General features: G+C 55.7%; 3 protein-coding genes across 12 annotated transcripts; 2 read left to right on the top strand and 1 right to left on the bottom strand.

Annotated features, from left to right (window-relative positions):
- Positions 1–11,298: 11,298 nt before the first annotated feature.
- RACGAP1 (Rac GTPase activating protein 1) lies at positions 11,299–18,910 on the top strand. The gene is made up of 17 exons (XM_074929583.1): positions 11,299–11,345; positions 12,496–12,584; positions 13,044–13,246; positions 13,592–13,728; positions 13,951–14,020; positions 14,240–14,293; positions 15,037–15,114; positions 15,245–15,362; positions 15,564–15,694; positions 15,927–16,091; positions 16,415–16,510; positions 16,748–16,946; positions 17,248–17,353; positions 17,544–17,676; positions 17,766–17,901; positions 18,165–18,273; positions 18,570–18,910. Exons 2-17 carry the CDS (start codon positions 12,512–12,514, stop codon positions 18,643–18,645), a joined length of 1,884 nt encoding a protein of 627 aa, XP_074785684.1. The 5' UTR covers positions 11,299–11,345; positions 12,496–12,511; the 3' UTR covers positions 18,646–18,910.
- Positions 18,911–20,662: 1,752 nt separating this feature from the next.
- On the bottom strand, positions 20,663–22,895 carry LOC141971827 (interferon-induced protein with tetratricopeptide repeats 2-like). The gene is made up of 2 exons (XM_074929421.1): positions 22,891–22,895; positions 20,663–21,992 (listed from the first exon to the last, which is right to left on the bottom strand). Exons 1-2 carry the CDS (start codon positions 22,893–22,895, stop codon positions 20,663–20,665), a joined length of 1,335 nt encoding a protein of 444 aa, XP_074785522.1.
- Positions 22,896–45,646: 22,751 nt separating this feature from the next.
- HDAC7 (histone deacetylase 7) lies at positions 45,647–134,259 on the top strand. 10 transcript variants are annotated; one of them, XM_074929442.1, is made up of 26 exons: positions 86,111–86,254; positions 86,375–86,568; positions 116,864–117,060; positions 118,664–118,754; positions 120,586–120,697; positions 121,181–121,296; positions 121,466–121,588; positions 122,247–122,356; positions 122,783–122,899; positions 123,115–123,313; positions 124,189–124,397; positions 124,679–124,888; positions 125,751–125,976; positions 126,522–126,655; positions 127,250–127,370; positions 127,588–127,637; positions 128,767–128,874; positions 129,033–129,088; positions 129,319–129,406; positions 129,703–129,822; positions 130,668–130,765; positions 130,860–130,978; positions 131,151–131,284; positions 131,395–131,479; positions 132,131–132,269; positions 132,802–134,259. In XM_074929442.1, the coding sequence occupies exons 2-26, from the start codon at positions 86,466–86,468 to the stop codon at positions 132,845–132,847; spliced, it is 3,111 nt and encodes a 1,036-aa protein (XP_074785543.1). In that variant the 5' UTR covers positions 86,111–86,254; positions 86,375–86,465; the 3' UTR covers positions 132,848–134,259. The 10 variants fall into 10 exon arrangements, with proteins under 10 accessions (XP_074785544.1, XP_074785548.1, XP_074785545.1 ...); XM_074929443.1 differs by lacking the exons at positions 86,111–86,254; positions 86,375–86,568 and adding an exon at positions 45,647–45,777; XM_074929447.1 differs by lacking the exons at positions 86,111–86,254; positions 86,375–86,568 and adding an exon at positions 78,376–78,490.
- The last annotated feature ends 3,560 nt before the right edge of the window (positions 134,260–137,819 follow it).

The following is a 137,819-nucleotide window of genomic DNA, read 5'->3' as shown; positions in this document are numbered from 1 at the left end:
CCAGGGCTCCCCTCAGGCATGCCCACAGATCCAATTAGCATGAAAAAAGTAATTAAGGGAAGGTGCTGCAGTGCTGAGGCTCCCAGTGCAGGCTCCGGCAGACAGGCAGGCACTGGCGTGTCTAGGGAACAGCTCGGGAGCTTGGCCAAGGGATAACTCAAGCCCGGGGGCTGTTTTTTCGCCTTGCTCCACCGTAGGCACCTCTGTTCCGGGAAACAAAGTCCCACCCTGCTTCTTGGAAGGGCAAGAGCATCCCCAGGGCAAGGATGGGCTTGCAAGGATGGGTAAGAGATGCTTTTCCATGTTTTTTTGGGGTTATGCCCTGCTCTCGCTCCCTCCTTCCAGGCAGCCCTGGCTTGCAAATTGCTTCTTTATCTGCACCCGCCGCCCAGCTGCTCTACAGGAGGCAATTTAATTCATAATGGTCTATTAAGTCCCGAGGGTGATGGAGGTGCTGGGCGATGCCGCTTCCCTTCCTGGGGCGTGACGGCTCCGGGGTGCCTGGCCCTGCGATCCCCAGGATTGCTTTTGTGTATTTAAGGGGAGAGATTTAATTAAAAGGCCGCCAGTGCCACAAAGCCCTCGCTGCCGGGGCCGCGGGGCAGCGCTCAGCTGCTGGTTGGGGGACGGGGACGGTGTCTGCCCCGCGCTGGGCGCCCAGCGTGGCTCTGACCCTCCGTGTTGGTGGGTTTTGCGTGGCTGGTGCAGCGTCCAGCCTCACAGCTCTTCCCGTCACCCCATCGCCGCCAGGCCAGGAATTCTAAGGGAGAGGGGGAAAAATTCAAGCCCAGCTCAAACCTGGGCTGAGTGACCTGTAAAACATCTTCACAGCCGATCCGGTGTTATTGAAATTGCATCCAGGAGCCCAGTTTTGAGGCCAAACACTTCCCAGCTTGGGGAAATAACCATCAGCATTATTAGCAACGGTAAATTGCATTCACATGAAGCACTGCGGGGCCTTACCAGGATTTTTTTAGATGTGCCTTCCTCGCGGGTGGGGCAGCTCCGGCATTAGGGGCTGTTGGGGCTGCGTGGGGCTGGGCACCGCTCCCCCCAGCCCCCAGAGCCGTCCCCACCGCCCCGGGCTGCCCCTCGAGGCATCGTTTTGCTCCAACCCTGAACCCAGAGCAGCTCCGTTGCCTCCACGTAGGTCCTGGTAGAGGTCCAGGGCTTCCTAATTCATGAGTACATCGTTAATTATCTGCTGGAAGCCAAAGCCTCAGCGCCTTGGTGAGACTAATGAGACTATTAGCAGAGCTGCTTCTTGCCGCCGCTGGCTCTGGCTGGCCCGGAGCACGTTGCCATCCCAGGTCAGCAAACGGAGGCAGAGATAAGCCTTGTGTTGCATCTTTTGGCTCCTACTTGCGTTTAAACAAAGCCTGACCATTTCTGAGACCTTTCCAAAGGAAACCACCGTAGCCAAACCCTGAGAAACGGGAATCCAGCACGAGCAGCTCGGTGACACCGTGAGATTTCTAAATCGAGCTCATCCCCGTCGCCCCGGCGGCGGTAGATCCGAAGGGTTCAACGACAGCCGGGGCGGAGGGTCGAGCCGCAGCACCCCGAGCTGCTGGGCGCAGGAATCCCTGCCGGGGTTATCGGGAGGGAAAACACAACCGTTTAAAACCAGCAGTTCGCCTGCCTCCCTGCTCCGAGCTGCTGGGTCACTCGCCCCCGTGCAGAGTGTCTCGGGCTGATTTATGCCGTGGTGTGCTGTGCTCTCCCTTGCACCCGCTTGGCTCTCCCGGCGCGAGGAGCAGCCAGTCCATTAAACACTGAGTCATCCTCAGCGGCATTTAATTTTGTGAGGGGCAGCAGTTTGGATAATTAAAGGCCTCTGTGGCCAAGGCCGGCGGCTGTGCAGAGCAGGGCTGGCGGGGAAGCCGAGGACACCCAGCAGCACCGGCTCATCGGGTGCCACCACCACGAGGCCCCGGCAGAGAGGTGCCTCCTCGCTCTCCCCCCCCTCCCCTCTCCCCCTTGCGTTTTGGGGTGGTTTTTAACCTTTTCCTGCCTCAGATGAGGGTTTCCTTGGTCAGGCGAGTGCAGTGATGCTTTCTGCTATTTCTGTCTGAATAAACCACGTCCTGATGGGATCTCCCATGGGCAGATACGCGATCTGGAGGCCTTGGCTTATTAAAAGGACAAGCTATTCGGGGAGCTGGTAATAAAGCCATGAAAGCTTTTACGAACCAGAGTTGAAGGCACTAAGATCGCTGTGCTCTGCGTGGGTGAGAAATTAGACAAGAGTTCCTCCGTGCTGATGGTTTTTTTCTTCCTCCCCCCTATTCATCTTTCTCAACAATTATCTTTTATTTTGATATCTTTCTATTTAAACCTTCAGAACTGCGCTGGGGATAAAAAGGAGGCTGAATCGCTTAACAACCAGGCACCTTGCAGAGCGGGTGCGGGGGACCTGGAGACACGGAGAGTGATGGGGAAGGGGGGAAGGTGGCTTCAGCTCTCCTGAGGTTTTGGCAACAGGAGACAAACTCCCCGGGGCCCGTCTCCTGCGGGAAAGCCGATACACCTCCTCGCCAGCAGCGAGGGAAGAGCCGTATCGCTGCGTCGATGTTGCACCAACATTGCGCACCTGGGTCTGAATATCTGGGATTTCCTCCTCTTGCTGCTCATCGCCCTCGGATCTGGGTGCCCCTCACCTGCTTCGGGGCTGCCATGGTTTTTACAGCCCCTTTCAGGGCTGTTTCTACTCTCCTGCCATCCCGGAAATCTTGCGATCGATCAGCTGCCGCTTCCCAGAGTTGTGAATGGCGCAGAGCGAACTGAAGGCGGATGGAAACCCTGCAGAAAGTCACTGAGCTGAGCGTGCCGCTTCATTAGCTCGAGCAATTAGCGCGAGGCAATGCAAAGCCACTGGCTAGTGCTCAACAGCTGTCCTGAAACACTTCCCCCGTGTGCTGATTCCACCTTGGCTGGCTCACTTGTTTTACCCTGTGTTCGGAAAAAGCCTCTTGTCTGGGGGCGAGCACAGCCCCGGGGCTGCTCCCTGGGTCTGAAGATGCTCAGGCTGGATGGGACCTGTATCTGGAAATGTGGGGCAGAGGCCGAACAAACTCATTTCCCAGGATGCTGGGCCGTGGCTGGGTCACGCCGGGATCCGTGGTGGCCAGCAGTCCTGCAGCGCTGCCCAAGGCCACCGCCCGGCTCCTTGCTCCCTTTGCCAGCCGAGCTCTCTGCCAGAAGCCGGAGCTGGTTTGGAGCAGAAATGCCCCGCGGCGGCCGTGGCCCCGCTCCCGCGGGTGCGTCCGGCGCAGGCGAAGCCCCTGCTGCGGCCCTGGGCCGCGGGCGGGCACCGGCACCGCGGGTGCGTGTACTGGGGGGGGTGTGCAGGGTGCTGGGATCCCCCCGGCCCTCCCCGGGCGCAGCTCCCACCCTGGCCCGCCGCCCCTTCTCTGCCTGCGCTGCCCCGGCGCCGCTGGCGGCTGCTTGTCCCCGTGTCCTTGTCGCTGCCGTAGAGCCCGTTCAGATCACATTTTCTTTTATTTCCTCTGACACTGGTTGTGGTCACAACAAAACTCATCTCATTAAGGAAACGCTGAGAGGAGCTGGAAAGGGAAATGGATCCCCCTCATCTGGTGAGTGCCAGGTCGGGTCAGTGGCTCGCGCTCGCTGTGGCCCCGAGCTCCGCGATGGCGAAGGCGGCTCGTGTGTCCTGGGCGTGCAAACCCGCTCGGGAGCCCAAGGGTTAACGCTGCCGCCGTGCAAACATCCTCCAAACAGCACCGATGGGAGCAGCGAGCCGCTCGGCTCTCTGAAAGCTGGCAAACAAATTAAAGCAATGTTGCAACTAATGCGTTTCTTTGCAGCAGAGAGGAGGAGAAGCACCGCTCAAAGGCTGAGGAGACAAAGGCGGTGCAGATGGGTGCTGGGGGACCCGGCGGGCGCCACGTGCGCTGCGCCGCTTGGCTCCCAGCTAAGCTCAGATTTGCTGCTCCGGCTCCGTGACAGCGGCGGGAATAACCTGGGGAGGATTTACAGGAACCACAGCATGGCCAAAGGGGGGAACCTGCCCGCCAAGGGCTGTAGCTGGGAGTTGCTGCTCCTTGGTGTTTGTGTCCCATTTCTCCGGGAGGAATTGCGTTGTGCGGGGAGGGAACGCAGCGCTGCAGCTGCCTGACACGCAGCAGTCCAGCATCTCCAGAAACGAGGTCCCGCTTGGTTTCTTGTGCTCTTATTTGCCTTGGAGAGAAATTAAACGGAGAGCTGCAAATCCCCTAAAACAATGTAATGAAGCCAGTGGCTGTGGTGGCCCCGGCGGAGCCAGGGCCGGCGCTGGTGGGTGCCTGGGGGAGGAGGCTGGTTGGCACGAGTTTGGTGGGTGGTGAAAGGGCTGGTGGGGTTGGGCAGCCTGGACCCGCAGCCGCTGTCAGAGGGCTGCTGCTTGTCCCCCCATGGCCTCCTTGTTGCCCCCCGTTTGCAGAAACGACACGTTTATCTCCTCGTTATACACAGGGAGGGGGGTTGCTAACCTCCCCCTGGCAGCCAAGCCCCTGCAAGGAGCAGATGGAGCCCATCTTGAACGTGCAATCTCAGCAAAAGCAAAGCCAATAAGTGAGTTAATTACCAGCACGTTATGAGAGAGCTGGGGATTCCCAGGGGATGGTGGAGATGAAGCGGCCCTTCGCTCGCCGTGCGTGCCCGAGGGGCCAGGGGAGCCGGCCGGCCGCTGCAGGAGCTGAGCTGCCTCCCCGGGGACGGCAAAAACGCTCCGCAGACCGACTCGGGGCTCTGCGGATATTATCGAGGTCGTATCTGTCCTTTCCCCTGTGGTTTTCCTGCCTGTGTCTCGTGAGGCGTATTCACGGGGTGGCTGCGAAGTGCCAAGCTCTCCACGAGGCAGCTGTGGCTCTGACTGTGAAAATACAAATATACCCGAGGGCAGAGCATCTTTTGCCTTTGTCTCACTGCTGAGCAAAATGAGGAGAGAAAGCGTAGCAGCTCCTAAACTGCCCAGTTTAAAAGTGAATGTTAACTGGGCTCAAAGGACCGCTGGCCCCTTACCTGGTGCCTTCGGGGCAGTTTTACTGTGCCCCCCCCTGGCCGTGTGGCGTCTGCCCCGCGATGTGAGGGACTTCCCAGGAGAAACACCTGCCTGGAGGCAGCGTGCTGGGCTCTGGAGGATGCAGATGCGCTGCTTTGCCCTCCTTAGGGCTTCTGCTCTGCTTCCCATCAGCTTGAGCTAATAAAGTTTGGACTTGTTAAATCCACAAATGGTTTCAAACTCGATTGCCCTGGGCTGGCTCGCAGCTCCCGTCCACCCCTCCCCTTGCGTATCTGCCTGGGAGATAAGGATGGCAGTGGCTTTAATTCCTCACTTATGCATCGGCTGCCAATTCTCCTGCCCGTTCACCCTTGATAAATATTGCACAAAGATTTTGGCTGCCAACGTGCCGGAGATAAAGGTCCAGTCCCACCAGATCTACTTCCTCTGTGCCTTTTTGTCTCGTTATGTGTCCAATTTGTTAAACAACTCACCTGCTGCAAGAGAGGCTCTTCCCCTCTCCGCTCCCGCTTCGGATTATTGCTAAACCTCCGAGCGAGCTCCCTCCTCCCCGTGCCCAGCCTTGGGTGGGAATTGAGGACTCAGAAAAGGCGCTGTCATTTCCAGGCCTTGAATTGTCATTGACTGGGGGATCGATAGCAGAGCCTGCCTTGGCTCAGCGCTCTCCTGGGCCCGGCAGGATCCTCTTCGCTGCCGTCGTGCGGGTGCTGAGGTGCTGCCCTGTCATCCACCAGCCTGTCCTTGGGAGCAGAGCCCAAACCAGGATCTGGGAACGCTCCTTAGCAGAAAACCTCCATCAGAGAGAGCACCAAAGGCTGTGGCTGGGCTTGGCCTTGCTAAAAATCCTCTTTGCACCCCTGCGGCCAGGCTGGATGAGCAGTTTGGGGCACCGAGAGAAGGGTTAGTGTTGGGGAGGCATCACCAGGAGCTGTGCCGCATCTTGCCCACCCATCGCGTCTGGGTTTGCTGGAACTGTCTCCCCCGGCTCAGAAACGCTCCAGGAGCTGGAACCCACAACCCGACAGCACACAAATGTCTTACAGGGGGTGCAGCACCCATGGGGAGCGATCGTGGCACGCACGGGGAGGACGCCCAGCGCCGACGGTCTCCGTGAGACCGTGCAGACAAAGATCCTGATGCTCCAGCAGCGTGTGAGAGTTGCTCCTGACTGAGCCTCCAATTTCAGGGCTGCTGTAGGCGAGAGGCCAGGCAGGGGCTATCGATTGGGGTGGGGAGGGAGAAACAGAGGGAAGGTCTCAAGCGAGCTTATCGCTGAGTATAGATCTGGTTGGCAGCATCTGTTAGAGCTGATATCCCCCCCGCTCTGCCTCCTCTCATGCAGCACCCTGGGTGTCATCTCTCTTATGAGGAGATCAAATTAAAAAAGAGATGAGTGACGCTCAGATCTGGAAGTGTTTGAGCTCAAATGTGGCACATTCATCTGTTATTCGTGCTGTCCTGCTGGAAGAGCAGCTGTCCCAGGCAGCTTCAGATGCTGTTTACCTTACAGGTCTCTGGATTCCCCACTTTGGGGGTGGCTCTGACAACACGGTTTGATCACTATCACTTCTAAATCCATAAGAAATGTCATCTAAAGTGCAACAAATAACGTTCTGATTATCTGCTGGATCCTAATGCTACTCCCTGGAGATAACAAGCTGCAATTTTCCCCCTGGGCCATACAATAATCGCCCCAATTACTCCCAAGCAGCGGTTATTAAACTCACGGCACTGTTTTCATTTAGAAAGCAAAAATAATTAAGCAGGTGTCTGTGTTCATTGTTTGGCTGGGAGTGACCGGGGTTATTTCTGCTTTGTTCTGCGAAAAACTCTTGGCGTCGACGGAAAACCTCCATGGCTTTTCCGCTCTGTGTGGCACAGTTCTGTCAGGAATGGTGCAGAGAAGCCGCCGGATGATCGACGAAATAAAATGCAGTTGGTGTCTGTTAATGCTGGGGTTGGGATCCCAAAGGATGTAACCTCCAGCCGACTATAACATCAGAGGGATTTAGGGAGATAGCGTGGTGAGCGGAGCTGGAATGTGATGGGCATACGAAATCACCCGCTGGTGAAGCTGTCGTGCTGGTTTGGTCTAGCTGGATCGGTGGTGGGTACCCCGGCTCCGTCAGCCTCCGGGTAGAGGGTTCAACGTCCCCTCCCCAACACCCCGGGGCAGTGGATATCTGCCCGTCCCGCGGGGTCTGCGGAGGCACCTGCATGCTCGCTCCCCCACGCCCGACTGCGCTTCTGCACCCACACGCGCGGCCTCGCCTGCCAAGGAGCCTTCCAGCTCCTGCAGAAGAGGAGCCGTGAAAGCAGAGCGAGCGCTGCCCGGGACGGAGGGAGGCAGCGCTGGTGAATTATGCATGACACAGGGAGGAAGAGCCGTTATCTGCACGGACAAAGGCCTGTGCCAGGCAGCTCGCCTCTCCGCTGTACCTGTACCTTCCTTTCGCCCGCGCTTTATCTCCGCTCCCAGCTTGTAATTCAGCCCAAATATCAGAGGAAGCTGGAAGATTAATTTTCTCTGTTTGCATGGCAAAGGAGAGGGGACGCACTCTCACTCCAGAATCCCAGCTGCTTAATCCGCCGCCAAGGCCTGATGAAGGAAAAGGCAAAAAATTTATCAGCCTTGGCAAGTTGCTGGTGCGGGGAAGGGTGTTGGGAGCCGGTGGCTGCGCTCAGCCTGGGGCTGCACGCCGGCCCCCCGCGAGCAGGTCGTGGGCTCTCACAGCAGAGCTTGGCCTGCGTGCGGTGTGGAATTTTGGGAGGGGATACTAGGAAAATGCCAAACCTTTCCCCCACCCCAGTGTTAGGGCCTAGAGGGATGTGTGGGGCTGGGGAGAGCTGGAGTCGTTCCCTACCCTGTCGGCGAGCGCGACCTGCGCGTCCTTCCAGCGTGGGAGCGTTCGCGGCTGCGAGTTGCTCAGATATTTAAGAGATGACAACTGTATTAATACGAAAACTAGATAAAGATCCCTTGAGTTTAAAGCAGGAAACATCAGCATAGCTCTTATTTTCCAGCTCTCTCCCTTAGCTTACTCCCTGGCTTAAATGAAATCATAAATATCAGCCCACAAAGGTCCTTTGTCACTGCACGCAGCTCCCAGCGACAAGAGGTCATTCATTAAAAGCCAGATTAAGGCAATAGAGACTCCCATTGTTTTTTAAGGAGTTCAGGATAAGGCCGTGGCTCCTCTGCTAACATTAATGCAGTGTTTCACTCCGAGAAGCACAGAGGATGGATCGTGCGATGTGCAGACAGGTTGGGCTGATCCCAGCCAAGAGCTCTTTACCCCGACGCCACTCGCCGCTGGAGGAATGATCCCGGGTTCAGGCAGGCAGGAGATGGCAGATAAATCTGGTTCGAGGTTCGGGCCAACGGTGCAAACCTTTGGCACCCTCTGGGTGCTGCGCCGAGCGATATTTTGCACAGCCGAGCGATGGCTGAGGCCCCGCAGCTCCCACCCAACGGCATGAGCGTGATGCCATCTGCCGGCCTGCGGCTCGGGCCAGGCGTGAGAAATTAGAAATTAATTCCCCAAAATGTCCAGTTTCCTCCTCCGGCTAAACCCAGGCTGCTCTCCCTGCTCAGCCCGCCGGGTATTTTCCTCACGCCACTGAATCATTCCTTTTGAAACACGTGCTGTATTAATGCATCAAGAAAAATGCACCTAAGATAAATTTTTCTGCTTTTTTTTTTTTTTCCCTGGAGAAAGGATGCTGTCTTAAACTTTCTAGTTGTGCTTTCTTCACACCCCCCTCCCCTCCCTTCCTTTTTTTTTTTTTTTTTTGAATAACCGTTCATGAAAACCATCATGGTCTAACCGGTTTTGGATTAAAAGGAACTTAATAAAGGTTTCCCCTGAGCACAAAGCGTCACAAATAGGTTTGCAATTCTGGAGTTAATTAGGCAAGAGCTGGGCACAGAGAATTGTGTTTGCGAAGCTCTACCAGAGGATGAAACTGGGAGGGAAAGGTTTATTACTGCAGGGCTGCTTGCTAGCACAGTGAGGCACCGGGGCAGATTTTTTTTTGCATCCTGCCCCAAAAAATCAAGGCCTGAGGTCACCAGGGAGCCTGTTGGCATCGTCATCAGCAAAAATCCTGGTCACATCGTGGAGTCCACGAGCGCTGCCCAGCCCTCTGGCGCCTGGAGGAGGCGAATGGGCTAAAGACCAAACGGAGTGAGACTGCAGAAGGAATTGGAGGAGAATTTCTGCTGCCTGAAAATGTGAAGTGCTTCCGCCAGTAATCGCCGGAATCATCAAATTAGCATAAATTCTATTAACGGTTTCCCAGATGAGACATTTCAAGGCTTCTCCCTCCCCTCCGCGACGCAAACAAAAGAGAGTATAATTACTTTGCAATAAAGCAGCTCCTGAAAGGGCCCTCAATCCTTTTGCTTTTTCTTCTCCCTTGAAATAAAGGCACGTATGAAAGGTGCTCCTGACCTCTCTGCTCTCATCATGCATCAGTCAGGAAGGAGGAAAGAAAAACGACAAAGCTTTTAGGGACTGGGGCTGGGACTGAGCAAGTGGCATGTGCCATAGGACAATGGCCCGTTTGCCATGTCCACATCGTATCGGCAGGTGAGGGGGAGTCTGAGAAGCTTTTTTTTTTTTTTGGGGGGGGGGGTGGAAACCGATGCCCTTGGGGCTCCCAGCCATCACGTTTGAGAGGAGCATTTGGAAGCACCACATCTGAACGCATATGGAAGAAATCTAATTTGCGTAACACTGAAACCCGGTACCTACAGCAGTAACTCACTACAAGCACCACGGGGGCAATAATCTGAAATAATGTGCCTTTTTATTGGCACGAGATTGCGGATGACAATTTAAAAGAGAAGAGAATTTGCTTATGAGCAAAAGCCTCCTTAACTCTTAAGAACGACACTAAAACAACCTGCCCATAAATATGATCTGCCAATAGAGACATCATAGCCGTGAAGATTTAATTACAGGCAGGAGCTGCAGGAGGCCCCGGGGCTGACACTGAAACAGCCGAACCTCCTCAGAAATGGGGGTGCAAGAAGTGCCGGGAGGGGATGTGCCTACACAAGAGGCTCTCAGCAGAGCCAGGTGTAACTATCAGCCTTCAAGTTGCTTTCCAGACTGGAGCAAATTGGGCATTTGGATGGTTTTCCGTTCCACGAGGTCAAATATCAAGGTCAGTGCCTGTTTCTTGCTTTGCCGTTGACTCAGAGGATGAGTTGTGTCTCTTCTGGGCCTCGGTTCCCCTATAAAACGTAGAAAACTTTGAGTATCTTTCTCAAGGAAGCCTCATTAATGTTTACTTTTCAGGAGACCTTGAGGCTTTTTACAATCTATTATGAATTAATTATTATTAATTAAGTTAAAGCAGACTATATAACCTAAATAAAGCAGTTCTGACAGAGCAGCTGGATGTTAGAGAGCAATCTGCTTTACAAACTCCCTTTTCCACTTAGCAATTCCAAGCATTTAGTTCCGCTTTCTAATTGCTAATATCCATTCTTCAATTACCCGCTGTTTTGTTTCAGATTTAAAAGATTAAAACGCGTTGTTATTTTATGATTATGCGATTTTGCTTCTTGTAATTGTTGGGTTTTGGGTTGTGTTTTATCGGTTTGCATATTAACAGTCTGCGGATGGAAGGCTCGTACACGGCTTGAAATGGGGTTTTGCCTTTTGGCACGCGGGACGGATTGATTGCTGGCTGTTACTTGGTTTCAAAGACAAAAATCAGTCGAGGCGTCGTTATTTCTCAAGCGACAACACTTAATAAAAGGCCTCCTGGTGAAGTGTCGACGTTCTGAGCTATGGTTTGCATCCAGCATCTTTGTTTAGGCCTTGCTGCGCTCTGCGGAACCGGGGCGGGGGGAGAGCTCAGCACCCGCGCCGTGTTTGCTTAAAATTAAACCCGGGGTTTGGTCTGAGAACAGTTTTTTTCTCCCCGAAAGAGCCGCTCTGGTGCAATGGCTGCACTTGGGCCCTCCATGCCGGGGGGGCCTGGGCCCTGCCGGCGTCCCCGGCCTGCCCTGTTGCTAAGCGCTGGCCGGAGCCGGAAACCAGCAGTAAAGATGGCGCCTGGCCGGCTTCAGCGCGCGGCCGGCCGCGCCCCCGCCCGCCCCCGCGCCGGGAAGTGGAGCGGACAGGCCACGCCCTCAGCAGACATGGCGCCGGCTTGGCTTCAAAGCCGCCGAGAGAGCAGAGCCAATGAGAGGCCGGGCGGGGTGGGGAGCGCGCTGGGATTGGCTGCCGGCGCGGATTCAAACCCGAGTGCGGGGCGGTTGGGCTGCGCCGTTGGAGTCGGAGCTGGCGCCGGGCTGGAGGCCCAGGTGGGTGCGCGGGAGCGGGGGGCCGAGGGGCGGCGGCGGGGGCTCGGTACCGGCGCCTCGGGCCGGGCCGCGGCGCCTCGGGCCGGGCAGCGCGGAGCCGCCTTCCTGGCGCTGGGCGGGCCGGCGCGCAGAGCGGGCCCGGTGGCGGTTTCCTCAGAGACCTTTTCCCTCGCTGCCTCCCGGGGGGGCGCCTTTACGGGTTGGCCTCGGTCCCCCGGCCTCCGGGGCTAATGATCTGGTAATTAAGGCACGAAAAATTCCCTTTGCGAGGAATTAAGCAGAGGATGAGGAAGAGGAGAGGCTTTCAGCAGAAAGCTTTCCCGCACCGTGCAGTCCGCACGCTATGGAGAGCCCCGAGCTATCACAGCTGTGGGGCCTGGAACTGCGGATCAAATATTTCAAAGCTTTCCACGGTGAGCCCCGAGCTGGGCGGTGTGCTCCCTCCTGGCACCTCTCCCGACTCTGCCCGCTCCTGGTGCGAATTCACTCATCGAGGTTGTCCTCTGTGCCCCGGCAACCTCTTGTATTAGTGAAGTAATTTCTGTGTTGCTGAGCTGGAGACTTTCCTCTTCGTTGCTTCTGTTTATGCCATTGTCGCTACTGTTTGAGGAAAATGTGCTGACTGGCTGAATTTTAACAGCGATTTGCAGGAGGAGCTGTAACTTAAAATGCAGCTAAATTTAAAACTGTATTAAAATTCCCCAGAATGTTGCTCCTATTTTTATCTTATGAAGCTCTGAAAACTTGCAGATTTTTAGTGGCCTATATAGTACCAAGTTATTCGTATACAGGGCATGGGCTGTGTTCTGCAGCCTTCCAGAAGGAGAACGATTTGGGATCGTTTTACCTCTGTACTATACTCAAGAATATTTGCAGCAATAAGATGGGGAACTGTACAGCTGCTCCCCGTGGCTCTGCTCTCCGTAAACTGTGGAGGGGTGAGGATTTTCACTCCCTGCTGAAGAATTTAGATGTGTTTATCTCCATCAAACATAACTCTTCATGTATTTTTTGTTTGTGTGGCTTCTAAAACTTGCCTTAAAAAAAAAATATCAGTAATTCTGAGGCTTTTGGGACTGGTAACACGTTTTCTGTTTGGGAGTGGGAAGAAAGGGCTGGGCTGTTTTGTTTAGCTCTGGTTTCTTGGCAGGAAGGTGGAGGCTGCGATGCTGAACTTACGGAGTCTGCACGATCAACTTATGCGCCAGGCTGAAGTTTTAAGTGAAGGCAATGAATATCGTAAGTTCTGTTTCTGAGGTGGGCTGTGCTGTCTTTGCTGTCAGAACATAAACACGCAAACAAGCATTATTAGCTTGATATTGAACAATCTGTTGGCGATGCTGTGGGTAATAAGGCTGCCACGGGCAGGCAGATTCGAGGGCCCTTTCAGTGTCTAGAAACACGAAGTCACGGGCTGAACTAGGCAGGGCCACGTTCTGCTTGTAGCAAGCTGCCTTCATCCACGTGGGGTCTCGTGTTGTAGCTTTTCTGCCTGATGCTGGCGTGAAGGACTTGGTCTGAAAAATGCGAGATCTCATGAACATCTATAGTGTGGGTGGGTTTGCCAAAAGGCTGGCTTCTCCACTCTTCAGTCAAGAGCCGGTTATATTAATAGATATCTGCTGTCAGGGGAGGGAGGGCTGCTGCATCTCCTTTGCTTGCCTGGGTAGCTGAATATTTACATGTCTGTTTCTCCAGAGTTTATTCAGTTAGCGAAGAACTTTGAAGAGCATCGCAGAAAATGGCAGAAAACTGAGCACGAGCTTGGCAGGTACAAAGATCTTCTCATGAAAACTGAAGCTGAACGGAGCGCTTTGGACGTGAAGCTGAAACATGCTCGCAATCAAGTGGATGTGGAGATCAAACGAAGGCAAAAAGCTGAAACGGACTGTGAAAAGCTGGTGAGTAATTCCTTTATTACCCGTTAGCTCTTTAGAGTGTGGAGACAAGGTGATTAAACTGCATTGATCTATGGAAAATAAGGACTGGTGCTCATGATAACTTTTTTTTTTTCCCTGTGAGGGGAAAAAAAAAATGCAACAACAATAAATTGGCTTGGCTCCTGGCAGCAGGCATCTGCTTTGGTCTGGAAAAAGACAAGTGGCTGCTGTTTGGAGCTGAGCTGCCATTCCCTGTTGCTTGTGCGTTACCTGCCATTACCTTACACTGTACGCTCGAGGTTGGTTCGTGAAGTAATTAAACACGGTTTATGCTGTGGCAGCCTCTGATATCATCTACCTTTGCAGGAGCGACAAATGCAACTGATTCGGGAGCTGCTCATGTGTGATGCCTCCGGGAGCATTCAGCTAAGTGAAGAACAGAAGTCTGCCCTCGCCTTTCTTAACAGGCCACAGGTTTCTGTAGGGGGTTCAGGCAACAAGAGGTAGGCAAAATTGCATTTTTGTCTCAGCAAAATAAGTTTCAAATATCAATCCAGCCATGTACCTCTGTGACACGTACTGTGCCCGCATCGACAGAATTTTACTTTTTGTTCCAGCTTGAAATACAGCTCTTCTGAGTCAGAAGGATTGTTCTGGAATCATGGCTGACTGAAAGCCAAACTGATACAAATTTCTTCTAATTTTTGATATTTTTTTTTTTTTAGGCTGTCTACAATAGATGAATCTGGCTCAATTCTGTCAGACATCAGCTTTGACAAGACTGATGATTCACTGGTAATGTAACTCCAAGTTCTAAAGTTTTCCTCTGCTGTAAAACCTTAGGGGTGTGGGTTAATCTCTAGAGACCTCTCGTGTGTAGGTTACTGTGGTATTAAACTGGTGGAGCTGATTTGCATTTCTCTGGTGTACCGTTGGCTAAAGCTTAATGAAAGTCCTGGCCAGAGGCTGTGTGGTATTTACCCTGAGCTAACCAGCGTTGTGCATTTCCCACAGGACTGGGACTCCTCTGTGGTGAAAGCTGTCAGACTGAAAAGGAGAGAGAAGCGGGTATGTTCAATTCTTCCCCTTCAAACAGATTCCTTTGTTAGCCTTAGCTGACACAATGTCACCATCTGTCATCTCACTGCCACCTCTAATGATGTCTCAGCCACTAATCACAATCAAACTTGGGATGGATGTGCTGCAGCTGTAATTCAGACCTGCTGTGTGGATTTAGATCGAAAGTTCATTCTGATGTTGCTGTTTGTCTCCTGAAAATGACTGGAGTTCTGCATATCTTGTTCTCTTACGGCCTAGATTTTGAAAGCAGAAAGCACTTGATTATTAACAGCTGCCAGAACAGGGAAAATCATGTCGGAAGTTAATATTTTTCTGCTCTATAAAAGAGCTTGTGCTTGTTCTGGTCTGCTGTATGATGTGGTAAGCACAGGGGGGAAAGGACAGCCTGAAATCAGCACTGGCAGAGTTGAGAAGAGTCTGGGACTTGCTTATTTGCCACCTGATTTTGTGTGTGTGGTTTTGTTTGGGTGTTTTTCCTCCTCCTCTTTTTTTTTTTCCCTGAATTGGATCATAAAGCTCACTAGGAGAATTATTTGAAAGAGCAGTATATTGAGGCCTCCTGATACTTCGTGGCAACCTTGAGGTTGCCATGAAGAAGAGGTACTGTGGAAGAACTTAATGCATCTGTGATTTGTGCAGACAATTCAGTCCTTCTAGTTATGCTGAAGTAGTATAACACGAAGTTAACAGCATCCCTGCTTCACAGACTCAAATGTTCTGTATCTTTCCAGCGGTCTTCCAGGCAGTTCATTGAAGGCCCACCAGCTCCTCAGAAGAAAACCAGATCCATTGGCTCCACAGTGGACCAGGTATGGTGGTCCCAGCTGGGTCTGGGGGTGCTTCCAGTCCTGGTGTGTACCTCCTCCTAGGGCCAACGAACTAGAAAAACCCCGTGTCCTGTCAGTGGTGCTGCCACTAACCACCTATTTCTTGTTACAGGGCAATGAATCCATAGTGGCAAAGACAACTCTCATGGTCCCCAACAATGGTGGCCCCATTGAGGCCATCTCCACTATCCAGACGGTGCCATACGGGCTGAGGAGCCAGCGGAAGAGTGGTGGGTGCCTTGTCTCTGTCTGTCCTAGTCCTGAAGCAGCTGCTGAGCAGGCCGGAGGCTTATCCTGATACATTAGAGTTGCCTCCTGCCAGGATCCGGGCAGCTGCCTCTGGTTTATGATGCACCTGCTTTCAAAGCAAAGGCTATGAGGAGTGGAGGGTGATTCCACGCAGTCAGTGCTCTTCCTCTTCTGTCTTTCAGGCCCTTTGCAGCCTTGGAGCAGCGAGTCAAGCCTGGGCAGTAAGCAGCTGGAATCTAAATCGGAGACTGATAGCTCTGGCACCCCGCAGCACAACGCGGGAGTGAGGCTGCATGATTTTGTTTCGAAGACGGTAAGTCTGCGGGCAGGACAAACTTGGAAAAGCATTTCCTTCCATTTTTAAATGTGTGTGATGTCAAGCTATTGAGAAAAGGCCACCAGCTGTTAGGTCTTAAGTCAGTATTAACTCTACTGGTTACCTGCACGGGTCAGGACATGTGTTACTCTGTGGTGATCCAGTTTGAGTCCTCCAGAATTACTCCACAGCACTAATCTCTTCCCATCTGTATGCTCTGAATTGTTAGGTTATCAAGCCAGAATCGTGTGTTCCATGTGGAAAGAGAGTAAAATTTGGAAAAATCTCTCTGAAGTGCAAAGACTGCCGTGTGGTGGCTCACCCGGAGTGTCGGGACCGCTGCCCTCTCCCCTGCATCCCCACCTTGGTGGGCACTCCTGTCCGCATCGGGGAGGTGAGCCTGGGGGGGCCCTTTGGGCAGAGGTGGAGCGTGCTGAGGCTCTGACGAGTCTGCCTTCCCCAGAGGAGCTCCTGTTGCTCAGAGCTGCATAATAAAATGCAAATGTATCCTCCAGTAACCAGGGTGGTGGGCGGGAGGGATGCGGTGAGGAGGGTGTTGAGTTGGGAACATGGCAGCTCTGGGTAGGCAGTCCTGCAGCATTGGGCTGATGAAGAAGAAACAATGCTTGTTTTTTAAGCTTAGATCTGTGAATTTCTAAGACTTGCCACGTCTTGGAGACTGAGCATTTTGTTTTTATTTTCCTTTCTGCCTCTTAGGGGACCTTGATGGACTTTGTCCCTTCTACTCCTCCGATGATTCCTTCCATCATCGTGCACTGTGTTAATGAGATCGAGCAGCGAGGGCTGCATGAGGTAAAAAGAAAAACGAGGTGTGAAACAGCACTAATGAAATGGGTTATGGTGTTAGGGAAACAAATCGTTAACCCAAATATCTCTTATTTATGGTGTATATAGTGCTGCTCAGTGGGTGACTTTGAGCAGCAGTGTTTGTGGAGAGCGCTCGGGAGCGGAGGGAAAGTGGGAGTGGAAGAATGCAGCTTTCTGCGTGTGGTTGATGTTCTGCCTCTAAGCAATGCTTTCTGTTAATAGACGGGCCTTTACCGGATATCTGGCTGTGACAAGACAGTGAGGGAACTGAAAGACAAATTTCTTAGAGCAAAAAATGTTCCTTTGCTCAGTAAAGTGGACGATATCCATGCGATCTGCGGCCTTCTCAAGGACTTTCTACGCAGCCTGAAAGAACCTCTTCTCACTTTCCGGTTAAACAAGACTTTTATGGAAGCTGCAGGTAAGGAGTTGCCAGGTGACACCTCCAAGCCTTTCCCTGGGCTTGGGGGTCACGTGCAGTGGCTCTGTGGAGCCCTTGTGCTTGTGGCCGTGTCGACGATGTGCTGGGAAGATCTTTCTTGGACGAGGAAAGAAACAAGTTCTAGTGCTTGGGCAGGATACAAAAATATTACAACAGCATGTGGAGTTTCTGGCTTCCTTGCTTCTTGGCTAGCTATTGCTCTGAGGGGACGGTTACAGCTGTGCCTCTGGGATCACTTTCTGAGGTCTAAACATTTTTATTATTTTTTTTATTCCCCCAGAAATCTCAGATGAGGACAACAGTGTCGCTGCCATGTACCAAGCGGTTGCTGAACTCCCTCAGGCCAACAGGGACACCCTGGCTTTCCTCATGATCCACCTGCAGAGGTACCTTCAAGTGGCCTGGTAGTTCTGAAAGATTATTCTCTAATTGGCTCTCATTGCTGCTTGTGAGCATAAAATCTTCATTCTGGAAGAAAACTGCTTTTTCAGAGGCGGAAATGTGTGTGGGATGGGGGAGTTGTATGACAAGTGAGGGGAGAAGCTACATTCTCTGTTAATTTTTCTTTTAACGTAGGGTGGCTCAGAGCCCAGACACTAAAATGGATGTTACCAACTTGGCCAAAGTCTTCGGCCCCACAATAGTGGCCCACGCGGTGCCTGACCCTGACCCCATGACGCTGCTGCAGGACACGAAGCGACAGCCCAAGGTAGGGCAGCAGGAGGCAAACGTGTCCTGCTCCAAGAAGCCACCTGAATCTCTGGAGGGAGCCGAGGTGTCTCACGGGTGTCTCTGTAGGTGGTGGAGCGACTTCTGCTGCTGCCCGGGGACTACTGGAGCCAGCTGATGGCCGTGGAGCAGGAAAACATTGACCCCGCACATGTAATTGAGAACAGCAATGCCTGCTCCACTCCGCAGACCCCAGAGGTTAAAGGTAATCCCTGGGGGCTGCTCTATGGGCTGTGCAGCTGCTGTATTAAAAATTAACGACCCTCAATCAAAGCTGCTTGTGAGAGTGTTGGAGCTAGCCCTTCCCGCAGGCTTGATGGAGGAAGAGGGAAGAAAAGTGTGCCAGGAAATGCCAGATTTGTCTGGTATTTTTGACAGATGCTAGGGAGTGTCTAATGTTCCTTGCATGGCAATGAAAACTTCAGCTGTCCTCGTGTTGCTCACTTTGCTGCCTCTTTTTCTCGGCAGTGAGCATGCTTGGACCCCTCACTACTCCGGAGCATCAGCTCTCCAAGACGCCGTCGTCGAGCTCCTTGTCCCAGAGGGTCCGTTCCACCTTCAGCAAAACCACCCCCAAGTAAGTGCCAGCGGGTGCTGTGGAGCTGGTGGGACGAGGAGATTAGTTCAAGGAGAACTAAAACTAGACTTTTGGACTCAGTTCTGGGAACAGCTGGATTTACTACTCGGTCAACTCTCCCTTAATGAGCGCTGTAGTAACAGCGTGAGCTGTGTAACGATTCCTGAGCATCCTCTTGGGGTAGGGGAGGAACCCGTGGCGTGGGAGGGGGTGAGTGACCCCTGGGAAGGGCAGAGTCTTAGACCTTGGCACCCCTAAATCCCCAAACTGGTATTTTTCTACTTCTCTTGAACTAGATTTGGGAGCAAAAGCAAGTCAGCAAACCAGCTTGGGCATCAGGGCAACTTTTTTGCCTCTCCTATGCTGAAGTGAAGCAGCGCTGGGAGTCGGTGTCGTCCCAGCATTTGCACGCCAGTATACACCAGTACAGGAAACACGACTTCTCGCCACGGCCCTCGGCAGCTTATGTAATAAGATTTTTTTTTTCCTTTTATCTTTCAGCTTAACTGAAACTTTTAATGGGATTTTATTGTGCAATGTATTTTTATTATCTAATGTTGTGCTGAATTTAGGATCGGCGAAGAAAGTAACTAACAGGATTTGTTCAAAGTGTTAATTAAAAATGTTAGAGGAACTCGTTGACACTTTTCAATAGCATCCAGTCTTCCACCCATACAAAGTAGAACAGTCATATGGGTTTTTTTAATTGTTGAGTTTTTTTTTTAAACTCTATAGATTGTTTTTTCACACAGCAGTGACACCCCAGGGGAACTCTGTCAGGATCCAGTCCTTCCAGCAGCCCACCAGTATGTAATTGTTGCCTTGTGGTGCAGCCTGCAGACCTGAGGATGGCAGTGTTGCCTTTGTCTGATGGGCCAAAGACACTTTTAATTAACTGCCAGAGGAACTGGGGCTGCTTCTAAAGAAATATTTCCTGATACTGTGTTTACGAGGGGGAAATTTTGTAAAGGACTGTCTGTAGATGCGACCCAAAGGGTTCCTGGGTGTTCTAAACCGGTGGGGGGGATGAGGGTAGTTCAGTAGCACCCTTGCTTTTGGGGGTCCCTGCTTCCCCCAAATGGGGGTATGTGACCTTGCTCAGTGCTGCGTGGAAAAAAAAAAAAAACCCAAACCCATGTGTGGAACACGTACAAAGGCTTATAAAATTGCTGCTTTTTTTTTTTTAGTTGAGTTCTGGAAGACTGTCCTGACCTGTGCAGTTAAGTAAATCCATGATTCTACATGACCTGTGGTTCTGGTTCGTGGTTTTTAACTCGTTCCGGAGTTGTAACCAGGGCCTGTGGAGCGAGGTGCTGTGCTCTGAGCAGCTCCTGCCCTGGTGCAGGATCAAGCACTGGGCTGTGGCTGATGGGTCTGGGAGAGGGAGGAGAAAACCAGGTTTGCCCCTCGGTGTTGTAGCAGGAGGTGGAATGGCCTGGCCTGAACGTGTGGCCTGGGTTGTGTCTCTGCCCCTTGGTGGCAGGGCCTGAAGGGTGAAGTCCTCTCCAGCCGTGTTTGCACCCCAGCTCTGACCCACTGCAGGAGCTGGGGGGCTGCTGCTCCCCTTCCCCAGGGACAGAGGGGCCTTGGGGACACCCTCCTGAGGGGTGGGTGGGAGCTGGGAGCAGAGGAAGAGCTGAACCCAGGGTGTGTCTTTGGCAGACCCTGCTCTGCTCGCTTTAGGCTGCAAGAAGACACCAGACATCGTGTGGAAAAGAATTTGGAATATTTATTGATTGAAGAATATTAAAAGCCTCACTCTGGCCCCAGGCACAGGGGTGAGTACCTTGGTCCTAGTGATTCCTCTTAAGCGGGTACCAGCACAAGAAAGCAAAGCCCCTGTTTTATGCTCACAGGGGCGAGTGCGCACACACACACACACACACTTAATGTGCATACAATTAACTATGTGCACCTTAATTAGCAGCTAGCTCTTGCTACATTTGTGTGTTAAGCAGGTGGGCAGCCCAGGGACCATCTCTGTCCTGAACACGAGGGCTTCACCCTCCTCACGGCCGCTCAGCACTCGGTGACCTTATGGAGGAAGCCATCTGCTTATTTGTGCAAATGATGGAAATCTGATCACTGAAGGGAACTCGCTGCTCACGCTGCCCAAACCGGCACTTAGTTCTGCTCTAACAGCCCCTCCGCGGGAGCGACGCGGGTCTACACCTGCAAAGGATCCAGCTCAGAGCCCTGAAGCCGAGTTCTTCACCGTTTCATTTTGGGGCTGGGCACAGGGCTGTGGTACGGGGACGGTCCCAAAAGCTGACAGAGCCCTTGTGAGGTGATGGGCTTGCTGTGGGAGGGACAGACAGACAGACACTAGTCCTTGATGCCTTCTAGCTTTGCAGAAGGACGCCCTGTGTTCTGACAGGGGCTCCTACTGTCAGTCTAGGTCGGTTCCACCAAATTCAGCGGGCAGGTGGCGGTCGGTCTCCTCGATGAAGCGGTAGAAGGTGTCAGCCTCGGCAGGGGGGTAGTACCGTGCCATCTTTATCAGCCTCTGCCCACACTCCTTCCTCTCTCTCGTCATCAGGGGAATTTTGTAACCATCCATAAACTTTGCTTTCGCTTCGTGAAGTGATCTCTTCTGGTACAGGAAGAACCTTCCCCAGTAGAGATAAAGGGCTTGAAGGCCTTTGGGGCTCAGAATGTCCTTTCTTTTCTCCAGGTCCTTGTAGATCTTCTCTTCCTGTGCTGGGTCTCTCGCACCACAGAGCTCTGCGAATTGCAGCTTTGCAAACACGAGCTCAAGGTCGGGATGTTTCTGAAGAATTTGCTCGAGGTCCTTGACAGCTGCCTCCAATATATTATTCTTGTCTTCCTCCTTCGCATTAAGCCACTGCAGCTTATAGCACTTGGCCAGGGTTTGGTAGAGAAGGTGGTAATCTGGATCCAGCCTGAGGGCTCGCTGCAATACCTCAGCTGCTTTCTCCGTGGATCGTCGTCGCAGCCAGAACAGAGCTGAAGCTTTGAGGACATCAGGATCGGAGCTTTTCTCTGCGCTTTCTTTTATCAAGCCAATTGATCTTTCTATATCCTCTTGTTCGAGTAGCTTGGCTAAATATATCTTGGCTCTGTAGTTATTTGGCTGCTCAAGGATGGTTCTTTCCAATTGGATTCTGGCTGTCTCTGCAATGTCAGGATACCAGAAGTAACAACAGGAGAAATAAAGAGCCGTTCCGAGCCCAGCACGGAAATCTCTGTTCTCTGGCTCAAGCATCAAGGCCACCTCGAAGCACTCTCTTGCCCTTTCACCGTTACGGGCTCTGATGGCCAGGAGGGACCAGCCTTTCTGGGCCTGGATGTAGGGGACCAGCCGTGCGTCCCAGGGAGCCGGGCAGAGCTGCTCGATCCGTTCCAGGTAGCTTTCAGCCTCCCCATAAGAGGCCTGGAGGTAGTGAATCCAGGCGTAATTCCCGTAGATAACCACAGAACCGGCCGCGGCCGCGTGTGCTCTCGGGGGCTCCTCGCCTGGTCTCTCGTGCTCCTCTTCAGCATCTTTAAGGCTTTGCAGAGCGGCTCTGTCCTGGCCCTTCAGCTGGTGCAGGTACGCCTGCAGCCCCAGGAGAGCGGCCCGGTTTGGGTGGACCGTGTGTTTGATTTCGACAGCGAGCTTCTGCAGGATGTGGGAAGGTGCGATGTGGCCCTTTACGCTCAAATGCCAGGTGAAATGGCATTGAAGGGCATCCAGCTTCTCCTTCAGTTCCTCCTTGCTACAAAGAGGAATATGTGGGTTATGAAGAGGCAGCGTGTGTGGGGAGGTGATACCCACAAGGAGTAAGAAAGGAGCTTCTTGGTTGTACAGGAAAAAAAAAAGGAGGGAGGGGTGGAAGATGGGGTTCTCCCAGCCTGCTCTGTGTGTCCCTTGCACTCGAACTGCTACAGAACTTTTAAATCTTTGTCCTGATCAACCCATTTTTAGGGCACTGTCTGGGAGGCTTCATTCCTGGCTTGTTCTTCTGCAAAGGGGAGTCACCAGTGCCTGGAGCCAGGGCTGCTCTCTCATCTTACCTAAGACAAAGGCCCTGGGCTGAGCTGTGAGCCAAAACCACAGGATCAAACCCTCTGAGCTCCCCAGGGGGAGGAAAGGGGGGCTGTGCTGTCATCTGAAGGGTGCAGCAGGAGATGGTTCACTGAAGAGAGAGTCCAACAAAGAGCCATGAAGATAATGGCCTGGAGTGTGTGAGGAGAGGCTGAGAGCTGGGACTCTTCAGCCTGGAGAAGGCTCAGAGGGCTCTTAGAAACGTATATAAATACCTGAAGGGAGGGTGCAAAGAGTCAGAGCCAGGACAAGAAGCAATGGGCACAGACTGAAGCTCATGGGGCTCCATCTGGACAGCAGGAAGCTTTTCTCTGAGCTCTGAGGATGACAGAGTACGGGCAGAGGGTGCCCAGAGAGGTTGTGGCTCCTTCTCCATCCTTGGAGATACTCAAAAGCCCATCCAGGATGTGGTCACGGGCAACCTGCTCTGGGTGGGTGACACGGTGACCTCCCGAGGTCCTTTCCAACCTTGCCCATCCTGTGATTCTGAAGAAGGACACTGCTGAGCCTTGGCAAGCCAACCCCCCTTTTTTGGGGAGCCACTGCGAGAATAGAAACTCTGCACTTACTTCATCGTTGCCGTGGGTGTAGTGACACCGTCCGGGAGCGGTGCCTGGGGCTGCGCCTCCTCCACGCCGCAGCAGAGACGCCGGGCAGCACCGACTCTGCGAGCTCTCGCCTCGGAGACAGCACTTCTGGCCAGGGTCTGATTTAAAAAAAAAAAAAAAAAAAAAGTGTCTTGAGTGAAACAAAACTGAAAGAGGAAAGCTTAAACAGAAAAGAAACTATTCTGGTCTTCCTGCCTCAAAGCTGGTATCTTCCTTTCACAAAATGGGGCTGAGGCCTGGGTAGACAAGAAAGGAAATCCGGTGGCCCTAGAGACCTTCTCCCTGCTGAAAAGGACTTTGTTAGCATTAAAGCTTTTCAAAAGTAACAGGTTTGAGGTGGGAGAAGAGAAGGCTAATGGGCTATGGAATGCGAATCCGACATTGCCAAGGCTCCGTACGACCCTGGCACTGGGGCTTGTCAGCCTGGTTTTGCCTGGATCTGTCCTGACCCGCCTGGAGCTGCCGTGCTGTGGTTTGTTTGGCTTGTTTACCTGTAACAGCAACCGCCTAGCAACAAGGTGGCTGTTACCCACTTGATTTTTTTAGCGATTGAACTTTCAGTTTTGTGTAACGGGGAGGTACAAGGGTTGTGCCCGCGATAAATCCGTGAGGAGCGAGCGGTGCCTGCGGGTCGGTCACTGAGCAGGGTGGCCCCAGGGCTACGGGTGACTCCTCAGTCATCCGTTGCTGATTATTGAAGAACAGTATTGGCAGGTGACAGAAAACACTCTTAGAGGTAAGGATGGTTAAAGATTAAAACAAAAGCATTTCACAGACAAGGCTTTGGGAGGGGACAACAGGCTCAAAGATAGTAGAGCCTGGCAAAAGGAAGAAGATAAAGGCACAGAACCTTGAATCCAGGAACAAGGAAACCTCTCTTGGTCATGTGCTCAGAGATACCATAGAGGCTTGACCGAGCTGTGTCTTTCAGATGAATTTAGCACGTTGTAATGTGAAAAAAAACCCCACACGTCTTGATGAGGAACAGCCCTCTACTCAGGTATGGCCCCCGCCCTTTGTGTTTGCACAGAATGATGAAAGGACACCGTGGCTTTAAATGGAGCCGGGGCATGTTGGTAACCAGGAGGAACAGAGTGACAACAAACTAAGCACTGGCCACTGCCTGAAACCTGCGTTCCAGCCGTTTGAGGTGTAGAAATACATCACTTGCCTGCGTGCGAGTGGGCTCGTGTCGTGGGATTGGCCCCTGCACCCATCTCTGCATGGATACGGATTAAATAAATAGCTCCACTCTGTGCAGTTTTTGGCTCGTTGCATGCTGGGTCAAAGAACCCAAATTTTGGGACAACAGTAACAGAAAAAATACGGGTGAAACACCGGATACCCGCTCTATCTGGATGTAACATGGAACTGCAGGTTGGTGAAGACAAACACAAGTATAGAGAGTAACGGAAAATACATTAAAACCAGCTCCAAGTAGACCCTAAACTGAGGAGGAAGAAATAATCAACCTTACTAAATAAATAAATAAGCAAACAATATTCTTCCCAGCAACGAAGAAGAAAAACCCAATCTCTCTTGGTTTTTTTTTCCCCCCCTCTCAGGATGCTGATGAGTCGCTGCAGCAACGCAAAGGAAGAAGGGAGAATTGATCATCAGAGCCATGGCGCAGATATTTTCGTCTATTGTGTTTGGTTTTTTTCCTATTACTGACAACCTTTGATAGAAATTGAGTAATTTGGGTATCAGCTGTCAGCGCTGCTGTAACTGGATGAATGGGAAGTGATTGCTGTATCTTGATTAGACCGAGGCATTAATTAGACTACCAGTAAGTTCTAATTGTTGAAGCCACACGTAAGCATCTTCCTTCTGTGCCGTTTGGCTCGCGCAAAGCTGCGTCTCCGTGGCCTGTCGTGGCCAGGATGGGGCTGTGTGGGTCGGGCGATGGACAGAAGCTTTGTGTCCCTGGGGCAGGGGTTGAGCTGGGCTGTGGGCAGCGCTGGCAGAACCGAGGAGAAACTCAGAGCTCGAGTCCCTCAAGGCCTCGGTTCTTGGCTCGTTCTCCTGCTAATATTAGGACTGCTTTGAGGAAGATTACGGTTCTGTGAAATAGCTATTAATATCATACAAAGCTTGGATGGAAGTCAAAAATAACAGCAAATGAGAAAATTACCAACCACAGAGCCAAACAGGAAGTACAGGCAAGGCTTGGTGTTGTGAAAGATAAACGGTGGGAAGGAAAAGCGAAAGAGCTGCAACAAGGCGCCGAGAAGAAAAATACAACTCGCTCTGGAGAACAGTCCTTGGCTCCAAACCGGTTGCGTTACATCAAATAACGCTGATCGGATTCTCGGAGCTGATTGAGAGGAAATCCTGGTTTATTGGCCCAGACGTTTCCCGAGTTTGGAAAAACACTTGTCTGTCACAAAGTTCCTCTGCTGCCTGCTCGGGAGCGGAGGGGGCTTGAACCAGCCTGCTACTGTAACCCCCCCCCCGGCGGCCTTGGGAAGGAATCTGCTGCTCTTCCTTCCCCAGTCTGTTCCTTTCCCCACAGCGGTCTGTTACTGGGCAAGACTGGAGGGCTGAGCCCTGGTTTTCATCTTCCTTTGTAACAGCTATTGTACTTGCCGTAATCGAGCAGCAGGGAGACCTGGCGTGGTCTGTAGGAATAAATAATCTTTATAAAACCAAACGAACTGATTAGGAAAGGCAGAGGCCAGTAGGCTCACCGCCCTTTGTCAAGCAGGAAAAGGAAGAACAAAAATCCGGACTCTCAGCCTCATTGGGCACAATGAAGGGGCTCTGAACCCCCAAAGTCCCCCACAGTGTGAAGCAGGAGGGACAGAGCCTGGAAAAGCTGCTCTGACAACAGGGCCTGCGGGGTTAGGACAGCTCAGGGACCTTCAGCTGAGTAGCAAAGGCCAGAACTAAAACCACACTGAGGTGCAGCTGCAGGGTTTCCCTGACAGAGTTTGAGTCCTGGCTGAATATTTAAAATCTTTAAAAACTTTGGCACTGAAGTACAGGGCGAGGCTTCTCGGAGCAAGAACGGGGAACTGGAAGGTGGTTACAGTCCCCGTTACACCTTCTCAGGTCACGCTGGCTCTGCTACCCCGGGCTGCACCGCTTGTGGTCCTGCGTGGGGACGCACACGCTCCTCGGGGGGGGTAAAGGTGGTGAAAGCAGAGTCGTGCTGGTGTGGCAACGCTTGCACAGAGGTGTTGGAGCCGCAGCATCGCTGTCGCTGCACAAACCCCTGGCCGAGAGCTGCGTTGATAAAAACCCGGGCTCTCCACCTGCCCAGAGACTGGAGGGCGTGCAGAGAATTTTGTGTCCTTTCCGACACCCAAATAGGTAACGTTTCGCCCAGACAGGGGTTTCTATCCTTCCGAGATGCCTGTTGTCCTGTGTTGTGAGACAACAGCTCTACCCCAGGCTCTCCTTGTGCCGGCAGATGGCAGAGGGTTTCCACCGAGGAGCTGCAGGACACGATGCGGGGTGGGGGGGGATTCTGCGCTGCCGTTCGCCTCTGAACACGCTTTTGCACCACTTTTAGATTTCTGCCTCACAGCCGGGTTATTTTTTAATATTCCAGTTTTTCTCCCCGCCCCCTTATTTGGATGAAAAGATCTATATTTAGAAATGTGGCAGCTTCCCTTGGGTGTAAACAGGGAGGGAAAACAGAGCAGGACTTTAGAGCGTGAGCTGTCTGTGGAGGGCATTCAGCCTTCTGCACAACCGGGCTGGGAAAGGCCCAAGAAAATGACCGGGCAGCAAGTTTAAAATGAAAAAGGAAATTTTTTTTTTTTTTTTTTTCCATATAATGTATACTGAAACTGCAAGAGCAGCATTGTGTAACAACAGCCTCTGCCTCGCCAAAATATTTGACCTTGTTTTCAAACGCTTTGAACGTTGCAACAGAGATCAGCCTCTCTGTGCGTGCCCTGATTATGGCACTCGCCTGAATTACCTGATCCCGGCAACGAGATATATCGAATTCCTCCGGATCAAGGTGGCTTAGACATTCAGCTTTCCTGCTACCTGAGCATCAGGTGACACGTAACCCCCAGAGACTGGGTTTGCTGCCGTGGGATGACGCAGGGAGCTCAGGCGGCGGCAGTGAAGGGCGTCACTCCAGACGGTCCCGGTTCCCCCCAGCCCAGCCAGGGGCTGTTTATGAAACTGAGTCTTCTATAACCTGCAGCAGGAGCTGGGTAACATCTCGAGCATGCACAGAGGGCAGAAAAAGGGAGCTGTTAAGCAGTTCAAAATTTTAGGCTGAAATACCTCCCTGAAGCGCCCATCTCTCCTGAATTTATCTCCAAAAATACGAGGATTCGACCGTTTACGGCTTGGCGAGCCAATGAGGCCACCGCAAAGGCTTGATCAACAGGAGAAAAATAATTCTAGGGAAGAGAAAATAGATGATAGCGAGGGGTTCAGTTAACTGACCTCAAAAACACAGCCCTCGGTGCCTGGTGCCTACGTGACCGCCTCGCCATCTCGCACGTACACAGGGTACGTCTGCGAAGTGCTGGAAGACACCCTGATAGCAACGAACTCCCCTGGCTCCTCAGGGAGGGCTTCTTATCTCCAAGAGCAAAGCCTTCCCTTCTATCAGCGCTTAGAGAGACACTCAACTGTCTTCCAACTGCTCTGATGCGGAGATAAGCCCAAGAGCGTTGCTGCTCAGCGAGGCTGGGAAACTCCAGGGCGCCAGGGGCTGGTGTAGATGGGGCAGCTCGGCCATGGAGAGCAGCAAACCCCTGCCCTGAGCCTGCGGGAGGGCTGGGATCCAGAGAGCTCTCCCCACCTCTCCAGTTTGGCCCAGCTCGTGCCCCGCGAGGGGCTGTAGCCTCCAGGGCCGGGTGGCACGGGGGCAACTTGCAAACGCAGGTGACAAAAGCCGAAAGTGGCTCTTAGAGATGAGCCCCTTGCCCTGCGTGCGAGGAAGAGAGCTGGCTGGAGAGCCCGGGAGGAAGACCAAGGTCTACACTTCTCCCAAGCCCACGCAGTGCAGAAAGCTCAGGTCCTACCTAGTCCTAACTCTTCCCGCAGCAGTGACTGCCTGGGGCAGGGGACACAACCTTCCAGCCGCCTTTAATGCAAACCATTTGTCTAATTCTGTATTTCTCTCACTGGGTTTGGGATTTCTCTCTCTTGTGGCTACGGGGGGGTGTCTCCTGGTTTTTTGGAATCAGAGTGTGTTGCAGGTCAGCAGGGGCAAGGCGGGGGGCAGCAGAGCTGCCCAGGTGATCAGCGATTTGCATCTGAGACAAACCAAGACCGGTCACCTTCGTGTTGGGAGCATTTGTGGCTGCCGAAGGAGTCAGCAAATGGCCCCGACTCTTGTGACAGGGCTGGGTTTGAATCCCAGTCCCAGCCCACAGGAGAGGCTGAAGAGGATCCGTAGGATTTGCAAGGTTATTAACTAATGAAAGCCAGAGCCCCGGAGAAAATCAGATCCTCTGATTCCAGCAGCCAACTGCTGGCCCAAAGGCACGTGGTCCTACTATCGTGGCATAAAAGTAATGAGAAATTGTGGTGGTAAGATTCTGATAAGATTGCTGCAATAGCTCTGAGCCAAACTCAGAGAGCAATGGGAAAAGAAGAGAAGCTGAAGCGATGACAACCCAACATAATGTGTAGAAAGAAAGAATAATCACCAGGGGATGATTTAAACAATGTGTTAATTAAAATAATATAGATATTGAGGGGACAAATCTGTTTCCTGCACAACTTAGAAAAGAACAGAACATGGGATGCTTGGACTAGTTAACAACAGCTGTGGGTAAGGGTAGGCAAGAAGATCTTCCCTGGTGAAATGTTTGGGTGTTTTGCATAGGTTTAAAGAATGTAAAAGTTCTGAGATGTGGCTGAGCTCATAGAAAGTCCCACAGAAACGCAAGGGAAGGTCCGTCAGGCAGTTCAGGACAACTCATTATTCTGGGTGTATCAGAGATGAACGATTCTACAATTCCTTGGATTCTTCCTTGGGTAGGAGATAATTTTACCGGTGAGTAACAGAGAAATTTCTGTATGTGGAGAGGGGAGGGGAAGGAAACAGTAGATCTAAGTCTGTCTTAGAAAGAGAAGAAGTTAATAGTGGGAAACGCCAAGAAGGTCGAAACATGTCAGTCTAATTGCAAAGGGTGATGGATCAGATAAGCATCATAATTGACTTGAGTGGTAAAGAGGGAAGAAATCTCAATATAGTCAAGAAAAAAGCAAGCTCAAGATGCACTTACATTCATTATATACATGCAGGCCACCTGGGCAAGATTAAATTCGCTCGGCAGGTGGGAGAAAGCTGAGAAGGGAGCCTCCACTAACCTGGGGAGGATGGAAAACGGTCAAGAAAAATGCCAAAGGTTCCTCTTAAAAAGCAGAGTGAAGATCCAGAGAGAATTATGTGGTGTTGGGATCTGGGAAAACAGCGGAACAAGCAGTTAAACACGTTGTTTGTCAGCACCTAAGGAAGAACACCAAAGAAAATGAGAAACAGGCAATACTAATTTGGCAAGATCCAACCGTCCCAAGCTAAAATAATTTACTTCTACAACGATGTTACGAGCGCTGCGCTCCAAGAAGAGGCAGTAAATACAGTTTTACAGCTTTTGACACTGTTCCACGTGGTACATGAGCAATAGTTCAGATAAAATCACTCCAGAGTGGGTCCAGGAGTGAGCGAGGAGCCCTGTGCAGAGGAGAATGTTCGGTGGTTTCCTGGCAAAGTGGAAGGACGGAAGCAAAGCAAGATTTTAGGAGCAGGTTAAAGAAATGGGTCAGGAATGATGTAACTGGTCCTTGATTGGGCAGGAGGATATTTCTTTCCTGCCTCTATCGATGGAGGCTTCTGTACATATTTTGGAAAAGGACGTAGTTTTAATTGCCATGAAACAAAAAAAAAAAATTATTTTTTTCTTTTTTTGCAAGTAGGAAACTAAAATACACCTTGAAACAAGAAGCCGCCAGCAGCTTTATCTAACTAAAGATAACAAAAATACAGTGCTAAGTGGCTACAGACAGAAAGATCCTTTACAAAGTGTTAATTTGTGAAGAAATAGCTCAAACTGAGCCGGGATGCCTGCTCTCTCCCCAGCAGGGGTGGAACCTGGCTGTTTCTGCAAAGAGATCTCCACCGTGTTGTCTGTTCCGGAAAAATCCCCGTTTCCCCAATCAAACGCTGCTTCTCTGGGTACGTCTCTCTGAAATGTCAGTACAGTCTTGCTGAGAAAAACCCTTTTTTACCCTCGGCCAAAGTCACAAACAAGAGATTACGTGATGTGATTTCCTGTGCGAGCAAAACTGGGTTTGGTGACCCACTGAACCCCTCAGCCTTGAAGGTTGAAGCTTGTTTTCTTGGGCTTTAACTTGGAACCAGTTCAGCAAAGTCGTTTTGTCCTTTTATCTGAACACCCAAAAAAAAAAAAAAAAAAGGGGGGGGGAGAATAAAAGTATGCAGTGTCTTCTAGAAAAAGAAAACAAACTCTATGACTCCCTAACTCTGACTCTTCCTCCATCAGCTTTCAGGAAACAAAGTGACAGAGGTGAAAGTGTTTTATATAAACTATAATTTCCACCCAGTGAGGTGACGGCTCGCTGCTCACTTCTCTGTCAGGTGGGGCTGAAGGCGGCCATCTCCCTTCTGTCAGCTGTTTAACGTCTTTGTGGGGACACGGGCAGTGGCACCGAGTTTGTCACCGACGCCGAGCTGTGTGGGGTGGTGACACGCTGGAGGGGAGGGACACACAGGGACCCACCCCGAGGGGCCTGGGCAGGCTGGAGAGGGGATGGACAAACCTCATGAAGGTCAACAAGGCCAAGGGCAAGGTCCTGCCCATGGGCCGGGGTGATGCCAGGCACAAATCCGGGCTGGGCGAGGAGGGGATGGAGAGGAGCCCCCAGGAGAAGGACCGGGGGGGTTGGTGGATGGAAAACTGCCTGTGAGGCAGCAACGGGCGCTGGCAGCCCAGAGAGCCCCCCGTGTGCTGGGCTGCACCCAGAGCAGGGTGGGCACAGGGCCAGGGGGGGATTCTCCCCTCTGCTCCGCTCTGTGAGACCCCCCTGCAGGGCTGGGTCCAGCTCTGGGGCACCAACAGCAGAAGGACACGGACCTGCTCGAGCGGGGCCAGAGGAGGCCACGGAGATGCTGGGGGGGCTGGAGCCCCCCTGTGAGGACAGGCTGGGAGAGTTGGGGGGTTCAGCTGGAGGAGAGAAGGCTCCGGGGAGACCTTAGAGTGGCCCCCCAGGGCTGAAAGGGGCTGCGGGAAGGCTGAGGAGGGATTCTTTATCAGGGGTGTAGGGATAGGATGAGGGGTGACGGTTTTAAACTGACAGGGAGTGGATTTAGGTGAGATAGGAGGAAGAAATTCTTCCCCGTGAGGGGGGTGAGGCGCTGGAACAGGTTGCTCAGTGGCTGCCCCCTCCCTGGCAGGGTTCAAGGCCAGGTTGGACGGGGCTTTGGGCAACCTGGGCTGGTGGAAGGTGGCCCTGCCCGGGGCAGGGGGGTGGGACAGGATGATCTTTAAGGTCCCTTCCCACCCAAGTCTAGAATTTCTCACCTGGGCAAGTCTAACGCCTAATCGCATACGAGACATCCCACCAGGACGGAAGGTCCTTTCACCTGCTCACAGCAGCATCTCCTGGAGGTTTTGCTCCTTCTTCATCTGCTTGTTCTCCTCCAGGACGTACCTCAGCCAAACGCTGCCCCTGGCGCGTGGCAAAGACACGGTGCTGCGAATACCTGCCAGTCCCATCCCACCAGCTGTTCTAGTGGCTTCAGTTATCTGCGGAATCAGACAAGAAGAAACGTGTGGTGGTTGTGTTGTTTGCAGCATCTTCGTAGCCCACGTTTGGGGACAGAACTCGGTACAACCACAGTGGACTTTGGCTTTGTATCTACTGTTCTACTGTCTATTGCTTGGCCAAAGTCTTCTCCAGGGTCACGTGGCACACAGGTGGCCCACAAAGACTTTGTCTTCTTGTTGTTTTTTTTTTTTTTCTTTTTCAGTTGAAAGTACCTGAAGCCCTGAGAAGGCTGTCAGAGCCTTCCCGAGTGGTTTATTTTTAGCATGGCATCAAAAGCAGGCTCTGTGCCCTGAGGCACGCCGTTCCGTCATGCGAAGACACTTGAAAATATAAAACTCCCCCCCTTTTCAACAGAAGCGAGCTCTTAAACCTGCCCAGACTTTCTAGTGGCTTAATTCAATCCCTGCGATCATATTTCATTGGACGGGATTTTATTTGATGTTTCATTTTTGAGACGTTGCTCCCCACGGAAGTATTTATGGAGCCCCTCAACCCCTCTCGCTAGAGCCCGAAGTCCTGAAATCTCTTGCCCTAAAGGCTCTGGACGGGTCCTGTGGTGCTCGGATGATCCCAGCGGCGACTTTGGCCTCGTAATTGCTGACTGGGCGAAACGAGAACCCCTGATTATTTTTGCAGACGGCGTTCCTGAGGAGCAGCCTCGCAGCAGCTCACCCCTCGCTTACGAAACCCCGCGTGTGCGCGCGCGGGAGGTTTCATCCGGGGCTGGAACACATCAGCCAAGTAGAATTTCCTTTGAGCTGCAGATAAGCAGATTCTGGTGATAGAGAGGCCCTGCTCAAACAGACACCGGGCTTCCAGCTTTCAGAACAGCCTCCGGGGCCAAAGGGGAAGGGTTTATTGTGATCATACAGAGAAAAACAACACTCCGAGAGATGCATCACGCCCTGAGCTGTTAACCCGCTGCTGCCAAGGGTGAGCATCCCCACAGCGGCCTCGCAGCTTAGGGCACGTGCAGTGGGGGCTAAAGGTTTTCTAAACCCGTGCAGGATTTGGTAAGAATTCCTCAGGAATTGGCAACAAAGAGTCGACTCATTGTGCGGGGAACCTTGATCAGCCGTGGAGAAAGCTGATCGGGGACTTGCGCGTATTGAAAAATCAAGTCGTCTTTGTGAGCAACCTGAATGGTCAGATTACAGAAAGTAAATCCCTGAAAAAAAAACCTAAAAAAACAACAATCCCAGCCTCTTCACTGAATGCTGCAAGAGCTCAGCTTGCTTGGTGTTGAGTTGTGAAACGTGTCAGGGCACGCACGAGATCACTTCTTCGAAATCACAACTCTTTTCAGCATCAGCAGAATTAAAAAAAAATTGAATAGTCTCCACTTTGAGAGAGCAAAGAGAAGCAGGTCTCTGCACTGTCCAAAAGATGGAGTGGGATAACAAAGTTGGGGTCAAAACCAGCAGAAGGTATAGGCAGGGTAGAAGGGTTCTTGGAGGAAAATCTTAGAAAAATCCGTAACAGATCAAGCACAGAAATAATAGACCAAGTATTTCTGGAAAAGCGACGGAGAAGCATTTCCTCATTTTGGGCAGACCCCAGAGACAAGCCCTAAGTGCAGAGAAACAGAGGCAAAAAGTTACCCCATGGTCACAGATGATTTACAAGCGCAGATTAGAGTTGGTGGAGGTAAAAAAAGTGTGATTCGAGGGACCCCCTTTCTGGTTACCAGAGGTGCAGGAGACACTGACGGTGCCACCCCGATCCCGGGGCCGGGTTAGGTGATGACATGGCGGAATCTCACTCACAGGGACTTTGTCCCAGGGTCCCCAGCTGAAGAAGGGAAGAGCAGGATAACGACCCGCTGAGCAACGACCTTGAGTCGCAAGGTCACGCCGTATCCTGGGAGCTCCTGGTGGGACGGGAACTCCTCAGCCTGCCTGGAGCCAGCCGCAGCCCCCAGGCTCCCCATGATGTGGGTACGGCCCCCCCATGGTGCTCCCAGGGGGACACCCCACTCTGCCCCCCTCCCCAGCCCAGTGGAAGATGCTCCCAGTGATGGTTTGCCCGCACCTTCCACAACCCGCCTCAGGGTGGTGCTCCAGCCAATTTTCTGGGTTTCTAAAAGAATTTGCTTGCGTTGGGGATGGCTTTTCTGTGCAGGTCTTTGCTTAAAAGTAGCAGATGAGGGTGCACAGGGCTCAGGCCTTGCAGGGAGCCTTCAGCCGCCTCTGCCAAACCATTCCCTGCTTTGAAAGGTTCATGGTTCCAGCTCACGGACTGGAAGCCCCCGAGCGGCTGCCGGGAATGAGTCACAAACAAGGTCCCCGTAGGAAAGGAGAACTATGGATTCATAACCTTGACCATTCTGAGTAGGAAAAGTTTATTTGTCCAGCTTGCTTTATAAATAACCCAGAAAGCAGCAGCTTTGTTTTCATGGACTGGACGTGCGGAGGAACCTCAGCAGAATGCCTGTCCCAACCCTGGCAGCCCTGGCTGGGGAGACCGGTCCCTGGGCAGGGAGTTTATTTAATGACTCACAGCACCCCAACAGGATAAGACCAAGGAGCAGGACCTGTGCCTCTGGAGAGGAGGAACCTTCCCGCTCCCCCTGGCCCCTGGATCTTGCCAAAAATCTACCCTCCATCCTCACGGTGTTTTGAAGTGCTGTAGAGCGAAACGCGGCAGCGGCCTCCCCGTGCTGCGACTCGATGTTGCTGTGTTTGCATCCTGAGTGAGAAAAAGGGTTAAAAAAACCCGCCTGGAGCAATTCTGTGGAGAATGGAAAGAGCTGAGGTCAAAGAGCAAAGCCTTAACGGAGGGACAATGGGGGGACAATGGGGACCCGTGGAGTCACCACACAGGTAACTCCAAGGAGAAACTGAAACTGAGGGGAAAATGAACCCTGCGCAGGCACGGTTAACCCTTGCTTTTTAAGGCTGTTGGCAGGGAGAGTCTTTTAGCAATCATGTGCTGCAGGGATGAGGAATCAGTGACGTTAAGCTGGGAAAGGTACTTAGTGTTTGCTCCTAGGCTGGAGCGAGGCCTGGCCCCCCCCAGCAGCCCACGGTGCAGGAGTCAGGCAGAGATGCTGTGGCTGAGGAGCAGCCAGGCCTCATCCCGACTGCTGTCCCACAGAAGATCCCTCGCTGGCCCCATTCCCAGCACTGAAAACATGAGGATCCCCTGTTCCCCCCCCACAAGTGGTTTGGGGACAGAGAACACCGTTAATGACGTGATCCTTCCACTAATCATGGAGGTTTTTTGATCCTTCCATCATCTAGTGCTTTTCTCCCTTTTGCAGGGCAGGAACAGCTCCAGCTGTTTGGTTTGTTTTTTTTTTTATTAGAGGATCTGAACAGGTGCTGGAAAGGGGCAAACACTCTTTTACACCAAGTAATAAAGCTGAGAAATCACAGGATCCTTCAGGAATGGCAGAGGCAGCCATCAGCCAGGCACCTGAGCCCAGCATCGTTTGACCCGAGACTTTACAGAGCCTGATGGTCAACTACTGAGCATCGAAATCCTGGAAGCCTTGGTCATGGGGTAAGCGTTAGACACGGAGAACTTTGCAAAGTATGTGGAAAAAAGAGGAAAAGTAGAGGGCGAATAGAAACCCTGTGCTCAGCACTTCGGGGCCTCGCAGCCTGTTTCTCCCACTGCGAGCAGCTTCACCTCCCCTAAGGCTGGTTTGCAGGATACTAAAGACTCAAACAAATCTTGAAAACTAGATACTTCCCTTACCCAACCCTCTCTTCCTTCAGCCCTTATCTGCCCTTACCTGTCTCCAGTAGGTCGCTTTAAAAGTCCCAGACACTTCCTTCCTTTGTTTGTCTTGGCCAGAAAGGGAAATGTCTTGTGTGTCAAAGGTTTAGTGCAAATTCCTGCCCAAGCTCTTTAGTACCTCTGGCCTCAGTAAATCAAACTTCTGCTCCTGACTTGAGATTTGCACAATCAATCAGACGCTCTCTCCCCACTCCCCCTCTCCTGCCTGCACACAGGATCGAGGTGGAAGAGACAAAAACAACGAGGGGTTGAATCCTTCTGGCTGGTGCAAATGGAGGGGGGAGGATCTGGGTTTCAGAGAGGTTTGCAGGGAGCCAGAGTTTCTTCATGTCTGTGCCGCTGTCCTGGTTCTTCAAGGGCCTGGCTGAGATGGCTGAAGAGCAGCAAAATACTAGCCCTGAAGAAGTGGTGGTTGGTGGGGAAAATATGAGCAATTAGTGGTCAGATGTCAAGCTGTCAGTGATCTGGATCAGAACCTCCCAGGGGGCATCAGGCCTCTCCCAAGAGTCTTCTCTTTCTCCTGCCATCCCACTCCTGTTGGGCCCCCATTCCTGTTAAGGCTTTGTTCTGTATTTTCTGCATCCCACTAGATGCCTGTGCCCGCGTGGCAGCTCTCAGAACTCAGAGGAAACTGGAAAAACATCCCTTATTGCAGCAGGCAGAAGAGGGAGAGAAGTTTTAATGCCTCCTGAGCGGAGTACAAGGACTTGAGGTTTCAAAAGAGAAATATCCCATCACCAACCCAGCTAAAACCCTGCAGGCATGAAGCTTCCCCTTTGGGTGGTGAAGATGCTCAGAAGAGTCCCCGTTCTCCTGGTTTCACAAGAGGAATTAAGTCATTTTTGGAGCAGGGATTTATGGTGGGATTGGCACGATGGTTTGGTGAGAGCAAGGGCTGCTGGTGGAAGAAAGCTCGAGAAGCTTCGTTCCTTGGCACGTTGGGCTGAGCGGCTCTGATGGGACACAGCACTTGTCTTAAAACTGGCACAATAAAGCCAGGAGCAAAACTGAGCGTGTGGGGGGGGTCATTTTCAGGAATTCCTGGCAGCTCTTGTGCCTGAATTAGCTCCCCTGGGTTGTTTTCCAAATGAACTGTGTCTGAGCAGCACGTTCGGAGGGATGGAACAGATCAAAGAGCACGAAACCTCCTTGCCTGGGGTGGGTGATAAAAGAACACTTTTCTGAGCGTTCTGCTCATCCCTTCTTCTTTGGGAAAATCATCCGGACTTAGAGACCCAAAGCAGGACTCTGGGGTCCTGGCTGGAGGTGTGGGCAGGAGGCACAGCCCTCGGGAGCTCTACCTGGCTGGCAGCGCCTTTTCCCTTTCCCCAGGGCCCACAGGAGGGAGACCGAGACTCCCCGTCATCCTGGATGAGGGAAAATCGTGCTGAGCCCGAGACATGATCTGTCACTTCCATCCCAGACCTTTGCCTGGGTTTTGCTGACCAGAAGAAGAGACCTCTCCCTCGGGTGAGCAGCTCCGCGGCAGCAGGTGCAGAACAAGAGCGTCGGGTGGAGTTTGAAGCTCTCCGAGGCTCGGCGGGGAGGGGCGAGGTGGCTCGCCACAAGCCTACCGCGCAGGCAGCACTTCGGTTGGAAGCTTCTTCCTTTGCAGATGAACACCTTGATCTCAGCTCCCCGCTCCCCTCCTTCTCACCGAACCAGCCCTGTGTGGTCGCCTGAGAGCAGCGCACCTGCCCGTGGGGTGCCTGGTGCCAGCAGCTGCTGAAACCACAGCTTGAGCGAGGCCGGCCTTCCTCTCCCCTGCTGCTGTGCTGCAAGAAAACAAACCTGAATCGGGCTGTTCTCGCCCCAAACTCTCCGGGCAAACAGGAAGCTGCGAGCAAGGATGGCAAGAGCAAGTTTATGGGCTCTTTGGGTACCGCGAGGAACAGACTCCAGACACCACCTGCAGTGAAGCGAATGAAACAGCTTTCCAGGTAAAAACATGCATCTGGGTTTACCCGGCCAGCTGATTCACCAACATCTGTATCCAAAATTGGGGATGGGCTGAGGACTTGCATTCCCCTCCCTGAGCTTTGTCTTGAGACGAAACGTTAAACTGATGCACCATCTGCCAGGGCAGCAGCTCAGGTGCAAGCGGCTGTTGCCAGAGCTGCCGTTAGAGCCAGGGAGAAAAACTGATGAGGAGCCGAGAGATTAGTGGCCCTTCTCCTCCACAGTCAGTGCCACAGAGCAAATCATGGCTCCTTGGAGAGGGAAGGTCTTTCTGCTCCCACAATGCTCCTTCCACCTCAGAGCTCCTCCAGAAATGCGGAATAAATCCATCTCGGAGGGACGGCCACCGCGTTGTGCCCCTGGCTATGTTAGGTCCAGGCAGGCCTGCGAGGCTCCCTCACTGCGATTTGCTCTCGGAGCAGACAGGGATTGTCCGTCTGTACGTTGAGGGAAAGAGGACAGGAGCAAGCTCGTGCCTGGGGAAATGTGGCCGAGTCAGATAAAAGCTGTTTTGCAGCGAGTTACGCTCGGCTGTGAAAAATATCTGCCCAGGGAAAGCCTAGAGGGGAAAACGATCAGTTTAAATAAATCGACATTGAATAGGACAAATGCCTGAGGAAACACGCATCCAGAAAAAAACAAAAAGACAACCTACCAACCAGGTTGTACTTCTGTAAAAACGCTGACACCGGGTTTAGGAGCAGGATTTACCCAAGCCAAACGCACCTACAGCTCGGGCAGGTTTCTGCCGCACATGCGCGCTGAGAAGCAGCTTTCCTGTGCCCGACACGAGAAGTTCAGAGCCCTGGGTGCTATTCTGAGCATTTCTTTTTAATCATCAGGGGTTTCTCAAGCTGACGCAGAGGCCGAAGGGAAGCTTTTGTGCGCCTGCTAACGCAGCATCATCCTGCCCGGTGTGCAGCTCCCCGGTGAATCCCAGCGAGGAAGAGCAGCACCTGGAGCTGATCCGTGAGGGGACACCACGGTCCCAGCAAGGCACCTCCACGTTTCTCCACCTCTGCTTCTTCATCCTGGCCCTCTCCTCCGCTCCCCCAGCACCAAGGTTACACATTGGCTATGTGTACGCTCAGGGTCTCTACTGTTCTAAGCTTTTCATCCCCAGCCACGCACAGAATCTGACCTGGAGCTCCCTTGATCCAGCACCCGCCTGGCTGTTTGACATTTAAATCTCTCCGTAGCAATGAGGATCCATCACGAAGGCACAGGGAGAGGTTGTCGATGGCAACACGGGAGCCAACAGCCGTTTCTGTAGGTCTTTCTGCTGAGTCCCCGCTGGAGATGCTCCTACCTCTGGCACTCCCAGTCTGTCACCGGAGCCAAAGGCCACCACGGGCCACGGGTGGGATGATGGATTGGAAAAGTGGCTGTGAAATTTCTCCTACATTTCCTGCAAGTTTTGAAGTCAGGCCTCCCTGTGTGACATCTCATCCCTCCTCTTCACAGCTGCTTCTCATTTCCCAGCCATAGTCTTCCTGTTTTGCTGGAAATTTTTATTTTTGAATTTTTTTTTTTTTTTTTTTTTTTGAAAGGTGGGGGGCTGTACTTAACAGCTGCACACAATTCTCCCTTGGCCATGCCTTCTCCCATCACTATATATAGCCTCAGACAGGCCAAACAAATGGAGCAGGGCTGGGGTTAATAATCACAAAATGGAGTTCAGCTGTCTCTGAACTGTGATTTACTGGGACCGAGGCCAGGCAAGTTCCTCCTCACGCCCTTGCTGTGGAGTTGTCCACAAGGGACCAGCCTTTTCAAAAGGGGAAAAATGATTTGAAATGCCTTTTGGCTAGCTGAAACTCAAGAAGATGTGAAACGATTCAAGCAGGTCTGCTGTTGGATGAGGTCCCCAGGGAGATGCTGGTGTGACGGGGAGGGGCTCTGTGCGTGCTGGTCTGCCACCTTCTCCATCCTTAGAAGCTCGGAGCCAGGACAATCGGTGAATTTAGCCCAGCCTGTGGCCCTCATGGGGGCTGAGCAGTTGCTGATGGAAATACCCCAGGAGGAATAGAGTTGTTGGAGTCGCTCTCAGTCGATAAGCGCATCCCAGGGGGAAGCACTGCTCTGGGGTTAGAGGTGTGAGGCTCTGCCAGGCTGTGTCCCCCTACCTGCTTCACGTCAGGGCTTCCAAAATGTCCTTGGTGTTTGATGTTTTGCCTGTTTGTCACGTGGGCAGAGACTGGGAACAGCTCACCCCTTCCTGAGGGGTTTTGGGTGTTCTGTGCATTGGGTGTTGCTCTGTGCTGGTGCAGGGGCACTGAGTCCCCCTGGGGTGACCTGCTGGGTGTGGGGGGCTTATCTCTCCATTCCCTGCACAATATTCACGTGAAGAACCTGCAGAGCGTCTCTGGGGCTCCATTTACTTTATGTACTAATTATGAACAAACAGGCCGAGCCAGGCTGTGTTCACCTCAGAGCCTAAAAAAAGGGCCAAAGTACACGAACAGGATTCTGAGAGTGTCCAGATTTGTGGTCTCGGACACCCCAGTCCTGCCCCTTGGGTGTGCTGGGCATCCCTCAGGGCCTCCCCTGCAGAGGCTGTGAGGTGCCACAGAGGTGGCATTGCCACCTTCCCTCCAGACACGGGGCACCCTGTGCCCTGCTCCCTCTCGTACACCCCAGTCCTCAACAGCTCGGAGTATTTTTAGCCGGCGTGCCTTGCAGACATAACTCTTCTCCTCCTGAAGAAACAAACCTGCTCCTTTCCTGCCTTCTATGGAGAGATGCGGCCGCAGGCAGCTCTCCTCCCCTCGCCTCACACATCCGCTGCCGGCACCCGCACGGCTGCTGCTCCTCCGTCTTTGAAGCTGCTGATGGGCAGTTCTGGCAGTGCCCTTCTCTGCTCACCTTCCAGGCAAGGGGGTGGATCTGGGGTGATGGGAGAGCAGGCTGCTGGAAGCAAAGAAACAAAGCTCTTGTAAGCGTGCTGGGGGTGGTGGGATGCATCTGACTCCGCTTGAGACCCTGGGACCAGCAGCGCAGGCTGGGTCTCTGTGTTGTGACTGGAGGCGAGGAGGTCCTGCAGGTGTTTTCAACACCCAGAGGTACAGGCACCTAGCAGGATTTTCAGCAAAGCTCACACTGTTTGTTACCCAAAGGCTTCTCAAAAATCCATCTGTCCCTTTCTACTCCTAGACACCATCTCAGACCTGCCCTGGCCTCATTAATTCCCAAAATAGCAGCCTGTAGTTTTCCAGCACTTCATCCTTGGAGTGGCTCCTGGACGAGAAGGCTGCTGGAATACCCGGCTGTATCTATGCAATTTAAAGAACCTTTCCTGTCCTCCCTGTGCTCCCTCAGCCTCCCCAACCTTGACCGAACTGAGCGTCTGCACTGACGTGATCACGCCACGCCTGAGAGACCAGCGGGAGAGAAGCCAGTGCTGGCAGATGTCACCACAAACACTGCCCCTGGGGCTGCTCTGATCTGCCACACAACTCCAAAAGGCAGCGTGGCACGGCCGTGCCCCCATGCCCTTCTGTGCCCTCAAATCTCCCACTGATGGGGACACTGGGACTTCTTTACTGGGCTGCTGTGCCAGCACTGGGGGGACGGCAGCGAGGGGAAACCTCGCGTTGAAGGAGACCTGCCCAGGTTTGTCCACGCCGAGCCGCCGCGACCAGTGTGCTGAGGGTGCTCTGAGCGGGGGCATCCCAGGCTTAACTGGGACCAGCAGCTGCAGCAAAGAGGGACAGCACAGAACAAGGCCAAAATAGTCCCTCCGGAGCTATTTCACTCCCCATCCCAAAGCAATCTGCTGTGCGGGTTGTGAGTTTGCGGAAAGCGCTCAGGCTGCCTGTGTGTACGCACAGCGTCTTCTAGGAGCATCCCGGGGCGCCATTCCCACACGGCGTGAGGGTTCTCCGTGTATGTCTTTACATTCCCCTGTGCTAGCTGACAGTTCCCTTGAAATCTCCTGGAATTTCGAAATTCCTCCTCTCCGTGTACATCCTTAAATGCAGCGGGGTGTTCCCACAAGGCAGCTGTAGGAATGGCAAAGAAGTGCTTGTGGAGTACGTGAAGATCTCCCTTTGAGGGAGCTGTGTACATAGCTGGGGATTTCAGGAGCCCGCTGGAATGTGTAGAGGTTTGGGGTTTTTTCATGATAAAGCCTTGAAGAAGTGCTCTTGGAAAATGCCAGCGCAAGATCAGAGCGCTGGGGGTTAGCACGCGCACAACGGCCGAAGTTCAAAGGAGCTAGGCTTGCGCTTTCCTTGCGAAGATGGGTCGTGGCTTCCAAAAGCCCAACTCACTGCCTGCTCCACCCCTGGGTCTCTGTATTCCCACCCCAAAGTCCACTGGGAGCCACTTCCCACCTTCTCCCACAGCATGGGCCCACCGCCCAGTGGGGGGAGTGTGTGTCTGTACGTGCTCACAACCCCCCCCAGCTACTCCACCCTCAGAACCTCCGTGTGACATTTCCTCCTTGACTGCCCCTATTCCTCTTTCAGGGCAGAACCGACCCTTCCAGCAGACCCCAACCGCTCTGTGCCAAAGCAGCCGTGAGCACTTCAGGTCCTCAGACAAGGGTCCTCCCAACCAGCAACTGTGGGAGACGCTCCTGCTGACTGCTGGGGTGTAAACGTGCCCCAAATCCTCCTCTCTGTCTGTCTGTCCGTCATGCAGGGTGGTGTTCAGTCTGCCCTCGGCTTCAGGTGCCCCTGATGGAAACAGAATTTACTTTGGGCGGCCATCCCCAACCCTTTGGACACGCCTCCCATCACAAACACCTTCAGAACCTCCATCGTAACCACTTCCACTGCTCAAGCTGCCTCAAAACATCTTTTGGGTTCTCTAGTTGGTAGAACGTGAGCTTTGCTGGCTGGTCTCCTCTGCCTTTGAAACACAAAGATTTTAATCTTTCACCCTCTTTCTTCCTCCTGGGAGACTTCGGGCAGTCTTCTTAATTAGGCAGGATTGCCTCACTTCCTTAGATATGGAAATGTCTCTTTGTTAAACAAGGCGGTATCTCTTATCTCTGGCCCTTAAACAACTCTGCTTTTGGCAATTCATTCTGTGGCCTTACACCTAACATGCAAATGATGCAAATATCCAACTAGGCAAAAGTTTGTAACTCATTATAAAAACTTGGCTCAGGCCCTGGGCAGGAGTGATCCTGTTTGGGGGCACTCGCTTCTGCGTGGCTGACTGCCAAACTTTCTCCTAAGCGCATCTTTACCACGGCTCTTTCCTTTCCCCTCAGATCTTTCCCCACGATCTTTATTTTTATTTTTCCTTTTTACCTCTTTCAGGTTATCGGGTTCTTTTATCTGAGAACAGAGTCAGAAAAAGCCCAAGAACAGGGTTTTTTTTTACCTGTAGGACTTCTCCAGGACAGGAGTGCCTGGACACCCCCAGATGTAACCTGTCATTTGGGGGTGAAAGCAGCCCTCAATCACAGCTGACGGATTCCTCCCAGCCCCCTTCCAGGCCTTGCTCTGCCGTTGCCATGACTAAATTTTGCTGCTGCTAATTGTGAGGATGAAAATAAGCAATTTTCTCCCTCATCCTTGTGACAGCAAAACTAAACTTTTGCTTTTGAGACTTCAGCTGTTTCCAGTCTCAGGAATTCCCATCTACCTGGTAGAGCAGGACCAGCATGGTTTTTAGAGGTGGGAGAAGGACAACCATGCTCCATCTTTTCCACTGACGTTGCTCCAGTTGGCATTAAAGGATAATTTGTGCTTGGGCTGGAAATAGCCAGGACAGGTTCATTATGATCCCCCAACCCAGGAGCCGGGGCAGGGAGCCCAAACTCTGCTCTCAGGAGAGTTTGTGTGCTCTCTGCACAAAGCAGGGGCAACTTCAGCGGAAGAGGTGGAGTCCATCCCTTTGCAAGGTTCCTGGGAGGATTCTCCTGGCTGCCGGAGATTTTCCTTCCCTCAGACAGAGGCAAAACCTGAAGCCAGGCCTCCCACGTCAGGCCAGCTGCTACTATTGAAAGGGACACGGGGTGACAGTGGGTGAGGCAGGAAGAGTGTTACCATCTTCCTCCTGGAGCTGAACTCTGAAGGCAAGGTTCTTCAGGAGGGTGAAGGCTACGAGCCTTGGAAATCGTTTGGGGCTGGGAATCCCAGGTGGAAGGAGCCACCTCCTGGAAAGAGTAAGGCTTGCAAGCACTGAGGGCCAGTCCCTCAGCTTCTCCCCACTCCCGTGTTTTCCTTCTTGCACTCGTTTTCCTTATGAACTCTTCTTGGGCTGGGCTGTGCTCCCATCACGAGAGTGAGGTCCTCAGAGCTGCAAAACTCTGTGGCCCTAATTCCCCTACGGATCTACTGGAAGATGCTACATCGGTGTCCCCCGGCACGTAGGAGGCCCCACGGACCGTTTGCACAAACACCAGTGGCTTCTTCTTAAAGAAAAGGAATGAGGAATGAAGGGCAGGTAATGACGTGGCCGAGAGCCTCGAGGATCAAGGAACAGCAGTGGGAACGGAGCCAAGAAGCAGCACAGAACAAAATCTCACCCTCAAGACCTTCTCTTGAGGAGTGACCCTAGAGGAAGGCCTTCTATCTCCTGTAATTTTAAATTTTTTAATTTTTTTTTACAAGTGCCTTTTAGTGAAAATTAGGAGCAGGCATCTAAATGAGTCCTCTGCTTTTGAAACTATTACCCAGCATTATAACAGCACTTATCACCTTAGGGTGCAGCTGGCTTAACTTTTCTCAACAAATTCAAAATAAAATCCTCAGATTGGACCTTTTTTCCTGGTAGCAGCCGACTTCATGTTTGAAATCTCTATGTTTTTCCCTAGACAACTCCTTGAAAGGAAGGATGGCTCCAGGCAGGGCAGAGATCAGCTCATCCCGGGGGAGTGGGAACAGGAGAGAGGGTGACTCGCAATAAACTATTGAAGGAACTTAATCTGTTTGATGCGTCAAAACCCAGCAGCCTCTCAACCCATCATTCAACTGCAGGCTTAGTGACACTGGAAAATACTGGATTTGACTAGATTTGAAAACGATAAAATCAATAACAATAATCAATTTCCAGGAGTTAAGCGTGGCCAAACAAGAAAAAAGACTCTTGTTTTGGTGGTGACTTAACATAAATTAGTAATAATAATCAATTTTCAGGAGTTAAGCGTAGCCAAACAAGAAAAAAGACTCTTGTTTTGGTGGCGACTTAACATAAATTAGTAATAATAATCAATTTTCGGGAGTTAAGAGTAGCCAAACAAGAAAAAAGACTCTTGTTTTGGTGGCGACTTAACATAATTAAAAGAAGCGTTCCTAGTTAGGCTGTTAAACTATTGAGGAAAAAATTGGAGGTGTGCAAATCCAGAGCAGATGCTTCTGGAAAATGCCGTAGATGTTGGGGCCCTGTAAGTGACTTTCTTGGGTGAAAGTTCCAATCTTGGGACAAACCCAAGAACTGTCAGGTGAGGAAAATGTCCTTTTCCGACCCCAGAATCCCGAAGCCTGTGTCTGAGAAGTCGTGTTTCAGGAGCTGAGGGCTGTCCCTCGCTGTGCCTGAGGATGTCTGGACAATTTAATTCCTCTCTGGCCCCGTTTCCCACCTGCTCTATCGGTTTGACTCTTTCCCTTGGACTCTCGCTTACCAGTGCAACTTCCCTTTCCATTCTGGACTGGGAGCGCTGGGTTAATGCCACCCTCGTAGGGTGTCAGCATTGCACAACCAGTTAACCCTCTCCGGATAAGGCAGAGAGGGGGAAAAACAAAAGGAAGAAGAAGAAGAATCAAATTCTCTGCCGGTGACACTTTCTCCCAGCCAACAAACAAAAGTTTTATTAGCTAAACCCTCTCAGATGCTGCATTCCAGCTTGGTAACATTTCGGTAACACATTGCAAACGTTTGACTCATAGAAACTTGGAAGGCTGGAGCCGGGGGAGGGGGAAGAGCGTCACATTCCCATTCCCGGGCAGGGTTTGGTTGTTGGATTTTTTTTTTTTTTTTTTTTTTTTCTTTAAAAAGAACTGAAACTTCTCTCTGTTTAATGAAAAAAAAGTGTTTGAGCCTGACGGCTTTCACCGGCTTGCATTGTGTTTGGGAGAGAGGGGCTGGGGGAGGAGGGCTTGTGCTGCCAAGGGAGGAACCCAGGGCAGCTGAACTCGCTTTTCTTCTGCAAGTTTTTTTTTTTCTCCCTCTGTGTTCCCAGGACAGGGTTGGCTTTCTAGGTTTGATAAAGCATTTCCTTCCATTGTCATTCTATACGGCCTCTGGGCCCTTCTCTCAGTCCCTCCCCTTTCCCCGTCCCCTCTCTTTCTCTCTCTTCCTGAACTTTAGTGAATCTTGAGATATAAAGAAAGCAGCTGCCTCCCTTAAGCACATCTTGAACAATGAGACCTCATCTCCAAGGGCTTTAATTCCTCTGGATGCAAGGACAAAGCCAGGGTGAGTAGCCTGCTAGTGACTCTGCCGGTCACTGCATCTGCAAACGCGGCCGTTCCCGGTGGGTGCTCGCGTCCGTCCCCGCAGCGCCGGGGTCCCCTCGCCGCTCTCGGGCTGCGGAGGTATCGTACAGCACAGGAGCAGATGCTGGAGACGTTAAAACTCTCGAAGCCCAACTGGTGCTGCCTGAGAAAGCGCAGACACGGTCCCCATCGGACAGAGTCCCCGGTCCCCGCCGGACACACACGCTGGAGGTGGCTTTGCCACCCAACTGCGTGCCAGGACTTGGGGTACCCGCTGGCTCCTCTCCTCGTGAGACGGGGCAGAACCTGGCTCTCAGCAAGGTGGGAGGAATCCCCATCTCAAAGGCAAAGAAAAAACAAATATGATGCAATCAAGCGTGTGACTCGGAGCGGGACTGCGGGAGGGAGAGCTGCCCCCGCGGAGCTTGGAGAGCGCCGGGTGGGAGACCCCTCCGCCCCCCCCGGGGGTCGTGCGGATGCTGGGACCTTCCTGACGGTGCCCGTGGCGGTTCTGCTCTCTCGCCTTCAACAGCCTCGTAGGAATTTTCCAGTTCCTTTGAAATGGCGAAGCGAGAGACGGGCTGGAGCTCAGGGGAACTTCTGCTCGGTGCAGGGGAGCGGTGACTCCCGGGGCAGAGAGCGGCCGGCGCGGCTCGCTGCGCTCCGACAGAGACCACGCAGAGGTGCAGCGTGTGCTGTCCTTGTAAAGAGCCTTATCTGGGGTCTAGTTTTGCCAGCATGATCTGTTTAGATCGTTGCGTGCACAGAAAGCAGGAGGCAAAATACAGGCTATCTCAGCAGCAGCGTGATGTAACTTAATTAAGGGAATTTGGGACAAGTGACAAAGCTGCTGCCTAACGTCCAACTTCCAATATGGGGTCCCCGTCTCATCCTCCCAGGAAACTGTAACCGATTCACACGGGAGACCGTGACGGAGTAGAAGGCCTATCCCAGATATATCTTTAAGATCTTCCCAAGGGATTGCCCGCCCCGCAAAAGCACATTGTAAACCTGCCAGCTCCTCCTCCAGAGCAGCTTCCCAGGACACTTGCTCCGTTCGATGTGCACCAAAACAACTCTGTGTTCCTGGCACTTCCCCGCTGCTCCTTCTGGCAGGCCTTTGCTAACAGCTGAAATAGGCTCCTCTCGTGAAACAGGCTCCTCTCGTGTGCTCTGAGATACTCACTGGTGTACCAGTCCACCTCTTTGCCTCCACTGTTAATGCGATCTTCCTCTGCTTGCAGTGCCTCGGTGTTGGGAACAAAGGAGCAGGGACCGTGACTCTGACGGATGTCTGAGGTCAGAAAGTTCCCTCACGCTTGTATCGGCTCCTCTGTTTCTGAATAACCTACTTAGGGCGACTGGGGGGAAGCTGGTGGGCTGCACGGTGTAGGGGGTGCACGGTGTAGGGGCTACACGGTGTAGGGGTTGCACGGTAGTGTGAGAACCTGCAGTACCCCAGGACAGCCGTACTAGATGTACTTTAAAAAGTAGGAAATACTTCAGGCTTAAGAGAAATGTCGCTCTGTTATGGCGTGTTCCTCAGACTGGCAACCACTAGAGTTTGAAAAAGCAGAGGAGGGAAAACCAGTGAGATTTTGGGAGGGAAGGTGCTCGGGCAGCTCTGACGCTTTTCCCATCTCTCAGCTGCCCCTTCGCTTCTGCCATTGAACTTGTGTGATTACGACGTGGCTAAACTGGGCCCTGAGGGTTTATTTCGAACCTTGGTTGCCTGATGTTCGCTCAGTGATCTGGTGGAGGATCCGAAGCCACAAGTGATAGTGGCGCTGCCCCGCTGCTGCGAGGGGCCGTGACGCGCGGGTGGGATCCGATGGCCGGGGTGGGGAGTCCTTGAGGCTTCGCTGCCAAAGACACCGGGGAGTGGAATGACTCCCAGGCTGAGGAGTCGACTGCATGCAACTAAATACAGCCCAGATGCTGTTATCTAATGACCCCACGTCTCAGCACCACACCACACTCTCCCCCCCTTTTTGAGTTTCTCCTCCTCGTCTCCATCTGTCTCCAGTGTCTGCTGTCTGTGCTGAAATCTGATTCATAGGAAATAGAATCTTAGCCTAGGAAATACCACAGGGTATCTGAGGCCCTCGGGATGGGGCATGGAAAAGGTTGGTCCCTGAAAGCCCCTGACAAGCCTCCATGCCATAATGACAACGCCTCAGGTAGGAAATTCTCCTAAAAGCTTTATTACAGGTGAGTTTCCCAAATTTCTCCCCTCTGCCCTAGAACAGAAAAGACAGTCTGGGAGAAGTCCAATGAGGAAGGTTTCCAACGGCTTTATTTGTCTCCTGCATCCCATGTACAGGCTTGTCGGGTAGAATTCATCCAAGTTCAGGTGGATGAGCCCAGCTGAGCTGCTCAGCCGTGGCTCCCTTTGCAGGCTGAGGGGAGGAGGCAGCTCCTCTGGGGACCGTTCATCTCAGCTAAAAGTAGATATTCGATGTGCATTTCTAATCTGGCTAAGTTGAATCCTTCTCGTAGGGGCTTTAGGAGAAGCAGCTGATGACTTACACATGGCAAAGAGAGGAAAAACAGACCGGAAAGACGGCTGCTAAAGGGAAATTCAGCTTAACAGGGTAAACCTGGGCACATGCAAACAATGTGATTTTTGTGTCAGAAAACAGTGGAAGAAGAAAACAGCCGAGAACAGAGAAAGTAGGTCAGATGCTGACTGCTGGATGTGTTCTAGGAACCGTCTCTGGCCACCACCTGGGTAATGGGGGGGACGTGCCCCACTTCTGCCGTAAGGCCCAGTGTGATTCCTAGGCAGATAAAATTAACAGCTCCGTCCTGACTATGTTTTAATCTTATTGGAGTTCTTTTTTTTTTTTTTTTTAAAATAGGAATGTTGGTGCTGCTCAGGGCGTATTTGCTGTATTTTAGGGAGCAATGCACTGAAGAGGCTATAGGAGGCTTTCAAAGCAGAAACCTGGTGGTACTGCTTCTGGTATGACATGGCAGTTGAAAAAAACAAGCGTGATCTTGGGCCTTATAAAGAAGGAATGATCGAACAAGGTGTAAAAGAACACTTTTGTTACTCGGTAAAGCATCGGGGTGCTGCATCGGTTCCGGGAGCCATCGGTGCGTGGTGTGTTCTTACGCTATAAACAACCTCAACGTTGTCCCATATTCTTCAACATGTTCTAAACACGACTGGAAGTTTTGTAGGAGACCTCGTGGCTTGTGCAAAAATCATACAGAAAGCCTGTGCAGTCTGTTACGCAGCAAGTCAGAGGAGGCTGGATACATCTCGGAGCTTTTCTCTCCTTAAAATCCCATTTCTAGTCCAACACACCATCGGGTGTTTACCCGCCATCCCGAGTCTTTGTGCCACTTGTTCTTATCCAGAAACCTCCACTAAATTCGGCAGCTTTGGGCAGCACCCTGGTGTCTGCAAAAGGAGTAGGAGTTAGGGGGAGAGATGGCTGGGGGTTGGACACCGGCCTAGGCGGACACGGATAGGGTTGCTCTACTCCGGGGAGGATCAGAGCCTGGCAACATCAGGGAAGAAGCCACGTTTCACCTTAAATCCCATTGACTGAGCTGAAGGAGTTGGTTAAATTGGTTAAAAAGTAGCAGGATGAGGGAGGTGAAATGAGCATCTCCAGACTTGATATTGAACAGATCAGGTCTGCGGAGGGAGGAAATCTCCAAAGCTGTTGTGCTACCGCCTGGGACGGGCATTTTTCCAGCGGGAGCTGACATGTGTTAACATAAATGTAGATGAAACCTTCAGATTTAATGGAGCTTTTCAGAAGCATAACTGTGCTCCCTTGATTTTGCAGGAGGAGATGAGAACTTTACTGCCACTTCTGCCACTGAAAGTCCTCCCCACCTCTGTGCCCACAGTCCCCTCCGTAGCAGCCTCCAGGAGCTCATCTGTGCTCTTGGCACTTACACAATGAGGAAATTGGCCAGCATTTCCATATTAGCAATCAACTTTCCAGGGATGTTGCATGTATTTTCCAGCAAGGGATGGAACACCATCAGCAACCCTTTCATCCGCCAAGCCGGGGCTGCAGTTGTGCAGCCGGGAGGACCAGGCATTGTTTAAAAAAGACTCAGACGAGAGCGCTCGGAGTGCGAATGCCCAGCGAGGCCCTTCCCTCAGCCCCCGAGCTCTGTATTCAGTCCTGGCACTTGGCCCTCACGTATTGTCCCTGCTCTGGGATGTTTTGGCACGGCACAGTGACTGCTGCCACTGCCAGCGCTGCCCCAGCCCTTCCCTCTGACAGCCCCAGTGTCACACCAGCAGGCAAATGGGCGGACTGGGCGAAGGAGGGAGGGATCAGTGGGGTGGCAGTGCTGCTTTGAGGACGCTTGTCCCACTTCGTGTAGCTTCTTGGCATCTTGATGAACTCTCAGGGATTTTTGGCATTCCTCATCCTGGCTTTATCACCTCGTTCCCTGGGTGAGGGGTTGCTCGGTGGGGGCTGTCACTCAGGGAAGGGAAATTGGGATAAAGCGCTGAGAAATGGCCACCTGGAACAGTCGGTAAATTGGGATGGAGGAGACACAACTTGTTTGACCCCCCCTCATGGTGCACAGGGACAGGGAGTGACAGGGACCCAGCCGTGACCTGACTTCCAGTGACACTTTCCTCCCGGTATCTCTCCTGGACAGACACAGCCATGCATTTTTTTGCGTTCTCAGGAAGATGCACTTTAAATATGTATTAATTGGGCATGATTAATTCATCAGGAAGTTTACTGTAAAAGCAAATAAAACCAGTGAGGAGTAAACTTTTTTTCCCCTGAACAAACCACGTGGATGAGGCAAAAAAGGTCTTGCTTGAGCCACAGGCATCCAGCGTTTTGTGATGGTTGCACCTGATGGTTATAATATCACCAGACAAATTGCTAAATAATGAGTTTTTGGGTGGTGGCCACACAGGAAGACCCTTGTGGCCACACACATTCCCCCATCCTTTAAATTTGCTGGCCAAGACCCTTGCGGAGCCATTGGTGACTCTGGTTATTCCATCAGCTTGTAGTCGGATCTAGTTTGTTGGTTTGGCACCTTTCAAACGCAAAATGCACCGAGGGGGGGGGGGGGGGAAATAAATAAATTTAAAAAAATTCATCGTGCTCTGCTTTGTGCGGTGTCTGGCAGACGCGGGAGGGTCTGTAAAACCCATCCTGAGCTTTGCAGCACCGGTGCAAACCTACAGCAGAGCCTCGAGGTGCCGCAGCTCGCGCCCCTGGGACAGGCGGTGGAACAGGAGATGGAGCCTCTCTTCAAGGTCACTCCGGCACTGCTGCAACCCTGGGCTGCCAGCCCGTGGCTTCTGCTAGTCCCCAGCAAGCTGGGAGACAGGTAACACCTCGGTTCAGCCTGTTTTAGCCTTTTTTCTTTTTTTTCCTGGCCAGCCTGCTCCTCCCTGGTAACTGCTCGCTGTCCTTTGTTCTTGAACCGTATTTCTCACCAGGCGCGCTCAGCCAGACGGAGGAAAGCGCTCCCTTTCAAACACAAAGTCCCAGGACAACCCCGGCCTTTTTGTTTCTTTTTTTTTTCTTTTTTTTTCTTCTGTGCTCCCTTTCATGCTGGGAGAGCAGTTTTTCCAGCCAGCCTGGCTTTGGAAAAGCCCGGAGCACTGGACATGTGCAGAATGAGCAATGCCAGAGCTCCGGAGCGCAGCCCGAGGACCTGAGGCTGCCTGGATGGACAGACAGCGGGCTGGAGGACCTGGAAGGAGGCAGATTTGGGTTTTGGGGACAGAGCATGGCTTTGAAAGGAACGTAGGCTTTCCAGAGATGGATTTTGACTTGGAGATACCCTGAGGCTTTGGGTTTGGAGCAAAACTATTTCCTCCATCTCTTTGTGCCTGGGCTTTAAATCTGGTAGACAGCACGCGGTCAGCTTTGGTCATTCATTCGGTGGGACCCAGACCCTATAACTCACTCGATAAACACCGCAGCAGAGTCTGCTTCTCCTGGCACAGGGGCTGATCTGAGCACCGACAATACGCACCAGACAGGCAGGACCTGGCTGCTGAGCCCTGCTGACTTTTAGGATCAATCTCTTCAGTGTGATTTGTCTAGACAAAAGGTTTTCAGCAAGTTGGAAAAACACTGTGAGATTCTTGGGCATTTCACAGCCCTCAGCATCCACTGGAGGTGAAACCCTGAAATTATGAGATGCTCAAGACCATATTGCCGTGCGACTCCTAGGAATGATTTATAGTCCAGAGACTAGAAATCCTGCTCTGCTCAGATGTAATAAGAAAGGATCCCTCTTCCCATTTCCTGAATTCATTATATTTAAGACGAGTGAATCTGCATTAGAACAGTGAAAAAATATATATCTCTGTAGCAGATCAGAAAGGAAACATTCCTATACATGAAACTAAATCTCAGACCAAAGCTGAGACAAGGAAAGTAGAGACTAGACACAGGAACCTGGCTTAAAGCCATAACGGCGAAGTCGCAGGCATCTGAGATGGGTCTCGGGCAGGAGGAAGGTGCTATCTGCCAGCTTAGTGGTTTAAACAGCCCCGAAGGCCGTGGGAGACGGGGGGTGGGTTCCCCTCTCCTGCTGAGGGTCAGAAGGCGCCGAGCTACGGCTGCTCTCCTTCTGCAAATGCTTCTCCAACTTTTCTTCGGAGCTGCGAGGCCGGAGCAGAAGGTTTTTAGCGAGGGCAGGATTCCTGTCTCCCCCGCGGCGTCGGGCGCCGGGGCTGTGGTCCCCCTGGGACCAGGGGACGGTCGGGGACATCGCTGGGGGCCGCCTCTCCCCATTCCCCGGGGTGGGGGGGCTGGTTCCTGGGTGGCAGCAGTGTGTGTGGGGGGGTCGCTCATCCCTTGTGCTCTCCGCACACGCGGCGTGAGCAGCGTCACGGCGGGGGGAAAGAGGACGAGGGCCTTTTTCAAGGTTACAAGCCTCTTATTTTTGGACGCGTTTCCCTACCGCTGGAGCTGACCCAGGCTGCGAGCTGTTGAAGTTTTAGGTCCTTTGTTTGTTTAATTGAAGTGCTGTTTGTTTTTGATCACAGGCATTAGATAGGCGCTTCCTCTGCAGGCAGGAAGCAGTGATTTCCTGTTCGTTCGCTGGCCAACTCTCACTGCGCAGGAAACCTCGCTCTGCTGAGTGTTCACTTTTTGTGCAACATTTTTGGAAGGTCTTTCGTGTTGTTGTTTTGTTTTCCCTTTTTTTTTTTTTTTTTTTTTTCCCCCCTTTTCACCCTCCCTCCCCGCTCTCACCCCATCCCCTGCAAGCGGTGCTGGGTCTCTGTACAAAGGATGTGTAGAGTCCGCGGGGCTGGATGCGCTGGGTGATGCTTTTTATTTTTTTATTTGCTGAAAATGGTTCTGTTTAGGTTGAAATCTTTTAGCGAGGTTCAAAAGGCAGGGAAGGCAGCCTCCGGGCTGTCTTCACACCCTCGCCAAGCCTCCTGCTACTGAACACATTTGGTTTTGACAGTTATTTGACAATAGCTATGTGTTACCACAGGCAGCGCGAGTGTATCTTCCTCAGGCTTTTGTGGACCCCACTCAGTGCAGATCCAGGTCTAAAAGCACTGATTTCTTCGCAGAGCTTGCCGGTTTTGTGGATGTGTGCCATGTAGGGAAAGATTTTGTTGTTTCCCGGGACGCTGTTGCATTTACTGTCGAGGGAGGTGTATTTGTAACGGGTCATTTAAATGACTTGCCCAGCATCACCTAAAACTCAGCACCTGAGCAGGGAGTTAAAACCGGATCAAATCTGCCCAGGTTGTTTGCTCGCTGTGCTAGAAGGACCTTTATGTAGATAAATACTTGGAGGATGCAGTAGGTGAGAATTTTATTGCCAATTCCCAGTTAAATCTGTGAAAGATCGCTGTTCTCAGTCTCTGCCCACCATGGCTCTAAGAGATGGCGTTTCCCAGCTCCTTCGTAAGTGCAGAAATCTCATTTCTCATCTCTGCAATATCCCACTGGCCTCATTCCCTCCTTGGCTACAACCACATCTCCAGGTCAGAAGCATCAGAAAGGAGTCAGGGATGGGGTTCAAGCCGATGCTTTCACACCTTCGTGTGTTTTTCTGGGGTGGAAAAGAGATGTTTGGGCTTTTCTGTCATATCCCAAACGGGCAAAACAGCGGTTCCTTGGCAGCTCCATGCACACGGGGATGTTTTTGCTCAGCGTGTTTATCCTGGTAGGATCTAGGAGCTAACCCAACCAGGTCTTCACCGCAGCGCAATGCCCAGAGGTGAAGCTCTGCAGCGTCAGATGGCTCCAGCCACAGGAAGCCCGGACAGACAGACGGACACCGCTGCATGAGAGCTTTCAAACTGCCCCACGGCAACAGATGCCGACCGTCAGTGCTTCGCATACTTGTCTGCCCGAGTTTTTAATTATCTTGCTGTTGTAAAGGGGCTCCCCTGCAGGGAGGGAATTTGTGATGGGAAGAGGAGCGGCTGTAGGAACAAAGCGGGGAGAGAAATGGCAGGGGAAGGGGGAGCAGAGCAGCTCAGAGCCCCCGAGGCGAAGGGCGGGAGGGATTAATCCTGTGAATGCCCATGCACGGGAGAGAAGATGGTCAGAGGTTTTAGCCAGGGTTGTGCAAGAGCAGCTGGCTGGGGCTGTTGGGCTGCAGGGGGATGAAACGCTGAGGGATGCACAGAGGGGTGGGAGGAGGAGGAGGAAGGAGAGGGCAGGACAGTCTCTTCTACAGCCACTGTGCCGGGATCCAGCCTCCGTGTGCTCCGGCCACGGCTCATGCTTGGGGCCATCCAAGGAAAACTTTGCCCGGGCTGCTCTCAGGCGGCCCTGGCCCTCTGCAAGCCTGTCCCCACCATCTCAGCCTCCTCTCCCGCCTCGTTCCTGGAGAGCTCTCCATTCCCCAGGCCCCTTCCGATCATTGCACGTCGGTGACATCATCGCTGGTTGCTATGGAGAAGCCAGGTTGTCCAAAACACGACCCCTTGGCCTCATCCCATGTGTGTCAGGAAATGAAGGTTTTATAGTACATCTCTGCAATGGAGCAGAAACAGCCGGAGCAGGAACCGCAGCCCGGGGACAGGCGCACAACCCACCCTCGTCGTGGGCTGTTTGGCATGTGACTCCCTGGTGGCCTCTCTGATGGGGAAATGGGGAACAATTTCTTGGGGTTGCAAGGCTGATTTATGTCTCCTGAGTTATTCCTGGGCTGCTGAGCTTTCTGCCTTGGTCTGAAACGCCCTGGAGGAGAGGCGACCTCAAGTGTTTTAAGCCGGTGCCTGGGGAGAAGGCAGAAAGCCTGCACCAGACTCTGAGCAGAGGCAGAAAATGGGAGAAAATGGTCCACAGGGGCTGGGTGGAGCAATTGGAGATGATCAAACACGTCTCACAGCCGAGCTGCAGGCTTCAGGGGGGCTGTGATGTGCAGGGAGAAGAGTGAAGGTGTTTGGGAGCCTTGGCCATAGAAATGTTCCTAAAGCCAAAAAAAACCCTGTCCCAGAACCGACAGTTACCAAAGACCTCGCAGACAGTGTGGGGGCTTTGGAGAGGAAACATCAGGTAGCGTCCCGCGGCAGGGATGGGATGTGGCTGTTAAAGGCAGCCTTTGTTCGGGCAGGAATTACAACCAGACTCTCTCTCTCTTCTCTCCCGCAATGTTTGGGTGTGGAGGTGTTTCCCCGAGGGAGGGCTGGAAGCTTTTACCCCTGGATTCTCCGAAACCAGGCCAGACAAAGCACAAGGTGTCCTGCCCCGACCGCAAAGCCAGGCTGGATCCGCTCCCTCCCTGCAGGAGGAGCATAAAAATCTCCTGCGAGCACCTGAAGCAGCCGGTGGCTTTGCCAACCCCGGCTTCAACTTCCGAATTCGCGGCAGGACCAGCCTTCAGATCGTCACCCGGGCTCGGACGTGCGTCACCTCAGATGCAACAGCTCTGCAGCAGCTTGGGCTTTGACACAGTTTGTCTTGCCCCTGCCCTTCCTGCTCGCAGCTTGGCTGGGAAATGAAAATGCTGTTTCTAGGCAGAGCGGCTCTGGGTGGACGAGCTGTAACGTGAGAGCCCCGGACCCAAAGAGCCTCCAGGTCGGGCCGTTTCACGTGGCTGCATCCCGTGGCTGCACACACTTGTGTTATCCAGGTTGGTGTGTGCCCGTGCACACCACAGCCCCGAGCACAAGGGAAGTAAATAATAAGAAAAAAATGAGCATCAGAGAGCGGCGTGGCCCGAATCTGGTTTCCACTCCGTAGCTCAACCTCAACGCAAACCTGGAGGCTTCTTCCAGCTCGCTCGCCCCGCTGCCGTGTTGTCCCTTCGAACCAGCCCCTCAGGACACAGCGGCGCTGAGCAGGTTAAACAGCACACGGGGGATGTGCTGGAAAATAAAAAATTGGAGCCTTTCGGTTTTGCATACCCCATCCGGGGGCACGCTGCCGGCACCGAGCATGGAAAGTGCCTGTGTGAGTTGTTTTGGTCTCACTTTGCTTGATAACTCGCCGGTGCCGCAGTCAAATTACCCCGTAAACAAGAGCACGAGCCAGCTCAGACTCAGAAACGGGGCTGGCGGTGACACAGCCCCAACCCAACGGTGCCGGCCGACCCGCTGCGCCGCACGGCAGGCTCCCCGCGCTCGCAGCCGGTGTTTCGGGGTTAAAAATAGACTCCAGATTTCGGTTAGTGAATGCGGAGGCAGGGAGCGGAGCTGTTTATCAGTGCCAGGGTTTCCCCCGAGACGCTGAAATGAGTCAGGTAGGAGATGGGCACAACTGTGCACATGCCCTACTTCGGCGGCGCCGGCAATGCTGCTCCGTGCACGGGCTCTGCTGGGGGATTTTTTTTTTTTTCTCCGTGCTGAGGTGCCTTGGAAGCCGCAGTCCCTCTGGATGCTCATTATGACTCACGCTCCTGCCACATTTAGATGCTTCACAGCATCCTACCCTCGGCCCTTTTTGAAAACATTGCTCTCTGCCATCAATCCGTCATGCCTCCACCATGAAGGAGTTATTTTTCTAACCTGGCACAGTTCCTACTCGCATTTTGAGCTCACGCAAAGGGGTAGAAGGGGAGGAGCGAGCGGTGGGGCTGGCGGTGGGACACGGTTGCCTGGAGAAGACCCTCTGCCTGCGAGGCACCGGCTCCGCCGGCATCCCAGCTGCCCGGGATGCAACTGCACCTCGCAAGGCATCGCCCCAAACGCAAAAAAAATTGTTTCTGATATGGAGGTCGCATAACAAGCTCCATAATCCCTGAATTTTAGAGAAGCATGAGCGAGGATTTTGTTGTCCTGGAGGGTTTTGCTCCCCAGGCAGCCGGGCTCTGTGCACAGTGGGGTTTGCCAGTAGCAAAGTCCGTGGTCTGGTAGTGCTGGTCCCGGGTTCTTTCAGCTGAACAAGCACTGGTGAAGTCTGGTTATACGAACAAAATTGCTGTTGCAAGGTTTGCTCGGGCTCCCAAACGTAAGGGGGTGGAAAATAAGGATAAACCGTTAACGGGATAAACAGAGGGCGGCGGCCGCCGCTGCACTGCGAACGCTCGGGACCGTCAGCGCTGGGACGGTGAAGGGAGGAGAGCTGCTCCATCCCTGGGGGTGTACGGTGTCCCCGAGGGATGCACAGTGTCCCTGGGGGTGCACCGTGTCCCCGAGGGATGCACAGCATCACTCCTGCTCGTTCCTGGAAGGGAAATCCGGTGAGACCCGGCCGCTCGGAGCCCACGGGCACCCCGTGGCGGGGAGAGCTGGTCGGTGCCACGGGGAATGATGTGGCACCTTTTCAGTGCCGCTTTTTGGGACAAGGTGCATCATCCAGGGATGCCTGAATGTGACGACATGGGCCACTGTCTTTACGCCCCTTGCCTTGCCCCGTCTCTTGACAGTCATCAAGGCACTGGCTCGTGTTTTCATGGCGTTACAGGCTCGTCTCGGTCCCACCAGCCCCGCGGTGCCCCTCTGCTCGCTACCGGCTTCCCTGGGGTGATGGAGACGTGGCGGCAGCCCCTGCCCCGGCGCTGAAGTGGGGGGGCTGGGTGTTTGAGCCACCCCGGCTGGTTATTGTGCCCAGGGGCAGCAGCATGCTGCCGGTTTTAGCAAAAGACCAAATCACCCCGTGGCAGGGTTTCTGAGGTCAGGGGGGTGGAGTGCTTCGTCTCAGCCCTGCAGGGAGGGGGACAGGACTGAAACCACCCCCCAGCTCCAGCCTTTCCCCTCCTGAGCCCCATCCCAGGCACGCAGAGACTCCCGGCACCATCCAGACCTCGATGCTTTTGTGTCCCTGAAGCGACGCATCCACCTACAAGGTTTCCAATGCTCCAGAGCCCTTTTCCTACGGTGACAACCAGCACTGAGGGCCTCGAAGTTACCCATTTTTCAGAGGAGGTGACACAGGCAACACCAAACCTCCAAATAAACCTTGCTGTGAAGAAGGCACAGAGCCAAGCCTCAGCACCCCACGTTGGGCAGCATCCCCAACGCCCCAGCCTCACACCGGCAGGGTAAATCGGCTTGGCCAGGGGTGGGCTGTGGGGCCAGGTCCTACGAATTAATTGAGGGCACTTTTTCATGGCTAATACCTCGCTCGCTTGTGCAGCAGCGGCTTCCTGTTTGACTCACACCTGACAGCCCCGCTGCATAAGTCGGGGCCTCTTGTGCTTGCAAGCAACTGAATGGGGCTGTTTACAATTAGAGAACATGGGATTCCCAGAAAGAGGCTCAGACCGGACATCCTGAAGCGAAATACCCCGGGCGTCACCGGCTAAAAATAACCGTAGCAGAACAGTCACCAAACAAACAGCGCGTTAACACCAGCCCCGGCACCGAGCTCTCACGTATCCCATGGCAAGGGGGGGAGTGGCAGGCGGAGGGGCACCAAAAGCAACGGCTTTCCCTACCCCCGCGGGGGTTTTTCTGCTGTAACGTGGATGCTACAAAGGCTGGTGGCTGCCACTCGCAGTGATTTCTCGTTGTTTCTGTTTTATTTAGCGGTAGGGAGGAGTAAGGCAAGGGTTAAAATATAAATAAAATGAGTTTCAGCCAGAAATGGCTGGTGGAAATCAGTTCAGCCTGCTGGTGGGCTGGGGGGAGCTGTGGAGGATGGGAAGCGAAGCAGAACAGCCTCGGCGAGGAAGGGGCTTTGCTGACCGGCTCCAGACCTGGAGCTGGTTGCCCAGCAGCTGGGTGGGCAAGTGTCATTGCGGCCAGCTCCGGGAGATGCTGAACAGCCTCGGGGAGCGGCGGGGTGGCTGCTTCTCATCTGATGGCTCTACTGGGGACACTTTTTCGCACCAGGACCCCCTGCTCGGGCTCACAGGGGTTTTATAGCAAATGCTCGCAGCAGCCGGGGGGAACCGGCCCTCCGGCACCGCTCAGCTCTCCGTGGACGGAGGAGCAGTGGTGGCCACAGGGTGGTCTCCGTAATGCTGCTGTGAGTTTCCGAATGGGATCCTGCTGTGGTTTCCCAGTTGCATCCCCAGGATAAGCGAGTGCCAGACCCAAGAGCCTTTTTCCAGCCTTTCTCAGGGACAGCCCCAATTAAGCGGCCGGCAGGAACAGGCTGCATGTGAAAAAGAGTCGAGAGCACTCACTAATACCTTATGAATTTTTCCAGGACCTGAGTCAGAGCTGGGGAAGGTGCTAAAGTGCCTGGTCCTTAGAGCGGGGCTCAGCAAATGGGGACACGACGGTGGTGGGACCAACCTCCGCTTGAGCTGAGCACGAAGCGGGGAGCTGCTGGCTTTGCGCCTCCTCCCCGACGCTTGCCAGCTTGAGGGAGAGACAATAAGATGGATCAGAGCAAAAGGGCTCAGAAAGGGTCGTAAAGACTCGTCCCAACAGCCCTATAGACCAGTCAACCTCTCTGTAACAGAGATTTCAGAAGATAGGAGCTCCCGTTAAAAGGCACTTACGCAATAGGTTGCTATGAGAGGAAGTTTCTCTTTAACCCCAGGCAGTTAGTGGTTGATTTATGTCCTACAGCTTTAGATTTTATAAGTTGCAGGGGTGTTGCATAAGAAGATAATTGGACCCTGTATTTCTTATAAACTTTTTCTGTTGGGGAACGTTTACTCTTTTATCTGCCTCTTGTATGCCTGATGCCTTGACGATGTATAAGGAAGGAAAATTATACGGCTCAGGTAATCTTACTCATGAGAGTAAATCCCCAAGTTGTCCCCGAGGCAGTGATAGATTTAGGTCTTCCTGAGCTTTACCCAGGGGATTGTCCACTTTTCCTCCCTCAAAATAACAGCGGCTCCGTTGTTGCCCTCGATTTCTCCCTCTCTCTTCGTGTACCGAGTTATTGTTGGTGGCTTTTGCTCTGAAGCAACAAATACCGCAGTGGGGACGTGGGCAGTGGACTGCTGTGGACAATTTTGCACCCTGTTCATGGTGGACTGACTTGCTGGGCTTAATGGCCCTGGGACCCACGTCCAGTGCCATGGCCCTTCCTAGGTGAGAGCTATCACTTGGCGGGAGTCAATTCATTTCAGGCAGGGGGGACAGACGGAACGCTTCTGCTTCACGGAAACTTCGCTTGGGCTCTCTCCTGATTTGCCATTTGCCTTTAACCTAAAATAAAAGTTATTTAGACTAAAAGCGCACATTAGCGATTTGTGAACAGAAGGACAATTGCAGGGAGAAAACTAATTTCCACCAGCGTGGTGGGGGAAAGACACTGCTACATTGTCTGAGCCGCGGTGTCCTCCCCAGCAGAAGAACAGGCCCAGGTTCTCTGCCTCCAGCTATTTCGAATGACGATAGTTTGTGAACTCGCCCTCTTGTTCTTGGACTCCTTCCTGGACTCCCGCCACAGGTTGTCTCGCCGCTACGGCAGCAGAAATAACCTCCAGGCCTTCCCATCGACGGCCGCCCATGTCAAAAGCTTCATTTGCTCAGTGGAGGACCCGGCTCCTCCATCTGCTCTGGAGCGGCGCGGAAGCAGAGCTGCAGCCCGGCGGGGACGGCTGCGGAAACAGCAAATATCGCGCGGGAGGGACAGGCTGCCGAGCACGGGGAGGTGATACTGGTGCTCTGAGATGCTGAACGGAGAGTTGGGGCAATTCCTGCTTTTGTTATAGACCCCCCCGGGGGCCCTTGAGCACATCCATTACGCTTGGGCATCGGCTCGCCCTTCTTGCGGAGCCGGGGGCGAGGACAGCGTCTCCTTTCTCTTTTCGTCCGTCTTGTTAATTGGGACCGGCCCTTCGTTTGCGTGGGTGTCTGCTGCCATTTGGAAATCTGAGTTTTAGCTTGTAAAATCTCAAAGGGAGGGATTTTTTTCCCTTCCTGGGTGAGCGTGGGTGGCTTCGACGCTGGTCCAATTTTAGTCTCCGCGCACCACCCAGATATAAAACTGGGCATCTTGCTGCATCTGCTCCTGGGATATTCATTGTCCGGGAATTCCCGGGTGACCAATTATGCCAGTGGGAGCATTCATGGAAACAGACCATTTTCTGCGACAGCTCAAAGTCTTTGCAAAAGGTTGGTAGAGTCCCAAGAGCTTCTGGCAGCTTCATTTTATTTTGAAACCGATTGGCCCCCAGCTGGGTGTGAGAGTAAAATGAAAGGATGCGAGATAAACCCACTTGTGCGAGAGAGTGAGCAGCTGCCCGAGGCAGCACAGCATCAGAGGTCGTCATTCTGAAACCGAGCATGGAAACTGCACCGAGAAGAAAGCTAGAGAGCAGGGCTCGGGCTCCTTGCCACACACGGTGCAGACCACACTAAAGAGCTGCTCTGCCTGGGGACTGTCACATGCACTGGGGTAAGAGAGACGGAAACCTAAAGGGCAGCAGGCAGCTCTGACTGGGCAGATGAGCGCTGACAACAAAGGTACTCTTGTCCTCTCTGGGCTACTCTTGTCCAACCCATCTTTTGTGTTTAAATGTGTCTTTGGGCTTTCTTTATCCTCCGCTCTTTGCTGAACATCTCTGTCGTGTTGCTGTGATTGCCACCGTGGCTCCACGGGTGGTTTTAGGCATCCCCTGGCCTGAGCCGCTCAGGAGGACGAGGAGACATGGAGGTGGAGTGGAGCGAACGGCGAGGTACGGAGAAGAGGAGGCTCCCATGGGTTGTTTGCGTCTTCCTTGCTGCCGAGCGAGCTGCCAGCCTGCTCAAGAGCCTGGGGAGCGTTTAGCAGGAAATACGGTCGGTGTGTGCTGCGTTCGCAGCTTCGGCACCTTGTGACCCAGACCATACCCCGTCCGAGAGCACGCAGGGAGTTCGGGATTTTCAGTCTGGTTGACCCACTTCTGTGTGGCGCGCGCTGTGTCACTCCTGACTGCTCTTGCCCTAGGTCAGCATCCCCACCCCCTGGCACAGCCGCTTGTGATTTAAGTCGCTGAGAGATGCTCTGATGGAAGGGCTGTGGTAAAGGGCTTAATACAGAGGATCTCCTGGGGAACACCAGCCAGGCAGGGAATGGCCAACCGGGCTGGTAGTTCTTGCTCGTGTTTGCCGTCGGTTGCTCGCCAAACACGTGCCGATCTCCTAGCAGGTGGGGGCAGCTCCCCTCTTTCAGGTGAGGAAGGCACCGCAGTAGGTGAAGGAGCAGCACCGGCTCTTGCGGGACACCAGAGCTCTCCAGCTTCCAGGCTGGATGCTCAGTTACAGGTTTGCGCCTTCAAAGCGTGAAGTTCTCACGGCTGCTCCTCGAGAGCCTCCTGTGTGCGCTGCACCATACGACCCATGGCAGGGGTGGCTGTGGTGGACGGGAGCTAACCTGAGCCTCCAGCTCTGCAGAGCTAAACCATGGTGATAGGTGGGAGCCGCAGCCTTCGCTTACAGTGCATGAACAACTTTTTATCCATACACCAGCACTCGCCTTGCAGAGCCCTGGCCTGGGCCACGTGACTGGAGCCAGGACGTGGGGAGCATCTCTCCACGTCCTTCATCCCAAGACAGATATTACACCTCTCCTCTTCTTTTCTTGCCACCCCCTGGTACTGCCTTACACTCTTTTTGTGAACAGGTTGAGAAATCGCATCAAGGTAGAAATGTGCCGGTCATGACACCACAGTTAGGAGGAGGGAAGCTGTGATGGAAGAATTTGTTGAGTTTCGTCCTACCTCAAAAGTGCTGAAACTGGTGTAATGCTCCCACACCTCAGCTTGGGAATTTCCAACTAAAACCAACTGGGTTGGGTTCTCTGGGCTGTAGAGAAAGTGGAACACATGCTCAGGGTGCCCTAGATGTCTCAGAAACCAGGAGGCAAATTGGAAGAGCTGGCACTTTTAAAGTATCAGGACCCTTCAAGCTAAATCTCACGATCTCTGGGCATCTGATGTGACTTTTGGCACCGCACAGCAAGTGTGTTTCAAGCACCTTGTCTTTTGGCTTTGAGGGGGAGAGTGAGAAAGAAAGGAGAGGGAGAGCAGGACACAGCACTCAGGGAAAAATGAGCCCTACACGTGATATGATGCTGTTTAGAAGTGGGGAGGGAAGTGGAGGAACTTTGTAGACCTCATGCAGCAGGAAGGCTTTTAATCCCAGGGCTCCTACAACCATTTCCAGGCCAAGAAAGCACCTTCAGGGCTGTTCTCTGCAGCGGGAGACAGTTCGCAGCCGACAATCAGTGCAAAGTAGAGTCTATTAGAGTTGGTTGGCAAGGAGCAGGAGAGAGATGTAGCAGACCCTCTTCTCTTTCACCCACTCTTTCCTCTGTTGCTTTCCTCTTGTATTAAAGCTTCATCAGTTACAAGCTCTGGTTCGAGGTTGTCTTTGTTCCCCGCCTACAGCAGTGAGGCCAAATGCTTCTTTGGAGGAGAGAGGGAAGGAACTGAGTGAGAAAAGCAGCTAGAAGATGCTTGCGAGGCAAGTGCCAAAGCCACTGAGGATGCTCTGGGGTAACTGAAGGCTTCAGGGAAAGCTGCAGGGAACAAAATGAGCAAAAGATAGCTGCTTAAAAATCCTTTTGTATTAGAGGTCATAAGGTTTGTTTAACAGGCTGCACTTGAGTTATCACGTGCTGGTGCAAACCCCTGGGTAACGGTGCAGTCCTGGAAGGACTCAAACTTTTGAAGGATACTGTTTTCAGGTAAGAATTAAAAAAAAAAAAAAGAGGCTCTAATGCGGCGTTTATAACAGTTTTGATTGTGCTGAGTCTGCTGGGCAATTCTGGAAGGCTTGTGAACTCTGCAGTTTGTGGCCAGATCGTAATGGGGACCAGAGGTGAGACCTTGGGGAAAAAAAACCCTTGGGAGGTGTCTTGATTCAAGCAGTAAAACTCTGAGTGGGGACAAGAGAGAACTGGCCGGGTCTTGGGCTTTGGTGGGGAATCAAGGCAATGCCACTGGGTGAGTGGCCTGTAAGTGACAGCCTGAGATGAGAAAAATGAGGAAAAAAGTGAAAACACCAGGGACGGGGATGTGAAAACTCAACCAAGGAGTTGATAAGAAGCTGGTGGGAAGGCTTCACGCCGCGGGAGAGAGTGTTGGCACCCACGGCAGAGCTGCTTCCCTCACAGGGAGGAAAACTGCAAATGCCTTCAACTAATGATTGAAAATACCTAAAAGCAGCAGAAATTACCTGTCCTGCGTGCTGCAGAGGTTAATCTGCTGACGGCGCAGCCATGCACAGTGGCGAGGCTGTTGTACCTCATGTTATCAAACCCACTTTATTTATAGAAGTAGAGCGAGGAAGCCCAGTGGTTAAAGTTTACACACACAGACAGGGTCACTCTTACTGGGGGTGTTTCTGAGCTTTGTATCAAAACCCTGAAAGTTCCCTACTGGGAGGATAAAAAGGGTAAAAGGTCTTTTTTTACTGTTTCTTGATGAGCTGATATCCCAAGTCCTCCTAGGGCTGAGCATGAGCTTAAAGCCTTGAGCTGTCATTGGGCAAAGGAAACCTGAAAAGATGCAGACTTGACAAGTAAGAGCTCCTTTGGTGGAAATTTCAGAACTTTATGCCCAGTCCACGTTCCCCTGGTCATTCTCTGTGTTTCCTGGGAAACAGGATACGAGGGGTTTGGATTAATTGATTTTGGTGTTTAGAAAAAGCCTCACTGGTGAACCCTTGTCCTGCAATCGCAGATGGAACCAAACCCTGTAGCAATGGCAGACAATGAGCCACATCTCATTATTAGGAGGCAGAGAAGGGGGGGAGGCTTTTTTTTTTAACCAAAACAGGATGATTTCCAACCGATTACTTTGAATCTGGCGGATGAGTAATCACGCGGTCATGAGGATGGTGAGGTTACAATTGTTAAAAGGAAACCTTAAAAATTGTCGGGTGTCGTGTTCAAAGCTCATGCGAGGGTAGCACCCATGTAACGGGGACCACAATATGCTGAAACGTTGCTCAATGAAACCTCAAGCTGGACGGCTTCAGTCTATAAGTATTGGTTATTTTTAAAAATAACTCTTTTGGAAAGGTTCATATCAATCATGGGCAGCTGCGGTGGAGAAGGTTGGGAGAGAAAATCTGCGGGGTGTGTTGGAAATGGGAGTGTGCATGGGTAGGATTTTCTGCTCCTTTTTTTTTGGGGGGGGGGGGATAGCTCTGTGGGAGAGGAAAAGAAACTTTCAGCTGTCGGCAAGAGGAGGTGGAGAGGAAACGGACCCTGAGTCAAAGCTGAAGAGGTTACAAAGGGCTCGGGGCGCGGGCAGGAGCGGTGGGAAGGGTGAGTAGGCAGCACGGGGCTGCTCCCAGGGCGAGTAACTCCAGTCTGGGCTGAGACTGTTCTGTCCCGTAAGGGAAGGTGGCCCTCGAAGAGGCTGGTGTGAACAACGAGGAGCTTTTTGGCGGCATCCAACCGATGTCTGTCGCAAGAAAAAATTCATCGGCATCTGGCTGTGATGCCTCTCCCCGAGCCTTCTTCCTCCAACTCTTATGTACCTCCCTCGTAAGATAAAAACCCATCAGAGTTATTAGCTCCGTTTCAAAGATGCCATCGACCACAACCAAAGCCACAGCTTAGCCAGCAAAGTGTTAAAGTCTGTCCCGGAAACTCTCCGGGAGGAAGGGAACTGGCCAGAGGCAGGCTTGGGTCCCTGCCAGCTGCTGCAGAGCAGCCTCAGATATCTCCTGGCCACCCTCCCTTGGGCTGTCCCTTCACTTTCTCGGGATTTCTGTGATCTGTCGTGCGATCAGTTCTGCGTTGCTCATCTAGACATCCCAGCTCGCTCCCCTTGGCTCCGCCGGCATCATCCTCCATCCTACCCCATCACAGAGGGGTTTCACCAGAGCACTTTGTGTAGCTGCACCCAGAAATCCTCCCGGCTCCCAGCACAGCTGGCCCATGGCCCGGCTCCAGGAGGAAACCCCGGTCCCCAGACTCAGAGATTTTGCCTTTGCACCCACTGTCTACCACTGCCGGAGGCTGCTCTGAGTGATGCTGTGGTGGAGAAGGTCTCCTCCGGGATGGCAGCGACACGGGCGCGTCCTGGGAGAGGGGAGGGCTGAGCCCAGGAGGCAGCCTGGAGCCAGCTGGGGAGTCCCCGGCAGACCTGGCCCGTCTGCCGTGGCATCCCGAGGGCTGTGAGGCCGTGGCAAGGCCGCCAGCAGCGCTGCCAAGCATGAAATGGAAACATGACCTCAGCCTGAGAGCAAAACTCCCCTTCGCTTGGAGGTCTGGCCACTTCTGCAGCGAGGCTGCTGGTGGGGCTGCCACCTCGGCCCCACTCCTGGTGGTCCCGGGAGCTGGTGGTGCCAGGAGGCTCCTTGGCACTGTCTGAGCTGTCCTTCTCCACGGTCTTCCTCAGGAGGGACCTCTGGGCGAGTTAAAGGCAGAAGGCGCCAGGACTGGCCTGGCTGTGGGAAGGATGTGGCTGCTCAGCAGCCTTTGGGCACATCCTTGCCCAGAGGTTTTAAACATCTGCACCCTCGCAACGGATTCTATTTGACTTTTTTGGTTGTCACCTTTAGCTCTCTGAGTGTGCTCGTTCTGCAGTTGTCAGAAGTGTGTTTGGGCTCCTCTGTGGTTTTGAGGCGCGGAGGCATTGACAAAAGTTTTGCTGTCAGACCTTGTACCACTCAGGGGAGAAAAGGGGGAGAGCTGGTGCCCAAACTGACCCCAGAAGGTGCACTGCTTGGGTGAAAGCATCCCCTGGGGTACCCAGGCTGTCAGGAGCTGGTGGGTTTATTTGCCTCGCTGAATTAATCTTGGATCAGGCACTTCTCTTCACGTTCTCTGCCAGGGACTACGAGCTCTGGATGTTTCTGAGCAAGCTGCGAGGGCATCTGTAGGTCTGTCTGTGCCCACCTGGTGGCACTGTGTCTGCCCTGGGCCCCGCAGGTGTCCGACCCGCTTTTGGGAGATGATTTCAGTTCCTCGGGTTAGGTTGTGCTCCAGGGAGGGACGTGGTGATGCTCTGGGTGCCTGTGCTGCGTGGCTGCAGCCAGGCTCTTCACCGCGGTGCGTGGCAGGAGGAGCAGCGAGCATGAGTTGAAATGAGAGAGGTTCTGGCTGGATATGAGGAGGAACTTCTCCCTGTGAGGACGGTCAAGCATTGGAATGGGTTGTGCGGGCTCCATCCTTGAGCCTTTCAAGACCGAAGTCCAAAGCAACCTACTCTGGTCTCATAGCTGTCCCCGTTTCACGCAAGAGGTTGAACTGGAGACCTCCAGAAGTCCCTTCCGACTTGAATTACCCTGTGATCCTACGACACCTCTTCTGGCCGTGGTAGGAACTTTGCTGCTTGTGCTCTCACATCTCAACCCATCTGCTGGCAGCAGCTGGCATGTCCTCCTCCCCCCCAGCTCCCTGACCATGAGGGTGTCCAGCTCCCGGCTCTCTCAGCCTGTCTCTCTCACCAAGCTCCGAGCGTGATACAATCCCTTCCACGTCGCCCGTCTGCGCTGCTGACGTGTTCGCTGGTGAACCGGCCCCAAGGAGCTGAGCGTGGCCTCCAGCCTTTGCAGGCAGGCTGGGAGCTGAGGTCATAGCTTGCTGGGTGGAAAGATTTGCTAACACAGTCGTTCCTGATGTGTTTTCTGAGCCTTTTTGAAAGGCAGGAATCCACCTTCCCCTGCAGACCCGCCTAGTCTGGTGGCGCGGCTGCTTTGCTAAGTCTGGAGACGGAGCTCTGGCCATTCAGGTAGACCCTGTCCAGGAAGGGGACAGTGTGGTTGCTGTCATGAAGCTTTAAAATATATTGGTCTTCCCTCTCTAGCTCAGTCTGACCTCACAGTGTTTCCCATCCCAGGACTGGAGAGCTTGGGTGAGCTCCACATTCTAATTAACAAGAGAGCAGGTATTGCCCCAAGCTGTTGAACTGATGGAGAAAGTACCTTGCCCCTGGATGGATTATACCATCCCTTAAATGCTCCTTAATTCTCCTTGAAATCTGTTTATCTCCATTTGGTTCTTGTTCTGCTGTTGGACAAGAAAAATCCTCCTTCACTGAGAAATGTTGCCCCCTTACAGACACCCCCGATCACGGTTCCTCCAACCCGTGACCCTTCCCTGGGTGCACGCACCACAGGACATAGGGACTCTGAATCTTTACTGACCTTCTGCAAGGGCAGGTGCCAGAGCTGGGGCCCGTCCTTGTGCCTGCAGAGGTGTGTCAGGCTTTGGAGGAGCCCAGCACGTAGATCTGACAAGCGGGACTTTCCTGAAGGCACGACCTCAGCTCACGTCCCTTTAGATGTCTTCACCTGAGCATCACTTTAGAGTCGACAGAGGGGAACAGCTTTTCTAGGGCGTGAGTCACCCGGGCTATTTTGGAGATGAGCTGTACCTGCTCTGCCCAGGGATTTCACGTGTGGTTTTTCACTTGTGTGACTGGTACGGTGCCCATGGAAAGTTGCCCTCCCAGGTCAGTCGGGTTGCGTTTTCTACCAGCCAGCCTATGGCAAGCTGCTTGCTTCAGATCAATATTTCCTTTTTCTAACTGGCTTGATGAGAAAATCACAACTGTCTGGGTCAGGTTGAGAAACTGCCATTTCTCTTTTCGCAGTCGCTGCCAAGTTTAATCAAACTCAAGTGGTTCCTGTGCCCAGGCTGGCTCTGAAGATCTCAAAGATGAGGTGCAACTGTCTTTTTCGTGCCCTCATAGATCTGCTTTATACGCCTGAGAGGTTTGGGGAGGAAAACCCACCCGCAGAGCCCCATGAGCCACCCAGATCCCCTCTCTGCTGGGGCCAGGGGAGGTGGGATGGGCAGGACCCACCAGCATTGGGACCCCGAACCCTTCCCAGCTGGCTGGAACCCCCAAGCAAGCCCCTGCTTTAACCTTCAGAGCGCAGGATGCTCGGGCGCTCCCCAAGCCCCACCTGAGGGTAGAAAAAGAGCCAGTTTTTTGCTGTAGGTGCAGGACAAGGTGGCAGCGGGGACTCAGGGTGGCCTCTGGACCAGCAGCCAAGGAGGTCATGCCACGAGGGTGGGTTACTGCCTCCGATGCCAACATGCCCCGCAGCTCAGAGCGGTGCCCAGAGCGTGCCAGAGGCTTTTGTTCATTCTCCTGGTGTTTAGGAAAACACAGTTTTGCCGGCTATTATTTCTTTATCTGGATACAAACCCTCTGGGCATTTGAAAGGGAAATAAACAATTTCCAGTCACTCCGCTGGTGACATTTGCAAACAAGCCGTACACTTACGCGGCCCCTTTCAGTGAAACTGTTTGGCCTGAGCTTCTCTAATGAAAAAGGCAAAGAGGAGGAGGTAGCGGTCGATGGGTACAGGCGATGGGCTTTCATGTGGTTGTCCCATCAGAGTTGTTTTTAAGGAGATTTTTAAAAGGCAGGGGTCTGTAGGAGCTCCCGTATGAGCTGGGCTGTGCCTTGCTTCAGAGGGAACGTGCCGTGAGGAACCCACCGGGTTGTGCCGGCAAATCCCATCGGGGGAGATTTGAAATGGGAGGTGCAGATTTGGTACCCGGAGATGAGGGAGATGATGAAGACACCGAGTTATTGCATTTGCTCCCGGAGTCAGGAGAGGGCGTGTGGCCGCGGGGCCGCGGGCAGCCTTTGCTACAGAAACATTTAGTCAACTCGAAGACTGTTTCGAAAGCTAAATTCAGAGCTGCTCCGGCTCCTTCCCCAGCCCATTGTTGTGGTTTTACAATCACATTTTCCTGTTTTTAAAACAAATGTTTTTCTCTCCATTGGGGCTGTACGAAAGCCTCGCAGGAGCAGCAGGGGAAGGCAGCCACGGGGCTGTGATGTGCCGGGGGGGGGGGCTGCAGACCTGGAGCAAACTCACCCACCAGCCTTGGCCTCGGCTTCAGCATCACCCCCTCCCTCTAATCGCCGTTCGCTTTGCGCAATGGGCGGCAGTGCTGACAACGGGGGGGTGGTGGTGGTGAAACAGGCAGGCAGAAGTGCGATTCTTTTTATTTTTTCTTTTTATTTTTTTTTAAAGTCGATGGTTCCTCTTTACTGCGCTGTGGTTTCGTGCTCGGCAGCGGGACGGTGAAGGTATTTTTGTAGGTCTTATTCAAGGAGTGTCTATTTAAAACAAACTTCTGGGCTGCCAAGCAAATGTCATAGCACAGGGGGAGGATGGGGCCGGGGGGGAAAGGGGCTGGTTGGTGGCAGCTCCTCGAGTGCTTCTGCCACTTCTGCTCTCTGGTGGGTGCTGTGGGGTCTCCGAAGGTCCTCAGAGCCCAAGTCCCAGCTGAATCCGTACAGAGGGTGGACCTACCGCGGCGCACGCAGAGGCGGTGCAAGATGGGGGCCTGTGGAGGAGAAAAACTATTTATTATACAAGTTCCTCTATGCAGAGTGTCTGCACACTCCCAGCGTTTTGCATTTAAATATGAATAGTTTTACATTTACTGAATGGAAGTCAAGAAGTTGAAACGCTGAGCAGTTGCTCTGCCAAGTTGCTTCAGCCGCGCCTGGTGTTTCCAGGCAGGGTGCAACTGGGGCCAAAACTGCAGTGGGAGTGGGCTAATGCTTGCCCAGCGTGGCCAGGACCTGCTCAGCCCATACTCTGGCCCCTCTTCTTTCACTTGTACAGCTGAGACCTGGAGATACGAAACACAAACCCCTCAGTGCCCAGGACACGTCCCGGAGACCCGATCGGTGCCTGTTCACCCAAAGCACCGCTCGGCGCCTCCGTCCCAGCCCAGCTGCGCGTTGCCCAAAGCAGGGTGTGAGCTGCTGCTCTCGGATCGTACATCAGCACATAAAAAAGGCATCAAGGACTCTTGTGCCCAAGTCAGCAACTCGCCCCCCTTGCTTGCTGGGTCAGCCGGTCCCGCTGCTGCTGGCAGGCTCAGCAGGTTGGCCTCAAACCCAACCAAGCAGCCCAAATTCAATCCCTAGTGGTGAAAAAATTGCAGGGGGAGGAAAAAGGGAGGTTTTCAGACAGGATCTGAGGAAAGGGAACACGTTTCCCTTCCGATCACATCTCCAAACCTGCCGGTGCCAAGACGTGCTGCCCCGGGTGCCCTGTTTGCTGTGGCCCCGCTCCGGCGTGACGGGGCTTGTGCGGATGCGAGGAGCAGAGGCCGCTTGATGTGCCCTGTCCTGCAGGCCAGTGGGGTAGGAAATGTCCTTGGCTTGGTCTGTAGGTGGAAGATAAGGGCGTGCTTGGAGCAGATGCTGCGTGCTGGAGCATCAGCAGGAGATCCGCAGCTCCTGAACGCAAACAGTGATTTTCCGCATCTTATAATGAGGCTGAAAGCATCCTACTGCCAGACTGTGAGTTCCTGCTGAGGCCAAAATATAGCTGAAACAAGCACAACCCCATTTTCCCCTAGCAAGCAGGAGAAACCTTCATTTTTTCATATTTTGTGAGGCCCACAGGTGACCTGGGGGGGTTCAGACCATGCACAGCCCTGGACAGGCCCCGAGAGCAGAGCTTTGTGGTTGCAGGGCAGGCGGGTGGAAGGAGCTGCAGTTTCGGGATGGAAAGATTGTGGATGGAGTGAGGAAGACAGAGATCAGCAGGGGAGAGGATTCAGGGCTGTCCCCGAGGCTGTGGGTCCCACCTGCAGCTCCGTGAACTCCCCTTTAATGCTCACGCAGCCTTTGGGTTTGCTCAGGTAATTACGGAGCCACGGGGATGCAATCAGTCCTGGGTGGGTGTGTGGGGAAGCTGCTGGCTGCCGTGTCCCTCATTTTACCAGGTTCTTCCCTGCGATCAGCAGGATCCTCACGCTTGGACGCAGCCCTCCCGATGCTGGCAACGGCCAGGATTCACCTGGTTGCCACCACACACCGTCGGGGAGAGACCAGGCGCCTTTGTGTTCCCAGGGCTCCGGTTAGGACAGCCCATGCCAGGGGAAAGCTGGCGGCAGCCCAGGTTCCCAGTGCGGCTCTATAAACCAGGGCGGGCCAGGGAGCTGAGCGCACGTCAGCGGACGCTCTCCTCGGGGGAGCTTTGCTCCCGTCTGATCGAAACCGCAGTCACTCCTCACCTGCCACAGCCACCACCTACGTGGCCTCTTGCTGTTCCCGATGTTCCTGCTGGCAGCGGGCAGGGAGGCTGCAGGCAGCAGGCGTGGGAAGGGGAGCGCGGCGGTGCTGAGCTGGGGCGGGCAGGAGGCAGCAGCTGGGGGGCTCTGGGATGGGGGATGGAGGCTGGGTGAGCTGCTGAGAATGGGGCTGCCCATGCCCGCCACTCACGGGGGGGCCATTTGGGGGGCCAGGAGTGCATCCCCAGCCCTGGAAATGTTCCCAGCCTTATCCCTGTATTTCCCAGCTCTCTGGTTTGCTGCGTGACTTGGGAGCGTGATGGGTGGGAACTAGGAAAGCACCTGGATGCTCAGCAAAGGCTTGGGTGGGGAACTGCCACCACTGCCAACCCTCCTTCCTCCTCCCAGGCAAGATCAGGTGGCCAAGAAGGCCAGTGGCATCCTGGCTCGTATCAGTGCTAGTGTGGCCAGCAGGGACAGGGAAGGGATCTGAGCCCTGGGCTCGGCACTGGGGAGGCCGCCCCTCGCTGAGGGGGTTCAGTTCTGGGCCCCTCACCCCAAAAAGGCCATTGAATGACTCGAGCGTGGCCAGAGAAGGGCAACGGAGCTGGGGCAGGGTCTGGAGCACAGGTCTGCTGGGGAGCGGCTGGGGGAACTGGGGGGGTTCAGTCTGGAGAAGAGGAGGCTGAGGGGAGACCTCCTGGCCCTCTGCAACTCCCTGCCAGGAGGGGGCAGAGAGGGGGGATGAGTCTCTGGAGCCAAGGCCCCAGCGCCAGGCCCCGAGGGAATGGCCTCAAGCTGCCCAGGGCAGGGTCAGGCTGGCTCTGAGGAAGGATTTCTGTGCAGAAGGGGCTGTTGGGCGTTGGAATGGGCTGCCCAGGGCAGGGGGGAGTCCCCGGGATCCCTGGGGGGGTTGAAGAGTCGGGCTGAGCCAGCGCTGAGGGGTCTGGGGCAGTTGGGAAGGGTCAGGGGGAGGCTCATGGTTGGGCTGGAGGAACTCCAAGGGCTTTTCCAACCTCGATGATTCTGGGATTCTGTGACCTTCTTCAGGTTCTCCTCCACCCTGAGCACTGGTGGGTGCTGTGGGAAGCCTCCCCGCTCGCCATGAGCCAGTTGCTGGGGAGCTGGGATGAGCCCGGGCAGCCTGGAGTGTCTTTGTCTCCTTCGCTGACAGTCTGAGGGTTGCACAACGTGTGGGGGTGAAGCACATTCATCTCCACCGATCAAAATAGCACGTTTCTTTCACAACCGGCAGCGGGTTGTGCACATGTCCCCCCACCCGGCCGCAGCAGAGCCCCAGCCTTGCTGGCAATGGTCTGGAAGGGAGGAGAGTCTCTAGAAAGGGAAGTGGTGCCTCGCTTTCCAGGCTAAAAATACTGGCTGCGCTTCCAAAATAATTTTGGTTGAATGATCTCGATTGACCCCACGCTCCAAGGCTGCCGGCTGGTTCAATTCCCCAATAACTTCAGTCTGAGCTTTGGCCACCTGCACGGAGGAAGGTCTCGGTGGGATCTTTTTGCTCTCGGAGGTGAGTTTTGCTCTTCTCCTGCAGGGAATTTTTGAATGGGGTTGTAACAGGAGGAGCCAGGCTGCTGCTTCTTCTTTTTCAAAATGTGAATGTGAAAAAATTCACCAATTTCAAAGCCCAATACAAAGACCAGAAAAACTCTTGTTTTTCCAGCCTGCCCTTAATCTGACCTTTCATTTGAGCTGTTATTTTGTAAAACAAAACCACCAGCTTCCTCCAGGCTGACGCGGGGTAGATTCCCAGGGGTTATACTGGAATGGGGAGCAACCTGCAGGAATGGAGGGGCCGGCTGAGCTCAGGAGGACCAACCCCCGGTTTGCCCTTCCCGATGTGTCTGAGCCTTTTTGAAGGATGAATTTAAGGGAATTTAGGGCACTGAACAGGAGAAAGAACTAGGTGAGGGGGATGAAACCCTTTTTCCTGCTGCTGCATGACTTAAAGCATAGAGAACGGTCCCCACCAATCACGCCTTTGCTTGGCTCCACTGAGTAATATGCAAATTTTTGCAGAAGGGGGCCGCTGGGACTTAGGTTGTGAAGTTGTTGACTGTTCTCAGAATGAGCTGTTAGTCATAAAAACAATGTCATGGCAACTTTGGTGTCGCTGGGGCTCTAGGAGCACATCAGCATCCCAGCCCAGGAGACCCCCCCTGGCCGGGCAGGTGAGTGCCTGCATCCCTGGGGTGTCCGTGGGTCTGCTCGGTGCTCACCAGGGGGTTCGAGACAGCTCACCCACCCCAGAGTCCTGGTTTCCCACCGCTCGTGGCTTGGGACAGGCTTCGCACCTCATTGTGTCCCTCTTGTCACCGCTTTGCTTTGCGGCGTGCTCCTCCCGCGGGCCCAAAGCACGGCCCGGGCTGGCGCATACATGGACCCTGTTCCAGCGGGGGTCTGAGCCTCCAGCAGCCCCCAGCCCCGTGCTGGATTCTTCACCAGCTTGGGAAATGGCCAGAGTGCTTTTGCAGCTCATGAAATCAAGGACGTCAACGCTGCTTCCTCCACTGGTCAGCTTCCTCCACTGGCACTGGCACTGAGGTTTCCCTATTATCTCCCCCAGCTTCAGCTTGGGATTCATTTTCAACCATCTTATACGAGTAGGGCTTCTGTTCTGGTGTTATTTTCCAAATCAGAGAGGCATTAAGCATAACTTTGGTAATTAGGAGATATTAAAAAAGCCTTTGTCCCCTCCCTCTGTCCTGGCTCTGGACTGAGCTGCTATCAGGAGCTGTTTGAGGGTCGTGCAGCTCCTCAGATGAGCTTTTGCCAAGCATTTCTAAAATGGTGGATCGATGAGGTTTTGAGAGTTTGGGAAGGAAAGGCCAACCGAGATGAAAGGGATAGAGAAAACCCCGAAGGTGAGATGCACCGTAAGCGGCTGCAGTTTGAGTCTCCCGGCTTCAGCGAGTGCTGAAAATAACCACTTGGTATCTGGGGCTTAGCTGGGTGCCAGCCTGTGTGCATGCATGCATGCTTGATATGTAACTTCCCATATTCTGTTCTGGTATCGTAAGAGCGAGCAAAATAGCCAAAACCGGAGCCACTGCCCACCCGTGTTTTGGGGTTTATCTCGCTGCATCTGCACCGACTGACCCTGGGAGATGCAGCGCGCTGCAGCTGAGCGGCAGTTCTTCCAGGTCTCCTCGTTCTGGGACGAGGCAGGGCTTTGCTCTGCATCTCACATGATTTCTTCTTTGGAAAAGAGAAGTGTAATTCAGTGGTCGGAGAATCCCCCGTGCTTTGGATTTCCTGGAAGTGCAGCTGTCCTCTTGCAGAGGAGCTGCGGCCCAATTCCTGCCGGCGCCGGCTGTTCGCCCCGCGGCCAGTCAGGAAATCTCGGGTGATCTCACGGCGCCTTTCAGTGGGATTTGAAGCCCCTGAGCACCACCTCCTTCACCCTGAATTTGGCTCATTTTCTTTCTTGGAGGTTCTAGGTCCCCCGTGGGGATGCTCCTGCTGCCCTGCCCTCAGCTCATCCCTTTTGCACCCCGTTGTGTCCGGCTGCCACGGGAACTGCCCCGTCCTGGCCCCGGGAGGGACCGTGGGTGAGCTCCCACGGCACGGTGACGGGGGAGTCACTGGGAAACAGGCAGGAGAAAGGTCTGAAGCCATCAATTTTATACAATTCAGGAGTTTTACTTGGGGCTACGCAGACGTGCCTGTCTCCAATGAGGTTTGCAAAGCTCTCCCCAGATTAGGGCCTTCTGGCAGCCTGTTTGCTGACCGTTTTCTCCCCAGTTTGGTGGCCTGGACTTTCATCCAGGATGGAGGGGACTCAGGGTCAAGTTTGGCTTCCAGCAACAAGGATTTGAACCATTTTCCTGCTCGCCCTGGGTCGTCCTGACCACTCAGCTGAGGGATTGCTGGGACAAGCTGCTCATGGTCCCTCTTGTTGAAGCTAGTCTGCTCGATATAATAACAAATTTATTGGGTATGAGACAATGTGGGTGGCTCCTCCTGGGGATGAGGGTGCTCCTGGGTGCTCCCATGGGTGAGAGACCTGAGTGTTGGGCCTTGCTCTAACAGCTCCTGTATTTGCAGTACAGCTGCTGAGATGGTTGGGGGCTCCAAGGAGAGGTGAGGGGAGCTGCCCTGTTAGGGTGGGGAAGAGGAGATGAAGGAGAGGTCTAACCACAGCCCAAGGGCAGGCACAAGGCAGCAGAGTCAGCCTCTTCCCAGTGGTGCCACGTTACAACAAAAAGCAGCGGGGACAGTTTGCGGGTGGTGGAGGCTGTTTCGCAGCCCTGAGGTGGAAGGTCTCCATCCCTGCAGGGGACCAGCTCAAGCGAGGCAAAGCCCCGACCACCCTGCTGTGGTGGTGGGGAGGGTGCTGCTCCGCACGGGAGGCCCGACTGGAGCCTCCGCAGGTCCCTTCCCACCAGCACCCCGAGCCCTGAGACAGGTCCCCGTCCCAGGGCGGCTGTAGGACCGGCGCTTTGAAAACAAAATTTCACCCAGTCCCAAAGCGATGTAGAGATGAGAGGCGCTGGAGCCTGACTGAGGTGTCAGAACCCCGGGATGCTACATGCTGGGTGCTTGAAAGCCAACCTCAATTTTCATGTGGATTTTAGAGCACCTGAAAATCCTGCTTGGAAAAGGAATGTTTGGCTCAGCTTCAATTAAAGAGCTGCTGCGCTCCTTAAATTTAAGGCAGACTGTGATCCGCGTAATATTCTGGATTAACAGCATTTAATTTTCAAAGAGAACGCACTTAAGACCAATACAAATAGCAGCAGAAAAGGCTGGCGAGCTTCATGGCTCCTTCCTGCCTGCACATCCCATATCTCTCCGGAGCCACCCTTATATTTACCAGCCGGATGCGACAAATCCAAATGATGTGGCCACTTGAAAGGACTTATCGTTGGGGACCGAGGCCCAAGGAAACGGGCAGGAAATGGCACCAATCCGCCAAAGACAGCCCCGTGCTTTCGGCTTTGTCCCCTCCGCGCTGCCACACAGCTCTCGCCGCAGACTTTGCTGCATTTCAGGTTTTGAAGTAAATCTGTGGCGGGAGAGTCTTTTCCAAAACTTAATTAAGTGAGTGAGTCTGGGCTCAGGGACCAGCTGCAAGAGGTTTTAAATGTGCAATTCTTAGTTTTTCCTCTTGAAATGTGTCTGTGAATCGTGCCGGACTCTCTCTAGCAAAGAGCAGCGTCCTGCGCGAGCCGGCGGGTTTGGAAAGTGAGATAGAAAGCTGCAGAGCTCCTTACCGGAGAGTTCTTGCTGCAAGAGGTGAGTTTCTAAAGTTCTTGCATGTAACCAAGCTGACATTTACATTTTCTGTTTTCTGGGATTTATAAGCTGTAGAAAAGCTTCTCTTGTGGCTCACTGATCTCAGCAGGATGGGCTGGGTAGGACCGAACACGCTGTGGTGGGCAAGGGGGAGCTGAATTCAGCAAGCACCTTACTGTGTGACTTTTCTACGATGTTAAAAAAAATAAATTGTTAAGACAGAACGGACATAGTCTCCGCTTGAAGCAAGGACATAAACCAGGGACGGCACGCCGTGTCCAAGCGAAAGGCAGCTCGGACAGAGCCACCCTCCGAGGGCAGCGGCCCCAGCAGCCAAAGCTGCCGCCTGTGAAGGCTTTTAGGCGTCTCGGCGGTGGGTTGTAGGTCCTGCTGGGCTACCGCTGGGGTTTTTCACACCCGTTCCTCGTGGTGCAGATTTTCTGCTCGCGGCCGCGGGGATATCGGTGCCCGGGAGGTGCTTTTCCAGCCCGGCTGAGGGGGTCTGCAGAGCACAGCTCTGGGAGCCCCGACTTGGCTCAAGCTGGTGAACCCCGGTTCTGCCCCAGACTGGTCCCGGGTGCAGGATCTCCAGGTTTTGATCCTGGTGCAGGATCCCCAAGTGTTTGAACCCCCAGGCTGGTCCTAAGTGTTTGATCCCGCGTGAAAGATCTCTCCGCTGGTCCCAAGTACTTGAACCCCCAGGCTGGTCCAGGGTGCACGATCCCCAGGCTGGTCCTAAGCGTTTGGAACCAGGCTGGTCCTAAGTGTTTGATCGGGGGCTGCTCCCGGGTGCGGGATCCCCAGGCTGGTCCTAAGCGTTTGAAACCAGGTCGGTCCCCGGTGCAGGATCCCCCCGTTGCCCCCCGCCTGCACCCCCCGGTTCCCAGCTGCGCGGACCCGTTCCCGCCTCCCCCCGGTTCCCCCGGCGGCCGCATCCCGGCCCGGCCCAGCCCGGGGCGGCGGCGCCATTGGCGGCAGCGGCGGGGCGGTGCCGCCCGCACCGAGGGCGCCGTGGGCCGGGCCGGGCCGGGCCGCTCCTCCCCGCCCGGTTCCGGGGCGGCGGCGGCGGCGGCGGCGCAGGTGGAGCCGAGCCGCCCGCCGAGCCCCGCGCCCGCCGCCAGCCCATGGCGGCCCGGCCGGGGGCCGCCCCCCGCCCCGCCGCCGCCTGAGCCCGCGGACGCCCCGGCCTGGCCTTTGTCCGCGCCCCAGGTAGGCACCGCGGCCCCCAGGCGGGAGAGGCCTCCCCGGGGCCTCCCTCCCCTCACGCCCCGGGAAGGGCGGGCGATGCCCCCGGAGGGGCTCAGCTCGCCCCCTCCGCACCCCCACGGGCCCCCCGGGGCTGGCGGCATCCGGTGAAGGGGAGCCCCGAGGCCGGGCCCCTCCGCAGGGCTGTGGGTCAGGGTGGGGGGGTCACCACGCGGGCAGGGCTTTGGGGGGGTGGAGGGCTGGTGGTAGCCCCGGTGTTGGCCAGGCTCCGGGCGAGGGAACGTCCCGGAGAGCCGGGGCGGGCGCCTGGGGATGCAGAGAGTGAGGGCGGCTTCGGGAGCGGCGGGGCCGCCCCGGGGGAAGCGGAGCCCCGTGCGAACGCGGGTGTGAGGGCCGGAGGAGCTGCCGGAGCCGCGGCCAGAGGCTTCCCGGCTCCCCGACTCGTCGAACGGGGCCCGCGGGCCGCCCGCGAGAGCGGGTGCTGGGGTACGGTGAAGCCGAGCCCCTTTGCTGGAGTGTTTTTGTTCTAATCCCGACGCCTTTCCCTCCCTCCCTCCAGCTGGTGCTTGCGGGAGCCGGGCTTTAAGGGCAGAGCCAACAGCTCTGCTGGGTTGTGTCCTCCTTGGGTGTGTTTACTGAAATAGCATCTTGATTTTCCTCTCCGAATACCTCGTTGAGAAAGGATGTGAGCGGCTGCGCCGGGAAAAGAGCGGGCGACCCCCTGAGTCGCCTCAATCTGGAGTCTGAGCACACGAACCGTTGCAGCCCACACATCCGCGACTCGTCCCAGATTTGCCGTTTGCTGGCAGTTCCTGGGCTCCCCAAAAGCAGCTTTTCCCACGGGGAAGGTATGATCCGGGGTTTGGGCATGTTACGAGGCTCTGCTGAGCAATGGGACGTTGGGAGGCTCCTGCAGAGGCGGTGCTGAGATGTGCTGGACTTGGCTCGGCGCAGGAGAGACGAGGTGTCGCTTGTGGGAGAGGAAGGGAAGCGAACGGCCGGAGGATTTGGCCCGTGCAGCAGTTTTTGCCCAACTGGATGATCTGTGAGTGGTTTCTGCCCTGTGTTTGTTCTAGCAGATGGTCAAAGCAGCACGCTGCGGGAGGATGGGGAGGGTGGGCCCCGCTTTTTGAGGGTCCGGATGCGATACCTCTGACCAGATGTTTGCAGAGGATTTCAGCCTGGAAATCACAGCCTTTCTCAGGAGATCTCCAGTGCTTCCTGGTTTGCAGCGAGGACTGGAGGATTTCAGCACTTCCTACTCAGCTGCCTGATGTGAGCAGGAAGTGGGAGCGTGAAAATGGCAGCAAAAGCGCCTGCAGCGAGGCTGGAAGCTCAGCAGGCGCCAGCACCTGGGTTGATAATGAGCTTAGACCTGTCCTGAACAGGGTCCTGAACCTTTTGGATGTGACATTTGGGAATGGACAAGTCCCAATGTCAGGGCTGGTCCGTGCAAGCGTGTGCCTCGTCCTGGGGCAGCACAGGACGGAGGTGAGCGTGAACGGGTGCCTGCGAGTGTGTCTTTTCCTGCAGTTTATTAAACAGTTTTGTTGCATCCTGCCGGGGCTTGGACAGGAACCTCCCCAGGGCAGGGAGAGGCTCCTGCTTTGGGTCACTGCTGGGTGCTGTCCAGTGCAGCTCTGATCTGGTAGAGGCGTTTGCGGTGCGACTCAGTGTTCTATCTGGGCTAGCAAAGTGATAAACTTCGTGGCCTTGTGAGATTGCGGGTCTAGATTTGTGTCGTGGCTCAGGCAGAGATGGAGAATTCAGGCCTACGATGGCTGGAGAACGCACGTCGCAACTCTGGCCCTGGTTTCTGCGTTCACACCGCGCCAGGCCGCGGATTAAAGACCGAGGTTTTATCTGGTGTTGGGAGCAGAGGCTGGTTGCTTGAAGTCTTCTGAGGCTATAGAGGTGTGAGTGGCAGCACGGACAGCTTTGGGATATGTGGCTTAAGCCAAACAGTTCTCCCACCGTGGGGCACTGGGATAGAAACTGCTCTTGGGAGGCTGAAAGTTGGTGCTGCAAAACTGTTTAAAAACTGTTGACAGAAAAAATAAGGTTTGAAAATGTCAGTAATGAGGAGACGCTGTGTATTTGGACTCTTTGTAGCTCAGATTTTCAGGCTTTTTTCTGTTGAAATAGTGGGATGCAATAGCATATGTGCTTTTTTAAGAGAATCCGTGAGATCCTGCAATCCTGTATTTAACAGCTGGGACCTTGGGGAGGGGAAAAACCAGACAAGTGTGTTGGCAACGCTCCGAAACGAGGCGGCTCCTTCTGCCCCCTTGCCTGACTCTCGCGGGGGAGGTGTGCGAATCTCCTCTTCGATCTCTGATTCAAACATCAAGACCTTAGTTTTTCTGATCTGATTTATCACCTTTTGATCTCCATCCAGCCCCGGAGCTGCTCTCTGCTCCAAGAGGGACGGGACAGCCCAGGACGGGTAGGTGAATCAGTCCTGCGAGCTGCGAGTCCGTCTGACGTCGGTGTCTCATCGCCTTGCTATGCTCCCCGAAGGCAGGAATGCATCCTTCCCCAGTTCAGGCTTTGCTGGCTTCCTATTAGCAGCTTTTCTGCTGACTTTCGTGTCGTTGGTAAAATGGGGGAGATGACAGCCAGGCAGGGAAGCGTGTCCTGGCCCTGCTGAGTTTGAACACTGCGCTTGCAGCTGGGTGGGCTTGTGTCAGGCTTGAGCAGCCCGCTGTGACCGAGGCTTTGAGAGCCCGGCGTGGTTCAGCTCCTGGCTGGCATGGCTGGTCTCTCGTTTGCCCTAAAAATACTGCAGAAACCCCTGCTGCTTGCAGCCCAGCAGCCTCGCTGAATGGCTGTAATGTTTTCCTGCTTTTGTTTGGTGCCTTAACCTATGTGGTTTGTTTCTGATCACTCTGCTCCCTTTCTCGGGATGTACATGGGCTGCTCTGCTGAACTGCCTTCCCTGAGGAGCTGGGCTGGGCCTGGAGTGTGTTAGGGACAATTTTTGTCACTCAGAGAAGATCTGAGTTGGTACATTTGCTGGGTGATGTGGTGGTGTCATGACGCTTTCAAGGCAGTGTACAGTGCTGGGGAGGTGGGCAGGGGCTGGTGGGGTGTGGTGTGAGTTGCTAGTGCTGTTAATGTTTTTAGCAGAAAAACTTGGGTCTTTTTAAGCCGAGCTGAGGAAGTTTAGGAGAGCAATGCTGTTCTGCAGAATGTAGGCAGAGGATTTGTTTTCTTTCTCTGCCTTGGAGAGCTCCGTCTTCCCTTGAAACCATCTTCCAGATATAGCAGCAGTTGCTAACGCTGAATGAATGCGTGTTGAATTTAGGCAGCTCTGAGGCTGCTCTATGTTGTGCAGGATTCGGTCGTTTGGGTTTGAGTTTAGCCAGAGCAAGCGAAGCTGGTATGCTTGGGTGGCATTGTCCCAGTTGCCAAACTATAAATAGCAAACGGAGCCCAAGCGCTTGTTGAACTGACTTTGGAAATTTCCCAGGCTCACCTTGGAGGAGGGATTCGTGCCAAGGCACATCAGCCCTTGGCAGAGTGGGGCCGAAGGCGGTGAGTGCTCGGCATGATGCAGGAGTACCCGTAAGCGACTCGATGAGGTGGCAGAGTTGGTATGAGTGCCATATGTGCGTGTCATTGTGGTCCCTGTTGGGCAATATCGGAGGATGCTGAGGAAAGAGCCTTGAGTCAGCGCTACGCTGTCACCCAGAGAGGCCTTCAGGAGGGAGGGAACGTCCTAAAGTGAGGATCTCCACGGAGGTCTGGACCCCGAGGAGGGGCTGGAGCAAGGTAGCAGCTATCTGTTACAGTTCAACGCCTGCACACATCCATCACGCGTAGCTGTTTGTCTTCCCTCATCCTCAAAGTTTAGTCTGTCCACGGTCAAGGCTGAGCGTGGCGGGCAGTGCTCAGTGCAGAAATGTTGGAGCTCTCTCTGAGGCTGGACTCTCGCTCGGTGGTTGGTTTTCTTTTTGCACCTCAGCACAGCAACAACCCCCGTCACTCGCTTGCGGGTGGATACGTTGGGCTTTGTCCTGTGAGGTGTTTGTATCCTGGAGGAGGAACTCATGCCAGGAGGAGAATTAGCTCTTCCACGGGGTTGCATTGCACAGTTGGATCAAAATACTGCTCACATCAGTGCAAAACAAACACTGCTGCTGCTCTGGCACGCAGTCACGCTCGCCCCGTGGCCTCTCTGTGCCGCGGGGAATGACGGCGAGGCCTCCGGGGGACGGAGGCTCCGCGCGGAAAGGTGGGTGCTGAAGGGTGGGGAGCAGGAGGGAGGCGTTGGGGCAAGAGCTGCAAACTGAGAGTATCTCTCACTGGCCTCCAGAAGAGACTTGTTGCTCTTGATGGAGAAATTTTGGACACGGGTGTCCCTGTGAGCGGTGCCTGCCTGGAGAATCCTCCGGGCGAGTGGGACAGGAGAGGGAGTCGCTGGTGGCCACCCGCGGGGCCTGGCTTGCCTGGGCTAGCTGATCGCTCTTCGGGGCTCTTTGTGCATCACAGTGTGTAGCTCAGGATCAAAAGAGCTCTACAGGTTTACTGTAGCTATCCTCAGGTAATACCTTAAAACCAAGACCCAAACCTTTGCTTATTTTAGAAATGACTCAGTTGATGTTCTAAGGCATGAAATTAGCAGGTTAGGGCTTCCCGGTGCATTTGCCTTCCTTGACAAGATTGCCCTCGCTGTACTGATTCACTGGGTCACGTTGGGTGATCCTGGACTTTTTGTCCATCTCCTCTCCCACCTTCCTCTCCTACTTTGCCTCTTTTAATCCCTTTCTCCACCTTCCCTTTTACTTGAGTACTCCCAGTTCTCCCCCAACTCCTCCCTCTGCAAGGAGTGGGGCAGGCATTTAGAGAAATAGAATAGGAAGGTGTCCTGCTCCGGTTTGAGTTCCAGTTGTAGCTGGAACATCTGCTTCTCTGAAAGAGCAGCGTGTCCAAGGGGACACGTGTCCTGCAGGTGCCTCGGAGTTCAGCTCCACGGAGGGTGAGAGGAGGAGGAGAGGACTCTCTGGTGCTGCGGGAAGGAGTCGGGACTCGGTGCTGGGAGCAGTTTGCCGGGGGATGTTCTTGAGCCTTCGAAAAAGGAGAATCTCTTACACAAGGGAGGGGAAAACAGTGGTGGTGCTGAGGCTGCTTTTTCAAAAGCCGCTGTTGCGTAAGGGCAAAGCCTTGGGCAGCACAGAAAATGTGGAGAACGTCACTTCCTAGCAATCACTCGAGACCGAGTGAGGATTGCTCTCTGAATTTCTTCCTTTATGCATATCCTAAACTTCAAGGCTTATGTAAATTCTCCAGGTTTGCTCACGGCTTGATGCACTTGCGTTGCAGAGGATATGTTTCCATGTGTAGCCTGGGGGTGCAACTACCAAGTTAAAATAGTCTCTTCTGTTCCTGCCATAGACTCTTTTCTTTATCTGGCTGCCTTCAGCAACACTTCAGAGGCCAGTGAAAGCTCCTGCTTTCCAGTATCATCTTCTGGTGCTGTAGGGTGGGAATATTCTCAGCAGAGAGGCTGCTCCCTCCCTGCCCTTGCCAGCCCAGAGCAGAGGAGAATCGCCGTTCTCCCACTTCCTTGCCTTGCTCGGTCACAGGTTTTGCTCTGTCCTTGTCACCATCTGTGTGGGCTCACCCTTGGTCCTCTGGCCTTGTCACAGGGCTGAGGCAGGGACCGGCCCCTTGCCGTCCCAGGGATGTTGAGGACGGAGGGACGGCTATTTCTGTGGACACTGCAGAGCACCTGGATGCAGGAGCCTCTGCTTCTCTTGGGGCTCATCTCCTGGCTTCTGCTGAGCTCAGGGTCATGCCTGCCTCCTCCTTTTCCTTACTCCAAGACTGCACCAACGCTGCAGTGGTAGAGGGTCTCCAAGTGAGGGTGTGGAGGTGCCGGTGGGCAGAGTTGCAGGATGGCCCGTTTGCCTTGAAAATGACTTCCACAGAGACCAAGCCTGGCAGCGGGCGCAGTTCTCCACGGCTCAGGGGATGCAGCGAAGCCTGATAAAACTCCTGGGTGCTCCTCGTGTGCCTGTGGTCAACGCCCCCTGAGGCCTTGCAGCTCCCCTCTGCGCTGGGGCTGAGGCGGGCTGGATCCTCCTCATCCTTGGTGGCGCTTCCATCCCCACGGCACAGTTGCAGAGCAGAGCTGCTGCCAGCCGGGGGTGGCAGCGTCCCAGAAGAGGGGTTCCCCATGCCGGGGGACAGTCCCTGCCGCGGTGCCAGGACGGTTTGGGTTTTGGCTGGGTCCCTGCAGCCACGTGGCTGTCACCTGCTGGCGTGGGGCGGGCAGAGGGGACAGCAGCGCTGGCTCACGCCACTCTAATAATTGAACTGCAGCGTTAAGCAAATCTGTGGCTTGTGATCTTTATTCAGAGTGCTCAGCCTCTTTGAAACCGTGGTTTAATACAGGCGGTTTGACAGAGGCCTTAATAAGCAGTTGCTGTCTGGATGACGCCTGGAATCGGAGGTGCCGTGTTCCCTCGGATGCCCTGTGTAAGTTTTGGAGGATGTTTTTGTAACAGACTAAGCTGGTGGGTTTGGGGAATTTAATTATTTAGCACTGTGGACTCTGTCAGTCCCTGTTTATGACTTACTCCTGTCCAAAAACCAGTAGAAAATACATTTCTCAGTTTTGAGTAAGCTGGCAGAATATGGTGGCATCATGAGTGTTCAGATGCACCCGCTGACGAGGGGGACACCCTGTGAACGAGCAGAGAGCTGCTGCAGGGACCGGTTTCACGTGCTGAGTTTGATTTCCAGAAACTGTAGCTTGTGTGTTTGTTTTCCCAGTATCTAAGGGTTGAAATCGAATACGCTGTGAGTATTGCCATTTAAATTTCCCTACATTAATCTTAATGCTGGTTGCTAACCAAGACCAGATCTTTCCTAAACACATCTGGCGACTGAGCGCGATCGCAGCCCTTTCTGCTACGCTGAAGAGCTGCGAGGGTCGGCTTGAGGGAAGCAAAGACAAGGTTTGGGGTTTGTGTCGTCTGGTTGCTTTGGTCCTGTCGGCTCCCTTTGAGGCTGGGCTCGGTCTCAGCGGGATCGCTGGCAGCCCCGCTCCACGGAGGTGCCTGGGCAGGCTGAGCCTGTGGCGACACGCTGGGCTGGCCGTGGGCTGCGTGGCGCAGGCACGGGCAGCACGGGAGGAGGTTTGCTGGGGTTTGGCTGGATCCCAAGTGGGGAAGAGCAGTGGCCACACTGGGCTGGTGCCTCTTGGGGTCCAGCTGTGTGGCTCTCGGAGGGGGCTCAGCCAGTCCTGGGGATGCTCAGAGCACTGCTGTGCCTGGGGACAACCCGCCTGTACCACGCTGCCGCAAACACAGGGGCCACAGTTGGGTTCTGGGGAGCGAGCTGGCAAAGCGCCGTGGAGACGGCCTTGGGGATTCCTCACAGCATTTGCTTTGCCTCAAAAGCACGCGCAGTGGCTCTACCTTCTGTTACCCAAATCTTTCTTGGTGAGGTGAGAGTTGTTGTGCAGAGTTTCCTCTTTGTATCCTCTTATGTCACGCTGCCCCGCCGGCTGAGTGCGCTCAAAATAGCTGCCAATCCCAGTAGGTTTCACTTCAAGGTCTCTATTCTTAGCTTGCTGGTTAGCTGAGCAAGCCGTGTTACTCAGTAGTCATGAGTTCAAGGACTGTAGGGTAAAGACTAGCAAATTTAGGCCATGCAGGAGTCCCGTTTGCGTTTCATGGCAGCTTGGAAGGGACGGCTTGGGCAAAGCCCGGCTCAGCAGCCTCAGACTTGCGTGCTCAAAACGAGAGCTGTATCTACGTGAGTATGAAATAAAGGGCTGCTGGAGCGGGTACCTGCTCTGGAGGAGGCAGAGGGCTCAGGAAACGGGGTGACTCGGTGCTTGAGAGTCTCCTAAGGGGCCGATTGCATCTGACCCAGCGACGAGCAGCTTTATCAGATGCGTCTTACTGCTGCGCGGATGGCCAGATCCGTTCGTTGGTGGCAGGAGTGAAGCAGAAGTGAATGTGGGATGCGGAGCGGTGGCTTCCCGGGAGCGGAACTAGCTGGATGTTCTCAGAGCGTTGTACTGAGGCTGAAGATATCTGCTGCGCTGGTGATGTTCAGCCCATCCTGTAAGTGCCTTTCCCACCCCTGGGGGATTTTTTTCCTTCCGTGCAGGGCTGTGAATCCTGGCTAGTCGGGTGGGCTGGCTAAAGGTCTACACGGGAGCATCCTTCCGTACGGCACACGAAGGGTTCATGCAGGGGCCTGAGTTGAAGCTCCAATCTGTGTCTGCTGGACGCAGCCACCACCGAGGCGGGTTAAAGGGCTTCAAGATTTTGATGGCCAGTCTGCAGCATCCCAGCTCGGTGCCTACATGGGAGCTTTCTGCAGCCTTGTAGCCACAGCAGAGGAGCAGACAGCATCAGTCCCAGTGATACCAGCAAACACAGGACGGGCTCATCTGTTACCTGCCCTGCCTTGTCTGGCTGTTTCATTGGGAACTCGTCGTTTTCCCACCAGCTCTTGCTCAGATCTGATGAAGGTGCTGCCTAGGTGGGTGCAGGGGGACCCCTCACTAGTCCTTCAGCAGGATTTAGCTATTTTTGAGAGTGTGTTTCGGAAGAGATCTTGTTTTCCAGACTTCATTTAAATTCCTTTAACTTTGTCAAACCCAGTTGAAGCTGTCTGCTGCCAGCTCTGCTGGGTTTAGATGGATTTCCACCCAGGAGTGGCTCAGACACAGCGTGCTGGGGTTAGGGCACGGGCAGGAGCAGCATCCTGCACCCCAGGGATTTATGGCACAGGAGACAGGAGCCCATCCCGGGGCTGAGAGGTGCTGGCTGTGGCTTTTGCTGCGAGGTGGCAGAGGCTCTGTACGTGGGGTTGCTGGGGAGTGAGTGTTGTGTACTGAATTCGCATCCTGCCTACGCTGCGGGTAACGGGTCACGTGCAGACGAAGCCTTTGTCCTGTGCCTGACTGCTTTTTTTAAAATTTATTTTTAGGTGCTTTCTGGCTTCCTCTTCCTCCTGCATTGCGCTGCACTCCCTTTTTCTAACTCCCTCTTCTAGGACTGCTTTTTGAACAATCAGTTCCTCCTTAAACCCATTTGTTCAGGCCTTTGTCTGCGTTTGGGAGCTGGCCCAGTTTAGCATTAGCAGCTGCTGGCTCCTTCTGGGTAAGCAAGAACAAATAAAGGTTTACCCTGAATGAATCATTTGAGCCTTATCTGTCTTTCAAATTCGGGACAGCTGTACAACTTCTGCGTGGAGTCTGCCTGGAGGGCACAGAGGCTCCTCGATGAAAAACTTCTCCTGCCAGTGGCCAGGCTCAGTGGGTTTGTGCTGCGGATCCACGCGCTGCCCGAGTGAAATCTTCCGTGTGCCTTTTTGAGCTTTATCCCACACTGGTCGCAAAGCACAACTCTGGAATAACTCCCTTTCATTGAAGTCTTGCTCCATGCCGGCTTTGCTACAGGATCCTGCAAAAATTCAGCCTTTGGGATGCTTTGAGTGGTTTGATCAGCGTGTGAAAATGCAGATGCTGGCTGCAGAGCATCCCGGTGGGAACCGTGTCGTGGTGGGACCCGTGCAGGGATGAGCTCTGGGGGCAGACGGTGCACGGTCCGTGGGGAGCGAGCTGTTGGCATCCCCCCCGGGCTCGCCACTTCAGCAAAGGGCCACGGCAGTGTCAACACTGCAGGAACTGTGGTGTGGCTTTGCTGGTTTAAGAGGCAGGATTTGTAGATAAGTAGTGTTAGTTGGTTTTAATAACAGAAATGTGGGAGAAGGGAGGGGAGCAGCAGATAAGCCTTGGGCTCGTGCCTGAAAAGTTTTAATCTGACACTGAGGTGGGGAGTTGCACCAGAGCTAATATTTTGCTGAGGTGAACAAGAGGGTTTTTTCTCCCCTCCTCCTGCTGTCCTCATCTTCTGGCACTCTAGATTAGGCCTGATTTATCCTTGTTCTACGCGGAGAGGCACCCTGTCTAACTGTAACGGGGATCTTGCCAACAGATCTGGTGTCGTTTAGTGGTTCGGAGGAAGTGCCGGCGCGTGTTGAGCCTTGCCCGCCCTCCTGCAGCCTTGTCCTTTTCCCAGCTCGCATCCTCCGGTCGTCAGAGCTCATCAGAAGAAGAAGCAGGCTTAGACACATGACGCAGTGGTGGCAAACTTGTAGCTTCTTGCAATTTCCCCCTTTTTTTTTTTTTTTTTTCCTTTAAATTCATCAGAGAATATGTGCCGCAGAGCCTGCCCGTGTCTCTGCACCCTCCACAGATGCTGCAGGGAGGTTTTGGCTCCGTGGCTGGATAAACCATTTGCCTGTTACGAGGCTCTGGCAAACTGGAGGTGTTGGTGGAGCTTCCTTTGTGTGTTCGTAACCTGCCTTCCCGGTTTGTCTCATCCCACGCCCAAGGCCGTATGTTGAGACCAAGCGAGGGACGCGGTGGCTTCGGCACTGTCAGGTGTTGAGGGCACATTTGCAAGACAGAAGTTCTGGCGGGCCAGGCCTTGGGAGGTGAAGATGGCTCTGTCCTTCGCGTGCTAGCACGGGCAAACCTTGCTGTTGGCTCAATAAGAAGAATTAGGGGTCTAAAGCGGATCTTGACTCCCAAGTGCAAGGGCTTTCAGTGCTTTGACTCCTCTGTAGAAGATGACGGGCTGTCCTGGCTGCTCAGAGCTGGGCTTGTAGCTCCTGCGGAGTGTGGTGAGGGGTACACAGGATCAGGGGTTGTCAGCAACGTCTTCTCCTGCCTTGTCGGTGACATCCCTGGGGCTCCCTGGAACTGGGCTTGCTCTGAAGCAGCAATGGCCAAGGCTCTTGGGATGCTTGGAAGGTGATTTTAGGACGAAGGTAAGGTTCTGGGTGAGGAACCAAACAGGTGCGTGGTAGTGGCAGAACAGGGTTGCGTCGTGGCAGAAACTGTTTCCTTAGTTCCACGTGAGCTCTTCCCTGCAATCCCCGATGAATAAACTGCATTCCTTTCTTCTCCAGAGCTTTGGAGGCGCTCAGCTGTGCTTGTGACCTGGCCTGGGAGCTGCAGTGGAGCGGGGAGATGCAGGGCTGCATATCTTGGGTTGGGAAGAAGACCCCAGAGAGCCTTTCTTCCCACCTTAAATACAGAATTTTTGAAGGGGGTCTGCAGGGTGCTGAGATGGGATAGCCACGCTGTGCAGGGTGAGCTTGGCAGCTATCTATATCTTCATCTGGCGTGGAGGTGGCACATCAAGCTCGGAGGCTCTTCTTTTGGTGTTTCCAGCACCAAAAGGGTGTGAGACTAGAGATGGCTGGACCCAGGGACTCGGTGGGAAAAGGGTCTTGAGAGCAAGGTAGGGATGCAAACCTTGCTATGGTGAACACAAAGACTGGCCTCTGAGATGTGGGGAGGTCTGACTCTGAGCCCAAAGTGCTGCGGCGTGGAGGAGCAGAGCACAAAGGTGGCACCGAGCATGTTGTGCTGGAGAAGGGAAAGCCAGGGCAGGGGGACACAGCAGTGCAGGCTCCTCAGCCAGCACAGTTTCTTTTTAAAACTGAATTTTTCAGTCTTTATGGAAGCTCCCTATGCATTAGGCTGCCTCTGTAACCCACCCTCTGTAACTCTCAGTGTCAGGCCCAGGCTGGGGCAGTTTGTGGCCAAACCCTTGGAGCCACGCATGGAGGATTCCCGAGGGATGCCCCCAGCTCCCCGCCACGAGCCTGTATCGATTTACCACTTCACTTCTGCTCTCCCGGCCCGTGTCGGGCAGCCTCCGAGTGCCCCAGCGCAGGGGTGAGCAAACAGGGCTTGTACAACCCTTACAAAGCCAGGGCTGGAACCTGCTTTTCTAGTATGACAGACCACACTCGGCCACTTGCCTCTTTAAAGCAAGTGTACTCAGAGAGGGTTTGGCTTTTCTGCCTATAACTAATTTTTTAGCCATTAGGTAGATGGGGCAAAAGTCCCTGTTGGATTTGTCCGAGCAGCTCGTTGCGGAGCCGTCGGAGGTTGGTTGTGTTGCAGCACCTTGTCCCGTGCAGCGGGTCCGTCCTCGGCCATGCAGGATGCTGAATCCCCCCTTCCTCGTCGGCTGGATGCTTCATTAACAAAGCAAGAATAATTCACCTCTTTTTAAATTAAATCACAAGTCCTCCCTCTCCTTCCATCTTCAAGGCTCTGCCGTTGTAAACAGCTGCTTACTGGAGCAGGTAAGTGGAGGCAGCACGGTCCTGCCAAGCCCTCGTGTCCACAAATGACTAAATCCTGCCTGAAAAGTCGAAGTATGAAAACATTATTTTTTGGTTTTGGCTGAGCCTCGTGGATTGCTGGGATCAAGCCATCTTGGCTGCCCGGCGGGCTCACAGAGCCACCCCTCTGGATGCTGGCTGGGGCTCTGCCCACCTTGCAGCTGGCAGAGGAAGGTGGAGGAAGGCTGGTGCGGATGTGTCGGGGGGCAGGCGGGGGTGCAGGGGGGTGTCTGGGGGCTGCTGCTGCCCTCACGACACTCGGACCAGCCTCCCAGCCCAGGATCAGCTCTCAGCGCTCTTGCAAAAATTGTTGTGCCCATTGGCAAAGTGTGTTGGCAGGAGGGCGGTGCTGCGGCTGCGAGCCCTTGCAGTTCATAAATAACTGTGGGGGCTGGAGAGCCCGCCCGGTGGCTCGTAGAGGAGCTGTCGTGCCAGCCCCTGTGCAAATGCAGCACCTTGCCTGCGTTTTTCTGGCTTTTCAGCTGTTTTTTCTTTCATGTGCGCTTCCACGGCGAGGCCCTGCGTGCAGCTGGGGTTTCTCTGTGCTCCTTTGCTTGCTGCTCCACCATTCCGTGCTGGGACAGCGGCCGGTCGCCGCCTGCTCGCGGGCAGCTGGCCCTGCCTGGAGCCGGGTCAGGAGCCTGGGTGAACCGAGCGGTGGGTCCTTCATCCGTCACAGCCTGGCTGATAGACTCTGCTCTGGATTCGTAGGGAATAGCTGGATGGGAGATGTGGGTGTTGAGTAGGGCACTGGGAAGGGAGAGCTCTGAGCAGCTCCCTGCTAAAGACTCCTTGTGCATTTTGATGTCTGTTTAATATACGCTGGAGCAGGAGCCCGAGAGGGTGGAGAGCAGTCTGGTAGGAGTCCAGTCTAACTGGGTGTCCTGGCGTGCTCCTGGGAGAGCAGGATCTTTTGGGCATGAGATCTTTTCTGCGTGTCTCGCCTGGGAGTGCAGGTGCCTACAGACTCAGCGGCGCTGCGTGTTGCATTGCTGAAAGACCCCTGGCTCTGGGCCCCGGCCCACCAGAGCCCTCGTCCTTCTCCGAACAGTGCAGCAGCTCGTGGCTGGTGCGGTTGGGTTGTGTCTGTGCTGTTTTGAATGTGAACAGTGATGGACCAGGCAATGCATAAGCCACTCTGCATCCCTGACTTGCTTCTGCTGCCTTTGCTCGCATCTCCAGCTCCCCAGGCTTTCCCAAGTGTGCCCCTCTTCTTCTCCACCCCAAATAGCCTGTGCAAAACTTGGTTTCCCAGCTGCCCGGCAGATAAATATCCATAAAATGGATATCTGCTCTTTCTCCGTAAGCTCCAGCCCGTAGAGGTGGTGCATGGGTCCAGCACTTGGGACCCACAGGAGCTCAGCACGAGCCTGGGCTCCTGCTCTCTGGCCAGGGCTGTAGGGACAGAGCTGAGGAGCCTGGTATGGGAGGTGAGAAATGGGGATGGGAGAGCAGGCAGGTGCTAGGGAGGTGGCAGCAACGAGGGGATGTCCAACCTCCATCTCCCAGTGAAGAGGTAGGCGATGGGTTGTTTGCTCGAACACAACTCATGGCATGATCTGATGTGACACATAACTGCGGGACGCTCGTGATTTTTCAAACCGCTTTAACTCAGCCAAATTTATAATCAAACTTCTGCCGTGCTCTGGATTGTCTGTTTTCAGCTGGAGAGGACAAGCGTGCCTGTGTGTCAAAGGGCTGAGCTCAAAGCTGGACTCTGCCAGCTGCTCAGAGATGCTGGTGGGAATGGACCGTCCCTTCGTGTATCCTCCCTGCTCCCCAGGCATGGCCTGCAGGGGCACAGGATGGCTGCTGGGGGAGACAGAGGCAGAACGTGGCTTCAGAGGCTGTATCCGCTCCGTCTGGGCCAAGCAGAGCAGCACCAGGTCTGTGATGCTGCACTGGGTGCTCCTCTGCTCCCAGTGGCTCCTGGTGTCCATGTCCCACTGCCCCAAAGGAAGCGCCCCCCTCCCTCCAAAGAGCAACGTCCAGCACCGCTTGCAGGACCCGACTCTTCTGAAAGACTCTCAGAGTCTGGATGGAGATAAGGGTAAGGTTTAAGGCCAAAAATCAGGAGAATTTCCTGCTGCTAGAGGTGGAGCCTGGATAATGCTGATTCAGGGCTTTGACTCCCATCCGCAGCCTCCCCGGGCTCCCGGGGGAAGCTGACCTCATTCCCAGCTCGTTGGGCTCTCCCGGCTCGCACCCACTGGCGGGGTCAGTGCCTCACTGGATCCGTAGGTGGTTTGTGCATATGGATCCCTGGTTCTTGGTCTTTTGAATTCATGGCAGCACAATTCCCAGGTACGTGGAGCTGCCGACATGCCGCATCCTCCCGCGGCAGGACCGAGCCTGGCAGCCGAGACACCTCTTCTGCGTGGCCAGGCTCAGCGGTGAGACGCTGGTATGCGAGATGTAAACTCAATACCAAAGTTTAGATTACAGCCCTGTGAAAAACATCAGCTCCCCTAAATGGAGCCCAGATGGTGGCGGAAGCTGTGCAACGCATCGAAGCCGAGGGCCAGGAATTGCAGGAACCGTGTGAGCAAAGGGACCGGGGCTGTGGGGGAGGGAGAGGAAGGGAGGTAGAGTTACAGCTCATGGAGCCCGCGAGGCAGGCAGTTGGCCGCTGCCATCTGCATCGAGGGTCAGTTCCTAAACCAGGCTGCTTAATCCACCTCGCCCCCTTAAAAACAACTTGGGACGACAAATGTCTCCCAAGTTGCATCACTGTAAAGGCAGCGTTTCCAAAGCTGAGGTTTCCCACAGCCCGTGACAGCTGAACCTGCGGGCGTAAGAGGCCAAGGGCTTTTGGGCAAATTAGAGGAGTCCGGGTAGATCTGAGGCAACAAACACACAAGCTGTGCTCGCTCGGGAGCTCTGCCAGAAGAGGAGTGTCCCGGCTTCCTCGTTTCGGCAGGTTCAGAGCCGCTGAGCCCAGGGCTGAGTGCGCGTGGGGAGCTCGGAGACGGAGCCGCGTCTTGGGTAAGACGAGCCCCAGCAGCCGGGCGGTTGCATGGGCGAGCGCAGGCTGCGGGGAGGCTGACTGTGACTCAATATCCTGGTGTTGTGAAAAAACCAAACGGCCCAGCCCGGGGCACTGCTGAGAGCACTGGCTGGGAGGCTCGGAGCCATCCTTCCCCCCCCTGCGCTGCAGGAGCCTCTGCTGCAGCTTCTTCTGGGTGTTTTGGAAAGGCTTGGAGCGATTGAGAAGTGCCGGGGGAGCCCACAGAGCACGTCTGGTGGGGCTGGGCCCCGTGAAGCCACGCAGTGCCGTGATGGAGGTTGTCCAGCCGATGCTGTGGTGATGTGAGAGCGAGTTAGTGTCTTCCTAGGAGAGGCGATGGCCTTGGACTGCAGCAGGCAGCCCTCCTCCCTGGGCCGGGACGGTCCGGTGGTGAGGAGGGGCTGGGAGGTTTCTCTGGAGGGTTTGGCCGCGTTAGATGAACGTTAGGAATGGCTGAGTTCATCATCCCCTCTGCGAGCTAGAGACCTGGGGTGGGGTGGTAAGAGATGAGGCGTTTATGTAGGAATTGGGGCTCTTCCTGAGGTTGTTCTGTAAAAAGTGTTGTGGGGAGACCCCAAACACGTCCAGATGGGATTGGTGCTCCTCTGTTAGGACCCCGCCATCCCTCCATTCTCCCTGCTCTGCCCTTCCTGCATCTCCTTCCCTTCCCCTCCTTCTAAGAGCTGCCGCATTTTTCAGTGTCACCTGCTTGGGTGGTGAAAAAGGGACTGGGGCTGAGCGGGGGAGAGGGCAGGAGAGATGGGGAGGGGCAGGGGTGATCCTGCAGACCCCAGCGCCGGCGCGGGTACCAAGCCGTGGGGCCCGCGGGTAAGCTCACCCGTGCGGTGTTCGCCACGGAGAAAGGCCCACATCCCTCGAGATAACAGCGTGTGCAGGAGCAACACACCCCTCCCCTCGGAGATAAGCTTGTGTGCAGACACAGCCCAGAGATAAACACCCCGGAAGGCAAACATCCAAGTCGTACACCTGTACGGACGCGGAGCACCTGCAAACACCCGCCGCGTGGCTGTGCCCGTCCTCCCAGGGTGTTTGACACCAGATCGGCACCGGACCCGGTTTTGTGCTAGAAAATCACGTGTAGGGCTGCACGTGCCCCAAAATCTGGGGTTGCTCGGGGAGAGAGAACAGGCAGGGTTTGGTGTCACCTGTGGGTTGAGGTGGCTGTAGCTTTCTAAGATGCTCAGAGCAACGTAGACCCCGCAGTGCTGTTAGACCCCGGGTTTCACGTGCCTGGAGGATGCCGTCACCTTTAGGCTGTGAATTCAGTTTTCCAGTAGCTCTCGGGTAGCCTCTGTGCACGATGCGGAGCCTTAAAAAGTTCCTTTAAATTGCAGGAAGGGATTTTGTTGAACTCCTCGTGTCTCAGAAGTTGTGAAATTGGCACAAATGAAACAGTTGCTGCCTCAGCTACCTCCATCGCCGCTCCAAAACCGATTTCCACCCGCGTTTTGGGGACACTGCTTTCTGACTCCTGTACGGGGAGCTGAGCTGGTCATCTGGGCTCTGCTTGGCTTTTGGGGAGAGCAGATCCGTGCCGCCGCTCGCTGCTTGGGAGCATCATGCATCGGGTTTAACTCCCTGAGTTTTAGGCGTCGGCAGCGATGGCGTTTGCGTCTGAGCCTGAACCGCGTGTCGCCGCGCTCGGGGCCGACGGGAGAGCTGCCGGGGCAGACAAACCGCTTTGGGATGTCCACCACGGGATTACTGCTCAGACATCTGCGCTGAAATGTCGACTCTGGCAGATGAATCACAGCTGTAGCTGCTGGATTTGGATCTTACTTACCCTGAAGTCAGACTCCAGAGTTTTGTTTTTCAGCACTGACAGGGCACCGTCGCTTTATATCCCAGATGAGACAAGGGGGGCTGGGGGGTGCTGGTGACGGTCAGCCCTGCGTGTGCTGTCTGCAGACATCTCCCAGCACATCCTGCAGAGGCCGTTTCTTGATATTTCGGAGTCTCTCAATGGAAATTTAGTGGTAAAATGACTATGGAGACCCTGAAAATCTACAGCGGCGAGTTGTGCTGTTTGAGGAGCGGGGGGAACCAACAACTCTGGCAGCGTGCGACTTGTGAAACGCAGCGGCGCAAGTGGACGACTGTGCTTTGGGGCCAGGGTGAGGGACAGGCTTTCGGGTGTCACTGCCCCTCTGCTCGTCTCCGCTGTGGTTAAGGGCACTCTGCGAGCAGCCCTAGAGATGCTGAACGGTTGTAGGTAAAGGCACTGCAGAAAGAGACCCCCGTGCCCCCAGCCTGCAAGAGCTGCAGGGGTTCTTCAGACAGGCTTTGGCACTTTGATTGCAGCATGAGGTTACTCTGATTAAAATAAATACCAATAGTGGGTTGTAACCAAGCAGGGGGTGGTGGTTCTGTGTCTCATCTGTCACCGAGAGGGCTTGTTGCAATGCACCCCCAGTTCTGGAGCGAGCAGCAACCTGAGGAACCCTGTACTGACAGGTAGGAGCCTTGCAGAGAGTCGGGGAGCTACATCAGCTCCGTGCTCCTTGTTGTCTTTGTAAGTACTGCAGGTGAGCGTTAACCACCTTCCTTGGGAGGATAAACTAGACTTGGAAGACTAAGAGCACTGTATTGATGGTCTGTAGCCACAAAGATGTGGATGCGCCTGCAGCGTGTCTCTACCGGGCATCCTTTGCCCTCTGTCTCCCTGCAGACTTCGTGTACTTCTTGTGGGTTTTCCTGGCAGAGGCTTATTTGTCGTGAATCGACAGCATCCGTATCCATGAGCAGGAACCGAGCTGTTGGGAGAGAGATGAAGCTGGCTCTGCTCAGGCAATGCCGTGATGGCTGTGCTTGAGTCCCTGAAAATAACTGAACAGGGTTGAAGGCTCCACTGAGTCTGTGCTGCTTGAGTGATACAAGAAACGTTGAGTAGGAGTAAGGAGATGTCATCGCCTCTGTAGCTCATGACTCTCTGAGTGGTCTCCATGCTGTGGCCAGCACTGCACTGGCTACTCCAACAAGGGCAGTGACTCAGTGGAAAAGACTCAGAACTAGACAGATGTAGGATCTGCCGTGCAGGGAGAGCTGATGGTGAAGCTCGGGCTGGTTATCTCGGCACAGGAGACTCCAGCCATCAGCTCCTTCGGCCAGTGGACCAAGCCAAGGATGTGCTGGAGGCAGAGGTTAGCTTGTGGTTTCTGCGTTGGCTCTGTCCATCTCGTGAACAATCCTAGCAATGCCACATCTGATCTCTGTTTGTGTCAGATCACAGCAGAAGGGTGTCCCTGGAGAAACGTCTGGAGTCTGCTCCTTCCCTGGCCAAAGATCTACAAGTCTCGTTTGCGGTTCCCGTCGGGTTTATTGGCTGCCTTTTTTGTTTGTGTTTTGAGGTGTGGATTTGTAACAGTGCTGATGACGAACCCTTGAAAGATCTGTCAAGATCAAGGAACTGGGAGGAATTTTTAATTTTTTTTTTTTTTTTTTTTTCCCTTGGTGGGACCTTGCTGTCAGGCTTGGATGTCTTGTTGGGTCTGGCTTACTCATGAGTAACTGTGCTGGTTGGGTGGAGGTTCACTCTCTCTTCTGCAGGAGCCCGGACTCGGTGACAGCCTGTGACGGAGATGGGAACAAGTGATAGCGCTTGGCTGCTTCCCTGCTGGGGAGGTTGGGTTGCTGGCACGGAGAGGCCGTTTCACACCACGCGGACGTGTCTGGGACGATGTGCCAAGCGAGCGAAGAAGGTGGAGGGTGTGTCTGAGGAGAAGCCTGGGAGGGGCGGAGGGTGTAGGATGGGGTGCTGGCACATCTGGAGGTGGGACAGAGAAACTTGCAGAAGGATTTGTGGGCTAGGCCTAGTTTGAGCTTGGGTGTGTGCTGTATCTGCAGAAATCTGCATGTCCTCCCTTCTGCCCTCTTATCTTCTGGCTTGGTGGGGGAGGCCTCCCAACAGTGCTGCTTCCCGGAGGAGATCCTTGCAAAACCCCGTGGCTTTTCCCTCTGTCCACGTGGCTTCCACGTTCATGTCCTCGCAGCAGCTCTCACGCATTCCTGACCCTGGGAACAAGAGATGAGACTGCCAGAGCTTACCCGCTTACCGACCAGCCTGCCACTGACAGCCCAGTTCAGAAGAGAGGTTCCCAGTTACCTGCTGCTGGCTGTTTTTCTGGTGTACCCCCAGTTGGAGAGATAGGGATACCCCAGATAATGATCTCGCAGCAGGCTCTGGGATGAGCAAAGCTGACGAGTGGCATCTCGTTACAAAACCTGGTGGTTTTATTTTGTCAGAGTATCTAAATTAATGGCAGAAAGTCTATGACTTACATGACTTTGAGGCGAGGGTTTGGTCACGGGTGAATAGTTTCCAGCAGGTTTGTGTTTTAGGGAGCCATCTGACACGTTGTCTTCAAGAGTTTCCGTGGAAGAGCGCGCTGAAATTGCCGTGGCTGGAAGGTGGCTGATGTGGGAAGCGGGAGACCGGGGTGAGAGCAGCGAGTGGCACCGCACGGTGCGGACGGTCACGAGCAGGGGACGGCGGTGTCCTGGTGAGAGGCGGCGTCTGCGGCTCCTCCGTGCCTAGAAACTCTTTTCTCACTGAATAGGGAAGGGGGTCAGGAACCTTAGGGCAGGGAATAGAAATCCCAACCCAGAGGTCTGGCTGGGAGTTGTGGCTTTCATGCAGACAGCAAGAGCCCTGTGAGGCTATGTTTAGTCTCTTACTCTAAGAGACTAAGAAAGGAGTTGGATTTGGGGCTGGGGTCGGTGGATTTAAGCCTGGAGCAGGGCAGGGAGGGTATGGGAAGGGTTTGTGCAGCTCGGGGCTGTCTGCCGCTGGATGCACCCGCTCCTGGGTCAGGCTTCGGCTTGGCAGGGCTTTGCTGCAAGCGGAGGCCAAACAGCTGGGAGAGGAGATGAAGCTGGCAGAAATCAGGCCTGCAGGAGCTGATTTATCTGGGAAGATTAAAATACTTTTATCTAGCTGAAATCATGGCCTTCAATCTAGGCTGTGCAAGGCTGGGGCTGTGCTCGCTCGCTGTTAGCTCCAGATCCCTGCCGCTCGCGGCGGGAGAGTCTCCTGCTGCACCTCTGCCAAAGCAGGAATTTACCCAGGCGTTGCTCCGTGTCTGTCTGCAGCCGGGATGGGGATCGGTAAAAAGCGGCCGCAGCACCTCCAGAGCCAGACCCTCCTTCCCTTTTGGGTGCTCGCTGACCCACACGTGCAGGCTGGCTGCTCCCTCAGCCTGGCCCTGGGCTCCCAGCTTGCCGGATTTATTTTTTTTTATTTTTTTTCTTCAGCAGCAGCCACATGCCCTTTCCACAGCCCACACAGTTTTTCTTGGGTTGCGGGAGCCCTGGCAGCAGGATATCAGAGCAGATTTCCCTGCCAGGGCTCTGAGGGTGGATAGACCAGCTTTTCTCCTTCCCTTATCACCTCAAGCTTCGGGTGCGGGGAAGCCGCTGCCGAGCTGTGGAAGAGCTTTTTGTGTTTGGCAGCAAAAGGAGAACGTCAAAGCTTGCGATGGCTGCAGAGGGACCACCTAAGAGAGCATGGGAGGTTGGCAGCAAACACAGCTGAGCAAAGAAATGGCAAACTGATGTTGAAACTCCTGGAAAAGGGAGAGTTGTTGCTTGTAGAGGGTGGGAAAAATAATATGGAAGCATGGGGATGGCTTGCCACTAGATGGAGCGAATGGTCTTGTGGGGATTTATCTTCAGCCTCTGGCCAGTTCAGCCCAGGACCTTTGCTGGGGGAGTTGGTCCTTTCTCCCTCGAACTCCTGGGTTGGACTTTGGGGAGCCAAGTTTTGCTGAACGTCAGCGTCTCCCCCAGCGCTGCTGAGGTGTGGCGGTGTGGTGGTCCAGGGTGTCGCCACCCCTTGGATGCAGAGCAGAAGAGTCACCTCTGGCTACTGTGGGCACAGAAATTGAATCTTTAAGCTCTCGAAGCCCTTGTCCTTTAGCAGAAGCGGAGTTTGGGACTCTTCGGGATAAGAGTTTCCATGGGCGAGCGTGGAAGATGCAAGAGTCGTGCGGCGAAGGGACAGCCTCGGTGGGGGGAGCAGCAGAGCTGGGGCTTTGGGCAGGGGCAGAGGCCTTTTGGGAAGCCACGAGGGCAAGAGCTGGAGACGTTGCCCTCAGGATGCTGCGGAGGCACCGCAGGACCTTGCGGAGGAGCTGTGGTGCTGGCTCCACCAGCCCCACGGCCATCCCTGGGGAGCCGGTGACAGGGCACCCTCGCGTCCCCTCCTGTTCTCCCACCTCTCGCTGTCGGCCGAGGAGGCTGCAGACCCCGTCAGGAACGATGCGTTGCTGCGAGAGGAGATCGACGTAGGAAAACCTTGGGCCGTCCCTCTGCGGTGCCGACCGGGAGCGCGAGGAACCCCTGCGGCAGCGGCAGCAGCTCCCCGGTGACGCAAGCGCCGGCGCAGCGGCCCCGTCGCGGTGAGGTGCTGAGCTCTTCCCACCGCCCGCGCGCCAGGGGAGGGGTGAGCTACAGCAACAAAAATGCGCCCTTCCACTTGGGTGACTGCTCCCAGTTAGAGATGAAAACATTTGTTCCTGAAATTGGAGTCATTCCTGGGATTGCAACACCCAGGCTGTGTTTCCAATTAATCTGCTGAAGTCGTCATGCATTTCCAAGTGCATTGGCTCAGCAGAGAGAAATCTGGCGTGGCCTTCGCGCCGCCGTGCCAGGCGAGATGTGCGAGGTATTAAATGAGGAGGGAAGGGCCCCGCAGGCTTTGCCCACCAGCACCTGGCACGGGATGGCGAAGGGGCACCGGGCAGCTCCGGTACGGCGGGGGGGGACGTGGCAGAGGGCAAAGCAGCCTCCTCCTGGGAATGAAAACGCTTGAAATAGTTGTTGAATTACTGTCGGGTTTTTCCTGACTGGTTTCCTTCTGTTTCTGGGTGTGTGTTTTGTTTTGGGGAGAAGGGGAGGGGGGTGAAGTGAGTTATGCTTGGTCTATTCGCTGCGTCTGCAGGAGCGTATTTACAGCCTCGCTGCCTTAGCGGTGACGAGTGGGAGATGTTTGCTGGGCGCTGGGGATGCTGGTGTGACCTCCCAACCCCAGCCTCCTCCCAGGCCCTCCTGCATGGTGCCGCTGCCCCTGGCGAGGCGGGCAAAGGCTGGAAGTTGAAATTGCCGTGGCTACTCGGAGGCTGCACCGGGGCGAGGGGCGAGGCTGTGCCATCGCCTCCCGCCTGCCGAGACCGGAGCTTGGTGTCGGACGGTGGGTCCTGGTGGTGTGTCTCCATTTAGGCACCTCTCCGGGGAGCTGCTGGAAGGACAGACATCCCCTTGCTGATGGTTTTTTCTCTCCTAAGGCTGCTTTTGCAGAAGCCAGGGTTCCTGCCTGGAGCTGGAAGTGACCTGACACATTCCTCTCATCTCCCGTGTGATTTTCTGAGAAATGAAATTGGATCTGAAGCCCGGTCCCAGCTGGGTGGGAGCGGTCCAGTGTGTTAGCACAAACACTCATGGAAAGGCCGAGCTTGCGTAGAAATCTTCCCTTTCCAAGAACGAGGTTCAAGCTGAGGCCCCCTTCCCTCCGGCGTCAGTTGGGGTGACGGGCAGGAGCGGGGAAGGGGGGACGGGGAAGCTCAGCAGGTCTCCTGCCACCAAGGTCACGGGTGGCTTTTCTCTTTAGGGGGAAGCACACACACTGCTTTCGCGAAAGGAGCGTGCAAACTGCTTTTACCTGTTGGGAACTAGAGCAGGGATGGGGTGTCCGGCTGCCTCCAGCTCCCCGCTCTGCAGAGCCCCTCTCCCTGGGCCGCCGGGACGGCGTCACCCGCTTCCCTGCAGCAGCGCTTCGTTTAGAGCTGGAAAGTGTTAAGTGAGGATGGTGACAAGACCGCTCCCAAATTGGATCACGCTTGCTTTCCCATCTGCGAGGGCAGCACCGGGGCAGTATGTTCTTCGGTGGGAGTGTCGTGCAAGCCTGTGCACCCTCCTCGGAGGCCAGCGCAGGCAGGCGGCCTGCGGCAGATGCAGAAAAGCCTGCAAAAAAACCCCGGGAAGCGAGGAGAGGAGGGGGAAGGCAAGTTTACCACTGGTGTTTAATGCCGTGGCGTGTCAGTTTAACGAATGCTCTTAAGGATGTTGTGCTAACTTCCCAAGCTACTGCCTCCAGAAATAGAGCTTTCCTCTGTGTCTCTCGTAGAGTAAGTCTCTGGTGCATAGATTTTTAGCAGCGAGGATGTAATCTTTCTATATTTGCTTGCAGGACAATAATACTGATGCTTTCTATTTTTAACCCATCAGCAGAGCAAAAATGCACTTGGGAATCTTCAGGGAGCAGAGCAGCTCTGCTCGTAGCACTGCCTGCCCGGCCGGGCTTGGGGAGCGACGCCAGCAGCTCCGCCACCAGCGCGGGCTTTGAGAGGGCCCGGCCACGCTTTCCGGCAGGTAAAGGGAGCCCGGCCTGCACAGGGCTGGTCTCGTGGTCCCATGGGCTCTGCGGAGCCCGTGCTCTGGGCTCGCGGGGCTGGGCGGTGGCGGGGAGGAGCAGGGGGGTGCGTGGTGTCGTCGTTCCTTCTCTTCCTCTTGCTTCTCTTCGTGGCTGCGGAGGTGGTGGGGAGCGCCGGAGGGTTTGTGGCCCTGGCTGTGTTGCTGACTCTGTGATGCTCGTTTGGGTGGTGCCAGTCCTGAAATCCCAGATTGCGTCCTAAAAGCGTCTCAAGCCTTTTTTTTTAATATATATACATATTTATGTTTTTTTAAGAAAAACACTTTCTGTCACCACCTTGATTGTGAAAAGGGGCTGCAAGCAATAACCTGCAAAGCCCTCCAGAACAGGACGTGAATAACAAAACTGGCACCAGCTTGAATCACGGTCCCAGGTTTGGGGACTGGTTCATAATTTTGAGTAGTTCTGCCCTGGTCGGGTCCTTCTGCCACCCTCAGCTGCTCGAGCTGCCGTCAGCAGCCGTCCTCTGGCAGGACAGGCTTGCGTTGGTCTTCGCAGGGTTTTCCAGCTGCTGACGTGTGTGCTGGAGGAGCCTGAACACGTGCACCTCCCATTTGGAGGAGAAAATAGGAATTTAGGGTGGAACTTGCTCCCTGGGGGCTTTGTTTTGCCCTCCGGGCTGGGTCCAGAGAAAGTCTCTTCTGCTGTCTTGCTTTGTTAGGTTTTTTTTCCCTGAAGTGGAAAATCCCACCGGCCTCAGGAGTGGATTTTTATCGAGGTGTTTGCGCCTGTTACAAAGACTTTGGTCTCCAGCCCCTCTGTGGGACTGTGCCCAGCCATCTCTGTGCTGCCACGGGGGGCTGCCAGTGGGGTTTGGGTTAAATCCGAGACCTGGTCGTTGTTCCTGGGGGTCCCAGGTGAAGGTGGCGCTGGTGCCTGTGGCTGCCTCTCCCGGCCAGGGCAGCAGGTTTTTGCATTTCAGGGCTGTTCCTTTGGGGGCAAAGTGTCAATCTCGGTTTTGCTGTCCCGGGCGTGCAGCTGCGCGGGGCTCGGCCCTGGCTGGGACAATGGCCGGAAGCCGGGAGCCGCGTGCAGCTCCTTGCCGCAGGCCAGGCCCCGCATCCTCGCCGAGCTGAGGCCGCCGCCGCCGCTCCTCCCTTGCTATTTCCATCGCATTGTCCGGAGGAGAGGAAGGATGTTTCCAGCCTTCTTCCTTTTTGCCTCAAAGGGATGTGGGGTGGGCGGGGAGGGGAGGGGAGAGGATTTTTCTCGCTGGCAGTTGTGCAATAGGCACAATCGCTGCGATTCCAAGCGCTGTCCCGCTCCGCCCAGGTCAGGGGGGTGATGCCTCTTGGCCGGAGCCGTCGCCGAGGTCTCCCCTCCTCTGCGCAGTCTTGGCAGGGGAGATGCGTCTCGTCCCGCGTCCCCGCTGGCAGACACGGGGCTCGGGCGCAAGGCCGGGGCTCTGTGCTCCGTCACAGGAGATGCTTCTGCAACGTGGCTTTTAGCGGAGGCGCAGACGTGGCCGGAGCCGTGGGGCTCAGCGATGCCGGGGGGGATGCTGCTGCCTCCACATCCCTTATTCCCAGCGGTGGGATGAGGCTGTTGTGAGGTTGCTGGCACTCAATGTGAGATACTTTCGGCAGGCGAGGTGGGATTCTAATATTATAAACGCCCTGATCGCCGTGTCGTGGTGGGGACGGGTGTGTGGAGGTGGAGGGGGGGCTGCAGGGTGTGGGAGGATCATCCCTGGCCCCTCAGCAGCGATGCTTTCAGGTGAACGCGTTCGAAGTGTTCGGTGGGGAAAGGGAATGGGGAAGGTCATCCCTTGCTTTATGATGGAGAGATACGGCCATGAAAGAGGGGTCTGGCTTTTTTGGGGGGATGTTTTTAGTTCTTCATCTCGTGGGCAGGGCTCTGATGATGACAAGGAGATGCTGCAAAGTCTTCCCTCCGTTTTTGCACGGCTCCAGCGGTCGTGGCTGTGCAAAATCGAGGCTCCTTGCTGTGCTGCAGGAGGCCGGGCTCCCACATGCCAGGAAGTGAAAGCACGATTAATTAAGATGGGAAATGATCTTCATTTACTCTGCCTAAATCCCTTTAGCACCACTAAACCCCAAACATTTGCAGCAAAGGTCTTGGGCAGCCTGTGGCCACACCTCTCCTGTCGTTCGGAGGTGGAGAAATTGCCCGTGACACATCTCTGAGGGTTTGACTCTATGGGAGAGTTTTACCAGTTTTACTGGGGTGATTGTCGCTTCCTGGTAGCAGCCAGACTGGGAAAAACCCCTCTCTTACTGAATGGGATCACCCCGGGACAGCCAGAAGAGTCCAAATCCAGGTCTCTTGTGTGCTGGTGTCGAGTCTGTCAGCCCCAGCCTGTCACAGCACTGCTGATTTTTCCTTAGGGGAGCAGGAAGCTTTAAGGATCCCTTTTGGCTTTTTTGCTTTGCTTGTCCCAACGTGGATCAGGATGCAGCGCGGCTGTTTTGTCAAACATCCGCCGCGCGTGGTACCCGTCACGTGCCGCTCTCAGGGACACCCTCCACGCTGCCCTTTGGAGCTGCTGAACGTTTCTGACAAAGCCCAGGGTCAGGGCCAGCCCGTGTAACCTGCCAGGAATACCGGGAGCTCCCGGATTTCACTGCTGACAGGGGTGTCCTGCAGTGCCAGGGCTGTGGAGCAATTCCTTGGCGGCGGTCGGAGCCAGCTCTTTGCATTAGCAAAAAATGGGAATGATCTGCAGGCTGCAAGTCCCCGGGAGGTTGAGGTAACGACCTCGCCCGCGTGTCCTTGGTGGTTTAAACCTTCCTGATGCTTTGGCCACACGTGTCCTGTGGCGTGTGTTGGTGTTGGCCACCCCGAGGGGGGCAGGTGAGGGAGGAGAGGTTGTGTGGAAGGAAGAGGAGATGTGCCGTTCACTTATCTCCCTCTTCCTCCATGGTTTTGTGGTTGTAGGGAGGCTGTGAGTGTGGAGAAGCAGCGCTTCTGCTGGAAACCAGCTTAGGAATGATGCTGGAGGGGCTGATGCGATAAAGTATCACTTCAGACTGGGGCAGAAGTTGTTCCCTGTATTTTTAAAACACGAGCAAGCTGGGGCATAAACTTCGTTACGCTCCATCCTATTGCTCGTTCCCGTTTGTGAAGCAGAGAGGGTCTTGTGTTCATCTCTGGCAGTTGCCGTGGTGAAAGGAGTTGGAGTGGGCAGGCGTGGGGGCAGGACTGGCATCGTGGTCCAGCCTCTCTGCTCCACCGTGGCTTTTGCTTCCCCGACACAGACTCAGCGTTTCCACCTGCTGCTGCGTGGGGCCTGGGTGCCAGCCACCTGCCCGAGCCCACGCAAAGCCGCCCTGTTTATTTTGTCTAAAAGCAATATCCCCCAAAGGGGCCGGGGGGGGGAGGAATACCCACTCTGGCTTAATTGCATTTAATGAGTCTGATGGGGCTGGCTGCCAGCAAGCCGAGGGCTTTGCCAAGGTTCCTACTTGCCCGTGAGAACGGCGAGGGTGTGGTGCGTGGCCGCGCCTGGCTTTGCAACCGCTGCGAGGAGAGATCTGAGAGCTCCCGCCAGCCCTCGCCGCCGTCCTTGTGCCGCTCGCCCGCTGCCATCGGCCCAGCCCGCCTCGCAGGGCTGAGCTTTACGGGCGCCTTGGCCTCCAAGGACTCGGAGGAACATGATAACGTCGATAGGTGAGTGTGCCGGGTGGGTGGGAAATACCCCTCACGGACATTACGGGGGCCTTAGCAAGCTGGGCTTGTCTTAGATGCACCTTGAGCATCCCTTCGTCTGGAGCTGGGTCCAGCTTCACTCCGCAGCGTGCACCCAGCTGGGCGCTGCTGTCAGGTGGGTTTTAGGGGCCTGGACAGGGATGTGTTTTTGCTGAGCTGACGCCAGACCCGATCTTAAGAGGTGTCGAGGGCTCGAATCCCAACCCGTGCACGGATTCCTCAGTATCTGAGGTTAACGCTGCTGCGCTGGGCTCGCCGGGGGTTGGTTTGTTTATTTATTTTCCTTTTTTCCCCCATGCTTGAGCGGCTCAGCGGCAGGATTAACCCTGCTTTCTGGGTTAAACACCCTGGGCAGTGTTGCTACATGAGCGCGGAGCGCACACACCCCACCGCACCCTCCGTCCCCGCCAGGCGCTTTGGCTGCCTCGGGGCACCCACGTTCTGCAGCCGTCAGCTGGGACCCGGCCTGCCACCTCCTCCAAGGTTTCTCCCTCCCGACTGCTCTTCGCTCCTGCTTTTCCCCGGGCCTGCTCCGGCTGCGTGTGGGACACCGGGTCCTCCTTTTGCATTTCTTCACCCCCAGCTTTTGCGGAAACCCAGAAATCCTGCCTGATGACTTGGCCCTGCTCTTTCTTGTCGCTTTTCCAGCCCCAGTGGCATTCCCTGGCTTCAGCCTTGTGGATCTCTTCCCAGCATCTTCCCCAGCTGCTCGTGGGCACCAGCGCTCACCCGGATTTACCCTGCAGGGCGGCTGTCCCTGGTGTCCCCATGGTGTGGCAGAAGGGCTTGTTGATTCCAGGCACGTTTCAGCCTCCTCTGCATTAAGGATTTGACTCCTGCACCTTGCCCAGCTGCACAGATAGCAACTTTGAGCCAAAGGCTGCACTTGGTTAGCTTCTTCCTGAGCACCCAGGTAGGGCAGGCAGAGCCAGACAGCCCCACAACGAAGGGTACCAGAAATGTATTTCTGCAGGAAACCAAAAATATTGTGGCTTCCTTCCTCTGGCATAAATAGCTCTTGCCCTAAAACCCATCTCTGCTCTGTGTGCTGGTGATCTCCAGCGCTGGCAGGAGGGGATGTGGAGACGGGGCAGGCAGTGGTCAGGGGCCACCACACGCTGTCCCCTGGGCTCGCCAGGGCAGAGCTGGACCTCCCCGGCTTTGAACGTCCCCTTGCTCAAACACCTGATGGTCAGCACTGGAGCACGGTCTGGGGTGAACTCTGACTGTCCTCGCTGGTGGCGGTTGAGCAGTTCATAGATCCGCGTGGAAATTTAATTTGTGCCTCTTTCCCTGGGATGTGTCTTATCCTCACAGAGCTGGGGCTGCCAGTATTTCTCCCAGCTCCTTGTTCTCCTGCTCTCTGCATTGTACTGGCCCTGAGTTTTTTTGGTTGTATTTTTTTTTTTTTTTTTTCCTTTTCATGACCGAATCTGCCTTCCAGCCCAGCCTTGGACCTCGGCCAGCGTTTGCCAAAGGGATTTCCTTCTCTGCAGCACGCAGAGAGGCTCCAATTAATGGGCAGGTCCCCTTGAGTAGTCACTTGCTGAGAGTGGGTATTGTGGGAGTCCACGCTTTTTTGTCTCAGCACTTCCAGATCAAGCAAGACACTGCTGCAGAGCCCTGAGCTCTTCCCTGGGGGCTTATGAGTCAAGCTGGGCTCTTGCTGTGTTGCACGCAGCAATTAAAAAAAATAAATATGTAGGCTGAGCTGTAACGCTGGTGACAGCAGCCCCCGTGCAGGGGTGACCCTTCGCAGGCGCCGCGAGGCGAAGCGGCATGTGGGTCTGAGCCGAGTGGATGGAGACGTTGCTCCGTGCCACGGCGGGATGCTCCGAGGAGCAGCTCAGTGTGTTCGGGGGGTGCCAGCAGCGGGGACCCCTCTGCAGCGGCCCCTGGGGCCGAGGTGCTGACAAGCCCATCGGAGTGCTGTCCAAACCGGTTGGGAACGCTCTCCTCCGCTTATGCAAACGGCTGGTAATTGAGGAGAGGTTCGGATAATCGTTTGATCTCTCCTCTGCTTCCCTTGGCACGGAGGCCGCATCCTCTCGTGCTGATGTAATCAAAGCCGGCGCGGGAAGACGAGGCGTCCTGCGCCGAGAGGGTGCTCGCTCGCTTCCCGGGAGCGCTTGGCCGCGTCCGCGGGGCTGCCGCAGGGCTCTGCCTCTTGGCATCTACCTGCTTGGAGAACAAAGACCCTGAAGGAGCTTCTCTTGCCAGGACCGGTGCCAAAGCTGCTCTCCAAAGATCTGTGTTGGCTCTAGGCAGGGAGATGATGCTGAGGCTCTAGACTGGACTGTTGCCTCCTGCCAGAAGCCCGTCGAGGGAGAAGATGGGGCTGGTAGAAGACACGGGGCCACTCCGATTCAGGCAGAGCGGGGATACTCGCTTCCCTGGAGATGCTGCTTATCATCCGCGTTCGTCCCTGCCCACGGCCCTTGGCAGTGTTTAAGGTTTCAGGAGCGCGGCACAAACCCTCGCCCCTCTCGGGCTGCTCTGTCGCCGCGTCCCCGAGGCGTGGAGGTGGGCGGTGAAGGTGTGTGGCAGCCCCGCCGGCTGCGGTTGCGGGGCCGGTGGAGCTCAGCGTCGGCCGGCTGCAGAGAGAGGCTGCGGGGGAGGCCCAGGAGGAAGGGCGCTGCCTCTCCGTCGCGTGACCCGGGAGGGCACCACCACGACGTGCGGGGCTGCGCCGACCCGCCGCTGGCAGCTCTCGAGCGGGGAGTAGCCAGCAGCCCCCGGCCGGGCTGTGCGACCAGGTGAGGGTGGTTGGAGGGGAGAGAATCCAAGAGGGTGGGCTGCATTGTGGGGGATGTTTCCTTTCTGGGAGGGGAGGACTTTTCCTGAATCACGGGATTTTCCCTGAGCAGAAGCTGCCCACGCTGTTTGGGGAGCACAAGGTGCCACCAGGCAACCTTGGCTTTCCTTCAGCAGAGCCCTTTGGCCATGAAATTCCCTCTGTTTCGGAGGAAATGGTGGTTGTTGTGAGGTTTCCTGGGGATACCTCGCACTCCTCCGCACAGCATCCTCCCCCAGGGGCCTGGTGCTGCTGTTTGGGATGGGGTTTATGACCGGCGCGGGCGGGAGGATACAACTGCTGGCAGGAAATGACTGCCAGAGGTTTCCAGCCCTGCCAGAGCCGTGGTGGGGCCGGGGCCCGCTTGCTGTCCCTCCGGTCCCACGGCCTGGCAGCAGTTGCAGGAGATGAGCTCTTCAGTCCCACCTTGCCCCTCGTGCTGCCCACGCTCAAACCGTGTGGCGCGATGACCTGATCCTTCTGCAAGAGACTGGTAAAAATCCTATTTATTCACTTACTTGCTTTAGACGCACACAAACACATATATGGGGATGGTGCCGCCTATCAGGGCGCGATGGAGGAATGGAGGAAGAGCTGGCAGGGACAGGGATGCCCTAAGCAGCTTCTTTGTGAAACCGCAGCCACTGTTGCCTGCCTGTGGCATGATTCAATCCTGCCTGTGCCCAGCTCTTTCTGTGGCTGAGTACCTGTGTGTCCCTGTGGCCAAACGATCTCCAATTTAGCCTCGAAACCTATCGCCGGGTTTTGCGGTGCAGGTTTTGCCTCTGCACGTTCGTGGTTGGGTGCTTTGAAGGCTTTTAAAGCTCATTCCTGGGAGAGGGGCAGCATCCAGGGAGCTCAACCCCCTGGCACGTTTGCAAGTCGCTCCAGCTCCTCCGGGAGCATGAAGGAGGTTGGGTGGTGGTTTAAATCCTGCCTGCGGGGAAGTTTGCGTCCGGCATTAAGGTTCGGGGCTTTGGGGTGATTTAGTGTGAGGCAGGGTTACCTTTGGATCCTCTTGGCTAGCTTTGCCCTGCGGGCAAAACGCTTTCGGGGCCAATCTGAACGTGCAGATTTGGAAAACCTGCCTTGAAACAGGCACCTAAACATGCCTGGGTGGGTCTGCTCCCCCCACCGACCGCATCGGTGGGACCACCCGGGGCCGCACACAGACCTGGGCCAGTGAGGAGGGGGCTGGCAGCTCCGGGAGGGCACAGGCCCCCCTGCTTCCACCGCGGGCGCAGCTGAGCCACTGCCATGAGTTTAGTCCCAAAGGGTTCACTCTGCCTCCTCCTTTGGCAGCAGAGTCCTGGCTTCTGCTCTGTCTAGGTGCTGTGGGAACGTGTGGCGTGGTCCCGTGTCTCTGGACGAGCCTGGGTGGGAACACCAAGGTTGGGGTGTGGGTGGAAACACAGAACATTAAAAATAGGAGCAGATCCAGGTACGAAGCTTTTTGCTTCGGGTCCCTGTAGCGCAGGCTGGCTTCAGCGCACTGTGAGATTTTTGGGTCCCGGAGTCATGAGTTTCAAAATGTAACTACGCACATTTGTGGGGAGAAAATTCCAGGGAGGGCTATTAAATGTCTGACTCAAAGGTCACGAGCCGCAAATAACCAGGGAGAGTAATCAGGGGAAGTATCTCGCCCTGATCCACTTCCTGAGGCCTGATGTAGATCTCGTTTACAGGCTCCAACAGAGTATTTTCTGATTTATGTGCTTGAAATTCCTAAATAATGTGCTTCGCTCACAGGTGTATGTGTGTAGTCTGGGTGGTTTCAGGTGTGTTGCTTTTAATCCTGGTTCATCGTGGAAAGGGGTTTGTGATGCACGTGCGACTTTGCCAAACTTTAATCATCGTCTGTCTCAAATTTTTTCTGGAAACTTTCTGCAGAAGAAAGTTTGCAAGAATCAAAGTAAAAAAAAAAAAAAAAAAAAAAAAAAAAAGAAATAAAGGGTTTACCCTTGTGGAAAAAAACTTTTGGGGTCTTTTTGTAGGGAAGCATCAGCCTCTTCTTGTTTTGGAGCAGGAATTTGATGTCTGGTAGGGAGGAGAGGGATCCACCCACATCTGGCCAATTCATAAAGCCCTTGAAGCTCCCAGTGAACATGCTCCATAAAGAGTTATCAGAATTTGGCAACGGACCGCTCCAAACATTACATCTTCCCTGAGCATCATCTGTTCTCGAATGGCTCATGCGGGACGTTGCGGACGGCCTCTCCGCCCGGGGACAGCTGCGGCGGCGCAGGGCTGTCCCCGGAGCTGCCGTCCCCGCAGCTGCACCGCAGCTCCCCTGTGCTCCCCCAGCAGCCGCCCGGCGAGGCGAGAAAGGAGGAAAATGCCCCAAATGCTCAGATTTTGTGGGGTCCTGCGAGGAAACCCCCCGGGAACGTGCAAGCAGATGGAGGTAGGGGGAGCAGGGGGGCGCGTGGAGCATCGGCTCGGGGTTCCCAGCTGTCCCCCTGAGAGCAGCGAGACCCGCTGGCAGTGCCTGTGTCCCTGCGCCTGGTGTAGCAGGGCAGAAATACCGGGGTGACGCTGGTTTTGTAACTTTTTGCTTGTCTTTGAGGGGAGCAGAGTGTTTGGTCCCATAATTAAAACCAGCATCTCGGTGCATACACCCCAGGGGCCAGGGCGAGGTTATGCGAGGTACCCCGACTCTGGGATTTCCTATTTCTCGAGTTCTGGCTTTGTGATCTTAATGTTGTTTCAACATAGTCCTTTTCGTGTGGTTTCTTATTTAAGTGTTTTTAATTTGAACAAATTCCCTCCAGCTAATTTTTGTTACTTGTGCGTGGCTCTGGAGAAGACCTTTTCCTTTTATTAAAGAGGAGTGTTTTTAATCACATGCATTCTTCAACCCGGCTGAACTCTGAACCTTTTGCAGCTAATCAACATAAGATGGGAAAGGGTTTGTTGGTTTTTTTTTTTTAAAAAAAAAAATAATAAAAAAGCCAAAACTGCCTTTAACTGCTGCTCAGCCTCAGACAAAGCTCTTCGCCGTGTGCGATCGCCTCGCGGGCAGCGCTGGCACACGGCGGGGCTGTGCCGCAGAGCCCGGCAGCCTGCCCTCATGGCAGGCAGGGCTGCAGGCAGGGCTGCAGGCAGGGCTGCGCGGAAAGGCGTAGCTCAGATGTGACTGGTTTGCTCCGTAAGAATCTGCCTGCCCTGGTTTGTTCGCTTCTTGCTTTATTTCCCTCTTATATAAGTGCAGGTCTTTGCTGACGGCTGATCTTGCCTCTTTAAAAAAAGTCAGGAAATGCCAAAGCAAAGATTTCTGCGCTGCTTTTTTGGGGGGGACGGTGGCTGGCTGACTGAGAGCAGCAGCGTGACCAGGGATTTCCACTTTGGGGAGACACAAGTGCCGGATTGCCACCGCCAGCCTGGGAAACTCGCTTCCACCAGATCCCACGTTGGCCGAAGGCTCAGCAGGAGCCCGGGAGGCTCTCGATTGCCGAGCGGGGAGCCCGTTGCCGGTTGCACAAGCAGCTCCGTGTCTCTCCCCGCCTCGCCGTGGGCCCTCGCAGCGCTTGGGCTCTTCTCCCTGCGCCGCGCCGTGCCGGCAGCCTGGAAAATGCCGGTAACCCGGGCCGGGGTGTTGAGCACAGAGCTTGCAGTCACGCTCGCACCGCCGAAAGCTTTCCCAGGGCACGCCGGGGAGAGACTCCACGCCGAAGCTCCTCTGGCCGTGTTGCAATCTCCCCTTCCCGCGGAGGAAGGGTGGAGCTGCAGCCGCTGTTACCTGCCCAGGTGCGGAGCGGTTTGTGCAATGGGCTCGGCAGCCCCGGGCCCTCGCCCCCGCGACCTCGGCTTCTTCCCGGCGCGCTGGCGTAGCGGCGTGTTTTCCTCCCGCTGACCTGGCTGGGCAAGGTGACCCAGAAAAACAAACCGCTCGGTGCCACAGTGACGGGACGTCGCCAGTGCTGCTGTTTTAGTGCCAGGCCCCGTGGTGCGAGTGGGGGACAAGGCAGCAAGCGATCCCCACGGCCACCTTCGCCTCCCCACGGCGGGAGAGGCTGGTGCTGCCTTGCTTCGCGCCCCAAATACCTCCTGGGTTGCTTGAGCTGAGCAGATAAACTTTGTAATTTGTGATTATTCAGCAGAAGCGGGGAGGAGAGGGAGAAAGCATCGTGTCTTTGCAAAGAGGCCGAGTTTTGGTGTGTTTTAACGGCAAGGTTATTTGCGAAGCCGTTTGCCCTGCCGCACGCTGCTGCTGGTGACGTGGTGGCTGCTGAGCCCCTGCCACCCCCAGCACTCGTCTGGAAGACGAGCTCAGCACCAGCCCGGCCTTCCCGTGCGAATGTTCTTGCGAACTAAAAATAATTTGCAAAAATGTTGGCAGCCGGACATGCAGCCGGCAGAGGAGCCTGTCCCAGAAACCTTCCGCCTCTTCCCTGGGTGGGTGCTCCCAGCTCACTGCTCCCTGCCCCGGCTCCAGGCCTCGCTCCTGGCCGTGCGGGTGAAGAAGATGATGGATTCGGCCCCCTGAGGCTGCACGGGGCCACGGAGTGTCCTGTGCATCCCAATCCCAGCCCCTCCGTGGCCACATGTCGTGGTACTGGTGGCTTACGGGGGTCTGCTGGGAAGCAGCAGGACTCGGGAGCGTAGGGGAGAGGGGCAGACCCCCCAGGAGCTGTGGTGGGGCCGTGCTTTTGGCCTTCTTTGGGTGAGGGGAAGAGGAGGAGCTGCTCGCCTGGCTGCCTGCCCCCTGAATCATGTGTGAGCATCGGAGGCTGCCGGGAGGGGAGTTGTTTACTGTAACTCTTGGCAGAGGTCCCGGCATGAAACCCCAAATGAATTCAAGCTGCAGCAGGAGGTCACGGCTGAAGCAAACAGCTCCCAGGGCAGGAAGGGCTTTGCTAAGGGGGTTCAGAGCTGCTGGACCCCGGGCTGGAGCAGGAGGGACGCGGGGCAGCCCCGGGGACCTGCCACACACAGGTGCCACACGCCGGAAGGGTCCCGGCGTGGGGACGGTGGCCCAGGCTCCTGCCCAGGAGCTGGGCTGTGCTCCCAGTGCCGCTGCCCCCGGCCGCTCCTCGTCCCTCGCCTCCCTGGCACTCGGCTCCTGAAGTGTCGTGTTCCTAAGCTCTGGAAAACCGCCCTGGGTTTTGTGGCTTTAGTCCGGGCCGGCCGGGTGAGAAGCTGTAACATCGGGGCTTTGCGCAGGCTGGGACACCCGCATCACCTTGGGGCACTTCAGGCCACTCTGTGCTCCCACGGTGCCTTTTTTTTTCAGTCCATCCTCCTTCTCTCCCACCTCCTGAAAATTTTGCTAAAACATCCCCAGCCGAGCAGGGCCCGGGGCAGCGGGACACTTGCTGTGCCAGCGATGTGCAGAGCTGGGGGCCGGGGCGGGAGGAGGGTCTGCGCAGCCTCCGCCAGCGGCTCGTCCCTGGCTCTGGTGCCTCTTGGCTGTGGGGATGCTCGACAGCCTTTTTCCTGGCTCTGGGTGAGTGGTGAGGAGTTGTTTTTCTGGCTGCTGGCCGCTGGCCTGCCCGTCCTCCCTCTCCCCCAGCACACGCGTTCCCTCCCACTTCTCGTCTTCCGCTGCTTTGGAGTTTGTTTTTAAAAAGACTAAAACAAATGAGGTAGAGAGATTCCAAGAGACCCCGCCAGTGCCTTCCCCCTCGGCTCTGTGCCACCATCCACGTCTCCCCCTCCATCCCCGGAGGTGCCTGTAGTAGCCCTTCCTTTGCTGTGGTTGCCCCCAAGACGTGCTCACGCCTTTCCGCCCCGCGGAGGTGCTGGTCTGGCCATGCCGAGCCTGAGGATGCTGCCGATGGGCAGGTGGGAGCTCTCCGGGGGCATTTTTAGCATCACAACCAGAGAAAGGCCACAACAATTCTTCTCCAGATGCCGTCAGCTCCGAGAACAGAGGCTGCATCTTGGTGTGCTGGTCCCTTCCTCCTCGTGGCCCCGCTTTCCCCTCTGAATGATGCTTCTTCACGTAAGCAGCCCCTGAAAAGCATCTCCAAGCTGAACCCGACGCCGCAGCCCCGCTGCGTTTCCCAGCTCCTGCCCCTTCACGGGGTACAGCAGGACAGTGACGTTTGGCTGGGGGGGGCGGGAAGCGAGGTGCCGAGCTCCGGCAAGTTCCTGCAGATAGAACAGTGTCACGTGGCGGGGATTTGGCTGGGCTGGGAGCTGTCAGAAGTCCCCGTTTCCCATCCTGAGATTTGCTGGTTACAGTCTGTCCTTGTCTGGCTGCCAGCAGCCCGGCACATCGGGTAGCACAACGCAGGCCGGGCCGCTGCCTCCCTCCAGCCTTCCTCCCGCGGAGCATCCCCGAGGGGCTCGGCCTGCGCCCGTCCCTCCGGCATCCTCCTCCTCCTCCTCACCAGGAGATGGGAATACGTGTGAGCTGAGCAGCAGGAGGTGACAGCCCGGCTTATCGCTTGCATCCTTCAAAATCGCTGACGTTTGGCAAGATGTGAGGCCCTTCGGGGGTTGCTGCAGCTGGGAGGTTTCTGGAGCGACGGGCAGGTACGGCCTCCCAGGGCGCCGGCACCACCGTGGAGGACGTCAGCCTTTTCGGGAGCCCTACCTGGCCTCCTGCAGGTGTGGAGGGGCACGTGGGAGGCAAAACAAAGGGCTGAGAGAACATGAGGGTCTTCTTGCTCAGGGTAACTTCACTTGGCAAACTCTTGTTTGCTCGTCAAAATGCAGCTGGAACGCGCCCGTCTGCTTCTGCTGTGCCTGACCCCCAAAGGGGCCACGGGGCTCCCCCTGCCCGTCTCGTGGCATCACCCCACGTCCAGCCCCGAGGCCCTGGTGGCAACGGGGCAGATTTGCTCAGCGGCTTTCAGGCTGCGGCTGTTAATCTTCCTCAACCTCCGTATCGTGCTGGTTACGGTGGGGCAGGCAGGGTGTAGCAATTAGAGCCAATTAGCCAGAGACAAATTAAATCCCAGGCAGTTATCAGCGAGAGGGAGAGAGAATGGAGTGAACCCTGGGATGGGCTTCCCTGGGAAGATCATCGGGTTCTTCTCTGACGTGGGCTGGGATCAGGGACGTTTCTGCCCTGGAGACTTGAGCTGGTGCAGAGACGCGTTTGCCCTCGACCAGAGGGAATTTTCCCTGCCCGGGCCGTGCAGGAAAGGCCGAGCTGGCCCCGTTTCAGCAGCGCCGTGCACCCCGTGGTCTGCACGGATGTGTGCCTGCGGTTATTAATAGTCCCTGTGCCCTCCTTGGGTGAGCATCGTCGTGCTCCTTCGCCTTGCAGGGAGGCACGGGCCGGGGTGGGACTTCGCCGCGTTTCCCCCCCCGGCAGAGCTGTGTAAAAGCTGCGTTACGGGGCAGGAGCCTGCAGAGATTTCTCATGCAATATTGCAGTCATCAGCACAAGCTCCCTGATGCCGTTGAGGCTGAGGTTTGTACAGCACAGGGTGTGGTTCTCTGCCTATAAAATAACGTTTGTATTTTTGTTTTTAATTTAAACTACTTTGGGGAAAACAACGAGCTCTCAGGCTCCAGTGCCCTTGGCCCTGCGTCCTGCAAGAACAACCCCCTTGCAGCATCTTTTAATGCGGAATTTCCCACCCACCCACCTATTTCCAGCTTCCCCCCCTCCCACCCCGTGCTGCAACGCCCGTGGTGAAGCGTGAAGCTGCAGCGGAGAAACGTGAAGCTGTGTTTGGGTTTGTGGGATGCCGTGGGCCAGTCGGGGCTGTCCGTGCATCCTTTGGTTGCCGTCGTGCTCGCTGCCTGCTCGCTGCCTGCTCTCTCAGCAGAGCTGCGGTGCAGCTGCGGGTGGCCGCACGGCTGGGGTGGCTCTTCCGCAGGTTCACCTGCTGTTTGTCACAGCTGGAGGCGACCAGCTCTGCTCTGCGCTGGCCCGTGGCACGTTACAGGATAATTTAAGCAGTGCTTTAGGAGCTGCTCGGTGAAAACCCCCTGCTGCAGTGGCTACTCCAACATTCTAATTGGGTCTATTTTAGGGGTTCCCACGAGGCCGGGGGACTCGCCACGCGGGGAGGTTGTGCATCCAGGCAGGGCGGGAGTGTTGTAAGTTTGCAAAGCAATTCTCAGCTGTGGTGTCAAAGAGAGATGCCTGCAGCGCCTTGGAGACTCTCCAGAAGCGTATCATTTACAGGATTTTTTTGCCCAGGTGATGGAGAAGGCTCTTGCAGGCAGCCGATGGTGTGTGGCAAGCCCTTCCCGCTGGCAGGGCACGTTCCTCGCAGCGCATCGGGATGTACCCGGGCTCCATTCTGACGTGTCTGTACCCACCTGACGGGGTGCTCTGAGCCGGACAGAGACTGAGCTCTGCCCCATTTTGTGTCTCGACAGCTGCTGTGAACCCGTGCACCTCCCCACGGGTGCCCCAGACCGCCCCCATGGACCTGCGCATCGGGCAGCGCGTCGTCAAGCCCAGCTCTGACACCACTTTGCTGGCCCTGAAGCACACGCAGCAGCTGCAGCACCAGCTCTTCCTCGCCAGCCTCCACCACCAGCAAGTGGAGCAGCTCGCCCACCAGCACGTGAGGGTACGGGCACTCTGGGGTGCAGGGGGGGACCCGCACCCGCTTTTGGTAGTGGCTGGGTAAGAACTGGGTGCTTTGAAGCATTAATCTTGCCCCCAAAGTTCAGGGTGCTGCGTGCGGCTGCTTTGGGGCGGGCTTTGCCCAAGCTCCCGCCTCTGGCAGGGATTGAGAGGAATAAACTGGAAATCCCAACCCCAAAATAACCTTCCCAGGTGAATTCCTTCTTTCCCCTGAGCTGGAGAGCCTGTAGTGCTTTTTAGCCAAGCCCAGAGACCTCTCTGACGCAAGGAGGCTGGGTAGGGAGTCAGGTGGGGGGTTTCGTGACTCGCTTTCAGGCCAAATCTCCGTCCTGCCAAGGCCAGCGGGAGGGCTGGGGCCTCCTGGGATGTGTGAAGCAGGGAAATGTTTTCAGCCGCATACCATGTGTGCTGAGCGAGGAGCCAGAGCGACTGGACAGGATGCCTGGTGTCTGTGATCTGCCACTCCGCTTGGCCACTGCTGTTTCTCTGCCCCAAAGGCACGGCTTACTCACTTTACAAGCTAATTTGCTTTTCTGGGAAGTCTTCACTGAAATTCTCTAGTGTCACCCGGAATAGCACCCCTGCCTGGCACAGCTTCTGCTGCCAGACTCTGCATTGTCACAGAATTACAGCGAGATTTAGCCTGGACGGTTCCTCGGAGGCCCCCGCCGAGAGCAGGGGTAGGGCAGGTTGCGGAGAACCACGTCCAGGGGGCTGTGACTGTCACCCAGAGCAGGGATCCCCGGTCCTGGGGCTGCACCGTGCTCGTGGCAGGACACGGTTCCACACATCCAGCTGGGATTTCCCTGTCCCCTTGCTGCTCCTCCCGTTTGTGCGCTCCCTGGGGGACCCTGACTCCATCTGGTCTACAAACGCTTGTACCCCCTCACCTTCGGACTAAACAAACCCGATCCCATCACCGTCCCGTGTGCTCTGCCCCTGAGCTCCCACCCTGCTCTCAGTGCATGGCGTGGGCTTACTGGTCCCAGTAACCTTGTCTGGAAGCCCTGGGGGAATCACTGAGGCTTTCTGGGAGAGGCTGAGCATCAGCTTCGTCCATGCAAGGAGAGTTTGAGATGCTGGTGCTGAGAGACATTTGATCTCCCTGTGAGATGGGATCATCTCTGCAAATCATCTCTGGAAAACACCAAGATCCACACTTTTAAGACCAGTATAATAGTTTTTTCTCTTTTTTTCCCCTTTTTAGTTAACTGTGATTTTCATTTTTTGTTGTATCACAACACTCCCTAGCTACAGATACATCAGAACACTGTGAAAGGCAGCAAGTTGAAACAGACTTTTTTTTTTTTTTTTTTTAAATTAATTTAAATTAAGTTTTACGAATGTCCCCGGGGAGAACGTCTCTGGAGACAAAGATGTGTCCGATTTGCTGTGATGAAACAACTTAACAGGTTCTTATCGGCCAGGGCTGCCCATCAGGTTTCCAAAACTGACTCAGCAGACCGTTTCAGACGTGCTCCATCACCGTCTCGTCGTGCCTTGGGCGTGGGGAGGGGGTTCGGGGGTTCGGTCTGCACTGAGCGAGCCTGGGGTCTCCTGGTGCTGATGTCCCTCTCCTCTCACAGGTGACCATGGAGTCTCCACACCGTGAAGTCGAGCCTGGGCAACAGGAGCAGGAGCTGCGGCAGATCCTCAACAAGGACAAGAGCAAGCGGAGTAAGAGCCCCCGCGCGTCCGCTGGCACCGGGCGCCACGGCTCTGCCTGAGGAGCCGTGTCTGAAACCAGGGCACTCGGCTGGCAGGGAGGGGGGTCAGAGTGGCTTCTGCCTTGACCCAGACCAAGCTCTGCCTTCTCTGGGTCTAAAGGCATGTGGTGGCCCCCGTGCCGCGGAGCCGCTCCGTGCTCGGTGCCTGCCTGCAGCCAAGAGAGCGACTTGGTGTCCCCGGGGAAGTCTGGTCCTTCTGAGCAGCCAGCAGCTGGCAGGAGATTTAATTTTTTTTTAGCCCTGGCCTGGCTGGTGTTTGGCCTTCACGATGCCAACCAGGTAGTCACAACCCATCTCCACGCTACCGCTGCTTCGTGCCCTCTGGCCCCTGCAGCTGATGGTGCTTGTGACCGCGCTGGGCAGGGCCTGAATTTGCCTCTTGAACTTGCCAGCCCCAGGCCGGAGCACCCGTGGCAGTGGGGAGAGCTTGGTGGGTCCCCCCATGCTGGGCAGAAAGGTTTGCAAACCCCACCCGGCTGCGATCTCCCTGCGCCATCTAGTGCCAGTCGCCGCAGGGTGCTCGCAGGGAGCTCGCTCTGAGCTTTGGGGTGCGCAGAGCCCTGCAGCACCCCCCAAAGATGCAGCTGCAGCATTTGTCAGACACACTGCGTCCATCCCAGTGTCCGTCAGCCTGCTGTCCACCCGTCTGTCCAGCCTGAGCTGTGTCGGGCTGCTATTTTCTCTCAGCTCCGCCGTGCTTCCCGGCGTCGATGGGGCTGATTTGCAGCGCCGAGAACACAGGGCCTGCCCTGCCCGTGCCATTCCCGAGCACGCAGCACCCGCAGACCTGGTCAGCTCAGCATGGCTGGGCGTGACTGACGGCCTCTTCATGCAATCTGGGAGTTAATCGTGCAAATTAATCACGGAATTTATGCTTGGAGGTGCTGAACGCTGGCCCGGAAGCATGAAGCATCCCTATTGTAACCACAGAACGTTCCCTGAAATGGGTGGGAGGATGGGAACAGGCCCACGTTTGAGTGGGGAACCACACAGGAGGCTCACGGCAGCTGGGGGCTGGTGGCCACAGCACCCTGCCACGGTCAGTCCTCTGCAGGGGGGTGTTTCAGCCGGGCGCTGAGCGTGGGTCACTGCCGTGGTGTTTGCCAGGGGGTTGTGGTAAGTCTCAGGCTCTTCTGGAAGAGCCTCAAAGCTGTCCCCTGAACTCTGTGGAGATGCTCTTGCTCTTGCTGTCCTCGTCTGGGGGCAGAGCGTGGCTGCGTGGGGAGCTGAGGCGCAGGACCAGCAGAGCTGTGTGCCGGCAGCACGTAACACGGGCTCAAAGAGCCCCGGGGCACGGTGTCTCTGGAGAGGCTTCAGAAGGATCCCGTGACCTGTGGGAGCTTTGTCACTGCTTTACGAGCCGCCCTGTGCTTTCATGGCCTCTTTATTCTGCGGGTGTCAGCTTATACCTGCTCTCTCTGGCTCGGAAGAAGCAGGCAGGTCTGCAGCTGAGACTCTGCCTCTCACCAGCCACGCTCTGGATGCTCAGGCAAAAAAATAGGGCTCCTGAGGTGATGTGGGAGAGCTGAGGGTGGGACAGGGATCCTTCCTGTTTGGGAAACTCCGATGGTCCCAGCTGACCTTTCTCTCCCTGAGCCAACCTCGACCTGAGAAGCGCAGGACCTCCGCAGGGGTTTGTCGGTGTCTGTGTGGTTGTAGGAGCTCTGCAGCTCCCTGGCACCGCGGGGGAGCTGTGGGGCTGTGCTCCTGTCTGCAGGGATCCTCTCAAATGCTCCGTGTCGGCTCTCGGCCCAGTGTGGTCACTGCTGGTCTTTCTGCAGGTGCTGTGGCCAGCACAGTGGTGAAGCAGAAGCTGGCTGAGGTCATCCTGAAGAAGCAGCAGGCAGCTTTGGAGAGGACCAGCAACCCCAACCCTTCAGCCATGCCGTACAGGTAAAGCACGGGCATCCTCCGGCCTGACCTGAGCAGGCCGCCTGCTCAGGACCCGGAAAAGGTGTCTATTTATCTTGGGCAAGATCTTGCCAGTATCTTCTGCTTCCTGGTCTTTAGAAATATTGTTTTGCTAATGTCTGTTGGGGTGAGGTAGCTTGGTAGCTTGGGGGAGGTGGATGAAGCTCCCACATTGTTTTCCTTGACCTTCTTGGGCTTTGATGGCTTGTCCCACTCCTGACCCAAAAAATACTGTCAGGCTGTTTGTGTTTTGTCCCAAGACAAGCCAAAACCAGCAGCTGGATCCCTTCTATAGGTGCTTGTGGCAGTGGACAGGACAAGCCTTTCTGGCCACTGGCAGAAGAGCTAACACATGCTCAGGAGAGGCGATGGCCCGTGGGCCACCCTTGTGTTGGAGGGGACGGTGTGGGTGGCACATGGCTGGCGACTGGGAACAGTCTCTGATGAGGCAGCTTCTCCCCGCAGGTCTCTGGAACCTCTGGATCCGGAGGGCCCTTCCCCTCCTGTGCTCAGCACCTTCCTGCCCCCCGTCCCCAGCACTTCCCTTGACCCCCCAGAGCATTTTCCACTCCGGAAGACAGGTAAGGCCTTGGGGATAACGCCAGCTCCCTCCCACTGCGACACCCTCCCAGCCCGCTTACCGGGGACGACTGGAGCTGAGCATTGGGGTGCCCTGGCCCTGGGGAGCCAGCATCATTGCCCCCATCAGCAGCGGGGCCGGCACTAACCAAACGCCTTGTCTGCTCCCAGCGTCTGAGCCCAACCTGAAGGTGCGTTGCAAGCCCAGGAAGTGCCTTGACCGACGCAAGAACCCCCTGACACGGAAGGAGAGTGCTCCCCCCTCGCTGAAGAGGCGGCCGCCCGAGGCCATCGGTGAGGGCTTCGCCTGGACCCCGAGACCTTGGCCTTTGGGGAGACCTTGGGGTGATCCTGGGCCGTGTCTCCAGGGCTTGGCACGTTACAGCGCCCTCTCGGGTCACAGCCCACGGAGGGAGCTCTGCCGTGGTGCTGCAGGGATAGATGAACCGGGAAGGGGTGTTGCTGCAGCTGCACCCGGCTGCTGTCCTTTCCAAAGGGTTAGCTTTGGCTTCCAAAGCCTCATTTTGATGGCCCAGAGGCTCAGCTGTAGTTTGCAGTGTTTCCTTTCTAAAGTCCAAAGCCGCGTTGTTACTCTCCATCCCCTCATTTTCAGGCTCCAAAGAGGCATTTTTAGGATCCAGGCAGGCATTTAGAGGGTCCAAGCTGTATCTGGAATGTCCAAACCCTCCTTTATGTAGTCCAAACCCTTCTTGTAGGGCCCAAAGCCTCATTCTACAAGGCTGGAAGGGTCCAAGACCCAGAGCAAATGCAGCTGGTGAGGATTCCTGACCTGCTGGCAGGGTCTCCTCTGCACTGAAGGGAGATTTGGCCCTGGGAGGCTGGTGGATGGCTGTCAGATGGAGGGGGGGGGCTCTGAAGGGCTGGGGCAGGGGCTCTGCAGCCCTTCTCTGGGTGCTCGTGCCCATCGCCCCCATTTCTCTGCCCCACGCAGACTCCTCCCCGAGCAGCAGCAGCACCCCCGTGTCGGGCTGCAGCTCTCCCAACGACAGCCTCCCCGCTGAGCACGGAGCCCTCCCCGCCGCCTCCGGCATGGCCCACGAGGTGAGTTGCGGTGGCCCCGTGGCCACAGCTCTTGTCGTCAGGGCTTCCTGGCCCCAAGGTCGGGGGCCCTGATCTCCTGCTGCCGTCTGAGGCTCAGGTGAAGGTAACATCCCCCTGAGGGACCCCAGCCCTGAACCCCACTGCCCAGGACCTGCCCTCAGCCCTGCTCTCCCCGCACGGCGGGACCCTCTGCCCGGCCCAGCGCTGCTCCTGACACGCTCCCCTCCTTTGCAGTGCGTGGTTCTTGTCTCCTGCTGGATGTGCTGTCCCCACGGGTCCCTGATGCCCCTTGCCCTGGCCCCAGGTGTCCCCCCCAGCCAACTGGGCCTCAGCCATCCTCTTCTGCTGCCCGTGCCAAAGCTGTTTGTCCCACGCTGAGCTCTGCTGCTGCTGGAGCAGGAGACTAATGAATTGTGTTTGGTGCAGACACCCCTGGCCCAGCGCCTGATGATGCAGGAGAGCTCCCTGGCCCAGTTTGCCCTGCCGAGTACAGCCTCCCTTCCAGCCATCACGCTGGGATTGCCGGCTACCACTAGCGCCAGGGTAGGTAGCCAGGTTCTAGGTAGCCCCAGAACTGGGCAGAGGGTCCCCAGGGCGGGCAGGAGAAGCCCTTTCCTTTGGGCCTGGGGTAACACCGGGCGTTGCGTGCCGGCACTGAGTACTCACAGGTGCTGCCCATGGGCACGGTGGGGATGTGCCATCCCCTCCTGGTGCTGTGTCCTGGCAGGTTGCTAACCCAGTCCTCCTCCTCCCCGCAGGGAGAGGCAGATCGCCGACCCCTCTCCAGCCTGGCACACCGGGTGCCTGTGCTGAACGGACCCGTCCTCGCGGGCACGCACTCGCCCATGTTCATACCTGCTGGCTTGGAGCAGCACGAGGCTGGGAGCCCCTTATCCCCTCGGCTCCAGCCCGTCATCATCCTCGAGCCCTCGGTCACCCACACTCCGCTGGTGGCGGGTAAGTGTCGAGCTCGGGGACAGGCACCGAGGCTGTGTCAGGGCCGGAGGGCTCAGCCTGGAGCGTCACTTGGGGCAGGCAGGTGTTCTGGGTGCTGGGAAAGCCCAGTGGCCTTGATTTTGCCATTACTGTCCCACGAGCCAGGGCTGAGGGAACGGGAGATGGTGAACCTGGTTCTGGCTGGCCAGCAAGCACATCCTTGCCACATGCCACGGCCCTGACAGTGCGGAGAGAGCCGTCGCTTTGGCTCTTCCCTCCAGCTGCCCCTTGCCCTGCCTGAGCTGGGCTGGCGTGGAGCTGTTCACCCTTCCCACAGCCCAGAAGCCACCCTCCACGGGGCCTTTCCTGCCTCTTCCTGGGCTCCTGTGCCAGCAGCTTTCGCTGCAGACCCTGTGTTGAGCAGGGCCAAGCAGAGCCCTTGGCTGTGCCTCTAGCTGCCTTGTTCCCCCCAGCCCCTCTAGGGAATCCCCTCTGGCTGTTGCAGGAAGAGAAGCAGCTCCTTTGTGCTGCTCCAGGGCTCCATCTCTCCCTGCCCTCTGATCCCTGCAGTGAAGGAAGCTTCTCCCACTGAGGATGAAGCTGAGGGGGGGATAGAGAGGATTGAGTTCAGCCAGATCCTGTCCTCAGAGCGCTGGGGGCTGTGTGATGCCAAAGCGATGGGGACAGAAGGAGGGGAGCCATAAAGGCACAGCCCATCCCTCCTGGCCTACCAGATACTGGGCTCCAGGGCAGGGTTTTTAGGGCTGTCTGGGGCTGGTCTGCGTGGGTGCAGACAGCCCTGCTGCTTGCCACGGTGTGGACTGACAGCTCTGCAGGCTGTCGCATCTGCCTGGCGCACGGGGCCACCCCTCACCTCTCCTTCCTCTCCCCTCCAGTGCCAGGTCTGGGAACGGTCCCCTTCTCCTTTGCCCCCTCACTCATCTCCGCAGAGCGTCTGTCGCTCCCAGGCCACCACAAACCGCTGGGCAGGACCCGCTCGGAGCCCCTGCCCCAGAACCCCAAGGCCATCCAGCAGCAACTGGTGTACCAGCAGCATCACACCCAGTTCCTGGAGAGACTCAAGCAGCAGACGCACCTGGGGAAGGTCAGTGATGGCGGCGCAGCCTGGGCGGGCAGGAGGCGGTGGGAGAGAGGTGCTGGGAGGGTGCAGGATGTGTCCCTGCAAGCGCCACACGTCCAGGACACACGAGATGCTGCCGTGCCCACACTCAGAGCAGCAAGCTGAGGGTACCTGCTCAGCTTCCTTGGCTCCCACATCCATTGTGCTCCTGCCCCGAGTTGCCCTGCCACCCTGCCGGGACCTTCTCGGCCTCGGCCTGTCCCCTGCCACCCCCCCGTGCTCACTGGTGACCCCTCCGGCCGCAGCGCATGGCGAAATCCAGCGAGAAGCCCCGTCTGCGGCAGATCCCCTCCTCGGAGGACATGGAGGCTGAGGGGACGCTCCCGGAGGCCGGGACTGAGAGCAGCGACCCGGCCAGGGCACGCGTGGAGCCCCCGCGGCCGGGGAGCGGCGTGAAGGAGTCCGAGAGGACGCAGAAGATGATGCAGCCTCAAGAGGAGCTTGTCCTACAGCAGGTACACGAGGGCTGGCGGGGATGAGAGCGCCCCAGGGGGGGCTGAAGCAGCCTTTGCCCTCCTGGGCACACGAGCCCACGGGCAGAAGCCACAGTGCCTTCCCCAGCTGCCCCAAGCTGCACAGAGCCCTCGGCGTGGTTTGCAACCATCATAACAGACTGAGGAGCGGGTGGAAGGGGTGGAGTTCCCCACCTGGTCCCTCTCTCCTGTTGTGACTTCATTGCTTTGAGCAGTAGCCCCAGACAGGCAGCACGCAGACATCCCTGTTCTGCAGTTAGGAGTGATTCTTCTTTTCATCCCTTGGCATCTCCCATTTGAGGCTTTGCACAAACCCAGCGAAGCCGGCAGCTTCCCGAGCCTGGGAGGATTCAGATCAGCCCCTGAGAGCCACCTCGTGATGGGTCCTGCGTGGGTTGGGCCACCAGCACCGTGACTGTCCCGTCCTGCAGCCCGGGGTTGGGACGGATGAGAGCTGCGGCCACCCTGCGTGTCAGCAAGGCCGGGCATCGTCCCCAGGTCGCTGGGCACCATCCTCCAAATTTCTGGGCACCGTCCTCCAAATTTCTGGGGACCATCCTCCAGATTTCTGGGCACCATCCTGCAGGTCTCTGGGCACCGTCCCCGCGTTGCTGCACCTTGCAGCAGGGCCGCCCAGCGCTGCGGGGCTGCGCCAGCAGAGAGCAGCAGATGCTGCCTGACGTGTCCCAGCTCCTGCAAACCGGCTCCCAGTCGCCACAGCGTGGAGGGGGCTGTTGCTATCCAGCCCCCGGGAGGGTACCCAGGGCAGGGCTCCCTTCCCCGTGCCGGGTGCTGCTGCTCTCTCCTCTCCGGAGCCTCGCTCACCGCTGCGTCTCTCCGTCAGGCCTATCTCTGGGATTCCTACCAGCGTGCGCAGCAGCAGCTCCTCAAGAGACAGCCCTTGGCCGACTCCCCCATGGTCCCCACCATCCATGCGGGGCACAGGCCCCTCTCCAGGGCCCAGTCATCTCCTGCCACTGCCACGGTCTCCCTTCCCGCCCAGGATACAGCCTCCAAGACGCTCTCCCTGCCCGTGCAGGAGCAGCCAGCCAAGCCACACTTCACCACAGGTATGGCCCGGCCCCTCTGCGGCGCTGATCCTGGGGACAAGAGCTGGGGATGCCCAGGTGCAGCTTAGCATCAGTCCTGGGCACTCCCAGGCTCATAAATCACAGAATCATCTCAGTTGGGAAAGATCCTCCAGTCCAACCATTAACCTCACACTGACCATTCTAAACTCCACCAGCTCCCTCAGCACTGGGTCAACCCAAATAAATGCTTGGGAGTGCTCTGGCTGGCTGCAAAAAGAGCAGAGCGAGCCACGAGGGGCCCCTTCTCCTTATCTGAGGTGGCTTTTCCAAGCAGGACTTTTCCTTCTGGCCCCTTGGCTGCCATCCTGGTCCAGCAGCGCTGGCAAGGTGCAGCTCTCTTGCATACCCAGGGCAGGATTTGCTTTGAGCACGTTGGGACGGAGGCTCCCGTGGTCTGAGGGGGGTGTTTCAGTCAAACTAAATAGTTACGGGTGTTCAGGCTCTCAGCCAGGCCCTGAAAAGGAGCTGAATTGAGGTCAGTGCTGTCGAGGTGGGACAGGCCGGTCTCTCCTTGGGCGTTGCAGGGCTGGTTTACGACTCGGTGATGCTCAAGCACCAGTGCTCCTGCGGTGACAACAGCAACCACCCGGAGCACGCGGGCAGGATCCAGAGCATCTGGTCCCGTCTGCAGGAGCGGGGGCTGCGCAGCCAGTGCGAGGTGAGCGCGGGCGGCGGAGGGGGAGATGCTGGGATGAGCAGATCTGCTAATGCTGTGTTAGGGCAGCCCGCTCCCACCTCCATCCCTTTTGCTCCCAGATCTTTCCAGCCTCTTCGAGGGCTTGGACTTGTCCGTTGCGGGCAGTGCCGAGCTGGGGCGTGCTGGTCTGCCCATCTCCAGCTTCGCGTGGCAGCAGCAGTCTGTTCTGCTGGAAGATGGGTGTAGGGAGAGGTGTGATCCCTACCGAGACAGGGTTTTGCCAGCTCTGGGAACATCAGTGTTGGTTCCAGTCTGTGAGAAACCCTGCCCTGGCCTAGCGGGGTCTGCACAAGGCTCTGCAGTTGTAGGAAGGCGGTGCTGGGATTTCCTGCCTGCTCCCTGCCTGCTCCTTTGCAGGCAAATTTGCAGGGGGGTGCTCAAGGTCAAATCCAGTGCCAGAAGCGCAGTGCTCAGCCCTGCAGCTGTGTCCCCAGCCACGGTGGCACGAGGTGTGGCCGTACTGGGACAGCAGAACGTGCCACCTCCACCCTCGGAGGTGGCAGAGCCTCTGTGTCCTACCTGGGGCGGCTCGGTCACAGCCCCTGTCTGTCACAGTGTCTGCGGGGACGCAAGGCCACCCTGGAAGAGCTGCAGTGTGTCCACAGCGAGCGCCACGTCTTCCTCTACGGCACCAACCCCCTCAACCGCCTCAAACTGGACAACGGGAAGCTGGCGGGTGAGTCCAGACCCACAGCCGTGCCCCTCCCCGATGCCAGCACCCCTGCGGCGCCTCTGGGGGCACCCTCAGGCAGGGGGGACTGTGCCATACAGCTCCCCGGGGAGCTGCTCCTGATTCTGGCCGAGCAGCCAGGCCAAACCTCCCTCCTTGGTGCCCCTGTGCCGTGTGCCCGGTTCCCCAGCTCTGAAATCCTCCCTGTCCCCTCTCTCCGCAGGGATCCTGTCGCAGCGGATGTTCGTCATGCTGCCCTGCGGAGGGGTGGGGGTGAGTGCTCCATCTCTGCTCTGCCCGCTTTCGGACGGGGTTTTTCCTTTCTTCTGTCCCCAGCGAGGGCCTTCTCATGGGCTTGAGTGGAGAGGGAGCTCCCGAAGCCGTTGGGCAGCCTCAGGTGGGAGCGCTCCATCTGTGGGCAAGATGTCGTTGTGTCAGAGCCTGCACCCCCCTGTCCTTGGGATGGTCCCAAGCGTCCCACCCTTGAAGGGGGATCCTTTACGCCTCCTCACTCCAAGGAACCCAGCAGCCAGGAGCCCCTCGGAGCCATTTGGCAGAGCCCGGGGCGTTAGAAGCGAGCGAGCTGGCGGGACGGTGGGGGGAAGCCACAAGCTGTGCCCTCTGCTGAGGGGGGGGGTGTGTCACGGGGGCAGCAGCTCGCCGCTTCTCTCCAGACGCTCCTCGGCCTCTCCTCTCACAGCTTCTCCTCCTGGTTTCTCTCCGTTCATTGCGTTCTCCTCTCTTCCTCTCTCCCCTGTCTCTATCCTTCTCTCTCTCTTTCAGGAAGGGCCTCACTCCGTGCCTTCCTGCTGCCTCTTCTGGTTCTTCTCCTCTCCTTGCCCCCGCTGCTGGGCACCAGCTCTTCTCAGCCCCGTTTGCATCTACTTTCCCTGCTCTGCCTCCCCCTCCCTGCTCTCCTCTCGCCCGCACCCCGAAGCCAGGGGGGCTGGAGCTGCCCCTCTCCGTGGGCAAAGGGGACCCATTGAGTTGCACACATGGCGTTGATCAGAAGAGACTTGAGTTTTCCGGCTCTGGCTCAGCCCTTGACGTGATCCTGATCAAACCAAGATGTTTGGTTAAACAATAAAATAAGATAAAGAAGGTAACGAGCGTTTTCTCAGTCACTCCTTCCAGCCCCCGGGTGCGGGGTGAGATGCTCCGTGCGGAGCTCGGCTGGGGGCTGGGGCTGTTGGCAGGCTCAGGACCTGCCGTCCTGGCCAGGATTACACGCTTGCCCTGTTGTGTGCGAGGTGGTCCGGCTCCACAGCGCCCGGCCCTTTAGCCCGGATGGGACTTGAACCCCTGGCCCCGAGCAGGGCGGCTGGCAGAGAGCGTGTGTCCTGTGACTGAGAGCTCCTCCACCGGTGCCTTGGCCCTGTCTGACCGCTGCCCTTGCTTCCAGGTGGACAGCGATACCATCTGGAACGAGCTGCATTCCTCCAACGCTGCTCGCTGGGCCGCGGGCAGCGTCACCGAGCTGGCCTTCAAGGTGGCCACCAGGGAGCTGAAGGTAGGCCGCCTTCATGCGGAGCTCAGAGCCCTGCGTTGCCCCGTGCCAGGGCAGGAGGGGGGCTGTGGGGTCTCGCTGGTGGTCCCTGGGTGCTCCCAGCCCTGTGTGATGCTGGGGGGCAGCAGCTCTGATCACCTTCGCCTCTCTTTTGTCCCCAGAACGGCTTCGCTGTGGTGCGGCCACCCGGACATCACGCGGATCCTTCCACTGCCATGTAAGGGCCCTTTCCCAAGCTGCAGGGCTTCGGCACGTGGGAAGCCCCAGAAAACATCTCCTTGGCTCAAAATCACTGACAGCTCCAGACTAAACTCCCCCGGGACCCATCTGTGTCCAGGCCAGAGGGAGAGGGGAGGGAGAGCCCGTCCTTTGGGGAGCACGTGAGCCAGGAGGAAAGGGGGCTCAGGAAAGGCCCGAGCAGTAACCAGCTCCAACTCCCTCTTGCAGGGGATTCTGCTTCTTTAACTCGGTGGCCATTGCTGCCAGGCAGCTGCAGCAGAAAGGGAAGCTCAGCAAGATCCTCATTGTGGACTGGGTAAGTCCCTCTGTCCCCCGGCACGTCCCTGCTCCTCCCCAGGATGTCCCCAGGAGCGGGTGTCTGCTCTGGGTTGGAACTGGAGCAGAGAACAGCAAAACCTTCAAGGACCAGCTGCCAGGAGCGTGGCTGGGAACCCCCCGGTGTGCAGGATGGGGGATCCCAGCAGATCCTGGGGATGGGGGACCCAGCCCTGGGGCAGGGTAGAGATCCAGTCACTTTTAGCTCCATGACACTGTTGGGCCACCCTGAAGGCTGAAAAAAAGAGCGTCTTCCCAATCCCTCTCTCCCTCCAGGATGTTCACCACGGCAACGGGACTCAGCAGATCTTCTACAGAGACCCCGACGTTCTCTACATCTCTTTGCATCGTCACGATGACGGCAACTTCTTCCCCGGTAGCGGGGCTGCTGATGAGGTAAAAAACCATCGCTGCCTGGTCCTGCCTGCTTCACCCCGCTGCCGGCAGAGCTGAGGCTTCACCCCAGCCAGCAGCCAGCAGCGCGGGGACATGTGATGGCTGCAAGGCTCTGGGAAATGTCAGGAAAATGGGCAGCTTTGCAAACCCAGCCAGCTCCCACGGGTGGCCAGGACATCCAGCCCTGCCTCCCCGGAGCCATCCAGCACTGCCCCAGCGTCCCACAGAATCCCAGAATCACTCAGGTTGGAAAAGCCCCTCGGGATCATCGAGTCCAACCCTCAGCCCGACTCTTCAAAGCTCTCCCCTACCTCACATCCCCCACAGCTCATCCCAACGGCCCTGAAACCCCCCCAGGGATGGGGACTCCCCCCTCCCTGGGCAGCCTGTTCCCCTCTCTGACCACTCTTCCCTGAAACATTTTCTCCTCCTGCCCAGCCTGACCCTCCCCTGTGACAGTTTCCAGCCGTTCCCTCTTGTCCTGTCCCTGATCCCCTGGGAGCAGAGCCCAGCCCCAGCCTCTCTGCAATGTCCTGTCAGGAGCTGCAGAGAGGGATGAGGGCTCCCCTCAGCCTCCTCCTCCTCACCCTGAACACTCCCAGCTCCTGCCCTGCCTCCTCACAGCATTGATTCTCCAGCCCCTCCCCAGCCTCGCTGCCCTCCTCTGCCCTCGCTCCAGCCCCTCGAGATCTCTCTCGTATTGAGGTGCCCAAACCTGGACCCAACCCTCCAGGTGTGGCCTCCCCAGTGCCGAGCACAGGGGGACTGTCACCTCCCTGCTCCTGCTGCTCACACTATTTCTAATACACGCCCAGGCCTTCACCCCTGTCCTTGCTCTCTCGCAGGTTGGTGCTGGTCCTGGCGAGGGATTTAACGTCAACGTAGCCTGGACTGGAGGGCTCGACCCCCCCATGGGTGACCCTGAGTATCTGGCTGCGTTCAGGTACTGCTCCTTGTGTTCCTGCTCCCCTCCTCTTCCCCTCCGTGTCAGGCTGAGCCAGCACTGAACACCTCTTACTTGTTTTTTCCCCACGCAGGACAGTGGTGATGCCGATTGCACACGAATTCTCCCCCGACGTGGTGCTGGTGTCGGCCGGCTTCGACGCAGCTGATGGCCACCCGCCGCCCCTGGGTGGCTACAAAGTCTCTGCTAAATGTGAGGAGGTGGAAGCGGCGCCACAGGCTCGGGGCGGGTGGTTCCCACTGCCCCCCCAGGCTGGGACACGGCGGAGGGGTGGCAGCTCTCCAGGGGAAGATCTTTGGGGTTGTACGGCCCCGGCATCTCGGGCAGGGAGGCTGACACCCCGGCCCTTGGGCTTCTCCTCCAGGCTTTGGCTACATGACGAAGCAGCTGATGAGCCTGGCTGGCGGAGCCATCGTCCTCGCGCTAGAAGGGGGCCATGACCTTACGGCCATCTGCGATGCGTCCGAGGCCTGTGTCTCAGCCCTGCTGGGCAACGAGGTGAGAGCTGGGGGCCAGCAGGTCGGGGCTGGGGGGGCTGCACTGGTGCTGTGAGCCGAGCCCTGGGCACAGCTCCCTCCCATTCACCCCCTCGTGTCTTCATTTGGCAGCTGGACCCTCTCCCAGAAGAAAGCATGAGGCAGAAACCAAACCCCAACGCTGTGCGCTCCTTGGAAACGGTGATCCAGGTCCAGAGTGAGTGTCCCAGGGCCGGGGGCTCGGCTGGTTAATGAGGAAGGGCTGGGAGTGAGCATTTCCTCCCCTCTAGCAAACCCCACGACCTCCAAAGGCACACTGGGCATAAAAACTCCAGTGGAGTTCTCCACCATCATCACAGAATCATCCGGGTTGGAAAAGCCCCTGAAGCTCCTCCAGCCCGACCATGACCCTCCCCCTGACCCTTCCCAACTGCCCCAGACCCCTCAGCGCTGGCTCAGCCCGACTCTTCAACCCCCCCAGGGATCCCGGGGACTCCCCCCTGCCCTGGGCAGCCCATTCCAACGCCCAACAGCCCCTTCTGCACAGAAATCCTTCCTCAGAGCCAGCCTGACCCTGCCCTGGGCAGCTTGAGGCCATTCCCTCGGGGCCTGGCGCTGGGGCCTTGGCTCCAGAGACTCATCCCCCCTCTCTGCCCCCTCCTGGCAGGGAGTTGCAGAGGGCCAGGAGGTCTCCCCTCAGCCTCCTCTTCTCCAGACTGAACCCCCTCAGTTCCCCCAGCCGCTCCTCATATGCTCCAGACCCTCCTCATGGCGGGGGGATGCCCCGTGTGTGCATTCACTGCAAGGGGACCCCAGAGACCTGGGGCGCCCCCGTCCTGGCACCTCCTGATTTTCGCTTCTCCCACAGGTAAATACTGGGTGGCCGTGCAGCGCTTCGCCTCTAAGCTGGGCTGCTCCTTCCTGGAGGCTCAGCACCACGAGGCAGAAGAGGTGGAGACGGTCACAGCCTTGGCCTCCCTCTCGGTGGCCGTGATGGTGGAGAAGAGGTGATGCTCTAAATGGGTCCCAGGAGATGTGGGTGCCCCTCCCTGCATGCCTGACTCCCAGTCTCGGTGACCACCAGCCCGATGAGCTGCCGGGGGCTCAGATGGTGCTGGTGTGGGAGAGAGAAATTACAACCATCCTCCCCACCAAGAGCCCCGGGCCTGCGACCCTCAAATCCTGGCAGATCTGCCCTCAGGTGGGGGCTGAGGTCCTGTGCCCGCATGGGCAGGACCTGGCCTGGCCTCTGGGAGATTCGGGGCTGGGCTCTTCCCAAACAAGATGAAAATGAGACCAAATCCCCCTCCCTTCCTTGGAGGCTGGAGGGGTGGGGGTGCACCACCTCCTTTCGGCAGGGTCCCCACCTGCCCAGCACCCTTCCTCACCCTCACCAGGACTCAGCTGGAGCCTCTGTGGAGCGGGAAGCTCCAGCTGGCAAGCTGGGAGGCTTGTTGGCTCGCTCCGGGAGCTGCTGGGAGGGATGTGTTGTGTCACACAGGTCTCCTCCTTGTCTCAGGTGTGGTATTTCTGTTTCAGGCCACAGGACGAGCCGATGGAGGAAGAGGAGCCCATGAACCAGTGACGAGCGGTGACGTTCTCTGCTCCCCTGCTTCCAGGATGGGACTGGATTCTCCTGAGCCCAGCGCTCGCTCTTCACTCCTGGCTTCCCGTTTGCCACATCATCCTCACTGCCCGAGTCACGGTCCTGAAACCGCCTCCGTGCGTCTCCCAGAAAGGGCGTTCCTGCAGCCACCTGGAGGTTGTCCTCCTGCTCGGGACCGATGGAGAACCACGAACTCCCTCAGCACGGCGTGGCCTCGCAAACCTCCACCGTGCATGCCATCAGTCCCCAACCTCCAGGCCCTGAAACCCCTCCGGGGTTGTGCGAGAGGCCTCTACCCCTCTGGCACAGACCTGCCCTTCTCCTGGGACCTTCCTCACCCTCGGGGAAGGGGGTGGGTGTTGGGGTGGATGTTGTGGCCGTGCTGGGGGGGGTTAGAGCCACCCTTGGGACTGCACCCCGGCCGGGCAGCGATGCCTTTTGAGAATCAACCCCGTGTTTTGCTCGGGAGGGACAGACTCTGCCTCGTCCTGCGGAGGCTTCCTGGCTCCCCCTTGGTGACCGTGACACGGGCTCTGAGCTCGTTCTGCACAGAAGGGTCCGGACGGCTGTGGGTGACGTCCCGACGCCCCACAGCTGGGGAAGAGCAAGGGCTGGAGTGGCTGCAGTGCCCGTGGGTCCTCCTAACCACTAACCAGAGCGTCAGCCTCTGGTGCCGGGGCTCTGATTTGCACTATTATACAATTGCCGTGTGCTAATGTGAACCTTACGTACTCTGCTTTCCGTGGGAATTTCGGGAACAAACACCTCTTCGTGTGGACTTGAGCCCTTTCCGGCGCCCGCTGACCTGACGATCTGGAGCCTGTAAGCCTGAAAGCGAGGCCAGCCCAGTTCTCTCCCAGTCACCTCCCCACCCTGCAGCTGCACCCCCAGCCCACCCCCAGCACCCCGCTGGGCTCCTCCAGTCGCCATCAGATCAAGTCCCGGTGCCCTCAGCTCGGCGCTCGGCTCCCCCAGGGCTGCCCCAAGCCCGGCACCGCAGCGCCCAGCTCTGTCCAGGCTGTTTTGGGGTGACAGAGGCAGTGTCAGGCTCCCCCCAAAATGAGGCATCCAGCTAGAGCTGCCACCTTCCCACCTGGGACTGCAGCAGGGCCCCCCGGCTGGCTCCTCACCCCCTCCAGAGCCTTCCCCTCGTCCTCCCCCCGTGTCCTGGGGGTTGTCCCCCAAGGATGGGTCCCCCCCTTGGGTGTCGGGGTGCTGGGCTGCAGCAGGGGCTGGGGCCGAGGGGATGGATGGAATCCTGAGACCTGGCTGAGCTTGGGAGGCGGCCGGGTCCGTCTGCAGGCACAGGGAGGAGATTTTGTAAAAAAAAAACCAAAACAAAACAAAAAAAAACAGACCTTGGAAGAATAAAACATTTCTGTGTCTCAGACTGCCCAGAGCTGGGGTCCAACAGCGCCGGCCGGGGGCACGGGGGAGGGTGTGAGTTCCCTCAGTGACACACAGACCGTGCACCCCCCCACACCCCGACGGCTGCCTCCCGGCTGCTGGGGGACACCTTGGGCAGGAAGGGGTTAAAAGGCACCCCAAAACCTTTCTGTGTGGTCTCCAGAGCAGATGGAGGGGCTGTCCCTCCCCCCTTGGGGCCTCCCTGCAAGGTGGGCTGGGGGGGGGGGGGGACACACACGACACCCACTTCTTCTCCAGCCTTGGGGCACTTTGTGTCCGGTGTCCCCATCCCCTTCCCAGTGCCAACCAGTGCGGCCCCTCTGCTCCCCGCCACCCCGAGCTGGGCAGCCCCCACCCCTGGCTCCTACAGTGCTGGTCCCCCTCCGCCGGCCTCAGTTTCCCCTCCCTGCCCACCCCACCCTGATCCCGTTTCTCCCGGGGGGTCCCAGCCGAGAGCAGTCGTGGCCTGTGGCCACTCCGTGCCTCCGAGGGAGCCCAAAGTTCGGCGAGGAAGAAGTTTGCACCCCAGTTTCCTCCAGCAGAAAGCTGGGGGCTGTGACTGGGTGAGCTGTGGAAGCCGTGACGTGCCCTGAACAAACGGCCTCTTCCCTCGCTGCTGAACGTCTTTATTATTTAACATTTTCAGGTTTCTTCTGAGTCTATCAGGGCAAGATACCAAAGGCAAAAAAAAAAAAAGCTGTGATTAATTAAGCTCATAAATTCAAGGGCTGGCCCTCCGCAGGCTCCAGCCTGGCAGGTCTGAGAGCCCCCAGCAAGCCCCTCACAAACATCATCCTTCATCCTTCGAACCCCAAACCGGGGCCGAACCCCCCAGCACCCCCCCTGCGTTTGCTCCCCTCCGGTGTCACCGAACGGCTCCCGGGAAGCGCCGGCCCCGTCTGCCAACGAGGGTTCAGCCCCGAAGTCGGGGCCAAACGACGCGCTGGCCGAGCGTGGGCATTTGTCTGAGGGTGGGGTTTTGTGGTTTTTTTTTTTTCGAGCAGTTGTGTGTTTGCTTGGAAGGGTCCCCCCCTCCCCGTGGGGTGGCACCTCTTCGTCCCCAGGTCCCCCCTAAACACCGATTTCAGGGGTGTCTGCGGAGCGGGGAGCCTGGAGGAGGTTTGGGGGGGGGGGGAGGCCTGTGGGTGGAGGTTGGGTGCTGCCTGGGTGCTCCCACCCCTTCCCAGTTTGGAGGGAGGGACCTCACTGAGCTCCCGTCGCCCTGATTTATCAATCAGCTGAATTTCGGGTGGAGGAGTCCCGCCATGAATCCGGTGCTGGAGGCCACGGCGGGGGCTCTCCTCCGCAGCCACCCTGGTTGCCAACCATGCGTCCCAGACGAGCACGCTCCACCCCACTGTAAATGGAGAGTGGGACCCCCCAAAACAGCCACCGGGTCCCACAAAAGTCACTCGCACTTCCCAGCTGATGGGAAGGTTTTTTGGCGTGGCAAGAAAAGCCAAGCGACACCACGGCCACCCACGCCAAGGGTGCTGGGGGGCACCCAACATGGCTCTGGGGTGGCCACCCCGTGGGGATGGGGGTTACTGGGCACCCAACATGGCTCTGGGGTGGCCACCCCGTGGGGACGGGGGTTACTGGGCACCCAACGTGGCTCTGGGGTGGCCACCCCGTGGGGACGGGGGTTACTGGGCACCCAACGTGGCGCTGGGGTGGCCACCCCGTGGGAATGGTGGTCACTGGGGCTTTCCCCCAGGCCACAAGCAGATGCTGAGGGCCAGAACCTCACCAGATCCTCACCCCAAACACTTTTTTCTCCCCCAACTTTCTACGGCTTTTGGAAACAGGAACCACGGTCGTGACTGAACACGGGGGAAAAAAAAAAAAAGCCAAAGCCACGGTTCAAATTATTGTTCCTTCCTTAGGGCTGATGTTTTGCTCGTTTAAAAATAAGTATTATTGGCATTTGTTCAAAAGAAAAACCCCAAAAGATTCACAAAATGTTACTTAAATAATTAAAAAAAAAATACCCTTTCTTTAAAAAAAATTAGGATGGGAAGCCTAAGTCTCCACTTCACAAAAAGATATTTCCCCTTTACTTTAAAGCATATTTTATTTTTTTGAAAGAATTTTTATATTTCTAAAGGTGGTTTCATTTTTCCTCTGTAAAATACTTCGTCTGAATGCAGTTAACGAAGCCATCCACAACCCTATTTTTAATGGAATTTTTATTTATTTATTTATTTATTTTTTAAAGCACATTCAGATCTTTTTAAAGGCTGCGGTCAGCTCCCTGGAGCAGGGAATCCACTCACACTGTACATAAAAAAATTGAGAATTACATAGAAAAAGATAGTCTGAGCCTTGCTGTCGCTTCTCGTTGGGTTTTCTGGTGCGTGATAAAGCGTGAGCACTCACTGAAACTCTGCTGTGGAGTCACGGGTCACACTTCTCTCCCATGTGGATTATTTGGGGTTCCACGCCTGTTGCAACCTCACTTAGGGGGACTTTCCCCCCTTCCCTCTTTTTCTGCTATAACAAGCAAAAATACCTGATTCGCTTTTGCCCAATTTAAATAAAAGTGGCCGAGCACCAGCGCTGACAGAGGGCGTGGGGGGGTGCGTGGCTGCGCCGCCGCGTGCTCACGACACCACCATTTCCTTAGGAAACAAAAGGATTGAACCCTGGAAAATTCCCCCTGGACTTTACTGGGATTGTCTGGAAACCCCCAACACCATCCCCCAGCATCTCCACACCCCCCCAAACTCCTTCTGCCCCCAAAAGAACCCGAACCGCCCCCCTCCTGCTCCCGAGACATCCCCAAACTCCCCCATTCTCGTGGGGCAGAGGGAAGGGCTGGGAGTGACATCTCCAGCCTTATTTTCCAATAATTTCAAAGAAACTGGGTTGTCCCACCAGAGCGGGTGACTTTTGAGGCAGGTCTTGGGGGTACAGGGGAGCGGAGGGTGTTGAGAGCCGCGGGGTTCACCAGGGGGTTCAGCAGCCCCCCCAGACCCTCTTGACATGCGGGGCAGCAGTTCCCCCCGCCGCGGCATCGCTGCGGCACAGACCTCCAGAGCAGGATAAAACCGGAGCCGCGCTGGGCTCTGAGCTCCATCCTTGGCCAAACCCTCGGATGCTTCGTTTTCACGTCCCGGGAGGGGGGACTCTGGGAAGCAGCGAGGGCTCGAGCCCTTCCCATCATCCCGACGGGAGGTTGTTCTGCCCGGTGCTGGCAGAAGGCAGCTGCCTGCACATCCTGGCTGTGGGGCCGGCTGCAGGCAGCGGGGAGATGCGGGGAGCACCGAGCCCGCTGAGCTGAGGCCATCGACTTCCCTGCAGGCTCGGGAAAGCAGATAACTCGACTATTTCTTACCTGCGAGTCAAAAATAAATTACACCTTAAAGAGTTTCATACACAGCGTCCAAACAAGCTCGTTTCAAGCAAAACCACCCAGGTCCTGGTTCGGGTCCCTCTGCCCCAGCCCTGGGGTTTGGAGGGGGTCAGAGCAGCCCCGGGTGAGGGGGCTGGCGGGGTGGGATGGGGCTCGTGCTCTCCTGCTCGCCGGGGAGGCGGAGGCTGC

Source organism: Athene noctua, chromosome 30 (genome assembly GCF_965140245.1).
Source record: "Athene noctua chromosome 30, bAthNoc1.hap1.1, whole genome shotgun sequence".
Lineage (NCBI taxonomy): Eukaryota > Metazoa > Chordata > Aves > Strigiformes > Strigidae > Athene > Athene noctua.
The sequence above is the reverse complement of the archived record's forward strand: the minus strand, read 5'-3'. Positions and strand labels throughout refer to the sequence as shown.

Coding starts and splice junctions, on each gene's coding strand:
- RACGAP1 (XM_074929583.1), top strand. CDS start 12,512: ATGCTGAACTTACGGAGTCTGCACGATCAACTTATGCGCCAGGCTGAA. Junction 16,092..16,414: donor CTCCTGTCCGCATCGGGGAG/GTGAGCCTGGGG, acceptor TCTGCCTCTTAG/GGGACCTTGATGGACTTTGT. Junction 17,354..17,543: donor CTCATGATCCACCTGCAGAG/GTACCTTCAAGT, acceptor CTTTTAACGTAG/GGTGGCTCAGAGCCCAGACA.
- HDAC7 (XM_074929442.1), top strand. CDS start 86,466: ATGCGGAGCGGTGGCTTCCCGGGAGCGGAACTAGCTGGATGTTCTCAG. Junction 86,569..116,863: donor GGTGATGTTCAGCCCATCCT/GTAAGTGCCTTT, acceptor GTGTCTCGACAG/CTGCTGTGAACCCGTGCACC. Junction 130,979..131,150: donor CTACAAAGTCTCTGCTAAAT/GTGAGGAGGTGG, acceptor CTTCTCCTCCAG/GCTTTGGCTACATGACGAAG.